The sequence below is a fragment of the Callospermophilus lateralis genome, chromosome 8, assembly GCF_048772815.1.
Source record: "Callospermophilus lateralis isolate mCalLat2 chromosome 8, mCalLat2.hap1, whole genome shotgun sequence".
Classification (NCBI taxonomy): domain Eukaryota; kingdom Metazoa; phylum Chordata; class Mammalia; order Rodentia; family Sciuridae; genus Callospermophilus; species Callospermophilus lateralis.
The window spans coordinates 139397898-139524871 of NC_135312.1; the positions used below are offsets into that span (position 1 = coordinate 139397898).

The 126974-nt window shown below is 50.9% G+C and overlaps 3 protein-coding genes and 1 long non-coding RNA gene across 5 annotated transcripts; 1 reads left to right on the forward strand and 3 right to left on the reverse strand.

Moving 5' to 3' along the window:
- Positions 1–12745: 12745 nt before the first annotated feature.
- Positions 12746–14389, reverse strand: LOC143642070 (sperm motility kinase 2B-like). The gene has a single exon (XM_077110161.1). It carries the CDS (start codon positions 14387–14389, stop codon positions 12746–12748), a length of 1644 nt encoding a protein of 547 aa, XP_076966276.1.
- Positions 14390–29700: 15311 nt separating this feature from the next.
- Positions 29701–30862, reverse strand: LOC143406504 (uncharacterized). The gene is made up of 2 exons (XR_013092199.1): positions 30716–30862; positions 29701–29934 (listed from the first exon to the last, which is right to left on the reverse strand). It is a non-coding gene; the product is annotated as an uncharacterized LOC143406504 (long non-coding RNA).
- Positions 30863–34201: 3339 nt separating this feature from the next.
- Fabp2 (fatty acid binding protein 2) lies at positions 34202–37118 on the forward strand. The gene is made up of 4 exons (XM_076865030.1): positions 34202–34276; positions 35327–35499; positions 36328–36435; positions 37068–37118. The coding sequence occupies exons 1-4, from the start codon at positions 34210–34212 to the stop codon at positions 37116–37118; spliced, it is 399 nt and encodes a 132-aa protein (XP_076721145.1). The 5' UTR covers positions 34202–34209.
- An 18017-nt stretch (positions 37119–55135) lies between these two features.
- Usp53 (ubiquitin specific peptidase 53) lies at positions 55136–113760 on the reverse strand. Of its 2 annotated transcripts, none has more exons than XM_076864500.2 (17): positions 113604–113760; positions 94139–94208; positions 89890–90550; positions 84543–84635; positions 82072–82206; positions 80563–80676; positions 80412–80494; positions 78234–78339; positions 77625–77771; positions 76743–76892; positions 75190–75352; positions 73861–74016; positions 72645–72791; positions 71261–71978; positions 70304–70380; positions 59698–59794; positions 55136–58004 (listed from the first exon to the last, which is right to left on the reverse strand). In XM_076864500.2, the coding sequence occupies exons 3-17, from the start codon at positions 90031–90033 to the stop codon at positions 57131–57133; spliced, it is 3204 nt and encodes a 1067-aa protein (XP_076720615.1). In that variant the 5' UTR covers positions 90034–90550; positions 94139–94208; positions 113604–113760; the 3' UTR covers positions 55136–57130. The 2 variants fall into 2 exon arrangements, with proteins under 2 accessions (XP_076720615.1, XP_076720614.1); XM_076864499.2 differs by having other exon boundaries at positions 70274–70380.
- Positions 113761–126974: the final 13214 nt, after the last annotated feature.

Here is a 126974-nt window from a genome sequence, read left to right on the forward strand (position 1 = left end):
CCAGGTGGACATACTCTGCCGTCCCCCCAGCCCCCTCCAGGTGGACGTCTCTGCCACCCCCCCAGCCCCTCCAGGTGGACATCTCTGCCGTCCTCCCAGCCCCTCCAGGTGGACGTCTCTGCCACCCCCCCAGCCCCCTCCAGGTGGACATCTCTGCCGTCCTCCCAGCCCCTCCAGGTGGACGTCTCTGCCGTCCTCCCAGGCCCCTCCAGGTGGACGTCTCTGCCGTCCTCCCAGCCCCTCCAGGTGGACGTCTCTGCCGTCCCCCAGCCCCTCCAGGTGGACGTCTCTGCCGTCCTCCCAGCCCCCTCCAGGTGGACATCTCTGCCGTCCTCCCAGCCCCTCCAGGTGGACGTCTCTGCCGTCCCCCAGCCCCTCCAGGTGGACGTCTCTGCCGTCCTCCCAGCCCCTCCAGGTGGACGTCTCTGCCGTCCTCCCAGCCCCTCCAGGTGGACGTCTCTGCCGTCCTCCCAGCCCCTCCAGGTGGACGTCTCTGCCGTCCTCCCAGCCCCTCCAGGTGGACGTCTCTGCCGTCCCCCCAGCCCCTCCAGGTGGACGTCTCTGCCGTCCCCCCAGCCCCTCCAGGTGGACGTCTCTGCCGTCCCCCCAGCCCCTCCAGGTGGACGTCTCCTCTGCCGTCCCCCCAGCCCCTCCAGGTGGACGTCTCTGCCGTCCCCCCAGCCCCCTCCAGGTGGACGTCTCTGCCGTCCTCCCAGCCCCTCCAGGTGGACGTCTCTGCCGTCCTCCCAGCCCCTCCAGGTGGACGTCTCTGCCGTCCTCCCAGCCCCTCCAGGTGGACATCTCTGCCGTCCTCCCAGCCCCCTCCAGGTGGACATCTCTGCCGTCCTCCCAGCCCCTCCAGGTGGACGTCTCTGCCGTCCCCCAGCCCCTCCAGGTGGACGTCTCTGCCGTCCTCCCAGCCCCTCCAGGTGGACGTCTCTGCCGTCCTCCCAGCCCCTCCAGGTGGACGTCTCTGCCGTCCTCCCAGCCCCTCCAGGTGGACGTCTCTGCCGTCCCCCCAGCCCCTCCAGGTGGACGTCTCTGCCGTCCCCCCAGCCCCTCCAGGTGGACGTCTCTGCCGTCCCCCCAGCCCCTCCAGGTGGACGTCTCCTCTGCCGTCCCCCAGCCCCTCCAGGTGGACGTCTCTGCCGTCCCCCCAGCCCCCTCCAGGTGGACGTCTCTGCCGTCCTCCCAGCCCCTCCAGGTGGACGTCTCTGCCGTCCTCCCAGCCCCTCCAGGTGGACGTCTCTGCCGTCCTCCCAGCCCCTCCAGGTGGACATCTCTGCCGTCCTCCCAGCCCCTCCAGGTGGACGTCTCCTCTGCCGTCCTCCCAGCCCCCTCCAGGTGGACGTCTCTGCCGTCCTCCCAGCCCCTCCAGGTGGACGTCTCTGCCGTCCTCCCAGCCCCTCCAGGTGGACGTCTCTGCCGTCCTCCCAGCCCCCTCCAGGTGGACGTCTCCTCTGCCGTCCTCCCAGCCCCCTCCAGGTGGACGTCTCTGCCGTCCTCCCAGCCCCTCCAGGTGGACGTCTCTGCCGTCCCCCCAGCCCCTCCAGGTGGACGCCTCTGCCGTCCTCCCAGCCCCCTCCAGGTGGACGTCTCTGCCGTCCTCCCAGCCCCTCCAGGTGGACGTCTCTGCCGTCCTCCCAGCCCCCTCCAGGTGGACGTCTCCTCTGCCGTCCTCCCAGCCCCCTCCAGGTGGACGTCTCTGCCGTCCTCCCAGCCCCTCCAGGTGGACGTCTCTGCCGTCCTCCCAGCCCCCTCCAGGTGGACATCTCTGCCGTCCTCCCAGCCCCCTCCAGGTGGACGTCTCTGCCGTCCTCCCAGCCCCTCCAGGTGGACGTCTCCTCTGCCGTCCCCCCAGCCCCCTCCAGGTGGACGTCTCTGCCGTCCTCCCAGCCCCTCCAGGTGGACGTCTCTGCCGTCCTCCCAGCCCCTCCAGGTGGACGTCTCTGCCGTCCTCCCAGCCCCTCCAGGTGGACGTCTCTGCCGTCCTCCCAGCCCCTCCAGGTGGACGTCTCTGCCGTCCTCCCAGCCCCCTCCAGGTGGACATCTCTGCCGTCCTCCCAGCCCTCCAGGAGGCCCCGCTGGCAGTCTCCGGTGTGGTCCCCTGTCACAAAACAACTCTCCCATCTGAGGATCCCACTGGCCAGGCTTCCAGGACCTCAGTGAGCAATTTCAAAGACCCCGGCCCAACAGAGTGGGCTGCGCTCTGCGTTGAGACCCCAGGCTGTCCTGCAAGCCCCTGTTGGAGACCTGGCCGTGTTGCTCTGCTTCCCCGGGATCCCTGGAGGTGGGAGGAGAGGCAGCCCAGTCAGTGGTCAGGTGAGTCCATGAGGAGACCCTACTTTGAACAGACAGACTCCAAGATGGCTCAACAGCAGCTCACTGAGAATCTTGTTCTATCTCAAATCATTTGGATTTTCTGTCTCAACAAAAACACAGCAGAGTGCATTGATGTAGGGAAGAGAAGTGAAGCAGGGGCAGACCCAGGCCTGTGGTCACTTCAGAGCACTCCTGCGGGACCTGGGATCCCTTACGTGGCCTGGGAGGGTGGTCGGCACTGTCAGCCCCCCTCCTCCTCATAGGTCATGTGCTTGGAGGTCAATTAACTGCACACGGCCACAGTGATGAGATGCAGCCTCTCACAGCGGGAGAAAAGGCAAACTGGACATGGCCTGTCGAGAGAGCCGGGTCAGGAGGACAGGGGCAGAGCCACCTGGGTGACTCATGGTTCCTAGGACTTGGGAGTGGAGGGCAAAGGTGCCCTTATCACCTGGTTGGTACAGCATATGGAGCAACTTGGGGAAAATGGCCTTCGCTGTTCACTCTCAGGACCCAGCCGTGGTCCAGCTTTGGAAGTCCCTGGGGAGGGCAGCCTGTCCCATCACACCACGGAGAGCAGTGTCTCCAGAGGTGCCTCTGGTGGGAGCTCAAGGGGGCTGGTCCTGCAGCCTCAGCTTTTCTGCTGACCCTCCTTGGCAGCCTCTTTAAAGCCTGGGCTGTGCTCTGGGCAAGAATGGCTGCCGACTGAGGGGCAAGAGGCTGCACTGGCCAGAGAGAGGGCAAGTGGCTTCTGCTGCTGTGCAGAGGCATCGTCGGCTGGCTCCTCTGCTGGCCCACGCTGCAGCAGCCCGTGTTCCCGGCACCATGGCCAGTGCTTCAGGCCTGAAGAGGCGCCCGGCAGAACACAGGAAGAGGAAGCATGGACAGAGACTGCAAGCCAGGAGCTCAGCCGGCGCTTGCTGCAGTCCACTGAGTCCACGGTGGAGTCCTTCACAGAAGAGCCAGGAGAGAAGCTCAGATCACTCACTCCAGGCCAGAGAGCTGGGCCTGTACTGGGTGACGGGGGTCCGGCCCTCAGGCCCATGCTCTCCTCCCCACAGTGCTGCCCCCGTCTCTGAGCGAGCTCCCTTCCAGAGCTCCTGTCACCCACAGGCCAGGGGAGACTGGCACACGCGCCATGCTCTGTGGCCTGCAAACACACCTGCTTGTGCTGTCCTGGGAGAGACAGAAGGGAGTGGGACCAAAGCCTGCTAATGGGCGTGTCCTCACGGTGTACTGGTTCCTGCTGTATCCCTCTTTCTCCACGTGGCCCCTACCGCCCAGTCCAGCAGAGACGGGCTCCAGTGGGCCGGTTATCTCTCCCCTGAGGAAAAGGAGCTGAGGTGAGCGCTTTGTGGCTGAGGGTCAGAGTGCACTTGCCACACTTGCTGCTTCAGGGAGCACCCAGGTTCTGGGTTTGCCTGGGGAGGGTTGGCAGGCAGCAGCGCCCAGCCGCCAAGGGTCCACGGCCTGTCAGGGGGCCTAGGCATCAGCCGTGGCCTAGGTCGAACGAGGCCTCTGAGCTCACTGCTTCCAAGCTGGCCAAGCCCACCCTGTGGGAGCACACCCCGCTGGCTCCCGAGCCAGAGTACCAGCGTCCACTGGGCAGAGTGCCCGGCTGGGCTAGAGGAGCAGACAGGACCCGGCAGGACCCGGGGCAGCCCAGCCTTCATGCCTGACATACCTGGAGGCAGAAGCACACCTTTTCAGGTGCGATTTTACGAAGTCTGTTCTCTAACTTATCTACTTCAGAAGTTTTCTCCTGAAGAAATTAAGATGCGTGTTTAAAAATACATATGATATTAAAATAATGGAAATTGCAAACAATAAAATACCTATCTTGGAGAACTAATTAAATAAATTATAAAAGAATATCAAGAGGCCATTTAAAAATATCACGTAGAAATAATTCTATTAAATGAATATATTAAGTTAAAAAATAGATCTTAAAACCCCGTCTCTAGGACTTACACTTTGTGAACAGTGTGACTGAGCAGACATCAAGCTGCTGATAACAACAGACTCTGGGAACAAACGTTCATGGTCTGGTGGTTCTCACTTTTCTGTGTGTCCTCCTTTTCCTGAGATCGGCCTCTGTTAGTTCTGCAGCCAGGACAGGAGGAAGGCCTCAGAGGAGCTCTGGAGGGGGCAGAGCCGGGCAGCTGTCCAGGGGCCCCACCTGCGTCCTGGGATGGACAAGGCAGCTCCGACATCTCTGAGCCCTGGAGGACCTGGGCAGGGCTGGTGCTGCCCCGCCTGGCGGGGAGTGCCCTAGCACACTCAGTGCCTGGTGGACAGGGTCACCACTGCCACGTCCTGCCTCCTCAGTGACTCCCTGGGCCACTGCCTCCTGTGGACTTGGTGCAAACTGAGGACTGTTCTTGCAGTCAGCTTGACCCCTCTGGCTAGAACACATGCTCCTGGACACACTGACCATTTCCAGAAAAGCCTGGGGAATTGAGCTGGGAAGGAACTTGAGGATGAGTTACTGGCCCCTTGGCTCCTGGTGCCAGCTCCATGTCCCTCAGCAGTCCCCTCTCACCACGCCTGGGGAACACTTTGAATTATTGGATAGATGACTTCCTGCGCTCCATTCCTCTGTCATCACCTTCTGAGACTTGGCTCTCCGAGTCACAACTCCTGGGCTGGTCCTCTAATTTTCTTTTCTTGCATATTTTCAAACTCTGTTTTTTGTCTATTTTTCGTTGCTCCCCTTCAACTTTGTCTTCTAACCCCTTAAGGTTCCGCTTATTCTGTCACATTTCTGGTCCCCCAGAGCAGCCTGTTACTCCTTGCTTCAGTGCCTTGGTCCTGCGGGTATGAAGTCCCACAGACTGGACATTTATAAAGAGATTCATTTCTTATCGTTTTGGAGGCTGGGAGTTGAGGACCCAGGTGCCAGCAGCTGGAGTCTAGTGCGGGTCTGATGGAGGGACAAGGGCTCTGGACAGCTTCTCGCCCTTTTCCAAGGGCACCAATTCCCTTGAGAGGCCAGAGGCCTCCGAGGCCCACTTCTGAGTACAGACCATGATTAAGCCTAACAGAAATCTCGGTTCAACCATAAGAATGTATCTGTCCGTCAGTGGCGCTTAGGATCATCTGTTCTTCATACACAGACCTGACGTTGGACAGGCCGTGACTGGGCAGCTGCGATTTAAACTGGAGATTTTGATTGATAAAGCAGTACACAAAGTGCGTTTCAATGTGAGGTGCTGGACCGCAGAGCCTGAATTTCAAGGAAAGTGACTGACTTCAAGCTTTAACACCATGACATATGCAGGACAGTTTGGCAACTGGTAAGTGGCGCGGGGGTCGGCGGTGGTGCCAGTTTACACAGTTATCCCCTGACCTACGTTCCCACCACGCACTTCTGCCGGTCTCCCCCAGTGGGCAAGGTCTGCTCTGTGAATGGAGAGCATTCTTCCACACATTCCTTTTTGTCTTGATTTGTTAGATGGGATCTGGCTCTGTGGTCCAGGATCATCTCAGACTTACAGACCTACATGATCCCCTGGAGGAGCGAAAGCCATAGGCATGCACCACCAGCCCAGTCTTTGATAAAATGTTCTAAATGCAGAATAAAGCAGATGTTTCTCTACTGAACTCAGCATGGTTGTCGGCACAGACGCACTCCTCCATTATGACCTGCTCAGCTGGGCGCAGGAGACTGCACTGCCCAGAGTAGAACTGAACATGAGCCGTCACCTGTGCAACTCAGAGGTCCCGAACGGACATCTTGTCACTCAGGTACACAAAAAGCGACAGGACCACCTAGGTTTCTCTACAGGCATACCGAAAAAAATCTCCCAAGAAAGATAAAGTAAAAAACTAACTTGCCTTCCCAGAAGACTCCATCAAATGTTAGTTAAACTAAACTTTATAGAAGCAGGAAGAAATGGAAGGAATAATAAGGAGTGATATATTACTTAAGTTAATTAAAGGCACTCTGTTTAAATGACTGTATTGCTAGGGAAACGAATTTAGAAAAATTCCTACTAAAAGAGGAAAAAGCATTCTCCTGAAGAATATTTTGATATCTGATTGCCTAAAATTGTTTAGAGAAACAGCATTGCAAAGAGAGATGTCCAAACACAACAAGCTGACAGAACAAAGAGCACAGTGCCCAGGCCGGAGGCAGGTCACACTCGCCGAAGAGACGCCAGCCACCCTCAGTCTGTGTCCCCGCCTCGGGAGACACCACACCATCCTGCAGAGATGTCCTTAGTCTATGGCACCATTGAGGGACCCTCCACACTCACGTGCAGATGTGCCACCCACCCTGCAGCCTATGATCCTACCTCAAGGGACACCACACGCACAGACAGACACCATCTACCCTCAGTGTGTGCGGCTGCTGAGAGCCATCAGCCAAGTAGGTGTGACAGTTTCCTTGCCAGCGTACCCCATGTTGCTTAGAGGAAGGACTCGTGGAAATGGACTTGCCTTGGACATTTGCAGTGACATTGCATGTAAGGTGACCTTGCTCAAGGACCAGGGCAGATCCGGGTTTAGGGCGGATCAGGGTTGAGGGCTCTCCTTGGGTTTAGGGCGGTTCCAGGTTTAAGGTGTACCCTGCTGGGAGTAGGGCGTATCCTGCTGCCTCAGGCGTGCCCGCTTCTGGAGTTCCTGTTGAGTTCTCCCGGGAGTCAGAGGTACTTTGGGCAGAACGTGGATTGCCTCAGAACGTGTTTGTAGAGGGCCGGTGTGAGTTCGGGAATAAAGAATTGCTGTTTGAATCTACAAAGCTGTGAGTGGCTCGTGATTTTGTGCCCAGCCAGACTGCGGCATGTGACCATTGAGGGACACTCTACACTCACCTGCAAAATGCCATCTACCTGCAGTCTATGTCCCCACCTAGGGAGCTGCCACACTCAGCTGCAGAAACGCCGTCCATGCTCAGTCTATCTAGCCCCTAGGGACACACTCCACCTCACCTGCAGAGAGGCCACCCACCCTCCACTTTGACTCCTCTCAGGAACTTTCATACATGTCCCTATCCGTCCACCTCACTGCCACCCACACCTTCTCAACCCTCTCCCCAGCAGCTCTATGATAAGATCGTATTTTCTGTTTTCTCCAATGGTTTCCTCAAATCACTCATTTTTGCAGTGACAACTAAGCTCTAAAAGCCAGTGTGACTAAATGTGCAGCTGCTACTGGGAAGCCTCGGAGACAGCAGGGCCTGCCCAGGTGGGCGGGGCGGAGCAGCTGCCCCACAGGCGCGGACAGAAAGCCAGCAGACTCGGGCTTGCTAGTCACCTGAATGTACTGGAGCCCGCGCTGTCGCTGTGACGTGGTTGGTCTGTGTCCTGTCAATCTGACCTTATTGAACAAACACACAGCTGCAGAGGACGCCCAAGAAGGCAGAGGTGAGAACTGATTTCAAAGCTCTTCTCCGTCACAGGCCAGTTTCAGAGAAGGAATCGCTAACGCGTGATGTAGGTCTTACTCATTGGTGGAAGGCTGACCTTCCAGGTCCTTTCTCTGGAGTCAAGTGTTGGGCGATGGCAGAAGCGGCACAGAAGTGTGGGCAGCAAGGTCAGAGCGACTCCCTTCCCAGGCACTGCGACTTCTCGCTGGAGACCTGCACTTCGCCGAGTGCTCTTGGACAACCATCAGAATTAAATGTTGTGTCACTGTAAACGGCATTATGAGAGCTGTGTGTGCTGCGAATTTGCAGCCTTAAAAATAGATGACTTGAGTACGCCTGTAATCCCAGAGGCTCAGGAGGCTGAGGCCACAAGATTGCAAGTTTGAGGCCAGCCTCAGCAATTTAGCGAGGGCCTGAGCAATTTAGCAAGATCCTATCTCAAAATAAAAAAACAAAAGTGGACTGGGGATGTGGGTCAGGGTTAGGTGCCCTTAGGCAGAATCCCTGGTACCAAAAGTAAATAAACAAATGTTCAAAAATCTGATAAAAATAAAGATAGATGAGTAAAGACTGTGAATGTAGACTACCTGATTCGATGTAACTCAGCTTCATTGGGCTTCCTTACTAACGATCTCCCATATACCACTATTTGCTGTTATTTCCATAAGGAAACAGAAGTGACTTTCCCTGTGGAAAATTCTAAGGACTTAGCACAAGGTGACCCGTGTGCTCTGTTAACAGCACAGATGTGCCAACGCTGTGGAATGACAAATGGGATTCCTTCGGTGTGCGCACCAGGTGTGGTGGTGCACGCCTATGACCCTGCGGGTCAGGAGGCCGGGGCAGGAGGATCGCAGCTGGGAAGCCAGCCTCAGCAGATAGTGAGGCTGTAAGCAACCTCGGGACACTCCGTCTCAAAAACGAAATAAATAAATAGAAAGGGGCTGGGCCATGGTTAAGGGCTCTCATTTCAGACCCTGGGACCAAAAAAGAGAAAGGAAGACAACGGGAGGGGGATGGGGTGCAGAGTAGAAGGCCACGGTGACGGCTGGGCCCGGGGAGCCCTGCTGGAGGGACAGCAGTGTCCCGGGAGGCACTGTCACCAGCCCAGGGGAGACTGTCCAGCTCGGCTCCAGGGAGCCGGCCCAGCAAAGGCTGCCGCCTACTGAGTGGTGAGCGAGTCGGTGGAGGAGGAGGTGGTCACCAGGGCAGGACGCTGCCGTCCCACCAGAGCCACAGGGCCCAAGCTGGACGTACTGGACAGCCTCCCGGTGACAGAGACGGCTCCTTCCCCAGCAGAGCACCAGGGAGGAAGCCATCAGCTGAGGGAGGAACCCAGGCCTCTCGGGAGCTGGCCTTGGTAGGATGGGCAGGATGTCAACGGGGGACACGGTGGGGGACAGGTCCCATGGACAAGGCCCATCGGCAATGCTGGGGTCTGCAGAGAGCTGCCAGAACTTCCCACTGAAGGAAGAGGAGGAACGGGAGGTGGGGAACGCTCTTACCAGGAGCAGACCAGGTGGAAGACGGGGGGAACGTAAGGAGAAAGAGAGGAGGAGGAGGAGGCGGCCCAGGAGCCAGGCTGAGGAGAGCCCGGGGCTGTGCCCACCAGGAACCGGTGCCCTGAGCATCCCGGACTCACTGAAGGACACCCCCGGGGAAGGACCTGGCCAGCTGGCCACCAGGAAATCTCCCTCGGGTCAGTGTTGGGCAGAAGACTGCAGGAGCAGGGGGACCAGGAAGCAATCAGCAGCTGTTGAGACAGAGCACAGGATGCAGGAGGAAGGCCCCGTCGTCCACACAAGTAGAGACTGCAGGCCTCCATCCTGGGTCACCCTCACGGTGAGGCTGGGGGAAAAGGCATCCATGGTCCAGGGACCATTCTGTTCCCCACCAGTCGAGCTGCAGGACACTGCATCTCGGGGGGGAATTCAAAAGCTCCTCGTGCGTGTCCACCTGGTGAGGACTCGGACCACGTACTAAAGTCCAGGAGGTGCAGATGCAGTGAGACCAGCACTTTTCCACACCCGATGGAGAAAGGCACACAGAACCACTTCTCTGGAGCACCATTTTGTCATGGATATTAAGGCCATGAAGTGTACTTGGCTTTCACCCAGTAGTTGTGCCTCTGGGGAGTTAAAACAAGGCAATCAGAGATGCCCACAGACAGGCTGGACCACGTGTTCGTTGCACCCCTACATACAAGGGCCCCAGTAGAAAGCACCTTGAATGCCCAGGGAAGGGGTACACGTCTGCCACAAATCTCAGGCTGCATCAGGGGCACCTGCAGGAAGGAGTCCAGGTGCTGAAAACCATGGAGCCCTCTGCCGAGACCTAGCAGGCTTCCCAGGACCAGGGGCTCCCCAGGTTCCCTCTCCCAGCCTCTCTGCCCAGCATCTCCTGCTCAGGGAGCCCAGGGCTGTCCACAGGGCAGTGCTGCCCAGGCTCTGCCTGCTCCTGAGCCAGCCGCTCCCTCTGGCTCTCCTGCAGGGGCTGCATTCCAGCCCTGCTCTGGGCCACCCCATCTACCTGCCCCACCCTCCTCCACCCCCCTGCACCCAGCCTTTCCTCCTCCTCCCTGGCCACCCACCCTCTGCCCTCCTTCCTTTGTCCCCCCTGCTCTCCAGGAGGACCCTGCACTCTGCCCCTCCCCTCTACCCATCCCTCTTCCCTCTCCTTCCTTCCTCCCCTGCCCTCCACTCCCCTGTCTCCAGCCCTTCTCAGCCCTCCCCCTCCTCCCCCCTCCCCCCTGCTCCTGCCTCTCCCCCTGGCCCTCCCTCTCCACTCCCTCCCCTGCCTGGCCTCTGCTGCTCACAGTCTAGTCTGCAGTTGGCCTCCTGTCTCAGGGATGGCTCTGGGGACTTCCTCCTCCTGGGGGTGGTGCCACTGTCCAACCCAGAGCCCACAGGGCACCTTTAACCATCTCTGCAACTCAAGCCGATCCCCTGGTTCCCAGCTGGGTCCTCCAGGGGCCCCCTGCTCCTCAGATCTGAACTGAGCTTGGACCAAGGAGGAGGAGAAGGGCAGCTGCTCCCCCCCAGGCAAGGCCTGCCATTGCTTAGCCCTTAGACACTCCTCAGGCTCATCAGAACCGGGTGCCAGCTGCCCATGGGTTCTCAGTCCACACATTCAGGGCCTAAGAAGGCACCCTGGGACCTGGGGACCTGGAACAGGCCCTGGAAAGCAGCTCCTGCCCTCCCCACCCGTCCATGCTGTGTCTCTGGCCAAACATCATCCCCTGATGCCTCCTGTCCCCAGGCCACTCAGGATGTCTGGCTCTGTGCTCTGCACCCCTTGGAATTCAGGGGAGCTGAAGGCCTATCCCTAGATGAGGGCGAGGTCCAGCCCTACCACGCAGATCCCCTCGGGGAGCCAGGGCCCCAGGGCCTCACCCTCCTGAAGGACACAACACCACACCCTCCAAGGGAGGGAGTTCCAGCAGCACTTTTGGAGAAACACACTCCTCCAACCACGGCCCTGGGAAACCTAGGGACTCGGTCTCCCCTGCACCTGCCCTTCACCAGAGGAGTCCCTGGTGGTGGACTGAACGACCTTAGGACTCAGAGATGGGTGAACACACAGGGGTCTCTGGAAAGGCCAGTTCCTGGCAAGTACAAAAGCTGGCCTCACTTTTCTTGTCCACGGGGAAGGACCAATTCAGAAGACTCAGTGGAGGGTCTGCGGTACCAACCCACCAGGAACACACGGGTGGCTCTGTGACATCAGAGACCCAGGGGGAGGGGTGGGGTCCGCATCTAGTACAGGATGGAAGTGAGGCTGCCCTCCATTCACAGCAGACTGGGATCTCTGACCCACGGCAAATGGAAACCCCACGGGGATCGCAAAGAAGGGGGACAGAGCCCACACCCCAGGTCGAAGGGATGGGAATTGAAAGGTTCACTCCAAACACTAGACCCGGAAAACGGCTCCTCCCAGCCAGCCCTCCACTCCTGGGGGCTGGGGCTCTGGCCACACACCCTCCCCTGCCCACACCTGCGCCCCAGCTCCCCCACCCATAGGTGGTCCTGCTCCCTGCTCAGCAGCCCTGGGGAGCTCAGGGTGGCAGGCTGAAGGGCCCGTCCCTGGGTCAGGACGCTCACAGGGACAGTCCTGCACAGCCAAAGACCTAGAGAGGATAAAGCTTCACCAGGGCAAGAGCCAGCCCCTGGCAGGAACATTCAGAGGAGGGAGCAAGCGGCAGCCCCCAAGCCACTCTGGGGGAGGCACTCACAGCTCTACCCTGACTTCCCCCAGGGCCTGCGACACGGTGCCTCCTCGTGCCACTCTGGGTGTCCCCCCAGGATGGGCTTGGGCTTGTGGCTCCTCCTGTCCAGGGTTCCCTTCTGAAAGTGGTGACCGGGCACCATCAGTGTCAGGTCAGGCACAAGGTCTGCCTTTCTCCACCCCCCACACACACCCAGCCTCCTCCCCTGCAGTCAGAGTCTCCTCCCCTGGGACCACTCTGGGTCACGTGTTGCCCTTGGGGACCTCTGGAGGGCTCCCTGTCACTGCTCCCTTACACCTTCCCCACTGTGACACCAACACCCACTCTCCCACTGCTGCCAGGAGGCGGCCAAGGAACGCAACAGCTGAGCCCCACGGAGCACCCAATTTATTCCAAGATCCGTGGGACGCGGGAAAGGATGAAGAGCTTATTGGGAAGCATCTCTGCCCCAGAGGGTGGGAGGGAGAGCAGAGGAGAGCAGGGCGGGGCACGTGTCCAAGGAGAAGTCCCTGACGTGGGATCCGGGTGGGGCGCAGGGCCCACTGGTGTCCGGGTGTCTTCAGGTGTCCTCCTGCCTGAGGGGTCCGGGAGGCTGCGGCCAGGGCAGGTTGCACTTCTCGCTCCAGCAGCCTGTGTCCACCTGTCTGTGGACACCGAGAGAGGCTAGGAGTCAGAGTCGCCCATCCTGTGGCGCCCAGGTGGACCTAACCTTGGTGGCACCCCCCAAGGGCAGAGGGTGTCCATTCATCCTTTGGAAATGACACTCATCAAGGCACACGTGAGACCAAAGGCAGCACCCGCCCCACCTACCCGGCTCCGTGGGCGTCTCAGCTGGGCGCTGGCCTGGGAGCCACTCTGTTTTTGAAGAATCTTCTGAGGGCCTGACCTCTGGTGGGGGCAGGTCCCGGGGGGTCCCTGGGTGCTGGTGGTGGCGCGGGCCCTCCATCTGCGGGAGCCACCCTGTTGGAGCGTCCGGAGCCGGTCCTGGGGGCCTGCAGGCAGCAGCACAGCCTCGCCAGACAGGTGGCCATCCTCCGGACCACTCCCCTCCATCCCCTGGCGGTGTCACGGGTCAGGCCAGGGGTCCCAGTGCCAGCAGGGGGTTGCTCGGTGGAGCAGGAGCTTGGATCTGGTGCCAGGGCCTGGGAGGACCCGGGCAGAGGGGCCGTGGGGCCTGGAGCAGGGACACTGGCCGACAGGCTGCACAGCATGATGGCGGGCAGGCTGGCTCTCCTGCTGCCCACCTGCCCTGAAGGCTTGAGCTCCTCAGGCTGCTGCTGCTGCTGCTGCTGCTCACAGGCCGAGAGGGGCCAGGAGCGAATGGCCGGCCTGCTGACGCCCCACCTGGGGCCCAGAGTCAAGCTGGAGGGGATGGACAGGGACGGGCAAGGCCCCACCTGTGGCCGCCCAGGTACCTGCAGCCGCACCTGGCAGCCCGCCCCCCGGGTTTTCTGGTGGCCCAGCAGGAGGTAGGTGGCCATGGCCTCGTTGAACTGGCGCGTCGCCACCGACACCCAGGTCTCCTGCAGCCCGTAGCCCAGGTCCAGCATGGCCAGCAGGATGGAGGTGTCCGGGCGCTTGGGGAGCAGCTCAGCGGGAGGACTCGGGCAGCGTTCCCCATCCTGGCTCAGCCACGGGTGCCCCAGGATCTGCTGGAGCGTGGGCCTGTGCGCGGGCTCCAGGGTCAGCATCCAGGACACCAGGCTTTGTGCCTCGTCGGACAGGTGGAACGGGAGGTGGTACCTGGCCTGCAGCACCTGCTCCTTGGTCTGCGCATAGCTGGCCCCGGTGAACGGGATGCAGCCCGTGAGCATGAGGAACAGGAGGACACCCAGGCTCCAGACGTCCACCGCGGGGCCGTCGTAGGGCTCTTGCCGGTGCAGCTCCGGGGCCCAGTAGGCCACGGTGCCGCAGAGCACGCCCAGCTTCTCTCCGGCCCTGAACCTGCAGGCCAGGCCGAAGTCGCACAGCTTGGCGCAGCCCGCGGCATCCAGCAGCACGTTGTCCGCCTTCACGTCCCGATGCGCGATGCCCTGTGCGTGGCAGTAGCCCACGGCGCTGGCCACCTGCCCGAACAGCATGCGGGCCTCGTCCTCCCACAGGCCCACCACCTCCGGGATGTGCTGGCCCAGCTGGCCCCCAGCCATGTGCTCCATCACCATGTAGGCAGTGCCGGGGGTCTCCACGATCTCCAGCAGCTGCACCACGTGCGGGTGCTCCAAGCCCTTCATGATGTCCAGCTCTGACAAGACCCAGGACAAGGTGGCCCCCGCCCCCTTCCGCAGGACTTTCACGGCCACCTTCGTCCCCGTCAGGATGTGTCGGGCCAGGAAGACCTTGGCAAAGCTGCCCTGCCCGACGACCCCCAGGGGCTCATAGCGGCTCGTGAGGGCTTCCTCCAAGGAGGAGCTGGCCGCGAGGTCCCGCCACACCCTCCGCACCGCACTACGCTCTCTGCTCTCTCTAGACATCCTCGACCCCACGCCCACTAAGGCCGCTAGCTAAAAACAAACACAACAAACAAAGCAAAGAACACAAGCAAAACTAACACAACAACGCCCAACAGAAAGCCCCAAATCAAAGAACCAACCCGAGACCGCAACCAGAACCACCAAACCACCAACCACCAAACGCGCTAACTATGGGAGTCCCACAGGTCACTGCCTAGAGCTTCCTGTGCTTGTGGACAAGCTCCCAGCCTCGGTCGGGCCTTATATCCCCGCTGGCTCAAGTGCCTCACAATGCTGGCCCCTGTGAGGTCACAGCCAGGAGTGGCCCACTCACACCCGGGGGTGGCCCACGGTGGCATCTCCCACTCGGGCCTCCAGGACCTTGGCCACCTTCCTGGTCAGAACAAGGAGGGTCTGTGGAACCTCGTGCTCCTGTGTTCGGGAATCCGACCTCTCCTTGCCGAGAAAGGAGGAGCTGGACCAGGCCCCGGGGCCCGTGCCTCGCCAGTACACAACTCTGTCGTGGCTTTCGCCCCGTGAAGACCCCAGCCCAGGTCCTCTGGAGCCATTCAGCGTCCGTCTCCTCCAACTGGGACTGGTGTCCAGAGCGTGGTAGCAGTCCCCTCACGCCAGGACGCTGGTGCAAGACGCTCCAACCCCTGAGCCCCAGGGCCACATTCCCGACCTCTGTGGGGTGTGGGGACCAGGGCAGGCGCCTGCCTCATCACTGCCCCACAAGGTCCTATCAGGTCACTAGCCAGAACCCTGCCTGCAGCCCACAGGAGTGAGAGAGGGTGGGTCTCCTTCCAGGGATGAAGGCCGAACCTGCCAGCCAAGAACCCTAGGGCCAGCAGGTGCCCTTCCCGGGGTGCAGAGAGATGGGCACATCCCTGATGCCCAGGTCCCTTTCCGCTGCTCTGTCCACAGAGCCTGGGCTGGCTCCTTTGGAACCCACAGACTGACCGCTCCCCCGGGGGACCTGAGGCGTCCACGTGTCAGGCACCAGAGGCCGGGTGTCTGCGGGTTGGCCTGCCCTGGTCCCTTCGTGCTGCCTTTCTAAGTCCCTTAGACTCTGTGGATCTTAACCACAGGTAGCAGGTTCTCACACTTCCGTGGCCTCTTGATTCGGCCCAGTCCACGTTCACGTGTCAGGAGAGGTGCCCAGAGCTCGCCCTAGGTCCATCTTCCATGGGGCCATTGGTATTTCGGGAGTGTCCGATTCACTTTCTGATTTCTCCAGTGGCTCACATCAAAGAGCCGCCTGGGGTCAGAGGGGACACTTGGACTTGCTGTTAGAGCCACGTGGAGCCTGTTGGCTGTGGGAGCCGTGAGATGGACACCAGGTGATGGGGGCTGGGGACAGGAGGTCATGGTTTCCATCACAAACACCCCAAAGCTTGAAGGCTTACAACCCAATGCAGCCGTGTTAAGAGCTGGGCCATGGGCAGGTGACTGGACATAACGTCCCTGACCTCAAAAATGCATTCTGAGGGTTCACAAAGGATCCACTTCTTGTGGGACTCTTAGGAAGTTGTGGGATCTTAGGGGGACGGGGCCTAGTTGGGGAAATAGGGAGCTGGAGAAGGGCCTTGAGGGCTGCCTGCTTTCAGGTCACCACGAGGTAAGCAGATGCCCCACCACAAGCCTCTTGCCCCGATGTTCTGCCTCGACAGGGGCCCAGGTCAGCAGGGCCAAGCAACCACACACTTTCACCTCTGAAACAATGAGCCAAAATAAGTCTTTCTTCCTTTTTGGGGAGATGGTACTGGGGACTGAACCCAGGGGTGCTTTATCACTGATCTTCATCCACAGCCCTTTTATTTTTTGAGACAGGTTCTCACTATGTTGATTAGAGCCTCATCAAATTGCTGAGGCTGTCCTCAAACTTGCTATCCTCCTGCCTCAGCCTCCCGAGCCAGTAGGATTACAGGCATGCACATTACAGCTGGCTCCTTCTTCCTTCTAAGTAATTTTTCTCAGGAATTTTGTCACTGCAATTAATTATCATACCTTGGAAAGCTACTAGGGATACCATGGAACAGGTGAAAGCCCCAGACTCCAGGAGAAAGTCCCACACCCTCTCTGTGTCTCTGGACCCTGAGAGTCCAGCTGTTTTGTCCAGCTCTATTTAATGACCACGGCAAATATTCCCTCCTCCAACTGGCACATTGAGAATTTTCATATCTGCTTGTAAACTAGAAGGGTGGATCTTATCATGTGGGTTTGGGGGAAAAGGTAGAAATAATGAGAAAGTCTGTTGCCTCAGTGGATGGAGGAGGATGTTCATAGGAAGTGGGCCAGGTCTGTGCAACCAGGCTCCCCTTCTCTAGGGACAGCCCCCTCACCCTACACCACCACAACTCTCACCCTAAACCCAGCTTCCCACCCCAAGATGTTGGCTGGTTCCTTTGGAAAATGGAACCAGGGCCCCAGACTCTGGCCATGAGCAGAGCGGAAATGCCTCCTTCACACGTTCAAAGCCACACCTCCGTCAGCCCACACTGATGGAAGGGCTTCCCTGGGGACCTGCAGTTCCAACAAGCATCACAGTCCTCTCTACCTGGCAAAGGCTTTCCAGTGCGACATCCCAGCTCTGCACTGCGAAGCTGTGATATGGAGCCAAAAACAGACCAACCATCGCTGGAACAATGGTCAAAGTCCTCCCTTTTCAAAATGCTCGACAATGAGTCATTCTGTTTGGGGATGACAAATACATCTCATCTTGCAAATGTCACGCCTCAGAAGAATCAGTGCACATCATGTCCAGGACAGGATTCTGTCAAAACCAAACAGACCCCTCTGTGACAGAGGCCAGGAAGCCAAGCAGGGAGGTGGCATTTTGCATCAATGAGTCTCAAGTATAATGACTTCCCTGAGCCAGAATCAGGGCAAGGGGTTCAGGAGGGAGATCCAGTATTTGTGACCTTCACAATGCGCACAGAATGCCAGCTCTCGGAGTCCCTCAGCACCTTGCTCAGGCCACTGACACCCAGGCACATCTGCGACTTGGCCCCTGCAGCTGCTCCGCCCTCTGTTCTCAGTGAGGGTTGTTATGTGCTCAGGGGTTCTCCTCCGAGCACTGGGGCCACTTCTCCTCTTCCTTCCACTGTATGGTACCGTGTGAGCCCAGGGTGGGCTGCCTCCCTGCTACCGTCCCTGTGTGGCCTGAAGATCCTGTGATCCCTAAGTCCGAGGAGACACCCTGTTTGTTCTGCAAGGACACCTGCCCAGGGCTCCCCTGACACAGGACACCCCAGGGCCATCCAGCAGGGCCTGCTCTGTGCCTGGCAGGTCTGGCATGCCCCAGGACACAGGCGCCTCATCCTTGTCCTGGGCGTCAGGTGACATGATGAGTGGCCGAGTCATAGTGAACACAGCAGAAGGAATCAGACATCGAGAGCCCGAGACACCATGCCCCGGGACAACAGGCTCACGGCCCCCAGCTTCCTTAAGGCTCCAGGGCCACCCACTTAGGGACGCTGAGAAAAGTGGGGACAGGCGGGGGAGTGTCCCGGGGGAGGAGCCATCCTGAGTCGCAGACCCCGGCCAGGAGGCAGGCTGGAGTGCGGACACCGTTGGAAGGACGACCGGCACGGCTTGGAGGGAGGGCAAGGTGCTCCTCGGAGGTGGCAGAAGCCCTGCTGCTCAGGACGGGGCAGCTGGGGTGAGCTCAGCCTCCACAGAGCAGGAGGCCCGCACCCTGGCTGGGCCGTGGACGGCGGGGCTGTGTCCTGCCTGCCCTCTTGTTCACCTCTGTCAACAGCCACCCCTCTACCCTTTGGAGCCCCTCCCCCAATAGCCTTTTCTCATCCATGGGTTTGGGGACGTCCCACGTCTCCAGGACCCAGAGTCCCAGGGGAGCACATAACCTCCGTCAGCCAATGAGTGCATTTCACACGCTCACTCTGCAACTGACCCGAGGGTGACATGAGACCAAGTCAGCTGACCCATGTCATAAGAGGCAAAGAACTGTGGACAGCGAGACACTCTCTCTCCTGGAGTCCCTCTGCCAGTTCCAGGGCCCCTCATGGAGGAACCGCTCTGTGCAGGACACTATCAGGGAACCTCGGAGCCTGAGGAGTGACACCATGTGATCCCCTGGGTCAAGCCAGACCTGATGCTGACTAGACTTGAGTGGGGTGGGATGCTCCCATTCACGATTAGGTAGCATGTCCTCAGAGGGGCTGCCGGCTGCTATGGATGCCCTTTTTCAAAGGGGTTCTGACGTCCCACATAGACTCACCTTGGGCTCTGCTGGGCCTGTGCTCCCTCCTGGGCATGCCGCCCATGTCTAGGCCGCGGAGACGCCTCTAAGACCAGCCAGCGCGGTGGCGCTCTCCTGTTGGAGTATCTCCACTGTCACAGGCATGGACTCGCGGTAACTCCCTTCAGTTCTCTGCCCCCTCCGGGTTGAAGGCCGTGAACACGTGCCTCGTCCTCTTCCCTCATGGACTTTCTGGAGGAGCCTGTCCCTGCGATGGCAGACCCGGGGCCACCCTGCTCGCAGGGCTTTCTGCCCAGCCTCTGCCGGTGGCTGGCTGGCCTCCTGGGGTGGGAGCCCATGCACCTCTGCTCATTGTTTGCCTTCTGGCCTCCTCGCACCTTCTCCCTCAGTTCACCAGCTCTCTCCCTGGTGTTGAACCCCGGGCTCCCGTCCCCGGCTGCGCCTCAGGGCCTCCGCGTGGGATCCCGGCTCCTTTTTCTTCAAGACGGGTCTCTTCCTATCTTAGTTGCTGTAGCTCCACAGCATCGCGTAAGGCCCAGGGTGGGCCGCCTCCTGCGTTGCTTTTCTTGCTCACCACCTCTTCGGCTACTTTTATTCTTCCAAATGAACTTTAGAACTGCTTTTTTAGTTCTGTGAAGGTTGTCCTTGGTGTTTGGTGGGGATGCCCTGAATCTGTATAGCACTTTGGGTAGTTGGCCATTTTCACAATATTAATTCTGCCTCTCCAAGAACACGGGAGATCTTTGCATCTTCCAAGGTCACCTTCAATTTCTTTTTTCAGTGTTCTATAATTTTCCCTGTAGAGATCTTTCACCTCCTTGTTTAGATTAATTCCCATATTCATTCATTAATCTTTTTTTCCTCAATTTTCTTCTTCTTTTTTTTAAAGAGAGAGAGAGAATTTTTAATATCTATTTTTTAGTTTTCGGCTGACACAACATCTTTGTTTGTATGTGGTGCTGAGGATCGAACCCGGGCCGCACGCAGGACAGGCGAGCGCGCTACCGCTTGAGCCACATCCCAGCCCTCTTCTTCTTTTTTTCAGTTGAGGTTATGGTAAAAGGTCTGTTTCCCTGATTTCTTTCTCAGCAGAACCACTTGGAGCCTATGAAAGCTGAAATTTATGAGAGGTATCTTGTATCCTGTTAACTTTGCTAAATTCATGGATCAGCTCTAGATGTCTTCAGGTTTTGGTTTTTTTTGTTTGTTTGTTTTGTTTTTGGAGGGGGCCATCTTCTAAATACAGGATCATGTCATCCTCAGAGTTGGGTCTCTCCTTTTCCTGATTCCTCTGGCTGGAGTTTGAGAGAACGCTGTTGAATAGCAGCATGTGAGTGGACATGCTTGCCTCGTTCCTGATTTTAGAGGAAACGCTTTCAGTTTTACTCTGTCCAGTATTATGTTGGCTTTGGGCGCGTTACATCTATCCTTTATACTGTTTGTGAGTTTCTTCTATGTATACCTACTTTCTCTAGCATTTTTAACATGAATGGGTGCTCGATTTTATCAAAGCCTTTTTATGCAGGTATTAAGATGATCATATAATTCTTGTTCTTAATTCTAGTGAAGTGGTGAACTTTATTTCTCCATTTGCATATTTTGAACCAACCTTGCATTCTTGGAATGAAAGCCACTTGGTCGTGGTGTATTATCTTCTTGATCTGTTTTGAATGCAGTTTGCTGATCTTTTATTAAGGATTTTGCATCTGTGTCCATCAGGGATATTGGTAGTTTTCTTTCCTTGATGTTTTTGTCTGGTTGTCCTTGCTTCACAGAACATGTTTGGGAATGGTCCCTTCCTTTCAATTTCATGGAGCAATTTGAGATACACTGGTGATTTCTTATGTACAGGTCTGGTTAGACCTCAGCTGAGAATTCATCTGGTCCTGGACTTTACTTTGTTGGAAGGCTCTTAATTGTTGTTTCAATTTCATTAATTGATATTGGTCTATTTAGGTTTTCTATATCTTCCTAGTTCAATTTGGACAGGTCATATGTGTCTAGAAATTTAGCAAAGTCTTCTAGATTTTCCAGTTTATTGAAGTATGAATTTTCAAAATTGTTTCTAATGATCCTCTGGATTTCAGAAGCATCTGTGGTTACAGCTCCTTTTTCATCTCTAATTTTGTTTATTTGGGTCTTTTATCTATTTCTTTTGGTCAGTTTGGTTAAGGGTTTATCAATCATTTATTTTATTGAAGAAATAACTCTTTGTTGCATTTATCCTATGTATTACCTTTTTAATTCTCAATTACATTAATTTTAGCTATAATCTTTATTATTTTATGGCTTATACTAATTTTGGAATTAGGGTTTTCTTCCTTTTATAATAATTGAGGTGGAGTATAAGCTAACTTATTTGGAATCTATGTTTTCATGTCAGAACACAATGCTATAAGATTTCCTCCTAGGAGTGCTTTCATACTCTCCAAGAGACTTTGATATACTTTATATCTGTTCTCATTTGTCTCTAATGATTTCTTGATTTTTATCTCTCATTTCTTTTATGATCCATTCTTTGTCTAAAACACTATACTGTTCAATCTCCATGTTTTATGTGATTTTTATTATTTTTCTTGCTGTTCACTTCCAATTTCATTCCATGATGGTCCAACAGGATATACAAGATTATATCTTTTTTTTGTATTTACTAAAGACTTACTTATGACCTAGAAGATGTTTTATTTTTGAAAAATTTCCATGATGAAAAGAAAATACAGCTGCTTTGAGATGAAATATGTTGTAGATGTCTATTAGGTGCATTTGATTTACAGTATTATTTTAGTCAAAAAAACTTTATTGGTTTTAGGTTTGGATGACCTATATATTGGTGATAAAAGTGTGTTGAAATCAACCAGTATGATTGTATTGGGGTCTATCTGGAATTCCACAGCAAGAGGTAATTTTTAAAAATTTTTTTTAAATTTTTTTATTCTGATTTGTTATATATGACAATGGAATGTGTTACCATTCATATTACATATATAGAGCACAATTTTTCATATCTCTGGTTGTATACAAAGTATATCCACACCATTCAGTCTTTATAGTGTACTTTGGATAATGATGTCCATCACATTCCACCATCATTTCTAACCCCCTTCCCCCTCCTTTCCCTTCCCGCCCCTTTGCCCCATCTAGAGTTCGTCTACTCCTCCCATGCTTCCCCTCCCTACCCCAGTAAGTAACAGCTTGGCGCTGGTTATTTTAATGAATCATAATAATGGCCATTACTTACCAGGTGGTTAGTATGTGTCCAATACTGTTTGAACTAGATTTCTTTTTAAAGTCATGTTTGTTGAGATATAGTTTTATATGGTACAATTTGCCCTATTTAGTCTTATAGTTATATGAATTTTAATAACACAGATATAAAAAATGACAACATATAAATATGGACACACAATACTACAATGAAGATATAGAATATCTTACCTTGTTCTACTTTACTCCCTTTTTAAAAAACAAATAGAGAAATTAATTTTAATATATTTTCATTTAACCTAATGGATTACCAAAATAATTTGCAAAGAAAATAATTGTTAATAAGATATTTCATGTTCATTTTGTTTGTTCTAGTAATTCTTTGGAATCTAATGTCTATTTAACACATAGTTAAATAGACATATGCTGAGACATATGCTGCAGGCTGCATGATGAGTCCCTGGTTATGTGGTGTCTTGTTGAGTTCCATCAGAAAAGGACACCAAGGAGATAAACTTAGAACACACAAGAGTAGAGCAAGGTGTTTTATTCCTCCCCATAAGACTCTATTAGACTGTGAGTTGGTTTCTTCATGCTTTTGGTGGAAATCACTTCAGTTAGGTCGACTTCTCCTACAAGGTTTTCATAGTGGCTCTTTCTTCTTTTACCTCCTGCCTCTCCAAGTTACGGAAGAAAAGGTGCTTCACAAAATATGTTAGTTTCCCTCAACCTTGCCCTTACCTTTTTAAATACCTTATTAAAAATTTTTACTCTGATCTTTTTCATCCTTGAATCTTGAATAATGGATTTTTAATCATAGGAGACTAAAATATACCTTAGCTCATAGCACAGGCACTATATATACACATACCAGATTAATTATATATTAAAATATAATGTATAAAATGCTAGAACTTTTAAAGAAAATATTTGTATACCTTTGTGAAGAAAAAAGGAAAACAATAAATACAAAATAAACAAAAACCTGAAAAATTAAATAATGTTATAGTTAAAATTTTTATGTGTAAAAATTTATCAAAAAGGGTTAAAAGAGACACGAATTGTATTACCAGTCATTTTGGGGATTTTTGGAATTTAGTTTGACTTGGTTTCTCCTTTGGTTGGTTTTTCCTTTATTGTAGTTCTTCTCTTTGTAGATTTTCATTGTTGTTCTTCATTTCCTCCTCGTGGAATATTTTGCCAAGAATGTTCTGTAGTGCAGGCTTTCTTGCTGTAAATTCTTTTAGCTTTTGTTTATCATGGAAGGTTTTTATTTCATTGTCAAATTTGAAGCTTAATTTTGCTGGAAATAAGGTTGGCATCCATTATCTTTTAGAGCTTGGTATATGTTGTTCCAGGGTCTCCTGTTTGAGAGGCTGGGCTAAAAAATCTGCTGAGATTTGAATTTTTCTTCCCTTACAGTTAATCTGATTTTTCTCTCTTGAGGCCTTTAACATTCTATCCTTATTCTGCATGCCAGGCATTTTCATTATAATGAGTCTTGATGTAGATCTGTTGTAATTTTGTACATTGGGTGTCCTATAGGCCTCTTGAAATCGATTTTTTAGTTCGTTATTCATGCTTGGGAAATTTTCTGCTATTATTTCATTGAAGAGATTGTGCACTCCTTTGATTTGAATCTCTGAACTTCCTCTATCCCAATAAATCTTAAATTTGGTCTTTTGATGGCATCCCATGATCCTTGGATATTCTCTTCGTAGTTTCTTACCATCTTCGCTGTGAGGTCGACTTTATTTTCAAGATTTTATCTTTTGTCTTCATTGTCTGAGGTCCTGATTTCCAAGTGATCTAATCTGTTGGTGATGCTGTCTATTGAGTTTTTTAATTGGATAATTGTTTCTTTCATTTCAAGCATTTCTGTTTGTTTGTTTTTCAGTATCTCTCTGTCTTGAAGTAATCTGAAAGCTGTATTTGTTCTCTTATCTTTTTGTTGGAGTGATCATTTTTGCCTGTATCTGCTCACTTAGGTCACTATTTAATTCCCAGATCATTTTATTTATGTATATTCTGAACTCCTTCTCTGACATTTCACCTACTGCGCTATCTATGGGTTCTATTGTTGTGGTATCTTGGTTTGTTTGAGGTACTTTCCTCCCTTGTTTTTTCATGATGTCTATGAGTCTTTCTCTCTTGCAGTGTAGATCCAAGGTATTACAGCTTCTGCCCTATTGTCTTATAGTGTCCCTATAGGTTACCAATACTTCACTTTTTTAAAAAAACATTTAGTTGTAGTTGGACACAATACCTTTATTTTATTTATCTGTTTTTATGTGGTGCTGAGGATTGAACCCAGCACCTTGCACATGCTAAGTGAGTGCCCTATCACAACCCCAGCCCCCAATACCTCACTTTTAAGGGAAAGATCAATATTACAGCACTTGGTATATCTTCTACTTTATAGTTAATAGGTTTGTGTAATGGTTTTCAGTTTCTAATGGTAGAAGGAGGCCCAGGGGTTGGCTGAGATGTTTATGAGGTAGGATGTGAGAATATGGAGGTATTAGATTATATGACAAGTGAGAGGGTGATCATAAGGAGTTGGCTATTAGTAGGAGAAACAAGAGAGAGGCAAACCCATGCAAGACTCCCTGTTACCTCAGCAACAGGATAACTGTTAGCACCCTAGTAGAGAAATCTCTGGTACAGCCAGGCCCACAATGACCTTGGTGACATCATACCGGGTCCTTATTGTTGTCCCTTGATAGAAGCAAGAATATCCCAGTTTCGTGGTGGTGGCAGCCTCAAGCCTATATGTACCCTGATGGAGCCACGCTTTGGCGAATAAGGAACCCCAGCGCGAGGTGGCTCACCACGTGTATCTGGGCATGGGGAGGGCCTCTCCTCTGGATCTCCGGGCCTCCCCTCCTCTGGAACACCAAGAGGTGATTTTTTAAATGTGATTATGAGCACTGACACTTAAGGTCATTCATACTTACCATGGTTATATCTTCCTGTTGGATCTTCCCCTTTACCAGGGTGTCATGACCCTCTTTTTCTCTTCTGATGAATTTCTGTTTAGATCTGCTTTGTCAGATATGAGAATTGCTACTCCTGCTTGTTGCTGGACTCTACTTGCCTGGAATATTTTTTCCAACCTTTTACCCTCATCCTGGATGTCTTTGCCTTTGTGGTGAGTTTTTTTAAATGGCATGTAATTGGATCTTGTTTTTTGATCCATTATGTTAATCTGCGATAATCCATGTTTTAAGGAGGAATTGAGAACATTTACATTCAGTGTTATTATGAATATGATGTGGTGGCCTTACATTTGGGTTTGTTTGCTATATTTAGTTGTCTTGATTTTCATTTGGTTGGTTACTGCTCTAGTGATCTTATTCTATTTGGAGACTTTAGAGGTTATTTTCACGTTAATCTGTGTACAGTATATTTTTGAGTATTCTTTGTAGTACTGGCTTGGCAGTTATGAATTCTTTCCATTTATCCTTATCATGGAAAGTTTTTATTTCTCCATCAATTTTGAAGAGAGCTTGCTGCATATAGCCATCTTGGCTGTGATTGTTTTCTTTTAGAGCTTGACATATCTTATTCCAGGCCCTCCTTGATCTTATGGTCTAAGTTGCGAAGTCAGAGATGAGTCTTATTGGTTTACTTCTAAATGTGGCATGATGTTTTTCATTGCAGTTTCTAATATTCTTTCCTTATTTTGAATGTTAGGCATTTTGATTTTGATGTGTCTTGGAGAGTTTCTCTTCTAATTTTGTCTATTTAGGGTTCTGTATGGCCCCTGTATGTTGATATCTGTTCTCATTTCTGATACAGGGAAAGTTTTTCTGTTACTATCTCATTGAAAATGTTCTTGATGCCTTTAGCCTGTATCTCCATGTTCTTTTCTATCCCAGTGATTCTCACGATTGTTCTCTTGATGCTGTTCTTGAGTTCTTGTATAATCTGACCATACTCTTTCTCTCCCCTTTAATGTATACTGAGTATTTAAGTGCATATGCTCTGTCTTGAAGACCTGAAGTTCTTTCTTTGAAATCTAATCTGTTGGTGATGGTTTAATTTAACGTATTATATCTTTCATTTCTAGGAGTTTTGATTGGTTTCTTTTCAGTATCTCTATTTATTGAAATGTTCTTTCATCTCCTTTATTTTCTCTCTTCATTAATTACTTAGATCTTCTTTTAGTTCATTAAGCATTTCAATAATCAGTTTTTAAAATTACCTTTCTCTGGAATTTCATCCACTTCCAATATCTGTGGGATCCTTTGTTGGGGGATTGTGAATTTGGGGGAAAGATTTGTTTTCCTGTTTCCATGTTTTCAGAGGTCTTGGGCTTGTGCAATCATTAAAATGGAGTCTCTTCATCTTTTATATGCTTTTACTTTTGTGTGTGTTTCTCTCTTTTGTTCTGGGACTTCCCTCTGTGTATGATATATGAGTAGATGTCCAGGGATGTAACATAAGTACCCGCTCTGGCTGCTCCTCATTGGAGCCTGGTTGTTGGTGTGGAGCAATCACCTTCAGTTGAACTTCTCTTGGTGAGCTTGAAAATACAGTTCCTTAAGCAAAGTAGGCAAGGAGTGAACTGTGACACTGGCATCATGCAGAGACAGTGATGTACATCTCATTGTTAAGTCACATATCAGATGGTCAAACAGTGACATTGGCCCAGAGTAGGAAAGAATATGTGGGTGAAACAAGTGGGTGAAAAATTAGTAGGGGTAAAGAAAGTAAGAAGAGAAAACTTGTAACTGAGAAGGCACAATTGAAGAAATTGTCATTGGTGGTTTATTCCTCCTAGGAAGTCACATGCAGGTCTTCTGCTGAGGGCAAGGCTAAGAGGTCACAGAATGATCAAAGACACAACTCTTGTTATGAATGCAGAAGAAACTAATTGAGACAGAAGTCCTGCCTGGCAGAGCCGATGACTAGCTGGCACTAGAAATCAGGGATGTATAGGAAAAGTGTGAATGACCTTTCTGTTGGCAAAAGAATATCAACAATTGAATCCAGAATATAAATAAACCAATAAGGGGCTCCAATTGGAGAGAAAATAGAGAAACACCTGACTGACAATCTCAGTGTGATGGAGGGAGAAAGTGAAGGAGATGAGAGGGTGGAAAGCTCCTATTGGGAATGGTGTGTCAGATTCACAATCAAAGCGCTAGAATGGGAGAGCTCACAGGCCGCAGCCTTGGTCTACGTGAATAAAGCACAGACATAAAGGTACCAAACAGGTAGGGTAAGAGATATGAGGCCAGCATGGCAGGTAACTTATCCATGTGGACTTTTGTCACCAGGAATATGGCAGAGCAGAGAGGATGACTGTGAGCCAGAGTTCTCAGTGAAAGATGGCCAATGAGGCTGGGTAGGGATGGATGGTGGATAATGATAGACAGGGTTGGATGGTAGATAATGATAGGTGGGGGGTGGTGAACAGGTAGTGATAGTGGGGTGAATGGTGGATAATGATAGACAGGGTTGGATGGTAGATAATGATAGGTGGGGGTGGTGAACAGGTAGTGATAGTGGGATGAATGGTGGATAATGACAGACAGGGTTGGATGGTAGATAATGATAGGTGGGGGTGGTGAACAGGTAGTGATAGTGGGATGAATGGTGGATAATGACAGACAGGGTTGGATGGTAGATAATGATAGGTGGGGGGTGGTGAACAGGTATTGATAGTGGGGTGGATGGTGGATAATGATAGACAGGGTTGGATGGTGGATAATGATAGGTGGGGGGTGGTGAACAGGTAGTGATAGTGGGGTGGATGGTGGATAATGATAGACAGGGTTGGATGGTAGATAATGATAGGTGGGGGGTGGTGAACAGGTAGTGATAGTGGGGTGGATGGTGGATAATGATAGACAGGGTTGGATGGTGGATAATGATAGGTGGGGGGTGGTGAACAGGTAGTGATAGTGGGATGAATGGTGGATAATGGTAGACAGGGTTGGATGGTGGTTAATGATAGGTGGGGGGTGGTGAACAGGTAGTGATAGTGGGATGAATGGTGGATAATGATAGACAGGGTTGGATGGTGGATAATGATAGGTGGGGGTGGTGAACAGGTAGTGATAGTGGGGTGGATGGTGGATAATGGTAGACAGGGTTGGATGGTGGATAATGATAGGTGGGGGGTGGTGAACAGGTATTGATAGTGGGGTGGATGGTGGATAATGATAGACAGGGTTGGATGGTGGATAATGATAGGTGGGGGGTGGTGAACAGGTAGTGATAGTGGGGTGGATGGTGAATAATGATAGACAGGGTTGGATGGTGGATAATGATAGGTGGGGGGTGGTGAACAGGTAGTGATAGTGGGGTGGATGGTGGATAATGATAGACAGGGTTGGATGGTGGATAATGATAGGTGGGGGGTGGTGAACAGGTAGTGATAGTGGGATGGATGGTGGATAATGGTAGACAGGGTTGGATGGTGGATAATGATAGGTGGGGGGTGGTGAACAGGTAGTGATAGTGGGATGGATGGTGGATAATGATAGACAGGGTTGAATGGTGGATAATGATAGGTGGGGGGTGGTGAACAGGTAGTGATAGTGGGGTGGATGGTGGATAATGATAGACAGGGTTGGATGGTGGATAATGATAGGTGGGGGGTGGTGAACAGGTAGTGATAGTGGGGTGGATGGTGGATAATGATAGACAGGGTTGGATGGTGGATAATGATAGGTGGGGGGTGGTGAACAGGTAGTGATAGTGGGGTGGATGGTGGATAATGATAGACAGGGTTGGATGGTGGATAATGATAGGTGGGGGGTGGTGAACAGGTAGTGATAGTGGGGTGGATGGTGGATAATGATAGACAGGGTTGGATGGTGGATAATGATAGGTGGGGGGTGGTGAACAGGTAGTGATAGTGGGGTGGATGGTGGATAATGATAGACAGGGTTGGATGGTGGATAATGATAGGTGGGGGTGGTGAACAGGTAGTGATAGTGGGGTGGATGGTGGATAATGATAGACAGGGTTGGATGGTAGATAATGATAGGTGGGGGGTGGTGAACAGGTAGTGATAGTGGGGTGGATGGTGAATAATGATAGACAGGGTTGGACGGTAGATAATGATAGATGGGGGGTGGTGAACAGGTAGTGATAGTGGGGTGGATGGTGGATAATGATAGACAGGGTTGGACGGTAGATAATGATAGATGGGGGGTGGTGAACAGGTAGTGATAGTGGGGTGGATGGTGGATAATGATAGACAGGGTTGGGTAGCAGATAATGACAGATGGGGTGATGATAGGTAGTGATAGTCGGGGTGGATGGCAGATAATGCTGGACAGAGGTGGATGATAGATAATGAGAGATAACAGTGGTATGTCACAATGTTATCTGATGGTATCCAATGGTCAATAACAGTGTGAGATAGGCTGGCAGGTGATACAGCCAAATGGAAGTGGTCTCAAAGAAAAAGGTTTGTTTTTTTTTTAATAGGAAGAAACATAATGGTTTGGGTATGACAGTGGAAAGCTATAATAATTCAAAGCCCTATTTTCTACATGGTATTAGGAAGAAGACAAGCAGCTTCCTGTCATATTGCTTGAAGGGATTCCACTATTGTTGGGTAGACTCTCTATTTAGAGTCTAGGAAATTTATTATGTCTAGATCTTGGAGGATATGATACTGAATGGAAAGGAATGAGGAGCCATTTGCAAGCCATGCTAAGGGTTAGGGTTTGTACTTTCCTGGGAGAAATGAGATAGAAGTCAACAACCGAGAAGGGGCCACAAACCTTTCAGGAAAGACCATCTAATAGGACACATGGGAATCCTCTCAATGGCTATCTGTCATCACTGAGAGTCGGGAAGCCATGCGACCTCTACAGGACAGATACCTCTGTGTGTTGCTGTGCTGTTGGAGTCTTTTTGAAAGAAAACCAGTCAATCATTTATGACATCTAAGATTTAATTAAAAAGACCTTGATATTGCTCAAACTTAGAAACTAGTTATTAAAGAGAAAGAAGTAAACTTTGTTGGCCAACCTCAGAATGCCCCACCTTCCCGTTCACCACGTGGGTCTGGCAGGAGACGACTCGAGGCTTTCCTGCTGCTCTTTCTCTCTGTCCCTCCAATCCTCCTCTTAGACACCTCCATTTTTCTTTGATATGTAAAAGCTAAAAACTTGGGATCAAAAAACAGGATTCGATCAGGCACAGTGGGACTGGACTGTCATAAAAAACAAATAAAAGGGCTTAGGGTATGGCTCAATAGGAGAGTACCCTTGGGTTCAATCCTCACTACCAAACAAAACAAAATAAAACAACATGATTCATAAATCCATAAATTCTGAGGTGATTAAAAAATGCCTTAAATACCATTTCCCATTTATGACATGTGAAAAATAATACTAGAAAAAAGTGTTCCCTTCTGCCATACCATGGGGCAAAATAAAGGATCTATGCCTTCCCTAGGAAGCTATTCCTTTGAGATGAGCTTTGATGTCCTTTTGTCCTCTCTATTGATGTTTCTGGACTTTGGAATAATGATATTTCTCTGGTTAGATGAATCGACTGTTTTTGTCTTTTATGAGCCATACTGAGAACTTTACCCCTGCAAACGGAGGGCTGTTCCTTCACCTGCTCTTGGCAGCTCAAGTCAGGCTTACTAGAATAATCGGTGACCATGCTCGCACCCTGCATCCACTGAAGCATGGCACTCGGGGGCGGGGATGGCAGGAAATTTAGTATGTCTAGGTTTTAAAGTGCATGATAGGGAATGGAGAGAAGTGGCACACAAGGAGCCGTTTGCAAGCCATACTGAGGAATGGGTTTGAACTTTCCTTGGGGAAGTGAAATGGGAATAAGCAAGTCTGTGCTGATGTGCACTTCTTTCAGACCACTCAGGGGGTGATATGGACTGCAACAGGAGAGAGGAGAGAGGTGCTGCCGCCACCTGCACATACCACATCTGCTCTCTGCAGGACCCAGCGTCGTGTCATCAGGGCTGAGGCCACATGCGGCTGGTTGGCTTAACATCCTCATCATCAGGGAAGTTCTTTCGGGAGACGTCCATGCTGGCCCGTCGGTTCTGTATGACCTTTTCTAGATGGAATGAGGGTAAAGAACCAGGGAGCTACGGAGTTGGGGGACCAGAGAAGGAAAGTGTGACGTTAAAAATGTGATCTGGGCATTAAATGTTTTAAATGGTGATGCCCCTCTACAGACATAACAGGGTTTCCAAACTGACCTTAAATCGGGTCATGGCCCCTGAAGCATGGGAGACCTGAGTTTAGTATGCCCATTCCATCAGCCAGCTGGTGTAAGTCCAAGTGCTACTGGTTTTCAAGGGCTCCTATTCTCCTTTTGAGGAGCTTAAAGTGGCCACAGAGGAAAGACGAAGTCCTGTCTAGAAGGCGCTATTAGATGGACAGTGTCAAGAAGGGTGTCTGCTTTCTCCTCCCCACTCCCCGCTTGAGCTAGGCCCTTTGGTCTCAATGACCATGAGCTCCAAGAGGGAAGATGCATTCCCAGAGGGTGCGCTGGCACAATGCTGTCCTTAACAGGCAGATCCAAGGGAACTCCAGTCCCAAGTTATCACTAGTGTGAGTCACAAAACACCTAGGTAACTCTAGGGTCACTTCCTAATACACACCAGACATTTTCTTCACAAAATAGTGAGGTGGTTTGAGACCTGGGATGCTTAAGATATTGGTATTGCTATTGGATCTCCTTTCTCAGAGACTGAGAAAAACTGTCTTATTGAGCACCTGATGTCTACCAGTTGCTTGGATGGGTATATTATACAATTTGCTCATAAAATCCTACCTATCCGGCACTAGTATGATTTTCATTTAATGTGTAAGTCAAGCTGGCGAAGCTGCAGTCTGACCAAGGTCATGCACAGTAATGGGCATTACCATTTACAGTATTGAAACTCAAGTCATTTTGTTTGTAAAACATGTTTGTTTTTACCCAAACATATCTCTATTTCAAAAACCAGATACGCCTATTTTTCTGACCTAGGGGAGAAGTATCCATCATCCATAGGCTTCTAAATTCAGAAGTCACTGTGAGTGTTGGACACCCACGAGATTACTGTGGCCTTGGCCTGAGAGCAATCACACACCCTTCCACTTGCCGTCCAGTGGGGAGTATGCTAGGTCGGTGCCTCCCAGTTATGAGGTCTCATGGTCTTTGGCAAGAGACAGAAAAGCAAAGACAATGTAGCCCTATTTTTTCTTTTTTTCCGTTGTACTGGGGAGTGAACTCAGGGGCTCTCTACCACTGAGCTACACCCAGGTCTTCTTAATTTTTTGTTTTGAGGCAGTGTCTTGCCAAGTTGCCAGGTTGGCCTCTAACTTGCAGTCCTCCTGCCTCATCCTCCTGAATCACTAGGATTACAGGCATGCAGCACTGCCCCCAGCAACTTAGCCAATTTTAGTTGCAGTTATGAACGCATTGTTACGGCCTTTGCCCCCACCCCTGTTTGTATTCTGATCTCCTTTCTTTTTTAAATGAAATAATGGAGCTAGTAGAAAGTTGTTTTTAATCTACTTATTGATAAAATAAAAAATATAGTACTCACTGAAAGAGTGGTACACAACAGACAGAATCAAAATTCTAAAGCATGGTCTGGCCTCTCAGCATTCTGTTCAAATTTGCCGGTACATCTTCCCTTGACCTGAGTGGTCCTCTGGGCAGCGCTTCCCGCCGGCCCTCAGATGACGAGGTATTCTCCAGGCACCTTCAGGCACCCCAGTGTCTTTTTGGTAGCTAACATCTGCAGACGAGTTACTCATGAAGAGCCTGTCCTGCACAGCGAGAGGGTCTGCTGCCCAGTTCAGGCCTGCACTGGGCAGAGGGTGGAAAGATCTCCCTGACCTTCAGTCACCCTCTGCATCCTCACCCCATACACACACCAGGCTTGGCTCCGACCCCACGCTTGGGGGTGGAGAGAGGCAAAGTGAAACAGAGGAATGGTTTTAATTACTGAGAGAGCTAACACCTGGCTTTTGTTCTTTGTACATGGGAGATGTTTGATGTTAATTTTTTTGTCTTATGAGAGTTTTTGTTATCCAGCTATATTTCTACTTTTTAAAATTATGCTCAGTGGACTGGCACCCTCCACAACTTAAACTAAAACACAATGAGTACTTACTGAGTACCAGGTCATTTATACAAACGCCTGGCATCCCTAAACACCATGCCAAAAGACATGTTAGAAAATGACCCTTCAGACAAGTACCACATGTCCTCTCACATGTGGAAACCAAAAGAGGTTGACTTGAATGTGGACATGGGTGCTCGAGGTGGTGAGGGTGGTGTGGGGGATGGAAGGAGCAGGGGGGATCTGGACCCGCACACTGTACCCATGTGAGAACTAGCATGCCGAACCCCTTTAAAAAGTACTATCTACACATGCCAATCAAACAAAAATAAAATCTTTTTTAAAAAGAAATGCTAGCTGGGTGCAGTGGTGCACCTGTAATCCCAGTGGCTCAGGAGGCTAAGGCAGGAGGATGGAGAGTTCAAAGGCAGCCTCAGCAGAAAGCAAGGTGCTAAGCAATTCAGTGAGACACCCTGTCTCTAAGTAAAATACAAATTAAGGCTAGGGGTGTGGCTAGTGGTTGAGTGCCCCTGAGTTAAATCCCTAGTAACAACAACAACAAAAACAGAAGTGCTGATATGTAAACTATGAAAACATTGTGGCCAATGAGAAAACTCAAACATAAAAGGCCACCTACCATATGAATCCATCTGTACAAAATGTTCAGAAGAGACCAATCCACAAAATCCAGACATGGGTGAGAAGCTGGCAGGGCTGGGAACCGAGGGTCAGAAACGACTTCTCACTGTGTGTGGTTTCTCCCTGGGACAATGACATCCTCTGGAATTAAATAATGGTGATGGTTACACAATAGTGTGAAGCTCCTAAAAGCAGTGAACTTTATCCTTAAAATAATCAGTCTGTTGAATCTTACCTTAATAAAGAAAAACAAAGAACTGAATTTTCAGTCTCAACCACATTAACTTTTTGACTGTATTTGGCTTACAGTCTTACTTTGCAAGACAACTGCTACTGTTTTAAAAAAGGAATACGTGAATAATAGTCTAATTTCTCATGTTATTTGAAATTGCCTAATATACTGCACACCTTGAGGTCATATGTAGAAATACTATCTTCAGAAAGCTCACATTTGAATTCTTAAATGTTCCTGACTTCGTAGTCTAAGACAGAGTAGGTTTGCTTATCATCCTCAACATCAGCTGAACTTCAGAAGATAGAAGGAAATTATGCAAAGAGAAACTGAAGTGGTTTGTCATCACAGCAGTCAGTGATCTCTTGACCTTTAGACTTCCACATCACAGTATGGAGTTGGCTCCAAGATAAGAAACAGAATAAATTCTATAGACAGGCCTGACTCTCCACTTGCCTGTGGCCAGCACGTCCAAGACGATGGCATTCGACGGTACTTGGAAAGTGAACCGGAATGAGAACTACGACAAGTTCATGGAAAAAATGGGTAGGAAGCCATTGCTCAGGGTTCTGTCTGCTTTCTCTAGGCCTTTCTCTGCTGTGGGACCCAGATGCCTGACAGCTCAGCACAGGAACAGCCACACCCGCGTCCTGCATCAGGAAGCGTGTGCACCCCACCAGTGGGGGGCAGACTCTGAGGGCCCTCCTCTAGGACAGACACCAAGGCTTCCTTCTCGACCTGCTGCTTGTACCTGTATCATTGAAAACCCACATTTGTTTTTTAATAGAGTAAGAAAATGGTAGTGGGTGATGATAATCCAAATTTTAAAACATTAAATTCTTGGGAATGGAAAGCAAAAATCATATAATAAAGTATAACAATAAATAGAAAAGAGTTCTTTCAAAAATCACTTTGAAAAAATTAGATTTGATTCTCTTTTGCTCTGACTTACAGAACTTTAGGAATTTCCTCACAAAGCTACTATGTATTTGAGAAGTTTAATTTAACTGTTTTGTAAAATCTATGCCAATACCTAGTAGCACCCACACTGTGTAAGATGGGTGATTTTTTATCATTCCCCAAAATAAAAAATCTGCATCAATTGTATTGTACAGTTTAGGGATTCCAAGTTTAAATTTATAGAATTGTCCATAATAATGAATTTGACCATGAAATTTTCAATTTTTACATTTTTGTGTCAGTCACAAATGTCACCAAAAGCCATGATGTATGAAGTGTAGATTTTAAAAGCAATTATGGAAAGAAAGTGTTTTAAGGTTCTGTATAAGCAGAATTAAAGTCGTCTTTCTTCATGCATGTGTGAATGTGCCTTGTCATACTTCATTCGACATTTCTCCAACTTGATATACATGATTCTGAAACAAACAGTGTATGAGTCTTATGAGAATGAACGAGCACTTGGACCTCCAAGACTGTGCTTCACCTGATTCCTTTGAAGCCTGGGAAAGCTGCAGAGTGCCATGGCTCCACAGTGAGATGGGTCTTCTTCCCCACCTCAGAATTAACAACAAATCAGAAAAGCCAGGCCTTCTGGGCACTTTGCTCTCACTTTCTCTGGCCTCCTTTCTCTTCCAGGGATCAACATGGTGAAGAGGAAGCTTGCAGCTCATGACAATCTGAAACTGGTCATCACACAGGAGGGGAACAGATTCACAGTCAAAGAGTCCAGCAACTTCCGAACCATTGACATTGTGTTTGAACTTGGCGTTGCCTTTGCTTACAGCCTAGCGGATGGAACTGAACTCAGTGTAAGAACTTTTTATAAGCAATGCATTATTGATTTTTCTACCCAAAACTGAAACGTATCTGCTTTGTCCCATCGGTTGGCTTAATTAATGCATATCTCCTTCATTTACTGAAGAAGCCCAACATTGACAGGGCATTTAGATATAGTGATTCAACCATCTATGAAGAATCTGGACTGAACTTTCTGGAAAGAAAGTGCTTAAAAACTCTGTATAAGCAGATTTGAAGTTGTGTTTCTTCATGCATGTGTAAATATGCCTCCTCATACTTCATTTGACACTCATGGATTCAGAAAAATATCCTTTGAATGAGTGTGTACAGATCTGGCTCAGTATTTCCATACTGGCAGCACAAAAGCTTTCAGTTATGTATCATACACCTAATAGTCATTTGATAAATACATTGAAATAAGAAGTTAATAAGTGAGGAATGAGGGAACGCCCAAGAGGAAGGTCTAGTGCTGCAGTGTAAGTCACTGAGACACCCTCCCATGATCAAGGCAAAAGGCTTCAGAAGTCATCATCTTCAACCAACTTTTTAAAGCTCTGCTTTAGCCTTAGAGTTTTTCTAGTTAGATTCTATACATCTGCAATGACAGTTTAACAGCTGAATATTTTATCAACTGTGCCTCAAAGACGGCCCACGGAGGTTGTGATGGTGGCACCACACAGGTCCTCCAGGACCCACTGTGAGGCTCCAGGCTGGTGCCTGGCTCTGGGAGAGCGACAGAACCGTGGTTGTGGACACTAATGAAACCGTGACTCTACAGAACTAGAACCATGTGTGACACCCACAGATCTAACACATGCCACTTTGTCATCACAATGCAGGGGGCCTGGAGCCTTGAGGGAAATAAACTTGTAGGAAGATTCAAACGCGTAGACAATGGAAAGGAACTGAATACTGTCCGAGAAATCACAGGCGATGAGCTCATCCAGGTGAGTTGTAAAAAGACCTGTAACCACTTCCCAAAGACAAAAATGATTGCATGTTTTTTGAAATTGATGAGTTATATCTTTAGTTAACAGACTGTTATTTCTTTTCTTATGTATCTTACTGATTTAAAAAATAGATATTATTATGCATAGTTATTGAAGATAATTTATATATATATGTTGAATACAGGAATCCTAGTTTAGCTGGATGTGTTGATGCACACCTGTAATCCCAGTGACATGGAAGGCTGAGACAGGAGAATTGCAAGTTCATGGCCAGTCAGCAAGTTAGGGAAGTCCTAAGCAGCTTAGCAAGATACTGTCACAAAATGAAAAATAGAAAGGGCTGGGAATTTGGCTCAATTGTAAAACTCCCCTGGGTTCAATTCCCTGTTCAAAAAACAAAAAAACAAATAACAACAACAACAATAAAACCCTAGTTTAGCTGAAAATGTAAATGACTAGAAGCCAAAATGTGTTCTGTAGTGGACATCTACATCTGCATAAAATGTGGCTATCAGTACATGAAAAAATAGTATGAACTCACCCAGAGCTACAATAATACCAATAATGCTAAGATTTCTTAATGTAGATATGCTAATGGCGATTTTTTGATGCTTGCTGACCCCTTTCAGACCTACATGTATGAAGGAGTAGAAGCCAAGAGGATCTTTAAAAAGGAATGAGCACAGTTCTCAGGCACCGCCGCCTGAACACATACGTGCAAGTCTGTGCATTCAGGGCTGCTTTTCTCTGCCCATCAAGCATGAGGTTCTGAACGATTATTCCTTCTACAAACATTGATGTACTTCCAGCCTTGACAAAGCAAGCAAGTAAAAGCTATTTATGATTTAATTTGTTTTATATTCTTTAACAATGAAATTCATGGGAATTCTAAAATAATATGCAACATATTTTAAAACAGAAAAATAAATACTATTCTATATATAGCCTCTTCTTTAAAACAACAAAGCTATGTGACATGTGCAATAGTAGCAGTTTTTGTTGTGTTTTTTTTTCAAATTTGGCAAGCTAAACACATAGGCTGTGTGGGGGTTTCTAAAATTTTGCAAGGGTTGTGAATGACTTCCTTGGTAGCATCTCTTATTATAAAAGCAATGCATACTCAACCAGAAGGCTCAGAAATAAGAAAAGCAAATGCACCTACACACCTGCAAGACCCTGGGCTTGAGCCTCAGCACTGCACTAAAGAAAAAATATCAACCTGTTCATTTTATAACTTCATAAAAATCTTTGTAGAGTAAATATTGATCATTCAGCTTAGCAAGACACTGTCACAAAATGAAAAATAGAAAGGGCTGGGAATTGGGCTCATGGTAAAACTCCCCTGGGTTCAATTCCTGTTGCTGGGCACAGCAGGAGCCAGAAGCACGATTTACTTCTCTGACTGCACCTGCTGGTGGGGAGACAGACACCAAGCATCTTATCAGCTCATCTAATGCTGAACACGAGAGAACTAAGAGAACTAACGTAGGTCCTAGATTTCAGTCCAGTATGTCAGATCCATTACTCAGCCTGTTAAAAATAAAAATAGCTTTTAAAAAACTTTTTACATCTTCTTTAATATTTATTTTTTAGTTTTAAGTGGACACAATATCTTTACATTTATGTTGTGCTGAGGATCGAACTCAGTGCCTCAAGCATGCTAGGCCAGCACTCCACCACTGAGTCACAACCCCAGCCCCCAAAACAAAAATATCTTAAGAAAAAGATCCCTTAATTCTCCTGTGGCACCAAGACTTGCACTGCAAATGCACCGGGTCAAACTGTCAGATGAGGGCAGGGGCCACGGTGACTGCTCTCCCCAGCCCAACGAAGGCTTTCTCCTCACACAGCTTATCCCCTTTCACTCTTTATTAGCATTAGAGATCTGCCTACTGCTGCTCAGCAGCTGCCACTCCACTAAGCTCTCTTCGCGACAGCTGAGCCTGGGCTCCCAGTATCCAGGAGCAGCTGTGCTGATTGGCTAACTCCTGAACTCTGTGTCGAGGAGCAACACTAAGTGCATCCAGAAGAACTTGTGGGCAGGGAGTCTGAATTTGAGAAGTACACAGTTGTCGCTGGTGGGAAGGAACATGGTTTAAGAGGACCCTGGAGACACCAGGAGAGAAGCCCAAGTTCTTGGCTGGGAGCAACAGGAGCCAGAGGTGCACCACAGAGCAGTGAGCCAGGCGCACCTAGGGAACAGCTAGAGGTTCAGTTGTAATGTGTGCGATAAGTGCTTTCCCCAGCCTCAGGTGGGGGCAGAGTGGGAGGGGTTAGGGGAGCCCACTGGTCACAGGTGACTACTCCCGCAGCTGCTGGATGATGCCAGACAGTCACAGATGTCAGGGTCACTGGGACGTGGCAGGAATGTGAAACTCATCCCTCTTTTCCTTACTCTTGTATGTTTTTGCAATTTTCTATAACCAAGAGTTTAAAATATGATATTTACATACATATAGAACTCCAGAATCCAACTTCCTCTTATTACGGCCACTGCTGTCACCTCAATTGAAGACACTGCCATCATCACCTGAATTACTGCAAGACTCCCCTAAAAAGTCTCCCAACCTCTATCTTCCCTACCGAACCCCATAGCAGACAGGAGAATCCTTAAAGGTCTAAGTCAGATCATATCACTTCTCTGTACAAATCTGCAATGGGTCCTTGTCATTAGAGAAAGAGCTGGAGTCCTGGTGTTGCCCGTGATGCCTGTGTGACCGACCTCCCCTTGCTATCTGACATGAGTCCTGATTTCCATGGCATATCTGGGGAGATTATTCCAAGCAGGGGAAGCATTTAAAGAAAGGCCCTAAGAAAGAAGTTGGCCTGACAAGCTTGAAGAACATGAGACCCTAGAAAGCGTCCCTAAGGCCATCCAGGACAGACTACAATCAATACCCATGTTCAGGAAATATAGGCCAATTTAGCCTCCCAAAATTCACTAGTGACAAGGTTAAAAGAGTGTGGACTTAGAATCAGAGACTTGCCTAAATACATCTTTCCACTTACCAAAATTCAAGTTCTGACTCTCAATTTTTCTCATTTGAAAAATAGTAATGGTTTTCTGATATTTCTATTAATTGAGCTAGTATACAAAAATGTCTGGAATAGTGCCTAACAGATAGCTTGGCTCTCAAAAACATTCACAGAGAAAACAGAGCAAGTCCATGAGAAAGCTCTTTTCCTAAAATATTTCCCTTCAAGCCTGTGACAAAGCGAGGCTTGGCCCCAAGGGGAGATCTTTCTCCAGCCCAGTCTGTGGCATGACTAGCTGGGGACTTTGGGACTACCACTTCATCTTTTTGGAATGCAGTTCAGTCATCTCTAAATGAGGGGACCCGGCTGGATCTCCACAGTCCCTCCAGCACCAAGCCTCTGTGCTGTCTGGACAGCACTGGGTGATTCTTAAGCAACACTTGGGTCTGTGCCATTGGGAGAGGGTGCTGGAATAGGGAGGGTGGGATGAGAGGAGGAAGTACCATTGGGCTACTAAGTATGGCTAGTTCACGGTGCGAAACCTGTGCAGACTCAGGGGCCCTGTGCTTGGTTTAGCACTCTGTTGTTACTGTCTTAAAATTTCTAGCAACTTGGTACAAGGAGTTCTACATTTTCATTTTATACAGGGCTCTGCAGATAACTTAGCCAGCCTTATTGCTATGAGCTGACTATCATTAAGTACAAAAGGTATTTTTCAATGAGCAACTAGAGAGACTGTCAGCAAGACACCCCTGAGTACCTGAAGAGATGAACAGGTGGGTGAGGAGGTGGCGTGGAATAGAATGGAAGTGAGTGGAGGTTTTGTGGGGATGGGGTGGGGAAATGAATCCCTCAAAGTTATGAATTGTGGTCTACCTTGAGGGAGTGGCACCTGTCCTGTACACTACAGTGTAAGAGTGCCATCTGCTGGGCAAGGACGGGAGCCAGAGGTTTCCAGTGCAGACTGCATCAGTGTCTTAAGATATTCCAGGAAGATTTGACATACCATCTTCTGCAGTTTGAAATGATAATTATTAAATGTGTCTTTAGTTACAAATTCCATACAAAACAAAAGTAACACAAAGATCATTCTTCTCTCTTCCTGAACCAACTTCCTAACGCTGCTTTCATTCACTGAATAAAAATGAATTTCTGAATAGCACTATCTACCAGGTATTCAAGATAAACGCCCCTGGGAGAGACACGAGTCACTAAGAATTTCCTTGAATGGACCCACATTCTCAGGCTCACCTTGGTCCTGCATCAGAATGCACAGGGTAGCCTCGTCCTTGAGTTGGAAGGCACCCAGGGCAGGCCTTCTGTTTCCTGGGTGCTGATGTGAGGGTGGTGCACAGCTGTCCCCTAGACCTAGGGCCAACCTTCAGGCATCATGGGACAAAATGCTGAAAAGCTGATGGGAAAAGAAGAGTTTGCAGGGTGGCAATAGAAGGGAGAGACGTGAGAAGCCACCAGCACACCCTGTCACAGGTAAGCACTGCCGGACAGGGAGCTGTGTGCGTGTCCATCCCTGGTGGCTGGGCACGCTGTGCAGGCAGCAGAGCAGGAGGAGCCTGAGCAGAATGAGCTCCCTGGACCTCAGCCAGCTCCAGGGTCACAGCCCACAGACAAGGGGTCCGCCTGGTTCCTGGCAAACAAATCTGGAACACACTATTCCCTAAGAAAATACCCGAAAGTCAAGGAACAACGTTCTTTCCAAACTTGAAGAGTTTCAAGTAAAAGAGCATATGTCCAATGCCATTTCTCAGTTTTACTTTTTCAATAAGATACTGTTTAAACAGGGAAAGGAAAGGACATAATGTGACAAAGAACTTTCCTATTTAACATGCTCTTAAAGCAGAAAGCTGTCAGTGAGGGTGGAAATTGTCTCCCACTCCAATGTGGATGGGGTGCTGCTCCTGGGTGTCTTCAGTGAGGGATGCACACCTCTACCAAGCCGTTACTCTGCACCCGTTACTGTTTGCCTGGGCCCTGAGGTCTGTGAGTGCTACAGAGGCATGGCTCCAAGTCTTCTGTGTCCCCTGCTGTGGTCCTCAACATAAGCAAATAGTATAGAATGGGGGTGGGGGGTGTGTGGAGTGCTGAACCACTCAGTGCCCAAAGGCCAGCCCTCCCTTAATAGAAGTCCTGTGGAGGACCATTCCTAGTTGTTCCTACCCAGAGGTAACCTTAATCTGAATATCACCTTAGCCTTCTTATTAGGACAAAAGTGACCAGCAGTTTCTACACTTGAGAACACTTGTGATAAGAGCTTTGCAGTTAGACAAGTAGGTGGCGCTCTCCACTGAGTTTTGACTCCAATACACAGCCAAGGCTGCTGGCTAGAGGTGGAACAAAAGCTGAGAGAGAGGTGGAGCAGCACACAGAGGTCATGAGGCAAAAAACTCAGGTCAAGTTCTATTAAAAAACAATAGAAGAGGAGATGATAGGCTTTGGATGTGAAATAAATTCCCATTCCTGGTGGATAAAAATAAAACTTGTTTGGTAAAGTATTCAGGGGTCCAAGAGTACATATTCCTTTAGGCAAATATGAAAGTGAGTCTCTGCCCTGTACCAAATGCGACACACACTTCAGCAGTGAGCACAACAGCCTACTTTGCTTCCATAGTTTTGAACCTAGCTTAGAAACTCAGCTCTGGAGGTGGAGACTTTGGCTGAGCAGGTAAAGTCACACCTAAAACCAGTGCAGGCTAAGTCAGAGAAACACAGGGTACCTGGAGGTATGTCCTCCACTTTCCTATGATGCCGATTAAATGGACTTGTGTGTTAGACTGCTGCACCTTATCTTCATCTGTAACTGCACACTTGGCTAGCACCCGGAGCCACCAAAGTCATTAAGATACAAACTGACCACAAGACACAAAGAAAAAATCGTAAAACCTGAATTAAATGTTATTTACAAGACATAGCACCAATTTTGACATAGGTAAAAGCAACTTTTGCTATCACTACCAGTCTACACATACACTGGGTTTATAATGCACCAAACATTTTTTTCTGAGTGTTCTGAAGTGACCCTCTCATGTTAACCCTCTAAACCCCTTACACAATGAGAACAACTATTAGAAGACCATTATCGCCAGGCAAGGAGAGCTCTGTAATCAGCTCTGTAAGTGGCTGAACCAGACCTGAGCCCAGGCAGACCAGTTCTGGAGTCTGTATGTCCTAGAGTCCAGACTCAAGTTTATTTTATGTGATTATGTAGGTAAAATTTTCACTTAAAATATCATTCAACAAATATTTTTATTCAACGCTTGTTAAATGTTGGCACTACATGCCAGATGCTGATCTAGGCCTTAGACACAAAGAACAAGACAGACAAACCTCCCGTCCTGGAGGCGACACAGATAATAAGAGAATGAATCAAATACAGAGTACATTAGATGGTATAAGTGCTATGGAGAATAAGAAAGCCAGGAAGAGGAATGAGGAGCTCTGAGATGAGATCACAGGTACTTTTAAATAGGTGTCAGGAGGTGCCATGGCACTGGGCAGGCAACCTTTTAGAGCAACAACCTTAAAGGATGCAATGAGCCATCCTAAGTGTGCTCTGTATGCTATCAGGCAGGGGTTATCAAAGGAAGAGCAGGGATTGGGACCCTGGGATCCACAGCCATCCTAAGACACCTGCCTGGAGTTCAAGTGTGAGTTTCTGTGCCCCATAGTGGGCAGAACCCAACTGGTATTCTCTCCGAGGGCTCAAGCTGCTGTCTAAGGAACAAAACATGCAGTAGGACAAGCCTGATGAAATAAGCAACGGCATCTTTATTTCTTCCAAGTTGGAAGCTGTAAAGGATTATTTTGAGAGGCAGCAATGTTAAAAACCTCATGAACTCTATTCTTCCCAGTTTCTAGTTTTTCTAAAGCCAAAATACTATATATCAAAATGTGCATTACCAACAGATGGAGTATTTCTCATTCAAGTGAGAGTATACTATACGTTACCTTGGCTTCCTAGGGAGCACCCTTGGCACCAGGGGAGAGCCACTCTGTGAAAAGAAAGGTGTCTATGAAGCATGGTGTGTGCAGAATGGCAGAGGGCGGAGATCATGGAGACACAGACACCCTCTCTACAGTCTACAACTCTGTCCACCACCGAACCCAAGCTGTGCCCTCTTCCATATTGAGTTGACTCAGGGTGCGTTTTTGGGTATCATCTCCTACCTCCTATGTCTCATTTCTTAAAATCAAGAACTACACTTCCCTAGCTTCAAGTTCCCTGTTGCAACACTCCAGAGCTTAAGTGAACAGAACTGTGCATGCACCCCACCTGAAAACATAGGGAATAGAGAGAAAGAAATTTTTTTTGTAGGCTCTAAGAATAAGAATGCTATAAATTTGTGGCTTGTTTTTAATGCAAGAGGACATCTTTTCAATAGAAATCCCCACAGAACCCTAATGGTACGTGTACTGTCCACTCCATCTGTGCCCATAGCAGGTACACTGGCTCATTCTTAATGCAACAGCACTTGAGCTAAAGAGTATTTTTAGTCAGTTTTTTCATTGCTGTGACCAAAAGACTTGACAAGAACAATTTTAGAGAAGTTTATTTTAGGGCTGTTTCAGAGGGTTTGGTCTGCAGACAGCTGATTCTGTTGCTCTTGGCCCAAGTGTAGCAGAATATCATGGCAGAAGGGTGTGGAGGAGGAAATTGGTTCAGGACACTGGCCACCAGAAAGCAGAGGTGGAGAGTTCTCCTCTTACCTAGGACAAAATACATACCTCAAAGGCATACCCTGAATGATCCGCTGAAAAACCAGCCTCTACCTCAGAGCAAAGCCTGTCCAAGGAAGGGACATGACCTTTGTCCTTGGAAAAACACACAGAGCACTCCTAGGCACATTCCCACCCTGCTAAGTTGTTTATCTACAGGAGAGATCTGCTGCGCCAGGTGTCCCTGACTCAGTCAGGCTAGGTGGGGATCCATAGCAGCCCCCTAGCAGCCACCAATCAGCATGAGACAGGGAAATACCTGGGATGCCAATGGTTTATGGTAGTTGATAACAAGTTGGGAAACCACGTAGTTCAGCACGTACACCCTTCTTGGCTTAAACCAATCAGTTCAAATGAATACCCCTTTTGCACTGACCAATCACCCCTACCCAACTTGTTCCCGCCAGTGAATGTGCTAATCATGTTTTAGTTATTTGATTTTCCCGCGGTGTGTGATGATTTGCTATGATGTATGTGAAGTCCCTGCCCTCTCCAAAAAATGTATAAAACTGCTGCAAACCCTGAACTCGGGGCCTCTCAGCATCACCAGTTGCTGTGTGTGCGTGTGGAGGACCCAGCTAGCTCGCAATAAACACCTCTTTGCTGCTTACATCGATCTTGGGTCTCTGGTGGTCTTTGGGGCTCCCGAATTCGAGCATAACACCACCTCCTCCAGTTTCCTACCTGCCTACAATTACCACCCAGTTTATCCCCATCAGGGTATTAATGTACTGATTAGGTTAATGTTCTCATTACCAATCATCTCACCTCTAAACTTTCTTGCATTGTCTCATGTATGAGCATCTCTAAGCTATAACAAGTGACTTCTCCTGAGATAGCCACAATCACCTGGGATTTTCAATCAGTTCCTAGAACAAAGTGTGGGACTCAGTTGCTTCTGTAAGGTCTAATCTTGGGTCCTGATGAAGCCAGATTTAAAGATAGTTAATGGAGTTAGTAAATCTAATATGGAGTAAAATCAAGAATAAAGGCCATCTTGAGAATGGAGTCCAGAAAAAGGGGAATTGAAGAAGTCCCCAAGGCTCAGAGCCCATCCCAGGAAATGTTAATGAAGCAGCTTCCAGCAAACAAAGCCCTTCCTGCCCAGATTACTCCTTGGCCCATGGTCCCCACCTTTTGGGCCTTCCCACCTGCATTCCATCACTGCAAGATAACAGAACAAAGGACAGAAATGCATGCGACAGGAACGTGGGAAACCTGAATGAAGACCTCAGCTATGAAAAAGGGAAGCCCTCCCCCTCCCACGGATTCCACCTCTTGGTCCCCTTCTTCCTGGGGAGAAGTCTTTTCTGCTGTCCTTCAATATAGTTTCTACTTTCCACTCTGACCTTGCCTCCGGGTGCTTCTCTGGTGTAATCCTTCAGCATCAGGGAAGTAAGGACTCACAGCAGTGACACTGAGACAGAAGGACTTCTGCCTTCAACTGTTCCTACCTCCTGAGCTCTAAGCTGAAACCCGGGGCAGCGAAAGCTTAGTGTCTTCCAAGCTGCTCCACTTTCTCTAATTTTCTTAGTTCCTGAAAACTTGACCCTTTCAGACAGTAATAAAGGTATAAAGGCAAAAGGGAATTACGTGCAGGGCCATTAAGAACTGCTACCTGATTGCACTCAGTGTTCTGGTGAACAGAATACCTGAGACTGGGTAATGTATAAACACATGAATCTCCTGGGGGCCAGGAAGCCCAAGACCAAGGCGCTACAGGTTTGGTGTCCAGAAAGCGCAACTTTCTGCTTACAAGATGGTCCCTGGCACATGCACACTACATCCTCTGGAGCAGAAAAATTTGATGGTATATACTTATTCATAGTATTCCCTTATCATCCTTTTTTTTTTTTTCACCTGTAATGTTGGTAATAATTGTTACACCTTTGTTTCGGGTTTTAGTTGTTTGTCTTCTCACTTTTTGTCAATCTAGCTAAAGGTTTGTCATTTTGTTAACCTTTTCAAAGAACCAACTTTTGGTTTCACCAACTCTTCTTGACTGTTTTTCTGTTCACTATTTCATTTATTCCTCTTCAGTTTTATTATTCCTTCTGACAGCTCTGAGTTTAGTTAGCTCTTCTTTCCTATTCCTCAAGGTATAAATGTAGATAATTGAGAACTTTCTTTTTAAATGTGCACTTATAGCTATAGATTTTCCTCTGAGCAGTGTCTTCACTGTAACCCATAAGCTTTCATATGACAAATTTTAATTTTCTCATGAGAATCTCCTTTGTGATAGCTCCTTTGGCCCATTAGTTGTTTAAAGATGTGTTAGATTTCCACATTATTTGTGAATTTTCTAGTTTACCTTCTGTTATTAACTTCTAGTTTCATCTGTTTGTGGTCAGAGAAAATAGATACTCTGTACAATTTCAAACTTTTCTAAAATTTATTGAAACTGTCTTGTGGCCTGATATATGGTTTATCTCAGAGAATGTTTCGTGCACATTTGAGAAGAATCTGCATTTTGCTGCTGTTGGTTGGAGCATTCCGCATGGCTGTTAGTCTAGTTAGCTTATAGTTTTCAGATCCTCTATTTTCTTAACATTTTTTTCATCTAAATATTCTACCCATTACTAAAAGTGGGCATTGATGTTTTAAAAATTTTTGTGCAAGTGTCTACTTCTCTTTTCTGTTCTACTGCTTCATATATTTCGCTTTAGCATTTGCTTGGCTGTTATATATCTTTGTCTACTTTTTAGAATTCTGACAAAATGATCATAGTTTCTGCTTATTATCCAATGATTCCATTTTGAACATGGGTCACCAAGGGTGACTCTTTCACAGATCTCAAGGAGGACCAGAAAAAAAAAGGGGGGGGGGCATATTTATAGATATGAACATTAAAACTGAGCATCATGAACAGAGGTCTGAAGCCACATTCACTACTTATCTCTTCACTTCATAGTTGTCCTGGAGTGACCCCTGAGGAATCATAGAGCTCCAAAAATCTGTTTTGAAAAGCACTGTTATAAATTGTTAAAATCCTCTGACATCTACATGCTGAGTAAATGTGACCTAATGTCAGAAATATTTACATAGTAATTTTGGCTTAGATTATCTCATTTATTTTCAAAATAACTGTCTTTACAATTCCCACTCAATGCATTTTCATTGAGAAAATATGGATAAGCACAAAGGATAAAAATCATCTGTGACCCCATTTCCTAGAGATAATGGTTGTTAATATGTTGACATTTCTTACACTTATGAAATAACTCTAATCCTGGTTAATATTTTATATATGACAATTATGAATCTGGCATTTATTGACATAGTCTAGGTCCTGCCTATGCTGCTGTTTTCTATGTGGAAGCCTATCATGTAATTTGATGATCTATAACCTTTCAATGACTAATGACTGTACCTCATGCCCTTCAATAAAACAAGTAACAGGTTGATGCTCAGGTAGGTAATTAGCTTAAGATTTCAAGCTGTGAATGCAACATCTTTCTCACCTAAGCAACCAGTTAAACTCTGCCCGACTGAAGTTGTTTTTAAACATTAAAAAGCAAAAGAACTCCTTCTTTAACTTAAAATAAAATCTTAAATGGAATCCCCTTTTTTTTTTAAAGAGACAGTGAGAGAGGAGAGAGAGAGAGAGAGAGAGAGAAAGAGAATTTTTTAATATTTATTTTTTTTAGTTATCGGCGGACACAACATCTTTGTTTGTATGTGGTGCTGAGAATCGAACCCGGGCCGCACGCACGCCAGGCGAGTGCGCTACCACTTGAGCCACATCCCCAGCCCCTTAAATGGAATCCTAAGTACGAACATAATCCAGTTCTTATCGTCTGTACGTGTGTAAAGCAGGCAGAGGGAAAGGCTGGTTAGTCTGTCCAGTCCTGTACTGCCTGGCTGTCCACACACCCCAGTCATCATGGAGAACTTCAGAGCCCTGGGACAGAGTCTGAAAACTCCACGGCTCATTTAGATGTGCTCGGCTGGTTTTTCTAATGAGCTGGATGGCTACTGCATCTATATCGTTTATGAATCCTCAGACGATGTCTGACGCTCAGTATTTCAAGTATTTCCTAAAATTAAAGAAGGAAAATCTGTCAGGGGGAATGAATTAACACATATCCATTATTAGTAATTAGTAAAACAAAATAAAGTTAAATATTGTTTTCTTCCATTTTCAGGGGCACTGTTTGAGTGATGTGGAGACAGCAGAGACAGTAAAAATAGTCTCCCACCCTCAAAGAATATATAATACTTTAATACTGAAGATATCTGAGATAAAATTAATAAAAGCTAGCCAATGTGCCACACATCATATCAAGAAAATTTCAGGGCTGGGGATGTGGCTCAAGCGGTAGCGCGCTCGCCTGCCATGCGTGCGGCCTGTGTTCGATCCTCAGCACAAACAAAGATGTTGTGTCTGCCTAAAACTAAAAATAAAAAATATTAAAAAAAATTCTCTATCTCACCCTCTCTCTCTCACTCTATCTTTAAAAAAAAAAAAGAAAGAAAGAAAGAAAATTTCAATTGATTTTGAGGAAAAGAAAAATCTGAAAGATGACTGATAAATTAGAACAAGTCTAATTTATAGCACCATGAATGTAGAGAGAAATAATAGGTACTAAAGGAAGGCAAAAAACTATGGGAACAAGCACTTCACAGCCTTGGTCTTGAGAAAATAACCCTCTCTCTCTCCAGGAAGAAAGCATGGCATACAAAATACCTAAAGACAAGTCAAATCTAAGTTTTTGCAATTGGTTTGATAGAAATACTAAGAATGGAGAGACCAGTGTAAATTGTAGCCAGGAAACCATGAAGCTGGCTCCCGAGTTGGGTCCCAAAGCAGACCTGGGACTTAGACGGGTGAGGAAGCATTACAGTTTAACAGGAACAACAAGCACTCAGGGCAGAGGCAAAAAGGGAAAAGAGTTCCATGAGGAAGGTGGCAGAAAGCACTCTAGCTAGAGAAAAAGTTGTCGGCTGGGTCCCAGGCTGCCCCAGAGGGTGGAGCCCATAGTGTCTTCACAGGTGGGAATGCTGAAGGCCAAGATGAAGACGAGACAATGGCTGCCTCTTAATGATGCCGATGGTACAACTTGGAAAGAAAACTACACTGGTAAAAAAAAGGTGGGGGCGGAAGGTGGGGGATCTCATAATAATAAAAGTGAGATCAGGGGAAGAGGGACCAGGGAGGTGGGAGGGGAGAGAAAGGGAAAATACTGGGGATCGCTGGGATATTGTGTGCAGGTAGGAATCTGTGACAATGAATCCCGCCATGAGGTCTAATTAAACTGTGCCAATAAAAATATAGGAAAAAAGAGAAACTCTCACAGTATGGCATGACAGAAGAAAACAAAACGAAATGCACAAACAGATCCAGAAGACAGAGCTATGACTGTACCAATCAACAGGGTCTCTGTTAGGACAGGCACCCAATCTGAAAGAGGAAAAATAGAATAAATATGAGAAAAGAGTTTAAGACACATATCTTTGAGTTCCGCACTGCTGGAGCAGGTGCCCTGACGCTGGTTCCATGCGTACATGACCATGAGCGAGCTTCATACTGCCTCAGTGGCCTGCAGCCCACCACCTGCCCCGGGAAGAACTCCTTCCTCCCTAACTCAAGATTCCCGTCTGCTTCAAAGCATTGCTGTCCCGACCTGCTCCTCTCCCCGCCAGTGGCCTCAGCTCAGCGGACCACGTTCCAGGGGGTGGCAAGGCAGCGTCATGCAGGACTGTCGGTGCCTGGACTTTGTCCTCTGCTACTTGATTCCAAATTAAACTGCGGTTCGTGACACAGAAACCCCTCCACGACCGCCGCGCTCACTTCGGTCGGGGAATGGCCCACGGCGCGGCGGATCCGCACCGGGGGGAGCTGCACACGTCGGAGCGACCCTGCCCGCACCACCTCCCTCTCGGGCCACCGGGCCCGCCGACCCGACGGCTCTCGCCGCAGGGACATCCGGGGCCTCGGCGCCCGCGAGGCCACCTGGGCTCAGTTTCGGTCCGGCAGCGACCCGTGCTGGCCTGTCCTGCTCCCTCAGGACGCAGTCACCCGGCCGGCCCTCGAGGCGCGCGCGGCCGCCGGCACGTCGGCCCAGCCACCCCCGGGAACCGGCGACGGCCGCGGGGCCCGGAGGCAGGGCCGGGCGGCTCGCGCGGGCCACGGAGCCGCGTCTGCGGTGGGTCCTTTCCGGTGGCCTGGGCGGAGTCCGTCAGGGCCACCCGGCTTCCGGAAGGCGACCCCGGGGGCCCCTTCACGCCGACAGACACCGCTGGAGCGAAGGGCGCGAGGCCCGGCGGGCGCCCACCCGAGGCCCTCGCGCCGCTCGCGGGGTAGCAGGGCGACCGGGCCGGCCTGCGCGTGCTCCCCCGGAGAACCGAGCTCCCAACGCGGCGGGCCACTGGGGCCAGAACGCGGAACGCCGAGCTCCGCCCGCCCGCAGCCGCCGGGCGAGTAGGTCAGCGGCCGCTTCCGCTTCCGGGCGTGGCCGCGGCGCCTGCCGGTCGTCACGGAGGCGACCGACTGGGCGCCTGCGCGGGGCGGGGCGCCGGGGTTCGCCTCCCTGGGCCGAGGCGCGGGGCTGCGTTCCGCCCGCGTCGGGCTTCCTGAGCGGTGGCGCGAGGCAGTGACGGTCCCTGAGCTCGCGGCAGGATGGAGGCGCGCGCGGCGGACGGCGGCCGGGGACGGCGCGGGCCCGGGGCCCCGCAGGCCGGGACCAACGGGCTGCCGAAGCAGTCGTACTGGCTGGACCTGTGGCTCTTCGTGCTGCTGGACGTGGTGCTCTTCCTCTTCGTGTACCTCCTGCCCTGGTGAGCGGGCGGGGAGGGGCGGGCGGGAGGTGCGGGGCGGGCGGAGGCGGGCGGAGGCGGGCCGGGAGGTGCGGGGCGGGCGGAGGCGGGCCGGGAGGTGCGGGGCGGGCGGAGGCGGGCCGGGAGGTGCGGGGCGGGAGGTGCGGGGCGGGCGGAGGCGGGCCCGGAGGTGCGGGCCCGGAGGTGCGGGCCGGGAGGTGCGGGGCGGGCGGAGGCGGGCCGGGAGGTGCGGGGCGGGCGGAGGCGGGCCGGGAGGTGCGGGGCGGGCGGAGGCGGGCCGGGAGGGGCGGGCGGGAGGTGCGGGCGGAGGCGGGCCCCGGCCCGGGCCAGGGCGGGTCGCGGGTGGCCGTGGCAGTCCGGGTGGTGTGTCGGAGAGCGGGGGCGGCAGGCGGCCGAGTGCGCCGCGCGGGCCCCGGGGCCCCGGCGTGTCACTGGCCGAGAGCGGGCCGTTCCGGGAACTGGCCCGCGCTGCCGCCTGCCCCCCCCCACCCCGGTCCCCAGCCACCGGGACACCGCCCGCCGAGCCGAGGGCGCTCGTATCGCTGGCGGAACCCATGCCTCGGCTCTCGTGGCCACCTGAAGGTTGGCCGTGGGGGAGAGGCGGCCGAGGGCGAGTGGAGAACAGCCCGCCGCTCCCTCAGACGGTGCTCGGGACAGTTCGCTGCCCTCTTTCCCCGACCCTGTCCCTAGGCTTTGGCAGACGTGGGTCAGCTTCGGTGCCCGGCTTGTTAGGTGCGAGAGTGGACGGCAGAGGGCCGCGGGGTGGGCGGGAAGTCCTCCTCCAGGCATTCCTAGTTCCCAGGCCCCTCCCGCCCCATTTTTAGTAGAGACCAAATACAAGGACAGTGATTTTTTTTGTTCGTTTTTATTTTTATTTTTAATGATGACCAGAATTCTCAGCTCTGGGTGGAAAATGGAACTTGAAAGCTTTCTACACAATTTTAAAAAAAAATTCTTGGGGGCTGGGGATGTGGGTCAAGTGGTAGCGCTCACCTGCCATGTGCCGGAGGCTGGATTCCGTCCTCAGCACCACATAAAAATAAATCAAAGATGTTGTGCCTACCGAAAACAAATGAATATTTAAAAATTCTCTTTTAAAAAATTCTTATTCAATATGTAAATCATTTTTGGGATAGACCTGTGACAAAAACAAGTATGATTTTCAGAGTGGCATAAAGTGCTAAAATGGGCAGATAGAGGAAACATCCGTGACAGATATTTGTTTTTTACAGATGGGTTTGCTGACATCCCAAGATCACTGGATTCTGGAGTGAATTCTGAAAATGAACTACAGTCGTCTTGAACAAAGAAGATGGGATTGTGCTACTGCAGAATTTCAAGTCTCCAAGGGACCTTCCTTTCTTTTTACATATTCTTCTAACTTATTTGGGGAACTACTAAATGAATAGTGATCTCATTCATAGCCAAGTTCCTAAAACTAAATGCAGTGTTTCACATTTAAACTCTTCAAACACCTAATGTCTTTATAGGGGCTAGTGTAGAAGTAACATTTGTACTTCAAAGCTTAGCATATTTACCAAGAAGACAGTAATGTCTTTACTGTTGTAAGGGTTGGTCTGGGTTTAATTCAGTCACATAAGGGGGTGTGTAACTAGGTGAGGTGAGGTAGTTGTAAATTCCAGAGTTATTCAGGAGAGAGAAGAGGACTGGTGTCCACAATCTGTTGGCTCTACACATGCTTAGTTTTTAAATGGTCTTTTCATGACCTTTGAAATGCTGGGGGTGGAGGATCACAAAGGAGATGGCATTAGACAGTGGAAAGCCCGCCTGCATGCCCTCTTGAGCACCCTGAAATAGGAATGTTTCAAGCCTGTTGTTTTGTTGTTTTAGAACACTTGCTTTCATAATGCTTGTAACTTATCTGAATACCTCTGCTGGCAGTGTGATATTTACTCATCCTACAGAGCCCTCATCTTTGGGAGCAGCATTTTAAACATAGCTGTAGGCCAGACAGAAATTCTTTCCTTTGTAGAGATTATTGCATCTTTGCTGTTCTTTTTAAAAATCTAATTGTTATTTAAATCCAATTATTTTACTGATCTGGGGTGCTCAGCGGGCATTTCATCAGAAAGATCACGGGATTTGACAGACGTGAACTGTGTGAAGTAGTCCCCTCCCTGTGATCAAGGAGAAAGATCCAGGGAACTCTGCATCCTCTGCCTCTCAGAAGGGTGCTCAGGGTTAGGGTCAGGCCTGGAGTTGCCCTTGGATGATCAGTTGGCCTGGTGACTCTTAGTTATGCCTTCAGGGTATTGTTACTCTGCACAAAGAGAGCATTCTGTGGAAGGTGTGGTTGAAGTATCAGGAAGAACAAAAAAGGAGATTGTACTGAGTGTAATAAATGATTAGGACCTGCTTTTCTGCTGCTAACAATTTTATCTAATAAACATTTACTTACATAGCTGAATTTGTTTTTTCTCAGCAAATTATCTGGTGGTAAGGTTATAAAAAGTTTAATAGTTCTTATGTAGCTTACTGTTAGAGCACCCACAGACTTGTCATCATTGTCCCTACCACCTTTCTGAGCCTAAAATCAGCCTACTTTCACATGTTCTGAAAATTTCTAGCATAGCCAAGGTAGAGAAATCTCACAGTGTGATGGCTAATCTTTTGTGTGTCAGTTTGAGCTAAGGATCCAAGAAAGCTGGTAAGACACTGTTCCTGGGTATGTCCAAAGAGACATTTTGAAGGAGATGAGCATTTGAACCAACAGAGCAAAGAAAGATCTTCTCCCTGTGCACAGAGCATCATCCAGTCCCATGAGGGCTGGAGCACTAGAAAGGCAGAGGCAGGGTGAGCCGCAACACCAGTACTCCTGTGCCTGGGCCTACAGACTTGGACACCAGTGGGTTTCCTGGGCCTCTGTTTGCAGTGGGCAAGGCCATGGGACTTCTGAGCCTCAATAATCAAATGAGCCAATCCCTCATACTAAGTTTCTATATATGCTGTTCTTTTCTCTGGAAAAACTTCACTAATGTGCTGATATATTACATGACTAAATGGTGGCAGCATGAGGGCCCGGATCCTACTCATCTGAGTAAGAAACCGTACCCACCAAACTGCTCATAGTGCCCATACTTTGGAGGCTTCTGAAGTGTATAAATGGAATGCCATAAAAAGTTGGAAACTTGCTACAACAAGAAGACATCAAGAATAATGTGATTTTAATTGTATAAGTTCATTTGCAAACTCACTTTGATTTCACGGAAGTAAAATGAGGTTTAAAGTACTACTTGAAATGAATTGGCTTAGCAGTCGTAAGGATAGTTTTAAGGGTCTCTTTACCTGAGCTGGGATTGTGGCTCAGTGGTAGAGCGCTCTCCTAGCACCGGTGGGACCTGGGTTTGATTCTCAGCACCACATAAAAATAAAGGCATTGTGTTGTGTCCATCTACCAAAAAAAAAAAAAAAAAAAAAACCTCAAAGAAAAGGGTGTCTGCACCTGAAAATTTTAGCATATAAAGAGCACCAAGGGCTGGGGCTGGGGCTCAGTGGTACTGTACTTACCTGGCATGTGTGAGGCACTGGGTTCAATTTTTAGCACCATATATGAATTTAAAAAAAACAAAACCTAAGGTCTATCAACAATAAGAATAAAAGTACCAAATGACCCTAGAAGGTATGGAATTGCATTTGGAAACCCCAGATGTCTGTGGTCAGTGAAGGTATGTAATGTAGGTGGTGCTCAAAGACAAGGTAAACTAGGGTCACTGGGCCAAATGGGGCTCACTACTGTTTTTATGATGAAAGCCTCTCAGCTAAGAATGGTTTTACCTTTCAAAATGACTGAGAGGAATCAGGCTTTCACAGGAAAACCAGCAATCCAGTTCCAGGGTTGGGCTTGATGGAGCAGCATGCCCTTCCCTGTGCATGCCCTCTGTGCTCACTGTCACTGCAGGAGCCCCAGGGCTGCTCCCCAGAGCCTCTGTCCTTCACTGCCGGGCTCTAGGAAGTCTGCTGTCGCTCTGGCACTACACTCTAGACTGGACAGGTTTAAACAGGAACACCTGGGGTGACACCAGCAGTGATTCCAAGTACCCTTGAACTTTAAATTGACTTCCTTTTCCCCTAAACAGGACGCACGGGAAGGGGAGGGGGGAGAGAATTCACCAATGCAAAATTCAGCCATGTTAACTTAAAACACTTTATCTTAAAAACTTTTGAACCAAAAGAAAATGATTTTACATGAAAATATAATTCTGAAGACAAGTATTTTAAACATTTCAATAATGCTTGCCTGTATTATAAAAAGTTATAACATGAAAATATCTTTAAAAATATTAACAGGCACCTCAGAAGTAGAGACTTTACAGGGGAATGATTAGCTAGTATGTATGTATTGAATCTACTTGGAGTGCTGAATCAACAAAACCAAATGGTTTCTAATTTGTTTAGTACTAAACTACATAACTGGGGAAGTTTCTTAAAAAATGAATAGTAGGTTAAAAGGCAAAATTGGATACTGGTATTTAATGTTTGCAACTAAACCGGATGTTGAAAAGGTACATTTAACTTATAAAATCAGAAATTAGTGTAAATGTTTCAGTTAATATATTTCAAACTGAACATCTTGACCAAATGGAAGTTAATATGAGCCCACACAGTTTTTGAAAGCTATTAAAAAATACTTGAAGCCCCCATCTTTAGTATTTTACATTATCAAAGCAGCAATGAAAAACATTGACATTTCAGATACAATTCTATAAACCTTACATTACTTACAAACCTTCCATTATAAAAACTTAAGTTTTCTTAAAAATTTGAGTTCATATTCAAGTATTTCTAAATTGAGAGCATATAAAAAGGTAAAAAAGGATGGCAGAAGACAGTCGTGGTGGCCAAAGTCAGAGGGCTAGGGTTAGCTTTTATAATCAATCATCTAAAAGTATTCATTTTAACCACTTACATTTTGGAAAAATTTAACACAATTTATGGAATTGGCCAAGATATTAAACTTATTAGTTTTCTCAATTCTCTGGAATAGACACTATAAAACTATTCTCAATCCCAACCAGGTTATCAGCTTAGTATAAAGTAAACTGACAACTAAGGAGATAAGGGAGTTGCTCTCGCTCCTAAGTTCACCATATGAAAATCCCTATAATTTTTAAAGAAAGCCCTCTCCATGAAGGTAGCAGGGGTAAAATGATTTGAGAAAGAAAAAATTGGAAGGGTGCCCAAATTAGATACCCATTTCATTAAAATTAAACCCTCTATAAGAAAGAAAGTTAAGCTGGAAGCCTACGTAGTAGAATGAGTTGACAACCTAGGAGTGTAAGACTGGAGCAGAGAGAACTCTGGCAGTTTGACAGTCCCAATTAAGAGGACTCATGGTTAATTCCTAACATTGGTTATTAGCAGCCCAAAGCAAATGTAACCAAAATAAAAGTCTTTCACATTTCACGTAAAATCAGAAAGAAAAAAAAAAGTAATAAGATAAATAAATATACTTAAGTTTACACTTTTGACTTCTCAGCTCGTGGCTAAAGCAATATTTACGAACACATATAATGGTTAAAGGCCTATTTATGTTAGCCAGATACTCTGAAGATATATGTTCTAGGAGAAAAATTAGTCCTGACCTTGAAATTTTAAAAATTGTTAATCATTAAGGCAATTTTCCCCAAGATTCTACAAAACTCAAGGTCATTTTTTTTTTTTTTTTTAAGACACTTGAAGGGCCCAGGCGTGGAAGAAATTGGGAACAAACTGGCAAAACCTGTAGGCTACCATCAAAAAGTGCTCTTAAAGGCAGACTCTGCTTTGACCTGACAAGCCATGTGCTGCTGCTGGCATGCAGACGGGCAGTTCCCATGGAACTGCTCAGTTTGATGCTATGCGTCTACTAGCCATGTTAGACGGGGACAAATCTAATTTTTATTCAACTGTTACATATGGTAAATAGTATTATATATTCCCTGACTTGCTATTTTTCAAGGCATACTACAATATTCAAAGTGAATTTCCAAAATATCCAATAATTGATCATTATAGAGCAAAACATTTTAACATTATATTTATATTCATTTGTGTGTATGTATATATATGATTTTTAAAATGCCACAGATTTGATTTTCTTGGTCACTAGGAATATCTTCATGGCCTCTGAGAATAAGCTGGTGGACTCCATCATCTACCTGCTACAGTGCATGCTGGACTTGTGGAAGGGCAGGGTGGGTCAAGGCCATCATGTGACAGGTCCTACGCTTCTATCACTCTGAGTTGGTGAACGGCTGTGACAAGAGCCAGTCTTCTCTGGAAAGCAGAGCTTGGGCCTCTGATGGTATTTCAGTCTGTACGTATCAGTCATGCAGCTGTCAACTGAAAAATAGGTAGTTAATGAGACAGTCTCACTTGGGCACGGAGAACTCGAGTCCAGTTCTGGCTGGCAGAGTGCATCAGCAACTGTAGTTGAGTTGGTGTTGAACAGGCAGGGGGCTCTGCTGCCCGTACGCAACTTCACTTGAAGGGTCTCTCTGCATCTCAGGTGGTCCGCATGTGTACTGAGTTCTGAACCTGGCTCTGACACTGCGCTTGGCCTCGTGGGACCACTGAACACCCCTGAAAGTCTGACGTCAGGCACAGACTCACTCCTCTCCGACTGTGGCACACTAGTAACACAATGTTTCTTTGGTGGCAATGCGGGAGGCAGAAGCTGACAAAGAAGTTCTGGCCCCTGGCAACCATCACATCGGCAGGCTGGCTGAGCCACATGTCCCGTGGAAGGAGAGTTCTCATAGTAGCATGGCTCTATCCTGGTCTGCTGCGGAACAGCGTCTGGCTTTAGGCCGACAGCCCTGGAACATGCAGAACAGGATGAAGACGGGGAGGCCACTCCACTACTGTTCACTCTCTTTCCAGGCGAACCGTCACCGAGGTGAAAGGGCGAAGCTGCCCTCTCAGGACGTTCTCTACTAAGCCACTCAGACAAGCGGCCTCCATTCGGCTTTTCAGATTCCCGATGACCTGGCTGGTGGGTGTGCTCTCTCGCAGTGTGGTCCTTGAGTACTCGGGGGCCAGATGAAGGAAGGCAGTTTCCACTGGTTTCATGGGCATGTGGCCTAAAACACAGAGATAAAAGCAAAGCTGAAACACCTTATGCAATAGGTGAAACTAGGGATAAACATTTCTCTGTTTGAGTTTTTCCAATGCATGGTTTATATTATTTTTGCAACATAATAGAAATGGGAAATATTATGCCACCCACAATATGCTAATGCTCACCAGAAATGCTCATCATTACCAGATTCATATTTCTTCTCTTCTCTTTTTGTGTGGTGCTAGAACAGAACCCAGGGCCCTGTGTAGGTACTTTGCGACTGAGTTGCACTTCCACCCGCAAATCACATTTCTCACCGTTAGAAACGTACTTTAAAGTTCATTTCACTGAAATTACATTTATCAATGATGAAATACAGCACAGAACTTACGGAAAATGCTACAGACAATTCAATACTCTACATTGTTCTCGCCCCTTTCTAACACTGAAAGGCAACAGGGATGAAGATGTCTAAAATCTTATATCAACACTTTAAGGATGGTGAATAATTAATTTAACTTAATCAAAACTATCTTTGATAAAGTAATAGCTAATTCCTAAGGTGGAGATAAATCATATGTTTCAGATTTTTTTTTTTTTTGGTAGCTGAGATTGAACTCAGGGGCACTTGGCCACTGAGCCACATTCCACCCCTATTTTGTATTTTATTTAGAGACAGGGTCTCACTGAGTTGCTTAGCACCTCACTTTTGCTGAGGCTGGCTTTGAACTCATGATCAACCTGCCTCAGCCTCCCAAACCACTGGGATTATAGGCGTGGGCCACCGCACCTGGCTATGCTGCAAATTATTTGTTTCATGATTTTTCCTATGAATTTTTCCTATGAATTCATAGAACTGAACTAGAGAGGAATGGTTAGTAGATGTAGTTATCAAATCTCAGCTCCACTGCTTTGAGCAGATTACTTAATGTCAACCTCAAATTTTCTCATTTGTAAGATATAGCAGTTCCCCCTCATCCACGGTTTCAGTTACCCATGGTTGACGTCAGTCTGGAAACACTGACTAGAACATTCCTAAAACAAATGACCTGTGAGTTCTAAACCGCACCCCCGAGTGAGCAGCGTGAAGACCCCGGGCCGGCCTGCCCAGTCTGCTCAGCCTCAGAGCCTCAGTGCCCGCAGCACTCAGGTCTGCCTCGGTGCAGGTACCCGTGGGCTCTGAAGCTCAGCAGTGATGCTCCAGCCATGCAGAAGCTCGGCAAGGTGCTGCCCACGGGAGGGAGAGCAGGACGCCTCCTTCAGGGAAATCAGACAGTCTGAGGTTGCCATGATCTAGGCTCCTCTGCACAATCTCGAAGGAAACAGAAAGTCGAGCTGGTTCTGCTGTCGCATCTCTAACAAAGTCACAGCCACGGTGGCATGACAAGCGCCTGGGATATGCAAGAGAAGCGCAGTGCGTGGGGGGAGAGCTTGGTGCTCTCCGAGGTTCTGGGCACTCACTGGGTGTGATCCTGTACCCTCCTGCCCTGGCCGTGAGGGACCACTGTGCCCCTCCTCACAAGAAGACCATGTCAGAACAGTGACGTGCTGCTCCTGGCACCTTGCAGGCCCGCCGCCCACGGGTACAAACCCTCCGGTGAGTCCCACTGTTCCAGGGGAGAAAGGCAGATCTATGTCTTCCTGATGAAGGAAGAATCCCTACACCACGGGCATCCACCAGGAAAGGGCTTGGCACTCCCAAGCGTCAGCATTACCTTTTCACCAAATGACTTTTTACTTGCAGATGTGATCCTGGGTGGAGCTCATGGGATTTACAGCCTGCTTCCAAGTCCTTATGTTCTCTTCTAAAATCTGGGTTGAGAGGGGGAAAAAGAGGAAAACAAAATCATTTAAATGGTCTTGTAGAAATTACCCCATTTATTTACTTATTTAATATTTATTTTTTAGTTTTAGGTGAACACAATATCTTTATTTTTATGTGGTGCTGAGGATCGAACCTGTGCCTCGCGCATGCCAGGCGAGTGCGCTACCACTTGAGCCACATCCCCAGCCCTATCCCATTTATACTTAGGTCAAGTTTTTGTGTAAACCAGGCAATTCTCTTCTAATTTAAAAACAAACAAAAATGAATTCTTGGAGACTTAACTGAAGACATCACCCCTTCTCTGAACTAAGTCCTTTATGCAATATCAGTGATCCCTGCGCTGCAGGGTATTCCTGCTGGGTCACGGGGGACTCTGTTCCCTTACAGGATCTTTACTGAGAAAGTGCCGACGGTCAGCTTGGCACCACTGTGAGCAGAATACCCAACAAGAGCAGCTCAGCAGGAGGGAGGCTCCTTGTCGCACCCTCCCGGACATTCAGTCCTTCTCGGCCAGTGCACGGCTCTGCGCCCCTCTGCACCCAGGCGAGGCAGTGGGCCTCAGAAGAAGGGTGTGATGGGGCAGCACTGCTCCCCTCAGGGAGATGGCCCCACGACCCCCCTACAGCCGTGCCCCACCTGCCGACGGCCACCACCCCGTGGGTCAACGCTGGCCTGCACTGATCAGGCGACAGCTCTCACAGCCCCTTTCTCCTCTGAGCATCCCTGCACCCGCAGGCGCTCTGGGGAGGCCTCCTACCCACCCAACAGTGCCGAGGGGAACCTGCGAGTGAGGCCAGGTGACCTGGGTCACTATGAATCCTCTAACTATGGGCTGGGAGCTTTAAGCAAGCCTCTTCCTCATTCACAATCGGTTTCCTCCTTTATGGAACGGATAATGACACACTTTAACTGCTTCACAGGATTCTCGGGAGGGTCAGTGAATTACAGGGTGGGACGGAGCTATGACCACACAGATACCCCAGCACCCAGGAGCTACTAGTCACGAGCTGTCCATGGGTTGCGTGTGGGTCACCGCGCACCGAAGCCTAGTGGATAGAGACATCTGGTGTCTGGGAATGACCAGTAAACATTTTCTTTGGTCATTTCCCCAGACACACAGTGAGTCTCTATCCTGCTCTGCCAAGACCCACACAGCACCTGAAACGGGTATTATCATTGTCAAGTCGGACGCCATCAAAGATGCCTGTCAATCAACGGGATCTCCTGACTAACGCCAATCCTGGAGTTCAGCCAGTCCCCTGACCGACTCCCATGGGGCAAGGGACCCTAAAATCCCTTTTCCTGTCCCAAGCTCTTCCCTTCCTGCCATGAGCCCCATTAAATCCCACACGGTTTCTCCTCAGGCCCTTCTCCTGACCACTCTGTCGGTCTGATTGAATTCCAACCAGGGATGAGTCTCAAAGGAAGCCTCCTTCAGTGATCTTTTTAAATCTGCCTCCTTTGGTCGCTGCCCCCCTTGCCTGTCTCACAGGTGTGACGGCCAAGACGCCAATCAACCTGCTGACTGCAAGACCTCACAAGCTTGGATGCAGCAGCTTCCATCAACCCTAGGAGCTCTCTTTCCTTAGTCTAGTTCCAGCTGAAGCCAGAATCAGTCGTACAGACAGGAAAATCAAGTCAGCTCAGGTGAGTCAGGCCGATTTTGCGGAGGGGTTGAAATGTCATTCCTTCAGGGCCCTTCCTCCCCCCCCCACCCCACCCCCCCACCCCCGCCCCCTCCAGCCTGTAGCTAAGGCAGCCTGTCCCAGGAATGGCCCCTCCCTACAGGGAACAGAAGGTGGTCAGGTGTCCTGGGCTGCTCCACCCTGCCCTTCCCCTTTCGGCCCACCTGTTTCTCACCTTTGGCCTTCCCACTGGGCCTTCCTGGGCCTAGTCACGTATGCAGGAAGGAGAAAGATCAGGGAGAAGGGGCAGGAGAAGAAAGGAAGCCTAGGACAAACAAAAGGGCGAACACCTGGCCTCCTGGGACACCAGGACACCAGCCATGGCCCTTCTCCCTCCCTGGAGAAGTCTGCTTCCCCTTTTTAAATAAACCCTGCTCTCCATGCTCGCCTCCGCTGCTTCTCTAAAGTCAGACTCCAACACGGGAGTCACAGCTCTCGGGTGGCTGGGAGCATCAGGGGCTCCGCTTTTGTTGATGCTTTCTGACTCTGTGTTTTGTTCCTCTCTAATCATTTCAGACTTCTAAGTTTCCAGGCGGCTTACACCTTTCTTGGCAGGAAGAAGAACCCCCCACGAGACGCTGGCAGTGGCCCCTGTTAGTCCATGTTTCTTAACATCGACAGCGACCTTATGAGGGAGCCTAGAAGTCTCGCAGATGAGGAATCAGAGGCTTAGCCAGGCTAAGGAGCGACCCAAGGAACCATATCTGCATGGAGGCACGCCAAACCCTGAGGCCCCAGCTCTCATGTGCAACAGGCACCAAACCAGTTAGACATTAGTTTCAATAAAGTCACAAGAGAATCATATGCCATCGGACTCGTGGATCCAAGCCTGGTAGGCCGTGAGGTTTCAGATTCAGAACCCATCATTTCACCTGCTGCCTCCTTTTTAACCACAGCTACTAGGACCAGGGCCTCCCACAGGAGCCACCCTGCTGCTGTTGCCCTTGCAGGACACAGAGGAGGGTCCACAGAAGGCCTCTGACACTGTCAATGCCCAGAGAAAAACACTACCCACATCAAGATCTTGCTCTACAAAATAGTACTTCAAAACAGCTCTCAAAAAAATGATTTTAACACATCTAAATGAAATAATTTCCTTGTCATAGGTGAAGTAGATCCAACCAATTACACTTGTGGAAACTAAGGACTGTTCCATAGGGTACAGATGAAGGGAGCGGAAACATCTGGATTTTTTAGGAGTTTCACCTACTAGTGTGATAGTAGGAGCAAATGTGACTCCATTTTGTTTTATGGTTTCATCCTGTAAAACCACCATGGCAAGTAGAAGGGTCAGGCCTGGGGCAGGATTTCTTTTCCTTTTCTTATAGAAACCTTTAAGAACACGGAACTACCTAATGGGGCATTGTTCTGTAACTAGGTAATGGGGCTGTTTCTGTAACTGGGGTGACTGGGCTGTGATTGGTTAGGCTTCCCTCCGCTTGACTGCACTCTCCCGCTTCTGTAACCTGGCTGGCTTGCATTGTTCTCTTGATGCTGTTCTTGAGTTCTTGTATAATCTGACCATACTCTTTCTCTCCCCTTTAATGTATACTGAGTATTTAAGTGCATATGCTCTGTCTTGAAGACCTGAAGTTCTTTCTTTGAAATCTAATCTGTTGGTGATGGTTTAATTTAACGTATTATATCTTTCATTTCTAGGAGTTTTGATTGGTTTCTTTTCAGTATCTCTATTTATTGAAATGTTCTTTCATCTCCTTTATTTTCTCTCTTCATTAATTACTTAGATCTTCTTTTAGTTCATTAAGCATTTCAATAATCAGTTTTTAAAATTACCTTTCTCTGGAATTTCATCCACTTCCAATATCTGTGGGATCCTTTGTTGGGGGATTGTGAATTTGGGGGAAAGATTTGTTTTCCTGTTTCCATGTTTTCAGAGGTCTTGGGCTTGTGCAATCATTAAAATGGAGTCTCTTCATCTTTTATATGCTTTTACTTTTGTGTGTGTTTCTCTCTTTTGTTCTGGGACTTCCCTCTGTGTATGATATATGAGTAGATGTCCAGGGATGTAACATAAGTACCCGCTCTGGCTGCTCCTCATTGGAGCCTGGTTGTTGGTGTGGAGCAATCACCTTCAGTTGAACTTCTCTTGGTGAGCTTGAAAATACAGTTCCTTAAGCAAAGTAGGCAAGGAGTGAACTGTGACACTGGCATCATGCAGAGACAGTGATGTACATCTCATTGTTAAGTCACATATCAGATGGTCAAACAGTGACATTGGCCCAGAGTAGGAAAGAATATGTGGGTGAAACAAGTGGGTGAAAAATTAGTAGGGGTAAAGAAAGTAAGAAGAGAAAACTTGTAACTGAGAAGGCACAATTGAAGAAATTGTCATTGGTGGTTTATTCCTCCTAGGAAGTCACATGCAGGTCTTCTGCTGAGGGCAAGGCTAAGAGGTCACAGAATGATCAAAGACACAACTCTTGTTATGAATGCAGAAGAAACTAATTGAGACAGAAGTCCTGCCTGGCAGAGCCGATGACTAGCTGGCACTAGAAATCAGGGATGTATAGGAAAAGTGTGAATGACCTTTCTGTTGGCAAAAGAATATCAACAATTGAATCCAGAATATAAATAAACCAATAAGGGGCTCCAATTGGAGAGAAAATAGAGAAACACCTGACTGACAATCTCAGTGTGATGGAGGGAGAAAGTGAAGGAGATGAGAGGGTGGAAAGCTCCTATTGGGAATGGTGTGTCAGATTCACAATCAAAGCGCTAGAATGGGAGAGCTCACAGGCCGCAGCCTTGGTCTACGTGAATAAAGCACAGACATAAAGGTACCAAACAGGTAGGGTAAGAGATATGAGGCCAGCATGGCAGGTAACTTATCCATGTGGACTTTTGTCACCAGGAATATGGCAGAGCAGAGAGGATGACTGTGAGCCAGAGTTCTCAGTGAAAGATGGCCAATGAGGCTGGGTAGGGATGGATGGTGGATAATGATAGACAGGGTTGGATGGTAGATAATGATAGGTGGGGGGTGGTGAACAGGTAGTGATAGTGGGGTGAATGGTGGATAATGATAGACAGGGTTGGATGGTAGATAATGATAGGTGGGGGTGGTGAACAGGTAGTGATAGTGGGATGAATGGTGGATAATGACAGACAGGGTTGGATGGTAGATAATGATAGGTGGGGGTGGTGAACAGGTAGTGATAGTGGGATGAATGGTGGATAATGACAGACAGGGTTGGATGGTAGATAATGATAGGTGGGGGGTGGTGAACAGGTATTGATAGTGGGGTGGATGGTGGATAATGATAGACAGGGTTGGATGGTGGATAATGATAGGTGGGGGGTGGTGAACAGGTAGTGATAGTGGGGTGGATGGTGGATAATGATAGACAGGGTTGGATGGTAGATAATGATAGGTGGGGGGTGGTGAACAGGTAGTGATAGTGGGGTGGATGGTGGATAATGATAGACAGGGTTGGATGGTGGATAATGATAGGTGGGGGGTGGTGAACAGGTAGTGATAGTGGGATGAATGGTGGATAATGGTAGACAGGGTTGGATGGTGGTTAATGATAGGTGGGGGGTGGTGAACAGGTAGTGATAGTGGGATGAATGGTGGATAATGATAGACAGGGTTGGATGGTGGATAATGATAGGTGGGGGTGGTGAACAGGTAGTGATAGTGGGGTGGATGGTGGATAATGGTAGACAGGGTTGGATGGTGGATAATGATAGGTGGGGGGTGGTGAACAGGTATTGATAGTGGGGTGGATGGTGGATAATGATAGACAGGGTTGGATGGTGGATAATGATAGGTGGGGGGTGGTGAACAGGTAGTGATAGTGGGGTGGATGGTGAATAATGATAGACAGGGTTGGATGGTGGATAATGATAGGTGGGGGGTGGTGAACAGGTAGTGATAGTGGGGTGGATGGTGGATAATGATAGACAGGGTTGGATGGTGGATAATGATAGGTGGGGGGTGGTGAACAGGTAGTGATAGTGGGATGGATGGTGGATAATGGTAGACAGGGTTGGATGGTGGATAATGATAGGTGGGGGGTGGTGAACAGGTAGTGATAGTGGGATGGATGGTGGATAATGATAGACAGGGTTGAATGGTGGATAATGATAGGTGGGGGGTGGTGAACAGGTAGTGATAGTGGGGTGGATGGTGGATAATGATAGACAGGGTTGGATGGTGGATAATGATAGGTGGGGGGTGGTGAACAGGTAGTGATAGTGGGGTGGATGGTGGATAATGATAGACAGGGTTGGATGGTGGATAATGATAGGTGGGGGGTGGTGAACAGGTAGTGATAGTGGGGTGGATGGTGGATAATGATAGACAGGGTTGGATGGTGGATAATGATAGGTGGGGGGTGGTGAACAGGTAGTGATAGTGGGGTGGATGGTGGATAATGATAGACAGGGTTGGATGGTGGATAATGATAGATGGGGGGTGGTGAACAGGTAGTGATAGTGGGGTGGATGGTGGATAATGATAGACAGGGTTGGACGGTAGATAATGATAGATGGGGGGTGGTGAACAGGTAGTGATAGTGGGGTGGATGGTGGATAATGATAGACAGGGTTGGGTAGCAGATAATGACAGATGGGGTGATGATAGGTAGTGATAGTCGGGGTGGATGGCAGATAATGCTGGACAGAGGTGGATGATAGATAATGAGAGATAACAGTGGTATGTCACAATGTTATCTGATGGTATCCAATGGTCAATAACAGTGTGAGATAGGCTGGCAGGTGATACAGCCAAATGGAAGTGGTCTCAAAGAAAAAGGTTTGTTTTTTTTTTAATAGGAAGAAACATAATGGTTTGGGTATGACAGTGGAAAGCTATAATAATTCAAAGCCCTATTTTCTACATGGTATTAGGAAGAAGACAAGCAGCTTCCTGTCATATTGCTTGAAGGGATTCCACTATTGTTGGGTAGACTCTCTATTTAGAGTCTAGGAAATTTATTATGTCTAGATCTTGGAGGATATGATACTGAATGGAAAGGAATGAGGAGCCATTTGCAAGCCATGCTAAGGGTTAGGGTTTGTACTTTCCTGGGAGAAATGAGATAGAAGTCAACAACCGAGAAGGGGCCACAAACCTTTCAGGAAAGACCATCTAATAGGACACATGGGAATCCTCTCAATGGCTATCTGTCATCACTGAGAGTCGGGAAGCCATGCGACCTCTACAGGACAGATACCTCTGTGTGTTGCTGTGCTGTTGGAGTCTTTTTGAAAGAAAACCAGTCAATCATTTATGACATCTAAGATTTAATTAAAAAGACCTTGATATTGCTCAAACTTAGAAACTAGTTATTAAAGAGAAAGAAGTAAACTTTGTTGGCCAACCTCAGAATGCCCCACCTTCCCGTTCACCACGTGGGTCTGGCAGGAGACGACTCGAGGCTTTCCTGCTGCTCTTTCTCTCTGTCCCTCCAATCCTCCTCTTAGACACCTCCATTCCTCTTCCTGTATCACCATGTGGCAGGTGGGAGCAGCTCTGGAATGCCCCACGAGGCTTGCTTCCCTCCAGTCACTCACGCTGTTATGATTGTCACAAAAGCCAACTGCACAAGTGCTTGAAGCCTCCCAACTCGCTGCTGTGGACACAACTCTCTGCTGGGATGCACATCGCCTCGCCAACATCTCCACCAAGCAGAGTCTCTCCTGGGATGCAGGTCAGAGCCTGCCAGTGTCCTGCCTGGAGGCCTGCCAGCCCACCCAGGGAACTGCAGCGCCCGCCCAGCCAGCCTGGTTCCCCAGAGCCCCTGCTGTCCCCCATGACACCCGAATGTGCGAGCCAGCTGGTGTGTGCCAACATACGGCCCTCTGCAAGCACGGGAGGGCTCCCTGACCTGCTGCTTCCTAAGATGCTCTCTCCTCATCCTTCCATCCTTCTCCTTCTTGTAGGTCAAGGCACCTGAAATTCTTTCCACTAGAAACTCATTTTAAAAGAGAGGCTAAAATATCTCACATGCACTGTGGGAAGTTCAAGCACTGCTATGGCTCCAGGCAGCACGAGAGGGGCCTAAGCAGAATCCACTGGCATGGGCTGAGCAGAGCCCACACCTGCACAGGCTGCAGAGGTGATGTGACAGCGCACTGTGAAAACATGCAGTGCTCACTCACTGGGCAACACTATGGACTCCACTTCTCCACCCACAAGCACTCTAACACTAAAGCTGCGTAACGTCTCAGAAAACATAAAAGAGACACTCGCGAGGCTACTTGACTTTGTGGTCTCCTGCTGCCCCCAGGGGACTTCCAGTCCAGAAAGACTGATTCCAGGGCTGAGGCTGGGGCTCAGCAGTAGAGCATTGTCTCACACATGAGAGACCCTGGGTTTGATCCTTAGCACCACATAAAAATAAATAAGTAAAATAAAGGTATTAATAAAAGACTGATTCCAGAAATGGCTAATGACAGCAGACTTACTTGCAGTGAAATAAAAAAACACTGGATGACACAGTCACTCAGAAGCACGTCTGCCTCATGAAGACAGCCAGTGATTGGCACATGGTCACTCAGAAGTGCATCTGCCTCACGGGGACGACAGTGATTGACACACGGTCACAGAACTGTGTCTGCTCATGGGGACAGAGTGGCTGGGGAGGTGCAGGCCAGGACCAGCAGGCAGAGCTGCCATCTGCAGGGTGTAGCCCGAGCAGCAAGATCCTGCCTTTCTGTGAGACTGGGAGACTGCATCAGAGCTGCACCCGGGAGGCCGTCACATGGACGGTTGCTGCCTTTGAAGTGGCACCCCCTTTCTCTACTGAAAAGTCTTAACTGGGCCTCTCCAGAAATCTTCGCCCAGCTGATGTTAGGACTGTCAGCAAAAGAGCCCAATGTAGACAACCTTCCTATTTTCGTGTCCCCCTGTTTACTTGGCCACTGGCCGAGAAGATACCAGCACTCCAGGTGCTGGACACCCCCTTACTAGTTTTCACAAACATATTCAGTATAGTTCTTTGAAGAAGTGTGCAAAGAAGGCCTCTGGCCTTGAGCTGGGCTTCACAGAGATGTCTGCATTTCTAAGATAAGTTACAAATGGGCTCCATGGTAACAGCTGGCAGGGGGAGGAGAGAGAGGGGAGAAGAGGCTCCCCCCTTCTCAGGTGTGGTCCTTGAAGGGTTAACTTGCCCAAAACAGTGAAAGAAAAAGCTGCTTTTATGTGAACTTCTGCAGACTGTGAACTTCTGAGCCCCTCCCCTTACACGCTGGGTATAAAACTCTGAAACTACCTCAACTCGGGGTTCAGGGGATTGATTGATTACAGCAAAAGCTGTGCCCTCTGAGCCTGGCTGCAGCCAAATAAAACTGTTTCCTGATATCTTCGGTACCTGGCCTCATTTGTCCCTACAACACCTTGACCACGGGCTTCCTCTGATAATATCCATATGGTGAAAGCACAATGATTTAAGGAGTCATCGTGCTCAACCTGGGAAAACTCCGCCACAGAAACAGTAGGGAGGGCTAAGGCGCGACCTTCGCCACACACCGTTCACAGCTGTTTGCTTCTGTGGAAAGCCTACCCCTCCTAAGTTCTGAGCCTTGAGGCATGTCCCCTGCAGCTCAGGCAGTGCTGTGCCCACGTCCCTTGGTGTCTCCCAAGGCAATCCCACAGCTGCCAGCATTCCAGGATCCGTTCCCAGCCCACAGGCCACCCACGCAGACGCCCACCACTGCTCACCTGTTCCCAGTCTCAGCTCGTCCTGAAGCTGCCACCAACCTTCTCCCCATGTTCCCTTACCCTAACTGGAGCTGCTGCCGCCGCCCCTGGCTGGCCTTCAGGCGGCCATGAACCTGCACTTTCTGCCCTCCCCTGATGCCCAGGCTGCCTGTGAGACTCGCCAGGGGGCGTGAGCGGAAGAGTGTCATTCCTGGACGGGAGCTGGCTCTCCACACGGCACCTCCTCCACCTGCCCCCATGAGCCTGGACCCAGTGCTGCCCAGGAAGCCACACCACACCAAGGACGGTCAACACCTGAGCTCTCCAGTAGCCTCACAGCGTGCCTGACCCAGCTGCCGACTCACCCACCCGATCCTCCGCCTGCAGCAGCCGTTCCTGCTCCTGCTCTGACAGCCTTCGACCCGCCCTGCCGGCTCACTCCTGGCCCACTCCTGGCCTCCCCGTCCCCCGGCCTGCTGCCCATGCCTGCCCTCTTTATCCTTATTCCGGGGGAGGCCTGGACACTCTGCCTGTCTCACACGCCTGCTCTTCTGAAAAGCGGGGGAGGGTGAATCAGAAAGACCACAGCCCTTAGCCACAGCCCTGACCAGAGGGTCAGGAGCTTCCCCTTGGCAAACACAGAGACCTGCCCTCGGGGAGGGCTGAGGTGGCACAGGCTGCTCAGGGCATCCCTGCCATGGCCAGTCCAGCTGGGAGATGGGCCAGGACCAGCAAGGCTCCCAGGGCCCTCACCCAGGAGCCAGTGCAGCGGCCACCAGGGAAGAGTGGAGCGATCATGCCTGAGCCAGCTGCTTGGGAGGCACAGAGGTGCTGACAAGCAGAGCCAGGAAGCCGCCGGCGGGACACTGGGTCACCAACTGCAGAGACTGAGAGCCAGAGCCACACCTGGGCCGCAGGTGTGGAGACCACAGCGACAGACCACGTGTGTGCAAGAAGGCCGAGCCTCCCTTTTGCTCCTATTACAACGTGATACATAAACTTTAAAAAAAATGCATCACTGATATTTCAAACTTATTTTAAAATGGTTTTTATAACCATATAGGGTTTTCTTTCAGGTACATGGTGACAGAAAACACTAACTGATCATGTCTTACTGCAACTCTCACGGACTAGACAGCACTCGCCTTCTGCGTGGCGTCTGCTCTGACGGGAGGTACAGGCCGCACGCTCCGCCTGTGGGCTGCTCATGGTGATCTGGCCACTGGAAAACAAGACACGGTGGGACATGGGTTACTGTGGACCCTGGTTTGACCTAAAGGAAGGGAAGGAAGGAGCACGGTGAAGTCCCGTCCCCGCGCTACGTCAGGCCCAGGGTGCTCCATCCAACCCACACTCAGCAGGCGCCAAGGCTGGTCACCCTCAGCCTCCAGCAGGAGACGGGGCGCGGAAGCAGACTCAGGAGACAGGCTGCACGTCCCCTCCTCCCACCCATCTGGCCACCTCTCCTGAGAGGTCTAATAAAATCACTCCCCATGCAAAGCTTCCTTGACTCTTTACAGAAATGATTCTTTTAATAAAACACAAGCTGCTGAATTCTATGAAACCCAGGCGCCGGGCAGAGCTGCGTCCTGTCACAGTGGTAAGGAGACGACTCTTCCAGAACCAGTCTGTGACAGCAAGAACAGCCCAGCTCTGAGCTGTGTTAGAGATAACAAGGCTCGCAGACTTCAGAATTAAAGCTTCGACTTAATAACCCAGGGAGCTGGGGGTGTGGCTCAGTGGCAGAGCGCTCGCCCAACATGTGTGAGGCACTGGGTTCGATCCTCAGCATCACAAAAATAAATAGATAAATAAAGGTATCCATCTATAACTAAACCCCACCCCCAAACAAAAATAACCCAGGCAAGACCCACAGAAGAAACTCACAGGGAACAGGGATGGAAGCACTGGTACATTTCCATAAAATAAACAGTTCTTATTTCTGGAGTCAGTAACTACCTACCAAAGCCCGGGGTCCTCAGTGTGCAAGAAGAGCCAAGCCACGTTCTCTATGCTCAGCTGCTGTTATGCTTAACTGACCCCCAACAAATGGCCTCACATCACGGACAGAAGAGGGTGGAGGGAGCCCCCGGGTCTGTTACCTGCAAGTCCCTGCTTCAGCAGCACCACTGGCCACTGCTGGGCCACCCCCGTCGGCAGCTAGAGCGTCCAGGCTGGCAGACCCGTTGCTGACGTGGTCGCTGCTTTCATACCCAGACTCGGTCCTCTGCACCTGCCAGCCGTCACCAGGAACCCCACGCTCCACAGGGCCTGCCCTGCTCTCTGCTCCCTTCCCGCCAGAGTCCAGGGAGCTTCTGCTTCCCGCCTCCAGCTTCCCTTCATCCTCGTAGATGGTCACCAGCCCTTTCTGCTTTGTGCTCTGCTTGGACCAACTGCCACAGGTCTGCTCCTGGCCCCCCTGGGGTCCATGGCTGATGTCCGCCTTGCGCCGTGGGCTGTGCTGCCTCTTCCCACTGTCACTGAAAACACTGTCCACATTCAGGGCCTCCCTCAGGGGCCTCCACCCTCGGCCCCGGCTCCGGCTCCGGCCACCATGTCTGTCCCGAGAGCTCTGGCTGCTGCCTGGGCCACACCCAGCACCGCTGACCTTGCTGGCTGTTCTCTCTCCTGGAACAGGCGCCTGGGACTTGCTGGGACTCGCTGTCTGCCCAGCAGCTGGACTCTGAGAGGCCACTCGCTCCTGTCTACAGGGCTCCTTCCCTTGACTGTGGCAGAGCTGAGCGCTGCCCTGTCGCCTGAAGTCACTGGAGGCAGGTGGTGACCCCGGCTTGACATGTGAGAGCTCCTCATCAGACATACCTTAAAAAGTGACCACAGTCAAAGACATGGACGGACCCCCACAGCAGTGCTGCAGTCACAAGCTGAGGCCTTCAACAAGAAATGCTAGGTGGCCACCAGGAGGTGGAGGTCAGGCACAATCTGCCGTGAGGTTAAAGGCTTCACCAGTGCTCACTCATGCTTACTGAGAAGCACTTACAGAAGAGATGGACTTTAAAAATGGCCACAAGGGCTGGGGTTGTGGCTCAGGGGTAGAGCGCTCACCTAGCACGTGTGAGGCCCTGGGTTCAACCCTCAGCACCACATAAAAATAAATAAATAAAGCGAAGGTATTGTGTCCTTCTACAACTAAAAAACAACTATAAACTAAAAAAAAAAAAGCCCAAGGCGGATCACAAAGAAGTTTTTTTAAAAAAAATATCTCACAATCAACAAAAGTCCTAATACTTTCCATCTCACACATTGCAAAGCCCCAAACATCTGGCAAGCTGCTGATGCTGCTGCTGTGAGCAGAGATGGTGCTCAGGCCAGTGTGCAGGCCATGGGGTCCAGGGGGCAGTGCAGCTGTGGCCGCCCACCAGGCCGGGCAGAGCTGCCATGGCGACTCCCCAGGTGCCACACTCAGTGACCAGCACACAAGCGGCAGGAGAGCACCTGTGTGCGTCTGTCAGCACGCCCTGGACTCACCTCTGTGCCGGGCCGTGGCCTTCCTCTGTGCCTGCTCCAGAGCTTTCCACTGGCCAGAAAGCAAGCTTCTCTGCTGGATGGCTCTCAGAGCACACTCTCTGGAGAGGTCTTTGACCTTGTCCCTTTGATCACCATGGCTCAGCTTAACTGCAAAAGGAGCATTCCTACAGTGACCGGCCATTTTCAAACTGTTCAACAAAGTAGACATTCAGCTAAAATCGCTGATCCTATATTTGAAACAACCACCTCAAGTACACAATGAACTCATTTTTGGCCTAACTACACACTTGCTGACTTCTCCTGACCCCTGGAGACAGTTTCTTTCAACACTTCTTAGAGAGACCCTGGAGTGAGTGAAAAGAGAAAAGAAACGTGCCATCAAAATAATAAGGACACAGGTGACCGCCTGGCCCCCCGCTTGTGAGCACAGCTCTGCAGGTCTTGCTCTCTGAATTTTTTGAAATGGGCAGAGTCACTATTTCAGTTAAGGAAATGGAGCCCTGAGAAATCAGAAGCGAGTCCACATTCATACAGCTCGAGAACAGAGCGTGGCCAAGCTTGGCTGCTTCAGCACAAGCACAGGGGCTAACGGAGGTGCCCTAGGAGAACCAAAGGACACGAAGACCACACCATCCTGTCCACGGAGAAAGGGCTGGGGGGAACCCGGGCTGTGCTGTGGGTAAGGGCTCCCGGGGCCACCCACGGAGGACTCCAGGTGCCCCCTTCCTAGCTGAAGGGCCACAGGCACCGGCCGACATGATTTCATCAGCATGTTTAGAAGCTGCTCCTAAGTCCCCCTGAACGCCCACATGATTCGGTTCCTATTTCTAAATCCTAACTACACATAGTACAGCAGCAGCAGCAGCAGCTTGCCAGACGTTTTACTTGGGACGAAAATTGCAAGACGTGCCTTGTGGGAATCAAAATCATGGATGTCGACAAGCGGGAGTGAACACAGGCAGAGTGACGCGCCCCTCGCCCCTCGGCTGCCCTCGCCAACAGCACCTGAGAGCCTGGCACGCCACTGTCTGGGCCTGGGCCTGAGGAGGGCCGTCACAGCTGTCCAGCAACTTGCCAGTCTTAGCTGGCCCCAGCCTGGAGTCTACCCGCCAGTCTCTCCCGGGCCAGGAAGGCCAGCTGAGCACCAGGCACATGTCTCAGGAACTCGGTGAGAAGGACGGGGGAAAGCAGAGGCGAGGGGCCACCACATCCGTACCTGCTCCTCTCCCTCCGCTTGCCTGAACGGGGCTCCGGTTAAATGACGACACCTCACTCTGGGGGTTCTGACCTCCTCTCAGGTCTCCGGGACCAGGACCGGGGCACTCACTTTCTTTGCAACTATCTGACTTACGAATTGTAGACTTTTCACATCCTTAAAAAGAGAAACAAAAATGTATCATTTTCTTCCTTTGCATTAGGAGAAAAGATGCTGGCATCACTTTTTTGGGGGGTGGGTACCAGGGACTGAGAACCAGGTACCACCACTGAGCCACATCCCCAGCCCTATTTTGTATTTTATTTAGGTAGCTTACTACCTCACTTTTGCTTAGGCTGGCTTTGAACTCGTGATCCTCCTGCTCAGCCTCCTGAGCCACTGGGATACAGAGATGCACCCCCGTGCCCAGCTGCCTGCTCACTCCTGCAGACACTGTTAGCACTGAGGGCAGAACTACTTCACACTTCTCTGCTCCACACTCTGAAGGGCCCTAGGCCCAGTCTACCAAGTCACCAGAAAGCTCAATATTTACCACTAGGCGGCGCCACCAGCAAGGCAGCCTAGGCACCCGTGACCAGGATAGCAGGTGATCCTCCAGGTGCCCTGGGGCCACTGATGATGGTGGGTGACCCTACAGTTGCCCTGGGGCCACTCAAGGGAGTATGGGTGACCCTACAAGTGCCTAGGGCCACTGACAGGAGATGGTGGGTGACACTACAGGTGTTCAGGGGCCACTGATGGGGGAAGGTAGGTGACCTAGAGCCACTAATGGATGGTGGGTGACCCCTAGGTACTCCAGAGCCACCACAGGGTAGTAACCCCTAAATGTGCTCTGGGACCAATGACACACAAAGGCTCCTTCTAAAGCTACAAAGGGCTGCATGTGGCCAGTGGCAGAGCCCTGCCTGGCACGTAAGGCCCTGGGTTCCGGCCCTAGCACTGTAAATAAGAATAGTAAAATTGAACAGAGCACACTAGAAGGTCCTGAACCCCATTACTGAAACTCAATTTCCAAGTTATTCTCCCCGCCACCCTGCCTCTCCATACACACACACACACACGCACTGGGGACTGAAGCCAGGGATGGTCTACCAATGAGCCTCATCCACAGCCTCCACCTGCCGTTTTTAATTTTATATTGACTACAGAACCTTGCTAAGTTGCTGAGGCTGGCTTGAACCCACAGTCCTCCTGCCTCGGCCTTCTGAGTAGCTGGGGTCATAAAAGTGGTCACTATACCCGGGCTCAATGTTCACTTATATCCAGTGTAAATATTCCTAGTTGATTCTGATAATAGAAAAACACCAAAAAGTTTTTTAAAAGAATTACCCATATTTTCTGCAACAGATTTGTAATGTGACCAGGTGACCACCTGCCCGAGAGCATCTTCAGTGGAAACTGCCGTGCCGTCCGGGTTGGCATAAAACAAGAGCAGTGGCTGGAAGTGACCCCGGGTGCATTTGGAGACCACGTCTTTCCACCTAGCTCCAACCTTTGCAGAGCGCAAGGGACAGAAACAAAAGGAAAGCCCTGGTCAGCGAGTGCATGGAGCAGGAGTGGACGAGCATCTCCAGAGCACTGCAGGCCTTCCGAGCCAGCAGCCTGGCATACCAACCAGCATCCTTCAGGGACGACACACAGAGGGTGTCATCCTGTTCCTCTGGAATTTGACGGGATGACTCGATAGGCTTTCTATCTGAAGAGGTGTTATTAAAGTTTAAATAAAGATTTCCATGTAAGTGGCTGATTTTTTTTTTTTAATCATTGTTGCTGTATCTCTTTTATTTCCTGGATGGGAAATAAAATACATCCTCAAGTATATGGAATATAAATAACATTTTCAGGGTTGACTGGCACCCTAGCATGTGTGACACTGTAAGTTAGGCTGTCTGACTTTTGACAAGGATTCAAGGTCACTCGGTGGAGAAACAGAAGCAGGTCTGCTCCACAAACGGGGCTGGAAGCTGGACAGCCAGCCAGGGAAGAAGAGCTCTGGCCCACTGCCCCAAGGAAAACCAACTCCAACTACAAAGCGTCCAGAAAAAAATAACGAGAAAATCTTTTCAACATGTGGACAGCAAAGATTAGAACCAAATGAACCGTACAAGAAAACTGTAACAAAATGGACTTTGTTAAAATTAATTAATAACTTCTGCTCTTGCAAAGACATACTGCTAAGCTTTAAAATAAGCAATAAAAATCTAATAAAGAACTGGTGTAGAGAATAAAGAATTTCTCCAGCTTATTAGTAAGAAGACAATCCAACTGGAAATGATTTTTACCAACAGCCTTAACACTTTTCTAATACCTGATTAGTGTAGATTTTGATCAACAGCCTTGGTATTTTCCAATACTTGATTAGCACAGATCAGTGCCCCTACCCAGTAGCTATACAAGCCCCTAGACTAGTGCACTTCAGTGGTAATCTGCTGTCAGATGTCCCCCTCGGGCCCAGCAAGGCTTTTTTCTTCTCACTTTAAATAAATCCTTTCTTTCATTGTCTATAGATTTCATTCTTTGAATTCTATGAGACACGAATCCAAAAAGAAACTGGTGATAGACTACTGGGGTCTGCTTCAATCCCAACAGGCACAGCCCAACACTGTCGTGGAGAAGAATCCGGCTCTGCTGGCTGTAGCCGGTGGAGCTGGCGCCAGCAGGCATTTCCTGCTGTGACTAGCTGCCAACACCAAAGAGCTTTCTCAGCTCAGAGGCCTGGGGCTTGTGCAGACTCGCTCGCCCGCAGAGGCAGAGAATCTGGTTTCATCTCAAACCCGGTTTCACTGTTACTTCATGTAATAATTCCATCATTTCGTGTAGTTATATCATTTATTCCTAAAAAGAACTATCAAAATAGCTCTCCCAGCGAGTGAAGGCCTCACCTCCTTCACATTCGCATCATCAAAGAACACCCACTTGGAGCTCTTGGTGTGGAAGGCGAAGGCGCAGTAGTGCCGGCTGGCGTAGCAGATCAGGCCCACCAGGTGCAGCTCACTGCTCCGGGCGCTCTCGTCCGTGACCCTGTAGAATAGCTGTTGAGAAACGGTCGGCAGGTTCACCACTGAGTCCCAAGACTCACGAGTCTGTGAAGACTGCGCTCATCAAGTGCAGGAGGTTTGTGCAGCGCCAGCACAGGGCCAGCCCTAACAGACCGTGAGCTCCATCACACTCCCCGCAGACCACACACGTGAACAGACGTTAAAGTATTTCCTGAAGTACACCTATCTGAAATCTTAACTGTGACATAAACCAGCTACAATATATTAAGAGAATAATAGTGAAGCATAAGAGAGCAGTGTAACAGGTGGATCTTACGTCATTTTTTTTTAAAGAGAGAGAGAGAGAATTTTTAATATTTATTTTTTAGTTATTTTTTGTTTGTACGTGGTGCTGAGGATCGAACCCGGGCCGCACGCATGCCAGGCGAGCACGCTACCGCTTGACCCACATCCCCAGCCCTGAATCTTATATCTTAAGCCTTTTCCAGGTACACACTGACTACGGATGAAGTCATACTGTCCCTGTCATTCAGGGCAAAAGGCATGACGGAGTTTGGTCTGCACTGAAAGCCCTTCTGAGCTTTGTGAGAAAAACATCCCCTCACCTGAGCCAACTAGATCTGTCTGTGCCACACCACCCAGAAATACAGTGTTTTCTTTAAAAGAATCTAGGTTCTAAAAAGCAAAACTATGTGTATCACAACACATGAAGGTGTTTAGAGGAATTTAAGATAAAAGGGAAAAGAAGGAACACAGGTACACTACCCCAGGAAGATAGAGGTGTGTTGCTAGGTTCCGGACGACGTCCTCAGTCAGGTCAGAATGCTCTGAGTCCCAGACCAAACCGATCGTGACAATCTCTGGGCAGTTCATTAAAACACGGCGGATTTTTATTTTTTGGCCACAATTACTCTAAAGAAAAACACAAAAGGCAAGTTTTGAAATTATGCAATTTACGTTATATAAAGACCATCTGAACTCATTTTTTTCCCTGAGAAATTGCTAATCTCTTCTAATAACTGATTAAAAAGGCAGTTTACTTCAAATCAAAATATTCTTTGGTGTTTTTGTAGATGTGTTAAAACAAGAATGTAGCCTAAAGAAAGCAGGTAAAAGCTAGTACCAATATTAGATGAGAAAAGAATATCATTTATCATGTCTATTCCAAGAAAGAAGAGAAACCTCTTTAAACGCAAGTGCTAAATCCCAGAACCTCCAAAAAAATTGAATGGCATGTGCTGCTTTAAATCTCTTGACCACAATACAAGTTTTTAAAAGAAACAGAGCTAGGACAGATGGCTCCTGTGTGGAGCCAGCATGCGACTTGCACCCTCAGCTGACCCTGCACGGGGCCCACACCCAGACCCTGCTCACAGGGCACTTCCTGTAGTCGCCGGCTGTGTTGGCTGCTTGCAGCAGTTCCGCAAACATTTCAGGCCTGAAGCGTTCGTGCCTCTCCAGCATTCTCTCAACTTCATTGCTACAAAAAAAAGCAGCAGTCCCAATGTGGCCTGTGGACTGAAAACAGATCAGTACGTCGCAGCTGCTTCCCTACCTCACCAGGGCCCAGCCTGGACAATCAACCTCACGTGAATCTCCATGCGGTGGAAACTGCAGCAGGTGCGTGATGAAAAGCCAGGTCAGGTGGGCATGGGCATGAAGTCGGCCCCCCACAGGGGCCAGACGTGGGACCTGAGGCACCCCAGGTAAGCACTGGAGCCCACACTGGCCCCAACAGGAGAGCAAGACCTCAGGACAGGCTCTGGGCCTCAGCCCCAGAGACAAGGGCACCAACTGCACAGGACCTCAGCAGAAGGCAGAGTCACCACCTGCTGGCTGTGGCTCCCTGGAGAGGCTGGTCACACCGACGGAGCCCACAGGCCCCCCATGTGGGTAAGGGTGTCGCCACTCACCTCCCCAGAATCACTCCTCACATGGGGTGGTGAGCACCAGAACAGCTCTCTAACATGCTCAGAGGGACGCGAAGGCAGCACTGTCCACCTGCTCTCCATCCCAGAGTCCTGTTCTGCACAGCCAACAGCTCACGGGGCTTGAGGGCATCAGTGCCCTCCAGGAGCAAGGCTGGACCTCAGAGCCGGAGGGAGGGACCTCCAGCGCCCTCCAGGAGCACGTCTGGACCTCGGAGCAGTGGCCCACCACACACTCCTGAGGTCGCTGTGCAGTGGCAGACCAGCTTTCCATCCTGACTCAAGCTCTTGCCAGATCAACCCCAGCTGCCCACTTCTGCTGCTGTTGAGATCAAAATCAACAACTCACACTCAGCCTGGCATGTGGCGAGCATCCAGTCCACGTCCACTACTCTCTCCCGACTAGAGAGGCGCTCTAAACAAGCACATGCGTAAGTGGGCTCCGAGTCTGAGCGCCAGTGGGACCACTGATGGGGTCTCCTTATCTAGCTGCTGCTTGGGGTTGTGCCCTTTTAGAAGCAGAGTGAGATTTGTAGCCTTTAGCTCCTGGTCTCTCCCCACTCCAATGCCATTCTGTTTTGTGTGCACACTGACAGTGGACTGACCACCCACTGCGACCAACCAGACCTCAGAGCCTGCTGCCCCACCAGAACTCCCAGCCCTGCTCGTGGGTGCATGTGAGACACCAAACAGGATGACCTCTGAGAGACACTGCAGAGCCGCGAGCTCAGGTAGGAGCAAAGGGCCTGTGCTCACTCTGCCAAGGTCTGGCCAGTGCCCTGACTCGTGCTACCCCTGCCACCCAGAAGCTTCTGCTTCCACGTTCTGAGTCTCTTCACTTTCCACCACACAGCACCTGGGCTCTCAAAAACTTGGGAAATGGCAGATAGTTCCCAGGGTCATCGGCCACCTCTGGGATCAGGTCTGGACCTGTGACCAGTCTTTGATCCTTAGACAAGTAGAAGAGCAGCAGGCAGAGGATGGTGGCAAGGCTGAGTCCCCAAATGCCCGGGTGACGACGCTCTGGCACCCATTTCCCTCCCTCAGGAAGGGGGTAAGACACTGTCTGCACTCCGCTGACCAGAGCTTGCCACTTTACCTCCCTTCACAGTCCCAAGACCTTGCTAGAAATATAAACAGAAATTTTGAGTAATGTTTTGTGCATGTCACCGACACACACAGGCTGAGCACCCTAATCTGAAAATCCAGAATTTGAAATGCTCCAAACTCCAATGCTTCTTGAGTAGTGACATAGTGCCACCAACAGAAAACTCCAGGCCGGACCTCACATGACAGGCACAGTTGCAGCTCAGGCACTGGAGAACACCTGTAGAACCACTCGGGCTGTGCAAGAGGTGTACGGACATGAATGGGATCTGTTGTTTAGACTGGGTCCCTCTCCCAGATGCTCACGATGTACATCAGACAGTTCAAACTCTGAAATCCAAACATCTGGTCCCACACGGTCTGGGTAGGGTAACTACCCGCAAGAGGCTGGAGGAAGCACTGAGGAGAGGTGCTCTACCCCCAGCTGCACAGCAGCCATCACTTGGACAGCAGTCCACACAGCGTGACTTACAGAATCAATACCAGGCGCTAGCAGGCACGGCTGCCAGGCTCTTACCAGAGGGCTGTGGTGGAGATGTACCGCACGAACTCCGTGAAAGGCAGAGGATCTGAAGAGGCTCCACAGCTGCGGCACACGCACTAGGGGTGACACACAGTTAGTCCATGAGTGACCAGGCGAGGGCCCCAAAGGGCAGCTGCTGCCTCACCTGCTCATACAGGGTCATGGCGAACTTCTGGTGGGCTATGCAGGACCTGGAGGTGCACATGTCTGCGTCTCTGCTCGGCACCAGGTGGAAGTGGATCCGCTCCAGGATGTTCTCCTAATTCAAAAACAGACAGTCGGGCTGCCCTTGCAGGAGCACTGCAAAACCTCACTCTTGCTGAACCGTCCAGTGTGACACGGGAGCTGGGACAGTCAGTTCCGTGTTCCTCACAAATCAACTCCCCAACACCAGGGGGAAAGTAACAGGAGAAATCTCACAAGCAAAGACCTCAAAGTCCTTCCAGAGCCAACCTGCAGTGACCCTTGGCGGCTGACCTGGATGTGATATTGGAAAACACTGCAGTCTCTGCTCCTGGTTCCCTCACCTGTAGAAACTCAGGAGCTTTTTAAAACCCTGCTTGGACCCACTGGCCAGCTGATACAGCCTGAAACACTGATGGTGGAGAGGGACACCCACTCACAGGAATCCTGAGAAACTGACCATGTCATTCACTCTCTTAACTGTACCTAGGTGAGCCCACATCTCCCTCCTCTGCCCCAAGATATCTGAAACTGTTCAATCATAGAAGCCCTGATTTCTGGACACTATGAATTTTGATGAGCATGTATGAGTAAACTTCACTTAAAAGAAAGTAAAACTAAAGTTCAGTATTGTGCAAAACATTTGTTTTAAGAAATGGGTCGAATGTAAATAAAAAACACCAGAGTGCCCGTCCCGGAGCATGCCTCTGACACAGGCGGCGGAGCAGGCAAGGCCAGGCTGGCTCCTGCCAGGACGGAGACCTGACAGCATAGGACAGCTGTGCCCAACCCCACATTCCCCAGGAACTCGGGGCACCCCCTGGAGTGCTTTGGGCAGACACTGCTTGATAAGTAGGTCTTAATTCGATCTTTGACAAAATGACAGATAAAAAAGTCCTATTTAAGGAACGTGAAATACGGCTGTTAAGGAAACATGGGAAGGAGCCGTGGGGTCTGTCCCAGGAGAGTCCAGAGTGTCTTGGACAGAAACTGGAACGAGGGAGAAGAAACGGCGACATCCGGAGCACAGGGACAGAGCTGTGACACCCCAGAGCCTCCCCGCAGAGCGTCCCAAGCCGCTTTCCCTAGGGCGGCTGTAGCCCTCGCCAGGGGATGGCCAGGGGATGGCCAGGGGATGGCCAGGGGGTGGCCGCGTGAGGGCCGGTCACTGCTGCGAGCGGCCCAGGGAGGCCCGAGGCAGGACGCGGCTTCAGAACAGAGCTCAGAGGTCTGTGTTCCAGTGGATAGAGGGCCCAGTGCTCTCACGGCCTAACACCCGCAGAACTAGAGCAGCACAATCAGTCAAAACCAAATGCTGAACAGGAAACAGGTGGACCTACAGTCACCTTGAGATGGGCCTTCCGTGGACACACTGGCAGCCCTGTCTCAGCTGCGCCTGCGGACGGTGCAGGCGACTCTGCGCGGGAGGACCTGGCGGGAGGACCCTGTAGGAAGACCCCGCGGCACTTACGAAGCACTCGGCGGCGTCGTCCATGAGGCCCAGCTGGAAGCGCTGGGCATCGCGGAAGCTCTCGGCCAGCGCGAGTCTGACGTTGTCGGAGGGCAGGGCTTTCTCCCGGCTGTGCTGGAACTGCGCGAACATCGTCTGCAAGAGGCAGCGAGGACAGCGGTGCATGGGCGCCAGTGACCCCGAGCACCGAGCGAGGTCACTAGACCTGGAGAAACTCAGGCGACACAGATCCGCACACACATCGATTACGGGGAACGCAGCACAGGCTGGCGGCTTCCACACCAAAGGTCACTGGCAGCAGAGGCACCCTGCCCACGGCCCAGCAGAAAGCACGGGAGCAGGCAGAGACGAGCTGCTCTGCGCCCACAGGCTGCCGTGCACCCTCGGTGGAACCGAACCCGCCAGCCAAGAAGAGCAGGAACTTACTTTCAAAAACGCAACAGTACATTTTGTAAGAGTCAGAAAAGAGCTCATGATTACTTTAAATACTTAAGAAAAGCCACCCCAAGTTGTCAATTTCCGGTCTTAGAGAATACTTTTAACATAAACCCAAGAAGCAGTAAAACATCATTCAAGAATGTGAAAGTGTAGGTATGACTTTAGATTTCTAATGTCTTTATTGAATTTAAGCAAAAAATAAACAAAAAAGACAAGCTTGTGAGTAAGCCGAGTTGCGGTGACCAACTCCTGGGGAAGGAGGTCGCAGAGCAGAGATCTTCAGAGGCAACCCCTGAATAAGAGCCCATCTGGTGCGGAAGCTCAGGGGTTGGTCCCTCCAGTTCTCCAGGGCCAATGCACAGTCAGGCCAGGCAAGTAATTAAAGAATCTGCTCTGGCCAGGGCTGTAGCTCAATGGTAGACTGCTTGCTTAAAATGCATGGGTCTGAGTTCCATCCCCAGCAGCATCACCAAAAAAAAAAAAAAAAAAAAAATTAACCTGTTCTCTACTGCTGAAAATTTTATTAATAGAATAAGAAACTTGAGAATAAAGACTCAAATACTATCAGGCAGCCAGGACTACAGTTACTTAAGACACTCTGACAGCTATGATCATGAGTGCTGGATCAGGCAAGCAGCACTCTGGGTTGAGGTGCTGGTCCCCCAGGCCTTCTGTGACATGCCCTCCTGCCTGCCAGTGTCCGTGGTCCCACCTGCACAGGAGCTGCCGTCCAGTCATGGCAGCAAACTGCAAATGAGCCGTCACATACAACAGTGGGACCAGGAAGGGCAGAGAGAGAAGGGAACGCAGGTGACAGCTGAGGCCTGCTTGGGCGGGGGGGGGGGGGGGGGGTTAGGGACACGGCCTTTCCTGCCCAGGGCCATCAGGCAGGCCTCACTGACAGAAGGGGACCTGGGAAAATGCACCAAGAAAGCAGCGTGTGAGCCCAGGAGCAGAGAAGGTCAGCAGGCAGTGGCCACAGTGGCCAGCCAGTGCTTGGGGGTGGGGGCATGGGACAGGGGAGGGTAGAAACTCAGTGACATAGAGAGCAGGATGCTCAGACACCCTGCAGAGTAAATAAAGCGACACCATGATCTGACGAGGCTGATTCTCTGCCTTGTAACAAGGACACCCTACCACATTTGAAAGAAGACAATATGACATGTCCTCTTGGGGCCATTTATTCAAAAAGCCTTTTCAGGAACAAGAAAATCTAAGACATGAAATTTTTTTGTTTCGTTTTTAATTTTATGTTCCTGTGTATACATGTGTGTGTCTTCATTAAGAATATTTTAGAACCTAAAAGAATAAAAAACATTTATCTTTAAAATGTGTTCATCCAATCTTAAATTCTTGGGCAAAAGATTTTCAGTTACAAAAATGAATTGTCCACAGGGCCCTGTTTCTGCCATCGTCTACCTTCTCTCCATCCCAGCCAGACAGCCTGCTTCACGTGCCACGCAGAGCGACCCCGTATCTGGCCACCCACCAGAGGTAGCCATAATTTGCATCAGGGCCTTGGAAGCCCTGCGCAACCTGAGCTCAGGCCAGGTGTTGACCACCCTCAACAAACTCTGCAAGCTTAGCCCTGAAAACGCTTGCTTTGATCGGACTCTGCAATCAGTGAATGGCTCACCCTGTCCCCCACGGACTCGCTCCTGGGGATGGTTTGAACGCAGGACCTGGGGTCACAGAAAGCGGCTCTCTCGGGTCTGCAGGTCCAGGTGGGTGACACCCAGAACACCCACCCGAGGTCTCCTCAGAGGCTCGGCTTCCTCACAGCATGGTGCCTGCCTCCCAAGAACGCGACCCCAACAGATAGCAGGGCGGGGGCTGTGGGGAGTCAGTCAGCAGCCTGGCCCTGCTCCAGGAGGCACTCTGGGCAGGAAGGAGCAGAAACACCGCAGAGGTGTCTGCAAGCCCACTTGACCACAAACTCTCATTGCCAAGGACTGACCAAATATGTCAACTATCAAAGTTAAATTTTTGGAGAAATAATTGATAATAATTTTTCATATCTATTAAAATGTTACCTTCAGTGCACAAAATATGCAGGCTTCTCCCTGACAAACATGTCCAGTCAGAACCCGTAAGCTTCGTCGGAATATGTCCAACTGCCATAAGACCTGAAGAACAGGGTGGAGGAGAAGGAGCAGTGAGACTTTGCTCACAATGAAAAACTTGGATATTTGGAGAGTTGCAAAAGGTTGATAAGTAGCTTCTTTATCTCCGTACATAAACAGAGGTGCACAGCCACTGAACAGCAGCAAGTATAAGACCCACTGTGCGCACACAGAAGATGGAGCGGAACACGCTCACTGACTCACGGAGAACTCACTACCGGTCAAGACCTAATATGAACAAGCAGCGCAGGGTGCTAAGAGGAAGACCCGGCAGCGGCCTGGATGAGGAAGTGGGGGCGACACCTGGAACAACTGCACTCTGGGGAGGAAATACAGTAGACCCTAACGCCAGGTGGACCCAGGGGAGGTGGGCCTGCAGAGGCCGGGCAGAGGTGACCAGAAGCATGGTGGGCACACGCACAGAACGTCACCTACGTTTTCAACTGCTCACTAACTAAAGGAACATTTCAGGATTTCCCTTTGAAGGTCGCCTTCTCTCTCTCCACGCTTTTCATTGGTGTACTTTAGTTGTGCACCCACTGGGATCTGTTGTTACATACTGTACCTGCACACAGAATAACAATACCACCGGCTAATATTCCTCCCCAGCACCTGCCCCTCACCTCCCACCTCCTACCTTTGATTTTCATGAGCGTCTCTTTCCCCCATCTTTCTTTTCTTTTAGCTTTCACATATGAGAGAACATATACAGCCGCTGGCCCTTCTGAATTTAACTTATTTCACTTAAACACAATGGTCTCAAGTTCCTCCCATTTTCCTGAAAATGACATAATTTCACTCAATGGATAAATAAAACTCCATCGTGTATTTTCACATTTTCTTTACCCGTTTATCCACTGATGGACACCTAGGCTGGTTCCATAGTTGGGCTACCATGAAATGTGCTGCTACACTGTGTGCAAATACTCTGTAGTATGACGACTTGAATTCTTTAGGATCAATACCGAGGGCAGTACAGCTGGGCCAGATGGTGGTTCCGTGACTAGTCTTTTGAGGAAGCTCCACACTGCCTTTCATAGTGGTTGAAACTAACGCCATATGATTAATCCATTTATCAATCATAAAAACTTAACTATTTTGCTAAGCCCTTGGTAATGTTTAGAAACTTCCCTTCCTGTCATCTCTCATCACACTATAAAGCAAACCACACTGAACCCACTCCGCCCACAAGGAGGTTGGGATGAGGGCAGGAGCTGCCAATGCAGAGCAGCTATGGTCAGCCGCACCCCAAGGGCAGGCCTTCAGCTTCCAACTCTTGTTCACTACTACCAACTTCAGGTCAGACTTGGGCAAAATACTTCCTAAGACTCGGTTTTCTCAGTAAATTGATGACAAACACAGTATCTACTCTAGGGGCTTCTGTGAAGACTGAACTGGGTCACTTGGGGTTAGGCACAGTGTGGACACCATGTGCCTCAGCAGCCCTGTGGACTACAGGCCGCAGCTCTGTCTAGATGTGCATCAGCAACCATGCACGCACGCCACCAGACCAGCTCTTCCCGCTTGCTCACACCTCCCCAGGGGGTAAGGGAGGACAAGTATGGGCCCCCATTAAGTGCTCTGGCTTCTTTTCTTTTTTTTAAATATTAAGGCCACTTCATGAGGTTAACCTGTGGAATCATCCCAAACATTCCAGCCAACCCTTTCTCCAGGGACAGGGTAAAAACAGAAATGGGGGTGGACCCGAGCAGAGGTTCCAGGGCTAAAAGGGCACAGCCAGTTAGAAGACCGTGGCAGACCAACAGCGCTGCTACTTTTCCAAGTCCTCTGGCACAGGTTTTGACCAGCGGCACCAGTGCTTTTCCAAGACCTGCTTAGTACAGATTTTGACCAACAGTTCTGGCACTTATTCAATACCAGTTTAGCACAGATCTTGACCAAGAGCATCGGTGCTTTCCAAGAACTGATCAGCCACACCACTGCCTTTCCCAGAGCTCCATAACCCTATGCTCCAGTGCACGATGGAAATGTGCTTGCTACCAGGTCCCCTCTCAACTTGTGGGAGTTCCTCTTTTCTTCTCTAATAAATCCTACCCTTTCACGTTTGCCTACCATGACTGTCCGTGGATTTCATTCTTTGAATCTGAGAGGCAAAAATGCGGAAATTGGCAGTGAGCTGCTGAGGTCTGCTGCAGCACTGCAGGGCACGGCCCCCGTCACGAGCTGCCAACAGGTCCCTCCACAGCAGTGGAGAGGAACCCAGCTTTGCCCCTGCAACCTCGGAGCACCCCTGCCTCGACTGGCTGCCAGTGCTAAGGTGGGCTTTCTGGCCTGCAGAGGCAGAGGCAGACAGCTGGCTTCAGCTCACGCACTGGTTTCTCAGGCCGCGAGTCCACCCAGCTGGTGCACCTCCTGGCAGAGGTACACACCCGGATGACAGGCAGCCCCCGCCTCTGCTCCAAGGCAAGTACTGCCCATTGGACGCAGTAGGAGAATTTTAAGTTACAGAAAAAGCATTTTAAATTTTTTTAAACAAAAACTTCTCTGTACATTATTCAACATAATAATGTACAGAATGTGTGAAGCCTGTTTTGCTAATCTCTATCAAAAATAATCATTCTAAGTAGTCAATCTTTATCCTATTTCTTTTTTAAATGGTTATATTATACTATTAAAAAATTTGAAGTCTAAACTAGTTGGTGGACTACTTTTTAGTAATATGAACTTTTGTTTTTCATTACCTTCACACAGCAATTTAATATGGAGACTAAAAAAATTAATGCATTTAATATACATATTGCTTATTCCTAAAACGTCAATATACATACACACACTTAATGAAGAAACACAAACCTTTCATCAAATTCCTCATTACAATAATTTAAAGACTGAAACTGAGAAATGGCATATAAATTTACTTTCTGACATATCAAGACCACCCCTTCCTTACCAGGGATTGAACCCGGGGTGCCCAACCATGGAGCCACACCCCTAGTGCCTTTTCCTTTTTATATTTTGAGACAGGGTCTTGCTTACCAGCTGAGGCTGGCCTTGAATTTGTGATCCTCTTGTTCAGGCTCCCAAGTCACTTGGATCACAGGCATGTGCCACTGTGCCCAGCTGAAACCCATCCACTTTAATAATGTCTGCTTTTAGTATCTTACAAAATGTATGCCACAAACAATTTATTTCTTAGTAGTATTCAAAAACATTTCCCAAACCGCATACTAATATGAATGTTGAATTTCTAAAATGACAGAAAGTCCACCTGAAGTACTGTTTTGTCAGTGAGGTGGCTTTGCAAACCAGGCTCTGCAGCCAGGAGAAGCCTTGGGAAGCCTCGGGAAGCCGTGGGAGCTGGCAGGTGGCTGGGCTTCCAGCAGAGCGGGTGCCAGGTCTCCAGCTGGGAAGAGCTGACAGGACTCCAGGAGCAAGGCACAGAACTCTGTGGACCAGGGACGTGCTGCTCCCAGGGGCCCCTGAAAACTGCAAGACTCCGAGAACGTCAGCTGAAGAAGAAAGGCAGTCTCTACAGAAACTGAGCCCAGGATAAGCAGGACCTGGTCCTGCCAAATCACCACTGGCAGGAAGTGGCCAAACTGCTTCCAAACAGATGCAAGGTTCAAGATAGTGTGAGGAAGTGAAAACACCACGACTCAACAGGCAAAACTTGTCCCACCTGCAATAAAAAACCACCAGACTGCCAAGGAAGGAGACTCAGCCCAGAGGGCGGCTAGGAAAACGGGTCACTGACACTCATCCAGGATTGCACTATTGACAGAAAAGCACAAGAAAACAAGAGTCACACCTGATTTCATGTGCTTAACGGGCAAAAGTAAGACTGAACACGGACCCAGAGACAGAGGAAGGGTGTTAGGACACTTCCACAAGTGAGACCTGCAGCATCAAAGACAGAAATGAAATTAATGGGACTGACAGCAGATGAGACGTCAGGAAGGAAAAGATGAATGAACCCGAAAGGCAGTGCAGAAGACGCGAACGGAAGAGAAACACAAGGTCAGGAGAGAAGGAAACCATCAGTGGGTTGTGGGGCGACTTCAGCAGCCCAAAAACGTGAGACGGATGCCTCCAGGGGGGCCAGGGCTCCCTGTGACTGGGTCCTCCACAGGGGGACAGGAAACACTGAGGAGGCAGGCGAGTTCCTAAGCAGCCACCTCCGTGACCGGGTCCTCCTACTCAGAATAGGAAACACTTGAGTTCTCTCCTATGAACATAGCCTGAGAATTTGCTCTTGTTACCTGCCTTTTGTTTCCTAAACTATATAGTTTTGGAGGAACTAAGGAGAAACACAGAAACCGAGGGAGAAGCTAAAATCAAAGAGCAGGAGAAGGTCTGATGTGCAGACCTTCCTGAAAGCATCGGCTTTGATATGGGACGTTTCCTCATACCCAGTTCCCTTCACCAGACGTTTTCTTCTTTTCTCGTAATACTTAAAGCAGAATAGATCCTCATGCCAGGACAGAAGAGTGACTGCTCTGGGGTCTTAAGTCAACGTGGACCAATGCTCTCTTACTTGCACTGATCTTCTGTCTCTAGGTGAGCTCTAGGTGCAGGGCCATGAGAAGTCAGCGTCGGTCAGATCTCTGCACCTGACATAGCCCATGACGTCTGTTCTCAGCTGGAGGGCCACCAAGACATGAAGTAGCAGCCAGATGTCCGTGCACCTGGCAACCTGTGACATCTGTCACAGATGACACAGGTGTCTCCATGCCTGACATCCCGATCTGCTTATTAAAGCAGTGCTCCTTTCTGTTCTCAGGAAGATGGAGAGGTCTGGAACTTTTCTGAATATGAACCAGGGTGCCCCTTATCTGAGGCAAGAAAGGAGGACAGTACAATTTGTGATTAACAGAGCTTCTGCAAGAACTGAAGCCAAAGGATCGGCCTTCGACGTCCCCAGTGCAGGGGTGCTCGGTCACTGCCCCAGAGCAGGCAGAATGGCCACGGCAGAGGGGGAGCGAGTGTGACCACTGAGAAAGCTCCGTTACCCTCGCAGCCACACAGCGCTGCGTTTGATCCTCTCTACTGGGGCGTCCCTGGATTTCTTCTGAAAGGCAGGGAGTGTTGGCTGATGGAAAGCAAGGTGACATTTAATGAACTGAACATTTTGAATAAGAGTGCTTTATATCATCACAGTCACACCCCATCCTAGTGAAAAACCATTTCCCTTTACCATAAAAGCCCAAATGCCCACTGTGTCCCCACCGACAGTACCTTCAACCAGCCACCCATCCCACAGCGCCTCTGCTCTCGGGGGAGACGCCCCACGGCTCACCTGGACAGCGCTGTTGAGGAAGCAGCTGTTCTGCCCAGGCTCGTTCAGCAGGCCCTTGGTGGGTGCCAGTGACAGTGTGCTGCCCGGCTGGTAGGCTCTCCCAAGGCTGCCCCCAGGCTTCCGCAGGAACTTCACCCAGGCCATGCTCAGGCCACGGTCCGCACCGACGCCAGGACCCACACACGCAGGTGAGGACTCTGAGGGCGATGAGCGACGTCTCGAACCGTCCGCTGAAGCCCACTGCAGCCCCGCAGTGCAGCCTGAGCCCCCAAGTCCATGTCTCCCTGGTGCAGAGCCTCTGAAGACCTGGATGCACAGGAACCAGGTCAGCTGAAGTCCCCGGGAAAAAAGGAAAGCTACTTAGACACGGTGGAGACTTTTACGTCTTAGATGCTGTAGGAACGGTGTACACAGTAAGATGAGAGTTTTTAAAAGCTGCTAAAAATAACACTGATGAACAAATTGTTTTCTTCATGCACAAATCCTCTGTCTTGACGCTTTAACAAACATATCGATGACACTAAAAGGCGCAGCGTTGGCACTCGGCTCCTCCGCTATTTGTTGTCCACGTGGCTTTTTAAGGACAAAGACATCAGTCTCTCCCAGGTGATGTTGTCAAAGGTGACTCCATGTGTCTCATTAATGTGGCCTCAGAGCAAACCTACAAGAAAGAAAAGAAATGTTTGACTAAAAGCACAAGTGGCTCAAGAAGATTCCTACTTTGCCAGCTAAACATGAAAATCAAACATGGAATTAAAACTCATAAAAAGGATTAGAAAAACATTCTAAAATATGAAAAATATTATTGCGAGTTTTTAAAAACATTGATATGACATGAATTACTACCTGCCCCAGGCTTTCAATGTTCAACGAATAGTTTCATGAAGAAAACATTTCCCAAAAAAATAGAATTAAGTGAGATCTCAGGAGGTATCCTGTCAATACTAAGCTGCTGTTTATTAAACATACATACGTACAGACTCCTTATTGTCTTTTACACACAGAATCATATTTTTCAAGAAGTAAGTTTTACATAAATTGGTATGTGTAACTTAGCAGAAAATTAATTGAAAAATCTTAGTGAACTAAGATAAATTTCTACCTTATTCCCGAACGCATGCTCCTGGCTTACTGGGCTTTCAAATGCTCACCTTCTGGACGAGTACCACAGAGTTCTGCTCCATCCCCTGACAAACCCATTTTAGCATTCCCCACACTCTTCCTGAGCTATGCATGCTCAGGTCCTGGAGCTGAGACAGGACAGCCAGAGGAGGCCAGCAGGTCTTGTCACTGCGACATGCTGTGGAGAACTAGGTCGTGTGTACTAGGTGACACTGTCACCAGCATCCTGGGTGACATATGACAGTCAACCTAGGGGAAGCACACAGGCTGCAGCATGCCCTAAGGATCACGGTGACAGGCTGCAGCGTACCCTAGGTGACACCATGAGAGGCCATAGCATGCCCTAGGGGACTGTGACAGGCTGCAATGTGCCCTGAGTAACACCACGACAGGATGTGGTGCCTCCTAGGGACACCATGACAGGATGTAATATGTCCCAGGGGCACGGTGACAGGCACCCGAGGGGACACAGGGACAGGCTGCCACATGTCCCAGGTGGCACCATGACAGACATCCTAGGGGACACCAGGACGGGCTGTCTACGCGTCCCAGGAGGTACGGTAGGCCGTGGTGTGTGCTGGTAGGCTGTGTGAGTGCCCACAGAATGGCCAGGTGAGGAAGGGGCATGCAGTGCTGCCATGTGGCCACAGTGGTCTCCAGGAGGCCACCGAGGATGCCTTGCTGAGGTCACACCTGCATGAAGATGGATGGGTGGAGAAGCTTCCAGAGAGCAAGGAACAGACGTTCAGAAATGCTAAGCTGGTGCACACGTGGCGCAGTGCGGGAGCAGCAAGTCCAAGGTGGCAGGAGATACCCCGACGAGGATGGCAGGTGGCAGGGAGGAAGGGGACAAACCACAGAGTTTCAGGGCCTCGGAGAGCACTTTCTGTGGCTTTGAAATTGGTAACAGTCATCAGTTCACTTTCACAGCACATGAGGCTGACACAGAATGGCTCAGTGTCACTGATCAACACCCAGGGGTGCCAAACACCCAGGAATGAAGAAGGGCATCGAGTGGGGAGCCGAGGTCAGGCACGCACCCCTGCCACTGCCTGGCCCTGGGTCCAGGCTCCTCACAGCGGCCACTTCCTACCCAGAAAGTAGGGTCCAGCACAGCCCCGCTGCATCAAAGGCCACACTTCACACTGCAACTTCCACCTCTGAAGTGACCTCAAGGATCCCTGAGCCTTGGTGCAGACCAAGTTCCTAATGGCTCGGGTCGTGCCTTCACGCCTCCAGCACGGCAGTCAGTTCCCATTCCTGAAGAAGAGTCCTTGCACGACACTCTCTGAACACAGCCGTCGGGAAGTGCTGAGATATGTGGAACAGGGACTTCCCAGAGGCATGCGGCTTGGTGAGGGTCATTGATGAGCCCAGAAGACTAAGGTGCGTGGCTCCTGACCCTGCCCAGGACGGCAGACCAGAAGGTGCCACTGCTCCTGCCCTGCCACCCCGCCCTGAGGACGCACAGAGAAGTCCTCCCCTGAGAAACAGAAGGGGACCTGGAGAACCAGGCGCACTGGTGGGACGGGGGGCACCCCCGGCCAGGCCTGCGAAGAGCTTTCTGGCCATGACGGGCTCCATCCCACCTGGCCCCGTGCGGCATGACAGAAAGCCACGGGAAAGCACAGCCACGGCAGAGTGGGGTGGCATGAGCACAGTGACCACTGGCAGCTGGGACCTCTCCAGCTCACCAGCTCCGTTCCCGCAGCCCTCTGCCTGGAATCGCTGGGCGGCATATGGACACAGAGAGTAACGGGAGCATCCCGACACAGGGCACAGGGAGCACTGCAGGAGGAGACGCAGCAGCCTACCAAGCCAAGGCGTGGGCAGGCCATCACAAGCCAAGAGGTCCACGGTCAGGCTCACCAGAACCTACGGGGGAGAACACGGGGAGCATGAAGTCAAGCTCAGGGTTTTCCTACAAAGTCCTAAAAAAGGAAAGAGACACATGTTTTAAGAGCAAAGAGGTTTGGATAAAATATAAAAGCATCCATACCCACCTAACAGGATCTCTAGAAAGGAAAGGGAAAAAGCAAGCCGAGCAGATACCCTGCAAAGGACTAAGCGCTTCCAAGAATCCGACTGAAATGACTGGAGCAAAGAATAAAAAAAATGGAGAACGATCATCCAATGTGGGGAAGAGGCGAGCAGGGCTGGAACCGTGAGCCACGAACAGCAGAGAATGAATCCAAAACAAAAGTTTACAAAGACTAAGAGACGAAAGTCTTTGCACGCCTGGCTAAGGAGAAAAAGAGAAATATACACACCAATGGATTCAATGAAAGACAGGTGACCACGGGCACATCAGCACAGTGACTATGAAAGAAGACCACTCAGTCTTACAGGTGGCTCTGAAAGTCTACCAGGACAGGCCGTTGCTTGTAAACATCAACTGCCACGTTCATCCAAGACACGACCAGGGAGTCGGAGAGACTGGGAAGGAGGCGGACCTAGCTCTCCCACTGAAAATAACATCCGGTTCCGAAACTCAAGACCCTTCACCCAGTGCTCTGAACTGCTGACCAGTGAGGAGCTGCTGCAGACCACGGGGGAGACCAACCTTAGAGGACACCTGAATCTTCTCAGGAAGCCGACACGACATAAGAGCAGAAGTCACAAACCTCAGACCAAGGGACACGTGACTGCAGAGGCACAAGGCTAAAACCCCAGCGCAGTCCACCGATGTGCCAGAGTGGCACACTAGTGGGCAAATGACGACAAGCAGAGTTTATTCCAGGAATGCAAATGCGACTCCATGTTTACTCTTTGAACAAACACTGGGGAGACCGTGCAGAGAAGAGCTGACGTCATTCACTGTGGAAGCAGCCCCAACGTGCATCACAGGTGTGTGGATGGGCACATGTGACAGCCGGTGTGCACACTGAGGAAGGTCACTCTCCAGTGCAGAGTGGACACCCTGTAGCCTGGACAGGCTCTGAAACCGCATGCTAGTGTCAGGAACCAGCCACAGAAGACAGCATCCAGATCCCACCCCACAAGTGAGCATGGGCCGGCGGCTCCCCACAGCTAAACTGCATGGTATATGCCGTTGTATTTCAATAATGCTATTTTTAAAAGAAAAGGCAAGGGGCTGGAGATGGGGCTCAAGCTGTAGCGTGCTCACCTGGCATGCGTGCGACCTGGGTTCGATCCTCAGCACCACATACAAACAAAGATGTTGTGTCCGCTGAAAACTAAAAAATAAATAAATAAATATTAAAATTCTCTCTCTAAAAAAAAAAAAAAAGAAAGAAAAAGAAAAGGCAAGCATACAACAGCAGGCCAGAGACTGCCACGGGGCTGGACTGACTGACCCTGGGTACTGGATTATCCCACTCTCTGGCTTCCCTGCAAGTCTAGAATTTTGGTTTTGTGCCTAGCAGAGGATGTCCATGATTCCACCTCAGCACAGACGCTGGGCCCTGAGTCCCCTGAGTCCCCTGGCAGGTGTCTGACGTCAGTCACCATGAGGCACGGCTGAAGGGCCCGAGGGTCCCGTGTGGCTCCACTTTATACCTCACTGAAACACACCAGAGCAGAGTATGACTACGACTGGGTCCTGAGGCCGGCCACCACCAATCTGGGGGCACAGGTCCCTGCCCAGAGGCTGCTGGTGCGCATGCACTGGTCCCCCTCGACCAGCAGGAACCCCAGGCGACACTGCTGGTGGGGACAGGGAGAGGAACCTGCTTTCATGCTGATTAGTAAAATAGGTGCTTCCATGATCACAGGCTCTGGCAAGACATCAACCTGCAACAGCAATTAGAACAAAACTCACTTCAGCCTCAATAACCCAACACTAAGAATCCCCCCAAAAATGGAAGTGCTATTTTACTGAGACACTAGGGAGTGGGGTGAATAATGAAGAACACAAAGAGGTGCCCATTAAGAGACTATGCCCACCAGGTGTCCGAGAGGATCCTGGACCCCAGAGGCTTCACACACATTGCCATCAGCACCTCCTGATCCTCTCGCAGTGGTGGCCCACACACCCACCTTGTCCAGTGGTCTCCTGGTGGCCACCTCCAAAACCCTCTCTCCTGACCCCGCACCATGAGCACCCCTCTCAGTCACAGCCTGATCACAGGGGACCCCTCCAGATTGATCCACGCCTACCAGTTACACTCTGTGGGAAACCTACCAGGGAATGCCAGGCCCGGGGAACCCCAGGCCTGGGGAACGCTAGGCCCCAGGGAAGGCTCTGGCCCACAGCCCCTCGGCACCCTTGCTCCTGCAGCTGGTGTATGTGGTGCTGGCCGCTGCCCTCCCTGTCTGCCAGGAAGCTGGGTGGTCACTGAGTATGTTCTGGAGAGCGGCCTCTTCTATCTTGCTGAACCAACACCTCAGAGCTGACCTGCCACCCCTTGGGGATCTCCGAGCAGCCGTCAGAGGGGAAGGAACTGGACACAGGCCCAGGAGAGTCCTGGGGTGAATACTATCATGAGCACACCTCCAGTGACAGGCACCTTGCAGGCATCTGGTCCCCCAAACCCAGCAGACTTGTCTACAGTATAAATTAGAAGTAAACAAACTGACGCTTTGGCTAAATAGAAAAACATAAGGGAAATTACCAACTATACAGAACTTGATGACAAAGCAATGCATGTCAAAGCTTAGAGGATGCGGTTCAAACAGAGGTATTCTGCTTTGATCATAACAGAAAGCAAGGAACTGAAAATAAATCAGTCGGAGGCGAAAACTATCCAAAAAAACCCAAAAAGCAAACAATCAAGGGCAAAATCCTTCCCCCCGCCAAAAAGAGAAAAGAATGAGATGAGGCGCTGCAGTGACAGTGCCCACAGGGTGACCAGCCCAGAGAGCAGCAGACGGGCTCACCTCCAGGACACACAGCAGCCCAGAGAGCAGGCAGAGACCCACTGCACCCACAGCTCCACCCAGAAAATGAAACTGCTCCAAATGTACCTTTCAGCCACAGAAAATCTCAAATTAAAACAAAACACTGCTTTGTCCCTGTCGACCTGGAGTCAGGACACCCTCAGTGTGAGGCGGGGCACCCGTGGGAGAGGGGCCCTGGGATGCCCTGCTGGAGTGGCCTGTGGGACTCAACACCATCAAGAACCTGCACGACCCAGAGCCAGAGTCCATCCTGGGCACTGCCTTCTGTCAAGGCCATAGTAGGTGCATTCGTTTTCTGAGATCACTTGGGCCACCGCCCTGAGGATCCAGGAAGAGCTAATGGCAACATGTGCCCAGACGTGGACCACGACAGCATGAGCCCAGACGTGGACCAGGAGCGGGAGGAGCCAGGCCGTGGACCAGGAGCAGGAGGAGCCCAGAAGTGGACACAGGAGGGACGAGCCAGGATGTGGACCAGGAGAGGGAGGAGCCAGGCCGTGGACCAGGAGAGCCAGGCCGTGGACCAGGAGTGGGAGAAGCCCAGTCGTGGACCAGGAGAGGGAGGAGCCAGGCCGTGGACCAGGAGAGCCAGGCCGTGGACCAGGAGCAGGAGGAGCCCAGGCCGTGGACCAGGAGAGCCAGGCCGTGGACCAGGAGCGGGAGGAGCCAGGATGTGGATCACGGATGGGAGGAGCGCAGAAGTGGACCACAGGAGGGACGAGCCAGGATGTGGACAAGGAGCTGGAGGAGCCAGGACGTGGGCCAGGATGGGAAACCCAGGATGTGCAGACAGGGAGAGGAACCTGCTTTCATGCTGATTAGTAAAATGGGTGCTTCCATGATCACAGGCTCTGGCAAGACATCAACCTGCAACAGGCTGATGGGGCCACACCTGGGAACACCTGCCAGGTTCATGCACATGTGGGGGACAGAGTAGGATTCACAGAAAGAAGAGACCCACATAGGAAGAAGCCACACGCAAGTTACAAGAGCGGGAGGAGCCAGGATGTGGACCACAGGCAGGAGGAGCCCAGAAGTGGACACAGGAGGGACGAGCCAGGACGTGGACAAGGAGCTGGAGGAGCCTGGACGTGGCCCAGAAGCGGGAGGAGCCCAGGCGTGGACCAGGGCAGGAGAAGGCCGGATGTGAACCACGGGCAGGATGGCAAAAGGTGGACTGTACAGGTGGCCAACCAGGTGGTGTCAGGAGAGTCATAATGCTTTTACATACAGCAACATAAGTGCTGAATAAAAAGGAAGACAGGATTCATAGAAAAGAATAATTCAAAGATCTTGGAAATTCAGACATGACAGGAGACTGTAAGACGTTTAATAAACACACAGAGCAGTGTCTGAGAAAAGAGGCAGGAGAAGGAGAAGGAGCAACATACAGGAGCTGTCCCACACAGAGAAAGGAGGATGGAGCCACCAGCTGCTGAGCTCCAGAAAGGAGAACAAGACACAGGCCCATGAGGAGTCAGGCAGCCTTACAGCACGGGGACACAGGCCCCAGAGGAAGTCAGGGGGGCCACACCTTGGGAACACCTACCAGGTTCATGCACATGTGGAGGACAGAATAGATTTCACAGAAAGAAGAGACCCACATAGGAAGAAGCCACACGCGAGGCACAAAGTGGGAGGTCCACAGGAGCCAGGAGCCTGCACCCCACAGCACAAGGTGAGGAGGTCCACAGGAGGAGCAAGAAGCCTGCACCCCACAGCACAAGGTGAGGAGGTCCACAGGAGGAGCCAGGAGCCTGCACCCCATGGCACAAGGTGAGGAGGTCCACAGGAGGAGCAAGAAGCCCTGCACCCCACAGCACAAGGTGAGGAGGTCCACAGGAGGAGCAAGAAGCCTGCACCCCACAACACAAGGTGAGGAGGTCCACAGGAGGAGCAAGAAGCCTGCACCCCACAGCACAAGATGAGGAGGTCCACAGGAGGAGCCAGGAGCCTGCACCCCACAGCACAAGGTGAGGAGGTCCACAGGAGGAGCAAGAAGCCCTGCACCCCACAGCACAAGGTGAGGAGGTCCACAGGAGGAGCCAGGAGCCTGCACCCCATGGCACAAGGTGAGGAGGTCCACAGGAGGAGCAAGAAGCCCTGTACCCCACAGCACAAGGTGAGGAGGTCCACAGGAGCCAGGAGCCTGCACCCCACAGCACAAGGTGAGGAGGTCCACAGGAGCCAGGAGCCTGCACCCCACAGCACAAGGTGAGGAGGTCCACAGGAGGAGCAAGAAGCCTGCACCCCACAACACAAGGTGAGGAGGTCCACAGGAGGAGCAAGAAGCCTGCACCCCACAGCACAAGGTGAGAAGGTCCACAGGAGGAGCCAGGAGCCTGCACCCCATGGCACAAGGTGAGGAGGTCCACAGGAGGAGCAAGAAGCCCTGTACCCCACAGCACAAGGTGAGGAGGTCCACAGGAGGAGCCAGGAGCCTGCACCCCATGGCACAAGGTGAGGAGGTCCACAGGAGGAGCAAGAAGCCCTGCACCCCACAGCACAAGGTGAGGAGGTCCACAGGAGGAGCAAGAATCCTGCACCCCACAGCACAAGGTGAGGAGGTCCACAGGAGGAGCCAGGAGCCTGCACCCCACAGCACAAGGTGAGGAGGTCCACAGGAGGAGCAAGAAGCCTGTACCCCACAGCACAAGGTGAGGAGGTCCACAGGAGGAGCAAGAAGCCCTGCACCCCACAGCACAAGGTGAGGAGGTCCACAGAAGGAGCAAGAATCCTGCACCCCACAGCACAAGGTGAGGAAGTCCACAGGAGGAGCCAGGAGCCTGCACCCCACAGCACAAGGTGAGGAGGTCCACAGGAGGAGCAAGAAGCCTGCACCCCACAGCACAAGGTGAGGAAGTCCACAGGAGGAGCCAGGAGCCTGCACCCCACAGCACAAGGTGAGGAGGTCCACAGGAGGAGCCAGGAGCCTGCACCCCACAGCACAAGGTGAGGAGGTCCACAGGAGGAGCAAGAAGCCTGTACCCCACAGCACAAGGTGAGGAGGTCCACAGGAGGAGCAAGAAGCCCTGCACCCCACAGCACAAGGTGAGGAGGTCCACAGGAGGAGCAAGAATCCTGCACCCCACAGCACAAGGTGAGGAGGTCCACAGGAGGAGCAAGAGGCCTGCACCCCACAGCACAAGGTGAGGAGGTCCACAGGAGGAGCAAGAAGCCCTGTACCCCACAGCACAAGGTGAGGAGGTCCACAGGAGGAGCAAGAAGCCCTGCACCCCACAGCACAAGGTGAGGAGGTCCACAGGAGGAGCAAGAAGCCTGCACCCCACAGCACAAGGTCAGGAGGTCCACAGGAGGAGCCAGGAGCCTGCACCCCACAGCACAAGGTGAGGAGGTCCACAGGAGGAGCAAGAAGCCCTGCACCCCACAGCACAAGGTGAGGAGGTCCACAGGAGGAGCCAGGAGCCTGCACCCCATGGCACAAGGTGAGGAGGTCCACAGGAGGAGCAAGAAGCCCTGCACCCCACAGCACAAGGTAAGGAGGTCCACAGGAGGAGCCAGGAGCCTGCACCCCACAGCACAAGGTGAGGAGGTCCACAGGAGGAGCAAGAAGCCCTGTACCCCACAGCACAAGGTGAGGAGGTCCACAGGAGGAGCAAGAAGCCTGCACCCCACAGCACAAGGTGAGGAGGTCCACAGGAGGAGCAAGAATCCTGCACCCCACAGCACAAGGTGAGGAGGTCCACAGGAGGAGCCAGGAGCCTGCACCCCATGGCACAAGGTGAGGAGGTCCACAGGAGGAGCAAGAGGCCTGCACCCCACAGCACAAGGTGAGGAGGTCCACAGGAGGAGCCAGGAGCCTGCACCCCACGGCACAAGGTGAGGAGGTCCACAGGAGGAGCAAGAGGCCTGCACCCCACAGCACAAGGTGAGGAGGTCCACAGGAGGAGCAAGAATCCTGCACCCCATGGCACAAGGTGAGGAGGTCCACAGGAGGAGCAAGAAGCCCTGTACCCCACAGCACAAGGTGAGGAGGTCCACAGGAGGAGCAAGAAGCCCTGTACCCCACAGCACAAGGTGAGGAGGTCCACAGGAGGAGCCAGGAGCCTGCACCCCACAGCACAAGGTGAGGAGGTCCACAGGAGGAGCAAGAAGCCCTGCACCCCACAGCACAAGGTGAGGAGGTCCACAGGAGGAGCAAGAATCCTGCACCCCACAGCACAAGGTGAGGAGGTCCACAGGAGGAGCAAGAGGCCTGCACCCCACAGCACAAGGTGAGGAGGTCCACAGGAGGAGCAAGAAGCCCTGCACCCCACAGCACAAGGTGAGGAGGTCCACAGGAGGAGCAAGAAGCCTGCACCCCACAGCACAAGGTGAGGAGGTCCACAGGAGGAGCAAGAAGCCTGCACCCCACAGCACAAGGTGAGGAGGTCCACAGGAGGAGCCAGGAGCCTGCACCCCATGGCACAAGGTGAGGAGGTCCACAGGAGGAGCAAGAGGCCTGCACCCCACAGCACAAGGTGAGGAGGTCCACAGGAGGAGCAAGAAGCCCTGCACCCCACAGCACAAGGTGAGGAGGTCCACAGGAGGAGCAAGAAGCCTGCACCCCACAGCACAAGGTGAGGAGGTCCACAGGAGGAGCAAGAAGCCTGCACCCCACAGCACAAGGTGAGGAGGTCCACAGGAGGAGCCAGGAGCCTGCACCCCATGGCACAAGGTGAGGAGGTCCACAGGAGGAGCAAGAAGCCCTGTACCCCACAGCACAAGGTGAGGAGGTCCACAGGAGGAGCCAGGAGCCTGCACCCCATGGCACAAGGTGAGGAGGTCCACAGGAGGAGCAAGAAGCCCTGCACCCCACAGCACAAGGTGAGGAGGTCCACAGGAGGAGCAAGAATCCTGCACCCCACAGCACAAGGTGAGGAGGTCCACAGGAGGAGCCAGGAGCCTGCACCCCACAGCACAAGGTGAGGAGGTCCACAGGAGGAGCCAGGAGCCTGTACCCCACAGCACAAGGTGAGGAGGTCCACAGGAGGAGCAAGAAGCCCTGCACCCCACAGCACAAGGTGAGGAGGTCCACAGGAGGAGCCAGGAGCCTGCACCCCATGGCACAAGGTGAGGAGGTCCACAGGAGGAGCAAGAAGCCTGTACCCCACAGCACAAGGTGAGGAGGTCCACAGAAGGAGCAAGAATCCTGCACCCCACAGCACAAGGTGAGGAGGTCCACAGGAGGAGCCAGGAGCCTGCACCCCACAGCACAAGGTGAGGAGGTCCACAGGAGGAGCCAGGAGCCTGCACCCCACAGCACAAGGTGAGGAGGTCCACAGGAGGAGCCAGGAGCCTGCACCCCACAGCACAAGGTGAGGAGGTCCACAGGAGGAGCCAGGAGCCTGCACCCCACAGCACAAGGTGAGGAGGTCCACAGGAGGAGCCAGGAGCCTGCACCCCACAGCACAAGGTGAGGAGGTCCACAGGAGGAGCAAGAAGCCTGCACCCCACAGCACAAGGTGAGAAGGTCCACAGGAGGAGCCAGGAGCCTGCACCCCATGGCACAAGGTGAGGAGGTCCACAGGAGGAGCAAGAAGCCCTGTACCCCACAGCACAAGGTGAGGAGGTCCACAGGAGGAGCCAGGAGCCTGCACCCCATGGCACAAGGTGAGGAGGTCCACAGGAGGAGCAAGAAGCCCTGCACCCCACAGCACAAGGTGAGGAGGTCCACAGGAGGAGCAAGAATCCTGCACCCCACAGCACAAGGTGAGGAGGTCCACAGGAGGAGCCAGGAGCCTGCACCCCACAGCACAAGGTGAGGAGGTCCACAGGAGGAGCAAGAAGCCTGTACCCCACAGCACAAGGTGAGGAGGTCCACAGGAGGAGCAAGAAGCCCTGCACCCCACAGCACAAGGTGAGGAGGTCCACAGAAGGAGCAAGAATCCTGCACCCCACAGCACAAGGTGAGGAAGTCCACAGGAGGAGCCAGGAGCCTGCACCCCACAGCACAAGGTGAGGAGGTCCACAGGAGGAGCAAGAAGCCTGCACCCCACAGCACAAGGTGAGGAAGTCCACAGGAGGAGCCAGGAGCCTGCACCCCACAGCACAAGGTGAGGAGGTCCACAGGAGGAGCCAGGAGCCTGCACCCCACAGCACAAGGTGAGGAGGTCCACAGGAGGAGCAAGAAGCCTGTACCCCACAGCACAAGGTGAGGAGGTCCACAGGAGGAGCAAGAAGCCCTGCACCCCACAGCACAAGGTGAGGAGGTCCACAGGAGGAGCAAGAATCCTGCACCCCACAGCACAAGGTGAGGAGGTCCACAGGAGGAGCAAGAGGCCTGCACCCCACAGCACAAGGTGAGGAGGTCCACAGGAGGAGCAAGAAGCCCTGTACCCCACAGCACAAGGTGAGGAGGTCCACAGGAGGAGCAAGAAGCCCTGCACCCCACAGCACAAGGTGAGGAGGTCCACAGGAGGAGCAAGAAGCCTGCACCCCACAGCACAAGGTCAGGAGGTCCACAGGAGGAGCCAGGAGCCTGCACCCCACAGCACAAGGTGAGGAGGTCCACAGGAGGAGCAAGAAGCCCTGCACCCCACAGCACAAGGTGAGGAGGTCCACAGGAGGAGCCAGGAGCCTGCACCCCATGGCACAAGGTGAGGAGGTCCACAGGAGGAGCAAGAAGCCCTGCACCCCACAGCACAAGGTAAGGAGGTCCACAGGAGGAGCCAGGAGCCTGCACCCCACAGCACAAGGTGAGGAGGTCCACAGGAGGAGCAAGAAGCCCTGTACCCCACAGCACAAGGTGAGGAGGTCCACAGGAGGAGCAAGAAGCCTGCACCCCACAGCACAAGGTGAGGAGGTCCACAGGAGGAGCAAGAATCCTGCACCCCACAGCACAAGGTGAGGAGGTCCACAGGAGGAGCCAGGAGCCTGCACCCCATGGCACAAGGTGAGGAGGTCCACAGGAGGAGCAAGAGGCCTGCACCCCACAGCACAAGGTGAGGAGGTCCACAGGAGGAGCCAGGAGCCTGCACCCCACGGCACAAGGTGAGGAGGTCCACAGGAGGAGCAAGAGGCCTGCACCCCACAGCACAAGGTGAGGAGGTCCACAGGAGGAGCAAGAATCCTGCACCCCATGGCACAAGGTGAGGAGGTCCACAGGAGGAGCAAGAAGCCCTGTACCCCACAGCACAAGGTGAGGAGGTCCACAGGAGGAGCAAGAAGCCCTGTACCCCACAGCACAAGGTGAGGAGGTCCACAGGAGGAGCCAGGAGCCTGCACCCCACAGCACAAGGTGAGGAGGTCCACAGGAGGAGCAAGAAGCCCTGCACCCCACAGCACAAGGTGAGGAGGTCCACAGGAGGAGCAAGAATCCTGCACCCCACAGCACAAGGTGAGGAGGTCCACAGGAGGAGCAAGAGGCCTGCACCCCACAGCACAAGGTGAGGAGGTCCACAGGAGGAGCAAGAAGCCCTGCACCCCACAGCACAAGGTGAGGAGGTCCACAGGAGGAGCAAGAAGCCTGCACCCCACAGCACAAGGTGAGGAGGTCCACAGGAGGAGCAAGAAGCCTGCACCCCACAGCACAAGGTGAGGAGGTCCACAGGAGGAGCCAGGAGCCTGCACCCCATGGCACAAGGTGAGGAGGTCCACAGGAGGAGCAAGAGGCCTGCACCCCACAGCACAAGGTGAGGAGGTCCACAGGAGGAGCAAGAAGCCCTGCACCCCACGGCACAAGGTGAGGAGGTCCACAGGAGGAGCAAGAAGCCTGCACCCCACAGCACAAGGTGAGGAGGTCCACAGGAGGAGCAAGAAGCCTGCACCCCACAGCACAAGGTGAGGAGGTCCACAGGAGGAGCCAGGAGCCTGCACCCCATGGCACAAGGTGAGGAGGTCCACAGGAGGAGCAAGAAGCCCTGTACCCCACAGCACAAGGTGAGGAGGTCCACAGGAGGAGCCAGGAGCCTGCACCCCACGGCACAAGGTGAGGAGGTCCACAGGAGGAGCAAGAAGCCCTGCACCCCACAGCACAAGGTGAGGAGGTCCACAGGAGGAGCAAGAATCCTGCACCCCACAGCACAAGGTGAGGAGGTCCACAGGAGGAGCCAGGAGCCTGCACCCCACAGCACAAGGTGAGGAGGTCCACAGGAGGAGCCAGGAGCCTGTACCCCACAGCACAAGGTGAGGAGGTCCACAGGAGGAGCAAGAAGCCCTGCACCCCACAGCACAAGGTGAGGAGGTCCACAGGAGGAGCCAGGAGCCTGCACCCCATGGCACAAGGTGAGGAGGTCCACAGGAGGAGCAAGAAGCCTGTACCCCACAGCACAAGGTGAGGAGGTCCACAGAAGGAGCAAGAATCCTGCACCCCACAGCACAAGGTGAGGAGGTCCACAGGAGGAGCCAGGAGCCTGCACCCCACAGCACAAGGTGAGGAGGTCCACAGGAGGAGCCAGGAGCCTGCACCCCACAGCACAAGGTGAGGAGGTCCACAGGAGGAGCCAGGAGCCTGCACCCCACAGCACAAGGTGAGGAGGTCCACAGGAGGAGCCAGGAGCCTGCACCCCACAGCACAAGGTGAGGAGGTCCACAGGAGGAGCCAGGAGCCTGCACCCCACAGCACAAGGTGAGGAGGTCCACAGGAGCCAGGAGCCTGCACCCCACAGCACAAGGTGAGGAGGTCCACAGGAGGAGCCAGGAGCCTGCACCCCACAACACAAGGTGAGGAGGTCCACAGGAGGAGCCAGGAGCCTGCACCCCACAACACAAGGTGAGGAGGTCCACAGGAGGAGCCAGGAGCCTGCACCCCACAACACAAGGTGAGGAGGTCCACAGGAGGAGCCAGGAGCCTGCACCCCATGGCACAAGGTGAGGAGGTCCACAGAAGGAGCAAGAAGCCCTGCACCCCACAGCACAAGGTGAGGAGGTCCACAGGAGGAGCCAGAAGCCTGCACCCCACAGCACAAGGTGAGGAGGTCCACAGGAGGAGCCAGGAGCCTGCACCCCACAGCACAAGGTGAGGAGGTCCACAGGAGGAGCCAGGAGCCTGCACCCCACAGCACAGGTGGGGAGAGCCAGAGACCTCTTGCAGGTTTGAAGGTCACTTAAGACATACAGCCCTCACCTCTTGGGTGGTGGTACATTTTTGTTTGTTTGAAGCACAGAAATGACCACTGCACAAGTTATTTGCAAAGACCAGGTCAGTGAATAGATGGATTTGAGAGTAGTGACTGCACCGTAAAGTGGTGACCTCAAGGCTGGTTAAGGAACATGGAAGAAAGAAATGTGGTCCTGCATGAGTGCAGGAGGAGGAGTAATTGGGGAGAAGGAGATGAGGCACATAGGAAGCACAGGGCTCAGGTTCTGCCATGATGGCTATATCAGCTCAGAGGGCCCCGGCATGAGAGGATGAACCTATTTCTATGAAATAGGCAGGAAGAGGCCCAGTACACGCTCAGGTAACCAAGAGCATCGTGGCAAGAAGTTCAAGGCTAGACAATGGTCTGCAAGTCGTGGACACGTAAACACCTGACAAATCACAGGGAAAGAAGGGAATGCAGGGTTCACCAGGAGGGCAGAGGGCTTGCAGATGCCTGCCCCACTGGGGTTGGCGCACGGTGCCCTCTTCTCAGACTTCTTCTACATCACAGCAGAACAGCAGGACAGACACACTACAGTCCATGCTGTGCACAAATGCTCCTGGGTCTGATCAGCCTGGGGCTAAAGCTGCTCAGATCATTGTTTTTAGGACCTCCAGCACAGCACCTGGGCACAGAGAGCAAGGACACAGGAAAGATTACACCTAGACTTTAGGACCCTCAGCACAGTACCTAGGGCAGAGAGCAAGGACCCAGGGAAAAAACCACCTGGAGAAGGACCATGGGCCGTAGGACCTCCAGCACAGCACCTAGAGCAGAGAGTAAGGACGTGACAGAGGACACACCCAGAGAAGGTGCAGGCACAGGCAGCAGCCACTTCTCCTTCCCTCTGCTGGCCCACCTCCTCCCACCCCGAGCTCTAGCTCCCCGCCCTCTCTTCTCAACCCTGTTTATGTGGTAGCATATTTACTATTCAACAAGATGAAACACAATTTGGAAGTCAATTTTCTCAGTCAGTACTTTTATATCTAGGGTTTTAAAATTAACCAGCTTTTATAGGAGAGAAGTTAGTCCACACAATCACACCTCTAGCGGACAGTTCAATGAGCTTTGACACAGTAATGTCATCACCTCCACACCAAGCCATACAATGCTTCTGCCCCTGAACATCTCCCTGGTCCATAATCACAAAGGCCATGCTAAGAGCACTCCACCCCACCCAGGTCCACAGCCCACTATGCCATGACGAGACACCTACGCCTTAGTGACACGCTCACGTGAGACAGCAGGCTCAGGTGCACACCCCACTGCACTGTGATGAGACACCAACGCTCTCACGTGAGACAGCAGGCTCAGGTGCACACCCCACCCAGGTCTATACCCCAACACACTGTGACGAGACACCAACACCTTGGTGACGCTCTTATGTGAGAAAGCAGGCTCAGGTGCACACCCCACCCAAGTCCACACCCCCCTGCACCGTGATGAGACACCAACATCTTGGTGATGCTCTCACGTGAGACAGCAGGCTCAGGTGCACACCCCACCAGTGTACACCCACTGCACTGTGATGAGACACCAATTCCTAGGTGATGCTCTCATATGAAGCAGCATGCTCAGGTGCACACTCCACCAAGGAACCTGTGTTTAAGAGGAAACACCAAATCCTGGGTGATGCTCGTGTATGAAGCAACATGCTCAGGTGCACACCCCATTCCCTGGAACCTGTGGTTAAGAGGAGACACCAACCCCTTGGTAAACTGCCGTATGGCACAGATGGTCCTGGCATAGGGAGAGTATTCAGTTGGGTCTGATCTTATCACACAGTCCTTAGAAGCAGAGAACTTTCTCTGACTCATGTCAAAGAAAGCCAGACATCTCACATTCCAAGGACAAAATGGACTTGATGTCCCATTGCTCCTTGGAGGCCCAGGACAGAAATGGAGCAGCCTTTAGACCAGAGAGCAGATCCTGGCTGACAGCGAGCAAAGACTTGCCTGGGGCCCACAAGCAATGGAACCTCCAGGCCAGCAATGCGACTGGACCTGGAGGCATCTTCCCTGACCATGAGCTCAGAGGCCGCCCTCCAGACACTCAGTCTTGTGGGGCTCAGAGCCGAGAACCCAGGTGAGCCCATCAGCAATCTGGCCTGCTAAAACTATGAAATGATGTTATTACTTTAAGCCACTAAATTTGTGGTGTTACACAGTAACAGAAAACTAATACAGCCAACCCAAGCAGACACCAACTTGCCTAGGATCTCACAGATGACATCACACAATCTTTTGTTTGGTTTTTAGCACTTGGGATACGACTTGTTTCATGGATTTGCTGGACAAATCACCAGCTCTCCGTTCCTTTATTACGGAGCGATGCTCTTCTGTGCGGGTATACCAACACATCCGTCCCTTGACCTGCAGACCTGCACACAGCCATGCACACTCAGGCCCAGTCCTTCGTCCGTGCTTCCCCTCTCCTGGGCAACACCGAGGAGTGGGACCACTGGGCTGCCAGCTGACGTGTATGCTTCGCTCCAAGAACCTGCCAAGCTGCTTTCCCAAGCTTCTGAGCATCTCCTTCTCCTAATCCCCACCTTCGCACATGAGTGGCAGCTGCACCGTCCACCTTGTCCACCTTTCCAACACCACTCACATGAACCAGAACATGCACGTACACCGTGACTTGGTTCCCAGCAATTTACACATGCGCGTGTGCCACTCAGGTCACCTGTCCAGGGGAAGGGGGTTCAAATATCCTGCTTGTTATTTCCCAGGCTCTATGTCTCCCTGACTCTCAAGAGTTCTTTGTTTGATGAAAAGTTTTTAATTATGACAAACTATAATTTATTACTGCTTTTATCCTGTGGGTTTGTATTTTTCTGTGTCCTCACAAACCTGTCACAAAAGTCCTGCCACTATTATGCCGACACCTGCTGGTAAAGTATTTCAGGGTCACTTCAGGTGACCAGAGCAGGTGGACGGAGCAGGCAGAGTCGAGGCAGCTCAAGCGCAGTCCCTGTCACGGAGGCGCCTCCGTTTTCACAAAGCTGAGGGGCTACAGCATGAAGGAGTGAGTCAGACACACAGAAGCAGGGCTGCTCCAGGAGCTCAGGAGTGGAGAAACATGTTAGGGAATTTATAAAGCAAGAAAATTAAGTTAAATAAGGAAAAGTGCTGTACACCACTAAAAAAACAAGAGAACTTTAGGTACCGTCCATGTCTTCCACTTTGGGCTCTATTTCTGTGAGCCGGATAAGAACTGCCCTTTATTTCCACTGCTTTTGCCTCTCCCTGACCTCTGCTGGAAACAGGGGAGGAGTGCGTGCAGGGAGCAGGAGCCTGCAGCCCACCACAGGACGTGCCAGAGCCCCTGGCAGAGCAGGCTCTGTGGCAGGAAGTCCCTCCTCTGCCTGCACGAGGCTCAGCACTGGGCTCTGATTCACAGGTTCCTTCTTCCTGGCTCTCAACCCACCGGGCAACTCCATCTTCCCAGGTGCTCATGAGTCCCGGGTCAGATTCTGACTCCCTGCAGTCCCAGTGGGCACCTAGTCTACCAGGTCCTGTCTGCTCTGCCAGGAGAGATGCATACTTCCTCTCAGCTTCCACCTCACCTAGGATCTGAGTCCACCCTTAAGTGCCACCAAGGAAAGCCTCCAAATTAGACCAGGACATCATTCCTCTGCTCAAAACCTGACAGTCAGCATCCTTACATTCCAACTAAAAACCCAAGCAGCCTTACAAGTAAGCCCCCCCAAGACCTCGGACTGAGCCTATCCCGGCTACAATGACAAGAATCCACAGCCCAGACTACTATGAACAACAGGATCCACTGCCCTCCTTTCTGCAGGCTGCAGAGGTGCCAGACCACGGTGGGCAGAGGTGGGCAGCTCCCCAGCCTCTCCTGAGGACCCTGATCCCGCTCATAAGCTTTCTTCACCTTTGCGCCTGATCACCCCCAAACCCTGCCTCTTAACAGCACTGCCCCGGGGATTAGGTATCACCGTGTGAACTTCAGGTTCAGACATTCACGTGCAGGTGCCGTATCCCTCTGCCCGCCACCTATGCTCCAGCCTCTCCCACCTCCCAGGCTGGTCACTCCTGAGCGCAATGAACAAGCCCCAAGCCTCCATGGCCTTCGCAGTGCGACTCCGCTGACTGGAATACGTCTTCCCTGAGCCTCGCTCTTCTAAAAGCTCACCTTCGACATGCAGCCCACACCTATTCAAAACTGGGGTCACCATGCTCAACCCCTCATGCTCGCGATCACCAGCACTTTACATTTCTTGCTGCGTGGCACCTTCCTATGTAGCTAGCTGATCTCGTTTCTTGTTGCCTCTCCGCTCAATCCTCTTAGGACATAAGGCAAATCCCAGCACCTAGCACAACACACGGCACAGGCTAAGTACTTGCAGACAGTTACTGAATGAAGCTCAGGAGGTAAGGAGAAATCTCCAACAGACCTTCTCAAAGTCAGTTTTGCCAGGATGAGCAGGCACTCAGGCGCAGGCACAGGGCCGTCAGCGTCGCCCAGCAGCTGGGCCTTGGGCTCCACTGAGGAGACAGCGGTGTAGCCACCTGCTCCGTGGCAACACCACAGGAGGGACTCGGGGCTCAAGCAACCTGCTCACCCAAGCTTGGGAGGCTGGTGGGAGTGGGCACTAGCTGACAGTGATCAGGTGGCAGGAACACCAGTGGGCTGACAAGCAGGACCCATATCCCACACAGACCTCACAACCCCACGACTGGGGCTCCCTCTGACATGGCTTCCTGCCACACAACACCCTGCCCAACCACTCCACCACTCCACGTCCACAGCTTCCTCACCCGGGATCATATTCCACACGGAAAGCACCCACCGTTACTATGAACCCCACAAACCATGTGTAAAATACCACGAGCACCAGAACACAGGAGGCACTCAACAAACATGAGCTGATCATAATAATGCTATCTTCAATGCATGATGATTTCAACAGTAGACCCAAAGATTTGAGAAAAGAGCTGTATTATATTTTGTCTCATTTTTCTATCTTTCTCCATTTCCTTAAATCTCAAACTTAACTATAGCTTTAATTCTATATTCAACAAAGTGTCGATTTCTTGATATTAAAATGTGTAAGCAATTCTCAGTAGATATAAGCAATTTTGTTCATGGAACTATCTCACTTTAAGAAAATTTAACATATGCAAGACCCTAACTTACAAAATGAAAGTCTGGGAAAGCTTCACTTCATTCTGTTTATTATTTCAAATCAAGGTTTACAAGATTCTTGGACTAGGGAGAAAGAGACAGTGACTGAAACGTCAGAAGCTAATACAGCAGAAAGACAGTGCTGGCCCTGCTTGCCACGGCCCCATGTCCCTGGCCATGCAGCACTCTTCTCTCATCCCTGGAGCCACAGTCCACCTATCTTGAGATGCTTGTACTTACTGTCCTCATTCTGCCGCAACATGGGATAGATCTCTGACAAAGGACACACAGAGTTCAGAGGCGAGCAGGAGAGGTAACGTGCCCTCTGCAACAGGGGCAGCAGAATCCCACAACAGCCGGCGTAGAAGAGGAAAGACCCTTTTACCTTCAAAAGCTCAATGTAATTGGGAAGGTTGAGAACAGCCAGAGATGAGACTTAGAGAAGGAAGGATTCTTACTCAGGACTAATTCCATTGTCCTATTACTACCTGAATTTCTAGTGCCTCCCACTGTGCCTAGCACACCACAGTGGGTTGCTAGATGTTCATTCCATAAACTGCTAGCCTGGAAGATCACAGCAGATAAGAAATAACTTCCAAAGGAACAATATTCTTAAAAGATCCTTTTTTTTTTTTCTTTGCAGGCCAAAATGTATAAATTAGAAAACTAGTGTAATTATTTTCATATTATGACATCCCAGATAACTATTTTTTTCATTAAAGCAAAGATAGAGAAATGTGATTTGTGTTGCAATAAAGCCTTGTTCTCTGCTGAATTACAAGTATGAAGCAACTTTTCTGAAGTTCCATATAGAACAAAGATTCTTCAACCTCAGGCCAAAGCTTATAGCCTTTGCTCCTGTCACAGACTCTGTGTGGTCCAAGAAGGCCTCCTCTGAACAATGTTTCTAAATGCATAAAGTAAGACTCATAGGGTTTAAAAAAAAAAAAAAGGACAAATCATCAGGTCACACATAAAAACAAATATATCAGAATTTGATTCTGACCAATGACCACAGTTGTAATCATGGGCAAACTAACAGATGATTTGAATTAAATGATAAAAAGTGCAAATACTTTTTGCCTACACATTCCGTGTATGTAGGATCTGAGAATTCCTATTATTAATAGAGCCTGTGACAGCTTGCCCAGGTCAGGATATTTAACTAGCCCTAAAGGTTTTAAATGTGGAAAAGCTGCAGCCATCTCTTGTTCCTATTATGTGCATATACTAAAATCACTTTATCAGTACCAAATTAATAACGGTAAATTAATGCTCCATTTGTATTACCACTAACATCTATACTGCTCCTCAAAGATGATGTCCATCGTATCCAACTTCCTTCCTGAAAGCAGGGCTCACAAACAGGAGAGCCAAGCCGGCTGCAGAGTGTTCCTGGTGCTACTCGGAGCTGCCCAGCTCTCCCTAAGTCTATGATCAAGCAGCACCTTCAGTTAACGCTGTCCAGCCACAGTATCTGGTAGGTATTTTAGTAGCTAAATATCTTTGTAGGATAGCTTAACCCACTACTCTAAAGAAAAATCTATCTGGGGGAAGCCGAGTTAAAGGGATGCTTCCCCTACTTCAGAAGGTTCCAACAAGTCCCAGCAGGAAAGTGGCTCTGACCTTGGCTTCTTAAAACAGATAAGAAGTGTTTTTGTTGTTGTTATTGTTGTTGTTTGGTACCCAGGAATTTAACCCAGGGGCATTTAACCACTGAGCCCATTCTTAGACTTTTCTTCTTTCTTTTTTTAACTTTAGAGACAGGATCTCACTGAGTAGCTAAGTTGCTGAGACTGGCTTTGAACTTGAGACCATGCTGCCTCAGCCTACCAAGCCACTGGGATCACAGGTGTACAGCACTGCACCCAGCTAAAAAGTTCTGTGCAAATGTGTCTTCCTGAAACAAACTTCTAAGCTGGGGGTACCAAAACTGTATTTCTTGAACAATACAGTGTAACATTTGAAACCAAACCATGTGAAAAATCTTGAGTCACAGTACATGCTGAAATCTTAAGAGTACTATGACTTTTATGGAAAAGAATAAACTAGGTAGAAAAGTGTGATACCATTAAAAGAGGAATTTTTTAAAAACTATTTTTTGCACCTTTCAGGGAAATAAACAATTTTTTAAGAAAATACAGAGGGAGAAGGAAAGACCTGTTCCTGGTCTCTTCTTTTTTGCACTTGTAGAACTACCCAACTCCCAGTTAGTATGACTCATGAACTTTTAAATCACCTTCACAGCTTATGACCAGTAATGACAAACCTCCACAGATTGTTTTAAAGTAGCTCATTTCAAAAGCCTCTAAAATATTACACAAAAATCTTGTCTTTCAGACTGTAAGTCCTACCTACAGTGAATCTACTTGAAGTTCTTACAACAGCAGATAAAGCCTGTTACTTGCAGAGTAAGTGTGGCTCATTTTTCTCTTCTATTTTCTGGGTAGCCTACACCATCATCGTGGAATGGAAAAGGGCAAAAAATAAACTGAGTAAAAGTAAGCATCAGTTTAATCAGGCAGAAGTTCATCTCCATCAGAACTGCCAGCAGTCACTCCTCGTAACACTGAAAACCAGCAAGGCTTCCTACGAGGACGCAGACCGCAGTCTCAACTTCCTGAACCCAGGACGCCGGCTGCAGAGTGGCCCTGAAATCCCCGGGGGCGACACACCCCTCCCCGGGGAGCCGCGGGACCCGACGCCCGCGAGGCCGCCGCACCTGTGCGAGCCGCACGCAGGTGAGCGCCGCCGCCGCCCGCGGGAGGAGGCTGCGGCCGGACAGCGCTGGACCCGACCCGCCAGCAGGAGGAGGCTGCGGCCGGACAGGGCTGGACCCGACCCGCCAGCGGGAGGAGGCTGCGGCCGGACAGGGCTGGACCCGACCCGCCAGCGGGAGGAGGCTGCGGCCGGACAGCGCTGGACCCGACCCGCCAGCGGGAGGAGGCTGCGGCCGGACAGGGCTGGACCCGACCCGCCAGCGGGAGGAGGCTGCGGCCGGACAGCGCTGGACCCGACCCGCCAGCGGGAGGAGGCTGCGGCCGGACAGGGCTGGACCCGACCGCCAGCGGGAGGAGGCTGCGGCCGGACAGCGCTGGACCCGACCCGCCAGCGGGAGGAGGCTGCGGCCGGACAGCGCTGGACCCGACCCGCCAGCGGGAGGAGGCTGCGGCCGGACAGCGCTGGACCCGACCCGCCAGCGGGAGGAGGCTGCGGCCGGACAGCGCTGGACCCGACCCGCCCGCGGGAGGAGGCTGCGGCCGGACAGGGCTGGACCCGACCGCCAGCGGGAGGAGGCTGCGGCCGGACAGGGCTGGACCCGACCGCCAGCGCGAGGAGGCTGCGGCCGGACAGGGCTGGACCCGACCCGCCAGCGGGAGGCCGGGAGGCCGGGAGGCCCGGGAGCGGAGGCCGGTGGGGAGGGAGGGCGAGGCTGCGGGCCGGGCCCGGCCTGACCAGCGTCCCGCGGGCCGGGTCTTTCCGGCGCGTCCCGAGACCTACCGTGAGCGCCGCGAGCCGGGCGCCAGGAGGTGCGGCGCAGTGGAGCGGGGCCCGGTCCCGCAGAGCCGCCGCTGGAGCCCACCCACCGCCCCAGCCGCTCTGCCCCGCGGAGTTCCCGGAGTTCCCGGAGCCGCCCCGCGCCGCCGCCGCCTGCGCACGCGCTGAAGCTCAGCCCGCCGCCGGGGCGACACCTGCGCCCACAGGTCCCAGCGCCGGCCCCGCCCGCCGGGCTCGCCCCACCCCTCGGCGTCCCGCCCCTCCCTCACGCTCGCCCCGCCCACAGGGGCGCCCCGCCCCGCCCGCGTGACGTCCCCGCGTCCGCCGCGCCGCCCCGCCCGCCCACGTCGCCCCGCCCGCCCACGTCGCCCCGCCCACCCACGTCGCCCCGCCCGCGCCCGGTCCCGGACGTCCGCAGCGCCCGCGCCGCCCCGCCTCCAAGCTCCCAGGCCTACCTAGCCGCTCCGCCCTCGCCCTGGCACGCCCACGCCGGGTCCTGGGGTCGGGACTTGGTGCGGTGGGATGAGGCGACCTGAACGCGGCGGCCCTCCCTGAGCCGGACTCGGAAGGAGACTACTGTGGGAGCACCGTGTCCTGAGCTGTTAGAGCCCTGGGGGAGGGCCTGCTCTGCTGTCCTTCCAGCCGCCTGGGGTGACTTGCCCTGTCCTGGAGCTGTGACATCTGTAGAGGGACTTCCCCAGCGTTTGGAAGCCGGCGTTCCTGCTTCCCTGTTGCTTGCCCCTGCTTGTGGCGCCCCTTTCCACGTGACCTTAGCCCCAGTACTACATGCTGAAGCTGCTTAATACTGCCCCTTAGGCCTGCCTGGGCACTCTTCTCCCTCTAGGACCTCCTCTGCCCTTGTCCTGTGCAAGCAGGACTCCCCGTGTCCGTTTCAGGCCACAACCCTCTAGGCAAAAGCACCTTTATTTGGTGTCCCAGAGGGCCCTGGGCATTTTCACCATGACTTCTTGCTGATGACACGTGTCCAGCATCTTCAGCCCAAAGTCCATTCCCTGTTTCAAATAACGGCACCCTGATGCCCAAGTCAGAAATCCACCAGTGCCCGTCACGTCTTCATCCCTCTATGCTAATAGCAAGTGTTATTGACTCATCTCCCCAAGTGGCTCAGGTCCACCCCTCTTTCCAATCTCCACTCAGTGTTTCCATCTTTCAGTTGTCATTTCCTCTGACTCATCCCTTGGATCGTTGGAATAGTCGCACTGTGTCCTACAGTTAAGCCCATTTTCACCGCCACCAACATTCCCCTCATGGTTTTTCTACCATAAAAAAATAGGATCATGATGCTCCTCTGCCCAGAGCTTTTACTGACCACCCATCACCGGTAGGGCTCTTCATGATCTGGCCCCAGGCTGCCGACTTCCTCTGCGTTCTTCCCCCTGGACTCCACACTAACCATTCCATCCTACAGGTTTTCTCAGTTCCTTGAGTCTCAGTTGAGTGCTGACCTCCTCCATGGGTCCTTGCAGAACTTGTCCTTCCTTTACCCCTTTTGGACTTACTTCTATTGTAATCGTCACACTGTACTAGATCGTTTTTATGTGTGCCTGACAGCAATCGCCACTTCTACTCTTGAGAAATGATATGAACTGTGGGTAATAAAGCCTTTCACAACCTGCCTTCCTCATTGGAGATTACAGACGCATACCTTCAGGTTTCCTGGATGAACAATTTGGCTAAATCCTGACTATACACTTTTTTCATCATATAGTTTCAAACTTTCTACCAGTTCTCTGCAATTTAGGCATATAGAGGGTAAAGTCTGAAGCAGACGAAAAGATGGGACATTGACATTGTGCTGCTAACTAGATCACAGTTGCTCCCAGAAAGATCACATTGTAGATGTAAAATGTATCACCTCTCAGAGTTACTGTCAGTCCCTGAGGGACATGCCTGGGGGTTGATTCAGTAACTCCTGACTGGGTGGACCCATATATATAAAGAGCAATCTTTGTACCCCGTGCAAGCAGAGGTATGAAAGGGAGTCCAGCTCCTTAGAGTGCCAAGAACATTCCAGTGTGCTCAGCTGCCATCCAGCAGAGTTCATGAACCAGCACTGATGTGCCCCAGGCCTCTTAGTGCTACTCTGGATTGATGACAGCTCAGACTTTGGGAAACATGTTGCCCTGTGGCTAGACCCAGCCTCCCACTAATGACTGGTGCACAGTGTTCCATTCTGAAGAGCTGTAACCAATGATTTCAGGAGCCAAGCAACAGTGGAAGGTGTGGCAAGCCCTGAGTGAGCCGGGTGGGGCCGAGTGATATACAGCAGGGAGAAGCAGGGGCTGAAGAGCCAACTTGGGATTAGACACCAGGCAAAGTCCTTTCTTCCCAGATGTATTAGTGAGGAGGCCAGCGAGTATTTCCTGACCAAGCCTCGTTTTAACTTGCAGTCCTAGGGCACAGCCCAGTGCCTGGCACAGAGGCTTATCTGTGTGGGGAGAGGGGAAGGTGGAATTTCTCTTGACTCTGAGAGCTCTGTGTGGCCAGAGTTGCTGCAGAGGACTTCTGTGGATGCTCCAGCTTCGCAGATTAGAAGCAGGTGTCTTTGAAGGCAGCCAGGAAGAGATGTGATGGGAAGAGCCAGGCTTGGGGAAGAGGTGAAGGGGCGGGGCAAGGAGGAGGAGGAGGCCTCGTAGAACCATGGCGTGATTCACGTGGAGGCAGCTGTCGGGAAGCATAGGGAGACCTTCGTACTGGGATGCCCCTGCCAGGGCACCGCGGCCACAGCTGCCCTCCTGGGCACGGCAGCTCACTCTTCCTGATGTCCTCCTCTCTGACCGTCCTCTTCCTCCCTGGCTGCTCTTGTCAAGCCTGTACTTTCAATCACTTCAGACATGACCATGACGTGCCAATCTGAACCTCCCGATCCTCGTGGTTTAAATCCTTCTCTCACAGCAAAGTGGTCTCAAGGGTGGACGTGTCACTCCCACCTGAAACCGCTCAGGACGGAACCTCAGTTAGGAATGAAATCCAGAATTGCTTCAAGGCCAGCAGTGCCTGAGGGTCTGCCCTTCCCGAGCACCGCATGCTGAGTGCGTGTGTCCAACTCCCTGCGTCCTTGAGTAGCCCTCAGCCGGCCACCTCCTCCTACGGGAACATTTTCAGTTGTTGTGCTTGAAGTCAGGGTGCTGCCAAGCAGCCTACAGCAGACAAGGCACCTTCCTCAGCCAAGGATCTTTCAACCCAAAGCTGAGACTGAGCCACGCGGTCCCGGGACAGCCCCCTGCTCAACATCAGCTTCTCAGGACCGCCTCCTTGTCCTGGAACCCCGTTGGGCTCTGCCAGGCCGTAGCCATGACCTGTGACCACCTGGCCACTGCTCTCCCTCTGGGAAGATGACTCCTGGGGGACCTGCCTCTCCTGGTCATCATCCATCTGACAGTGGTGCTGTGGGACGTGCCATTCACCTGTGACATCGACTCCAGAGGCACATGTAGCCATTGGTGCCTTATTCAACCTGTCAATTAATATCTACCACAGGTTTCTGAAAGGAAGCTTGCTGATAACACTTTCTTTCATTTTTTTCTGTAAAATCAGAATGCCCAGTTACCAAGAGCGCAGTGAGGACCCGAAGGGCTGCCATGACCAGCAGCACCCCTGTGGCCACGTGCCCTTCCATGCTGGCCCTAGCTCCTCACAGCAGAAACCACAGGTGGAGGCACAGGGTGACCAGGATCTGTCCAGGAGGTGAGAAAAATTGGGCAGGAAGAAAAGGAAGGAGAACAGGATTCAAAAATCAAATCATGATGTAGTTTTCATGTGCACATCAAATAATCTGTTTCTCAAATATATTTGGCAGTATCTGGTGAACATACATATGCTTCAGTTCTTTCAACTAAGAAAATCTCTACTGTGGACATACACCGTTTTGTCTTTCCTGCTGTAGTGACAGACCACACTGCTACCCACAGCTGTGACCCCCAGGGGGGCATTTCTCCCTCTTCTGGGTACTGGGACTGGCACACAGCTGCCTCTGGTAATGGGCCTCCTTCACAGAGGTTTCCAAGTCTGAGCCTTTAGGAAAGGCACCTTTTCTCCTGGACCCTGAGCACAGTGGGTGTGAGCCCAGAGCTGCTGTTAGTGTGCGTTGCCATGCGGAGCAGCTGGCCTCAAAGAACAGGCAGAGGTGGGTGGGAAGGAGACAGGAGTCCTGAGGTCTTCTGGCCTTCTGAGGAGCCGATCGCTGCCTGGTCTCCTGGAAGCCCTGCTGCACGGCACCTTGTTAGACATCGACGGTCAAACTCATCTGAACCAGCTCCAGCTTGACTGAGTCCCACTGGCCATGCGTCCCAGTCCCGAGCCTCTGCCGCTGGTAGCCAGCTGTGGCAGAACCAGTGGCCTCTGCAGTGCTTGCTGGTGGTCGACTCGGACCACTTCCCCGCCTTATGTCGTTGGAGTTTGAAACGTCCTATTTTTCTTGTCTATGAAAGTGGGATGAGAAGTAGCTCTTAGGTACGATGCCCCTCGGTGGTGCTCCAGATGGAAGCAGCTGCATGGGCAAAGTGCTCTTGTCACGGTCATCCGTCCTGTGTCACCGATGACAGCATGGCGCTGTAGGAAGCCATGTGCAGCTTACCTGCTGAGTGGGTGCAGGGAGCTGGGCCTCGTGGGGTGCAGACTCCCATTCTCTGGAGGATCGGCCCCATAACCCGCTTCCAGTCTCCGTCCCAAGAGGACTGTCCAGCTAGGCAGACCTGAAGCACCTCAGCACAGCCCACAACTTCCGTTAAAGACTTCTCTAACTAACTTCTCTAACTTCTCTAACTTCTGTTCTCTCAAAAACCTTGAAGACCTAATGTATATTAAACTCATTCATTCATTTATTCATATAAAATTCTTAAATTCCAGCATATAATATAAAATAGTGACTGGGCATAAATAAGAAAAATCAGAATTACAGGGAATTAAAGTGAGTTAAATATCAGGAATTAGAACAAAACAGCAGAAATGTGCACGAGCCTCTGTTTCCACTTCAGTTTTGGCTCTGATCTCAAGCCACCAGTGGAAAGGAGGTTCAAGCCAGGGTCACATCTGCAGCGTGCCTCCCCAGGTGGCCCCGAGACGGGCTCCCACACGGTGGCTCTCCTCTGTTCAAGACATGGCTCTGCCCGCGCAGGGACAATCTCCACGCACCTCTGCGTGACTGAGCTCAAGGTGCACTGTGCTGTCAACTTTTGAGGAAAAAAAAATCCAGCTCTCAAAACCAAAACCAGATGTTTGCAGTTAGCTGGAGTGTGGTCTGCGCAAGTTCTCCTTCATGGTTCCAATAGTTGTTCTTATTGGGACAGTTCAAATAAGGTCACTTTAAAGTATTTTGACTCTGTTGCTTTGTTAGCCAACACAAGTTAATATTCAAAGAACTGAATTTCTAACTGATAGAAGCCAGGCTGGACACAACCATGTGGTGCCTGAGGGCACAAGCAACTCCATCTTCAACCTTCTTCATTCTTTTTATTCTTTTTTAATTGGTTCCAGGATTGGACCCAGGGGTTCTCTACCACTGAGGCACATCCTCAGCACTATTTTTTAGTTGGTCATGGATTTTATTCTCTATAATTCTGAGGATGAACCCAGGGCCTCACACATGCCAGGCAAGCGCTCTACCACGGAGCCACAACCCCAGCCCATCCCTAGCCCTCTTTATTCCTTTTTTTTTTTAAATTTTTTGTAGTGTTAGGTGGACAGAATGCATTTATTTTATTTATTTAGTTTTATGTGGTGCTGAGGATGAACCCAGGGCCTCGCACATGCCAGGTGAGCACTCTGCCACGGAGCCACAGCCCTTTATTCTTTGAGACAGGCCTCACTAAGATGCTCAGGCTGGCCTGGAACCTGTGAGCCTCCTGCCCCAGCCCCTGAGACCACAGGATCCCACGTGGCATGGTGCCCGGCCACCTCATTCCCTCATTGATTCCCTCTGTCACGCAGGGTCCTGGGCGGGCGGGCCGTGTGCCCCATGCTCCCACGGCACTGCTCCTACCTGAAGTGCCAGGTGAGGGTGCCTTCAGGGACTTGGGCTCCCAGGGAGGGACGAGCGGGGAAGCTGTGCTCCTGTGTTCGCTCCAGCTCCAGGGCTGCGCTGTCAGGACTCGTGGAAAGCACAGCTTGGAGCACGCGCAGACCCGGCTCGGCCTCCCCCAGGGCTGCTCACTGCTGGTGTGGGGAGCACAGCCCTCAGCTCCTCCAACCCCTCCTCCCCTCTGGGCAGCAGGGTGTCCCAGCTGACCCCAGCTGGATGGCTTTGACAGGACTGGGCACTCACCAGCCACTGTGGGTCTCTGCATGGTTTTTAGATTTTTACTGACAATGTTTTCTGAGAGAAAGAATGAAAGAAATGGCCAGGGCGCGGGGTCGATAGAAGGAGTCTGGGGCTCTCCTCTCTCTTGGGGCCGCTGAGTGACCCTCCCCCTTTCTCAGTCCCCGAGGGGTGGGTGCACTGCAGGTTCTACACTGCACGCTCTGAGGGGCAGTGTCCTTGTGCAGGAGCTGCTTGGCCCTAGTCGGGGTCAGGAGCTGAGTGCTGCACGTGGACTGTTCCACTTCCTCAGCAGCCCCACCTCGTGAACCCTCCAGAGCACATGGCCCTTGGGGAACCACATGTCCCCTCAGCATGCTCTCTGGGCAGAGCCAAGGGAATGCAGTCGGGTGACAAGGAGCCAAGAGGCCCTGGCTGTCCCAGCAGCCCCTGGAGCCAAGGCCGGAGACAGGCCTTCACCATCACGCCGTGCTCCAGGACCTCGGGTGTGAGGATCACTTGTCTGGAATCTTCTACCAACGAGCTTCCTAACTCCAGAACTGGAAAGGGCCTCAGAGACCTACTTGTTAAGATCCCTTGCTGCTGGGGCTGGGGATGGGGCTCAAGCGGTAGCGTGCTCGCCTGGCATGCGTGCGCCCGGGTTCGATCCTCAGCACCACATACAAACAAAGATGTTGTGTCTGCTGAAAACTAAAAAATAAATATTAAAAAATTCTCTCTCTCCCTCTTTCTCACTCTCACTCTTTAAAAAAAAAATATCTCTCTCTCTCTCTCTCTCCCTCTCTCTCTCTCTCTCTCTCTCTCTCTCCCTCCCTTGCTGTACAGATGAGAAAACTTGAGCTCAGGGAAGCAGGATCCCCAGGCTGGCGGTGGACACTGGTAAAACCAGGTGGAATTGACTCCTGAGCACCTGGACGTGCCTCAAGCGAAACTCTCCCCTGGCTGTCAGGAAGCTTCATGAGGGACTCTGCCAAAGCGCAGTCCCCGTCCTCCTGTATCCAGAGATGGTGACAGACTCACTGGCACCCACGTGCTAGTCGGAGGACAGGGCAAGGACGCATGGCCCACGGGGTCTCGGTGTTCTGTTGTGGTATCTGTGGTACTCTGACTTTATGAAGGACACAAGGTGATTGAGATTTACCAAGCTCAGTTTCACACCTCTTGGCAAGTCAGAGCTTTTATGACTTGCACACGCATGTAGCACACGTGCACACACACCACATCTCAGACAGACTTGGTTGTGAAACTACTTTGTTAGGAAGTGCGATAGTGGGCCAGGTGCAGGGGCCACACCTGTGACCCCTCGGGGAGGCTGAGGCAGGAGGATTGAAGTTTGAGGCCAGCCTGGGCAAGTTAGCAAGACCCTGTCTCAACATGAGAAGTAAACGGGAGTCACACTGGGTAGCGGAGTGCCCCTGCTCCACCCTGGACCAGGAGAGGTGCCCTGGAGGAGCCACACAGTGCCTCGGGCTCAGCGCCACTGGCTGACAGTCCAACCCCGAAGCTGCCCTGGAGCCCATTCTCTGGACATGGGGCTTCCACGTTGAGCTTCCTTGTTGAAGTTCACTTCCCAGTCGACAGGAAAAGGGTGAGGGACGACTTCACGTTTAGTAACGTAGAAATGTGGTCGGAGAGTATTCAGTGATGGGGACGTTTCAAACAAGTACTAACTTCTGGCAGGAAGAAGTTTAGTGACCTGTTGGATTCACTTCTAATTTTTAACTCCTTGGGTTCCCGAATCTTTCATCCTCTTATCTCTGAGACTAGCCCCACAGGAAAACAACAACTGACTTTGGGCAAGTAATATCCCTGGTGTGTGCATTAAAGTCTTTTTGTGCATTTTGAGATAAAAGTTTTCTGATTCAATTGCTTTCCACAAGTTTTGTTCTGTTAATGTTTCAAATTCTGTGTGTCTGTGTGTGGGTGGGTGGGTGTGTGGTGCTGGGGTCAAATTCTTTTAATTCTGAATGACTCTCTTTATCAAATTAGAATAGTTTTAATGTGATAGAAAGAAGCCGTGTCAGTGGCTGAAAACAGTGTTCTCATTTAGATCTCAGCCACGGGCACCAGACAGACAGTAGGACGTTTGAACATCCTGAACGGAGCCCCAATGAGGAGGGCGCTGATACCACCGCCTGCTGCACGTGAGCATGTGTGAAACTGAGTTCAAAACTTCATGAAATGCTTTCCCCGTGACTCACATTTTCTGATATTTTATTGTATTTCATTTAAAAAGCTGCTAATCATAGCTAAGCAAATTGTTTTCTAGCCCCTAAACAAAACACAACTGTAGTTTGAAACACAGGAAGCAAGAGGTCTCCCTGGAAGGAGCAATGTGTACTGTGCTCTTTCATACGGAATGGAAATTTCCTTCCATCCAGGCAGGAAAAAATAGATTAGGTGTGGTTTATGTACTAGTTCATTTTCTATTTCTATAACAAAATACCTCAGGCTGGGTTGGGTGATTTATGGAAAAAGAGGTTTATTTAGCTCATGGCTTTGGTGCTAACAGTATAATCAGGCAGCCTCGTCTGTTCAGCCTCTGGCGAAGGCCTTGTGGCTGGCGGCATCACAGTGGTGTCACAGTGAGGTGACATGGTGGGGCGGGAAGAAGAATCACCTGGCTAGACAGGAAGCCAGAGAGACTCGGGGCCAGCTCACCTGGTTGCAGGGCCACTCCTCACTCCTCGGGAGCTAACTGGAACCCGGAACCACAATGACCCCTGTGTGAGGAGGCGCCCTGGCCCCTGTGTCCATCTGCCCCCCTTGCAAAGCTGGCGCCACACTGAGGGCCAGACCCTGCAGACACACCCCAACGGTATCTGAACCTGTGGGCATGGTCACGTAGGCATCCTAGCATTGCCCACAGGACTTGGCCTGTGGCTCCTCATCTTGCCAGTGTTGTCCTACCCACAGTTCTCCTTCTCTGTGGTGAGTGAACGCCACATACCCACCATGCAAAGCCACATCTCTGTCCACGCACGTAGAGATGAAATCGCTGGCGGCTCGCCGGCAGGGGAGGTGCGGGTCATCGGCTGAGTGTGCTCCACACAAGGCTGAAGCAGAGTGGGACGGTGGGGCACGTCTGCGCCGGCAGGCCTGGAATTAGAGGCGGCTGGCTTCTAGCCTTCTCCAATTTCATGTGCATTCTGGAGGCAAGATTGACCTAGAATGTCTTATGATAACTCGTAATTCTCAACTTCTTTGGTTCTAAGCAAATGATTGTTTGTTTAAACCAGAGAGTGTTTTGCAGGGCTATTAACACAGCATTGGTGGGTTGCACTCGGCCAAGTAGAACTGATTCTTTGTCCTCTACCATATCTGTATCCTAGCAAGAGTGGATTTATGTAGACAGCAGGGTGTGGAACTGCACAAACAGCATTTTGATGACTGTGGCATCAGCCATGACCACACAGGCACACACATTCGCATCTTGGACGTGGCATTCCCAGTGATGCTGAAGTGGAACGTGTACTGCTCTGTTGTAGCACCACGGTTTTAACACCTTAAAGCTTCTGATGAGTTTTCATGCGGTTGAGAAGGAACTTGCTGTAACTAGTTGACAGCTTGCTTACCCCTCTTCCTGTGCATTAGAAGTAGGAGAGTATTTCTTAAGGAAATGTGGCCAATGTTCACATCTGGCTTTCCTTTCTCTCTCTTTTATCACTAATTATCCACTAATTCAGATACTTTTATTTAACAAATTTCTGTTTTCTTGGCAAATGGCAGGCACAGAGGACACGGGAGTGCGCTGCTTCTGGACTGGGATCCTGGCGCCTGGCTGGGTCTTCCTGAGGCTCCATCTGACCGCCACACCCTCCCTGGAGGTCAGCTGGCTCTCCGCTTTCTCTATGCCTCTGCAGAATTGCTCTGTCACAGGGCCCGTGTGTTCTGCTGGTGACCGAGGGCAGAGACTGAGGGGAGCATGCTGTGTGTGCCATCCAGGTGGAGGCTGCCTGTGGAGGCCAGAAGGCCGGGCTCAACCCTGGAGCCCGCCTGGCCTGGGCTCACTGTGCTCGCTGCGGCCTGCTACCCTGGCCTCCTTAGCACCCGTCCCTCTCCCTCGGCTCTGCTGTGAGCAGCAGTGTCTGGCTAAATCTCCAGTCAGCAGTTTAGGGAACAACACCGAATGGGTTTTTCCTCTCTGACTTTTTCGTCCTGTTTCCTGAAACGTCTCCATTGCCTGAGACGCTGTTGAAGTGGGTCTCAAAACACTACACAACACAGAACGATAAGCACATTTTTATTGGGATCCAGATTCCAAACTCTGAGAAATGACTTTCTTGCCTTTCTCTCTCTGTCATATTTACCAAATCTTCCAGGAGGATCACACTGTGTTGAGAAGCCAGGGGAAGTCTATATCCTAGGTCAGAATCTAACTCCTCTGTTAAAGGAATCCAAATAGGAATGTACATTTAACAATCTAATAACGTTTCATTTTAAGTTGTTGAAAGGCTTACACAATTTTTACCTGCTTTCTTTTTTATTTCTGTAAAATTTAGCTTTATAACGCATTATACTTTTTAGAATAATCATTTTAAATATTTGCATAGTGCATTGGCAGTGGGTTTGGAATGGATTCCCTGCTGGTTGGGCACAGGCCTGGCCTCCTTCCATCCCTGATAGAGTGAGCTGCCCTTCCTCCACAGGCTGGGTGGAGCTCCAAGAGGGCAGATATGTTTTTCATGAGAAAAGGAGTATTCAAAGCCACACTTTCCTAGGCCTAATGGAGAGGAGTTGGGTCCAAAATTTGCAGTGATGTCATGCAAGTTTTATCTTGCATAAGCAGCAGTGAGGAAATCCCAGAATCAATAAGTCTGCTGGTACAGCTGTACCTGGCTGAAAAGTTCAAACTCAGGACTGGGCATCTTCCTGCGTTTCAGAGTTTGCATGAGTGACTGGCTCCTCCATTCCACACTTCTGAAACATTTATAAATGTGTCCACTTAAGAAACGCACACTTGTAAATGGGTGCCACCAGTGGTGATTGGACTAGTAGGGTTGTCTACCTTCGGCTTGATTTTGAAATGACCAGTAACTGGCTGACCTTTCAGATGTTGATGGAGGTGGGAAGAAGGAACTTGGAGAGTGGTCTCAGGAGGCAGAGGCTGGGAGCCAGGGTGGTCTTCTGCTGGCGCCTAGTTACTGGCACTGCTCTGGAGTCCACCTGAAGGCGCTTGCCCAGCTCCTCAGTCCTGCCAAGGTGTGGAGGACCTTGGCTTCAGGAAAGCAGGAGCTGAAACCTCCTGACCCGGACACGTGGCGAATGCCAGGTGGAGACAGAGTGTGTCCTTGAGTGTGTCCTTCTTCGCCTGAGGGCTGTTCCCATGTGTCCCACGCTGGTGGCCCCTTTCAGCCTCTGGCTATCACGGCCCTGGCTTCCCCCCTCTGTCCCCTTCTTCTCCCGTTTCCCACGCGGGGAAGCAGGAGGCGGTGGGGTGGAGGGCAGCTGCTGTCTTCCGGCTTCACTTCCTTACCCCGACGAGTGCCTGGGCTGGGGTCTCTCGGTTTGTAGCTACATTTGCCCAAATCAGAGGCTTTTAAAACTCTGTTTCTAAATAAAATAAAATCACTTGTCTACATGTGACAGATGCCATGATCTGTCTACAGGTCACGGAGGGTCAGAGTCCGAGGGTTTCCCAGGAAGAGGAGTTGGCACTGCGGGTTCTCAGAGCCAGCGCCTCTCAGAGCCAGAGGCTCCAAATTCCTTCCCTGTGAACAAGCCTCGCTGCAGGAGGCTGTTCCCTGAGGCTGGGTCTTCCTCCCGAGGCTGAAGCTGAGCCTGTGTGTAGCACCTCCTCAGGGGACGGTCTGGATGGCCAAGGAGCTGGCACCTAAGGCGTGTATGGAGTCTCATGCCTTGGTCCCCTCTCCACGTCCCGTGTCTGTGAATGCAGGCAGACAAAGGCATCACCGCGCTCCGCTGTTCCAAAGATAATATCAAGTGCCTCTGACTGAAAGATTCAGCTGGTTTCAGGCCAGTGGAGAAGCCCTCCATGCCCCCTCTGAATTCATCAGTGTTGGCACCTCTGCAGGCGTCAGCCGGGCGAAGCGCAAGAGTGAGCATCTGTCTCCGCTCTCCACCCGTCCGTCAACAAGCTCGCAGAGCCTCCTGGACAGCCCTTGACAATGCCCCGGGCTTTCCCTGCAGCTGACATGTCCTGCGGCTGCCTTCCAGGGGGCAGAGAAGGCAGTGACCGCAGTTCACTGTGGAAGACATGGGACGACACACTGACATCACCCATCAAGACGCCAATAAAGGACTGAGCCGCTTCATCAGACGCATAACAGCTGGGCACAGTGGCTCACGGGAAGATCCAGCGGCTGTGAGTGAAGGGAGAGCCAGGAGCCAGAGACGGGGAGCGAGAAGTGAGACGGAGACCAGGCAGAGACACAGTTTATCTGTCAGAGCTGGCAATAAAGGCCATCTCTCTAAAGCGGAGAGAGGCAAAACAGGCTTGAGTTCTGGGACTTTGATGGGGCACGCTTAGGAATCAGGGCCTAATGCGGGTGGTCAGGGCTGAGTTGGGATGAGGGAGAGGTAGTAACAACGCCCTTGGGCGGGAAAGCGAAACTTCGTCCTTAAAATGGCGGCTGTCACTTAAGGTGGCCATCCAGATGCTAAGCAAGGACCTTAGAGGAGTCAGAGGCAGGAGGAGCTCAGATTCAAGGCCAGGAACTTAGGGAGGCCTCCCTCAAAGAATAAGGGGCTGGAGGTGGGGCTCAATGTCAGGCACCTGCAGTGGGTGAGCTCTGGGTGCAATCCTACCATGCACACACAAAGACACAGTAAGTAAGACTGAAATCTCTAAGAATAAAATAAGCAAAATACGACACAACAGAGACACATAAGTTCATCACAGATGCCAACGTTGTTATTTAAAAAAACCCAAAACTTATGTATAAATTAAGAGATATTTTTAAATGCATCCTAAGATGTTTTAAATTATTCAAGTTCTCTGCAGCGAGGCTAGGTACTAGCACAACACTTGCTTGCTTTCTAAGGACATGCTTTTTGTAGCCATCTTTAAAAGTTCGTCCACTCTCAGTCCAGAGGATGAGAGTTAAGTCCTCCCACGCTGCACGCGGGACACCTCT

What these genes read in the sequence shown, in the direction of transcription:
- Usp53 (XM_076864499.2), bottom strand. Translation starts at nt 90,033, where the DNA reads ATGGCCTGGGTGAAGTTCCTGCGGAAGCCTGGGGGCAGCCTTGGGAGA. An exon ending in ACGACGCCGCCGAGTGCTTC is followed by an intron (nt 80,677 to 82,071) that starts GTAAGTGCCGCG and finishes TTTTTGAATTAG; the next exon opens with GAGAACATCCTGGAGCGGAT. An exon ending in CCATGACCCTGTATGAGCAG is followed by an intron (nt 80,495 to 80,562) that starts GTGAGGCAGCAG and finishes TGTCACCCCTAG; the next exon opens with TGCGTGTGCCGCAGCTGTGG.
- Fabp2 (XM_076865030.1), top strand. Translation starts at nt 34,210, where the DNA reads ATGGCATTCGACGGTACTTGGAAAGTGAACCGGAATGAGAACTACGAC. An exon ending in CGGATGGAACTGAACTCAGT is followed by an intron (nt 35,500 to 36,327) that starts GTAAGAACTTTT and finishes ATCACAATGCAG; the next exon opens with GGGGCCTGGAGCCTTGAGGG. An exon ending in CAGGCGATGAGCTCATCCAG is followed by an intron (nt 36,436 to 37,067) that starts GTGAGTTGTAAA and finishes GACCCCTTTCAG; the next exon opens with ACCTACATGTATGAAGGAGT.
- LOC143642070 (XM_077110161.1), bottom strand. Translation starts at nt 14,389, where the DNA reads ATGTCTAGAGAGAGCAGAGAGCGTAGTGCGGTGCGGAGGGTGTGGCGG.